Below are 135,243 nucleotides of genomic sequence, written 5' to 3' on the forward strand. Positions count from 1 at the left end.
TTTGCGCCCCGCGGCGAGGCGAGCCCCGCACCCCGCCGGACAAACTTGGTCGCCGGCGGCCTTTCCTTTTCAAAATACTTCTCGGCTCTTCGCTGCCGCTCAACTAACCCAGCCGGGGCCTTGTTTGTGGCAGTGTGCGTGCGGCCCGGCGCGGCCCGGCCTGTCGATCGCATCGCATCGCGGCACCGCGGCCGGGATGGACGAGCTGCGGGCCGCGAACCGCGACGTGAACAGAGAGGTGTAATATGGAGAGGCGCGCGATGTATACACCATACACGCACACACACTAGCGCGCGGGCCGATGCTGCTGCGCTGCGAGGCCCTGCCATCATGACGCTAGGTCGGCGATGTGTAACATTTTTCCCTCCCCTATCCAATGAATGGATAAGCAGCAGCCCGCGAACCCTTAGGATCTCGCCGCCCCCGTTCACCCGGGGAGCCGGCAACTGCCCCCCAGGGCCCTGCCCCGCCCGCCCCGCCGCCCCCGCCACCCCCGGCGCGGCCTGGCCAGAGGGGTAGCGGTGCGCGCTGGGGAGGAACGGCAAATGGAGAACGGAAATACGTGCGAATGTGGACCCTGCGGCCAACGGCGCCAACGCGCGCGAAGAAAAAGTGGAACGCGCTGGTCGCGGTTTCGAACCGCCGACCGGGTGGAGTCGGCGAACGACGACGGCGCGCGCGCACCCTCGTGTGCCGTTGGCGGGGAGGTCCTGTCGCTGTCTGCAGGGTGGCGGCCGAGGCCTGGCCGAGGTGGCGGCGGGCCGCTCCGCGATTGGCTGCCGGCCGCAGCGGGCCGCGCTCCCCCTCCCCTCCCGGCGCGTGCCGCGGGAGCTCGCGGCCGGCCTGTCCGGCCTGTCGACGGTGACCGCCTACACTGCAACAACGCGAGCGCACGTTGCCTTTGCAGAGTAGCGGCGCGTGGCGGGGCGACGCGTGTAGCGGTGCGGCAGCGCAACCTCGGGCCGGTCCCTCTCCGAAAATAAGCATCAAGTCTCATTCCAAGTTGGCCGACAGGATAAGGGGCCGTGTCGTGGTGAGCCCTGGCAGCCCAGCGCGCGCAGCGTTCGCGGCGTGAGCCCCCGGATGCAACTTGCCAGAGATGAGAAGCTACGAGGAGCCCGGCGGGGCGGCGAGGCGAGGCCTGTGTGTGCCCAGCCCCAAGCCCTGCTGCTCTGCTGCTCTCCTGCTGGCCCTGCTCGGCCCTCGGCCAGCGCCCCCACTGGGACCTCCAGCCCCCGCCGCCCCCGCGCCGCGCCGCCCGAGGCCCCGGGGAACACACGACGATGAGCCCAGAACAAACAGCGTGGACTCTTCTCCTCAGACGTCCGCGCGCTGGGCTTGCCACGGGCCTGCCACGGGCCTGCCACGGGCTTGCCACGGGCACGCGGGCGGGGCGGGGCGGCGGGGGCGTCCTAAGCAAACATTGCGAGCAGAGCTGCTGGGGACCGGCGGGACCACGCCAACGGGGACCAACATGGATAGGACCTGGGGGCGGGGGCAGGCGGGGGCAGGCCGGGGAAGGAGGGGCGTGCCCATAAAGTTGTGTGAATAAATACAGAATGGCACTAACCTGGTGGGGAGGGGGCGGGGGCCCGGCCGCGCGGTGCCGCTGTCTCGGCCCCCTCGGCCGCCGGCCGGGGAGCGCCTGTGAGGCAGACCCGCCCGGCGGACAGCGGTGTTTCGGCGTTGCCTACCTCACAGGCGTACGGCCACCTTAAACTTGCCGGCGCTGCCTCGGCCTGTCTGTCCGACTGTCAGCCTGCAACGGCCTGTCTGCCCGTCCGTTCGCCTGCTTGGCGCCGAGGCGAGGCGTGTGTGGGTGTGGCTTGTGTGCTGCCAAGCCAGGGAGTCGACCCGGCCTGTCCCGACAGATCCCCGGGGACCCCTTCACTCTTCCTGAGGAAATTACTTTCCCCGTGGCCGTCCGGGCTGCCCCGGCCCCCGGCCCGGTGGTGTGGTGCGGCGCTGCGGCGCCGGGAAGGCTGCTGGTGCGGTGGGGCTCCGGGCCGGGCCGGGCCCCGCGTTAGCGCGGCGGGGTGGGGCTCGTGGTGGGGCGGGGTGGGCGGCCGACAAGGAAAGCCGCTCACGCCGTGCTGCCGGCCGTGCGGTCCATCATTCAAGCAATTAGCTGGCCAGCAACATGATGGCGGCGATGACGGCGGCCGCGGCCAAACCTCGGGCCGGCGGTACTTCGCCGCCACTCAAGTGGCTGTTTTGCGCTCAAGACGCCGCTAGACGTATTAAAGAAGCGCCACGCTGCCACGCTCCGCCGGGCCGGCGCGGGGGCGTGCGCGGGGGTTTACGACGGGGCCGTCGCCACGCGCCACGCCGCGCCACGCCGCGCCACGCTCGTAAAGGTGCCGCGGTGCCCCTCGCAGTAACGTGTACAGCCTCGCGGCGCACCTCAAGGCCTCGTTGCGGAGAAGTGGTGGACAGCCGACAGGTGCTCCTCACATCGGCCGGGCTGGGGCGGGGCGGAGCAGGGCCCCATGGGGGTGTAAATTAACGACGCCGCTTCCCCTCGAGACTCAAGACCGCCTCGACCTACTCCGGCCGCGGGGCGCCGCGGCGAGGCCCCGGCGATGCGCCGCGCGCCGCGTCCACACACTCGTTCCGCTGCAAAGGTCGGCGATGACGATGACTCCTCGTCCGGAGGGCCGTGCGGTGCGACGCGGTGCCCTTCGCTCCAGAAATGCCACGGGGCGGACGACGGCCCACAGGGGCAACCATGCAGTCGGGGAGACTGGCCGACGGACGAGGCAATAACCCGACGGCAACGACCTATCACGGGCACTGCGCGCCACTGTACGCCGTCGCTCTGTCTGTCTCTCTCTCTCTCTCCCTCGCCCCTGTGAGTGCAAGAGAGCACTGTTCGGACTTCGCCTGCCGTCCGCAGAGTACGTAGTGCAAAACGCCACAATGCGAAATGAGGCCTTGGATCGAACTCCAGGACTTCCCTTCAGACGAGGAAACCACGAGCACTCCAGTGAGCGTTGCCTTCGAGGCGTGAAGTGGCGCCATGCCCGCCTTCACAGGTCCGGCCCAGCCCATGGGCAGAGGGAAGGGGCGGTGCGCCGCTGCATGCCATCTTCCACCTTCCATCTTCCCCAGCTCATATAAATTCTTTTCAGCCTCGCGCCGCCCACGCGATGCGTCCCGGCCGGCGTGGCTGCACTGCAAGGCACTGGCAGCGCGGCGCGGAGCTTCCCTCTCGTCTCGTTTCGAGAGAGGCCCGGCCCGAAACAATACCCGCCAAAGGACACGGCAAACATGTGCACACTGCAGGCTCACTCCGAACAGTGCTCCGCCGCTCTGTCTCTCTCGCGCCCCGAAGGGACGCCCCCGTGTGTGCGAGAGAGACAGAGCACCGTTCGCAATCAGCCGCCTGCATGAGTTGCATTACACGTGCAGTGGGCCCTAGGCCCGTGTGCGCTGTGTACGAGGACCACGAATAATCACCACAGTTTCGGCCTTTGTTGCCCCCCCTGGCCCTGGTGTGTTTGTTGATTTTGAAAAATAAATGAAACAAATTAAAAAGGATGCTGCACATGAAATTGCATGCGGGCCACTCGCTCGCCCGCTTGGCGAGGCCGTTGCGTTGGCAGCCCTGCCGGGGTTTGCCGCCCTAGGACGTGGGGTATTTCTCGAGCCTGCCTGTGCGCGTGGAGTATATCCAGAGGTCTCCGAGGCGTCTGCTGGGAGAAGGAGTTTTTATTTGATTTACAAACCAGCTTTTGATTCTTATTTGTTTCCCAATTTTTTAAAGAATTTAAACGACTCAATGTTCTTTTCTTCTATTTTTTATTGAACTATTGAAGCACATACATTTTCACATGCGAGAGTCCTTCGACTGTCCCAGAATCAAACATCATGTATACACTGATAAATGGAAATTAAGAAGTCTGCTGTGTTATGAGATATTTCACTAGTAAAAATTAACAAATAAGCATTACAATTATTTAAGGTCAGATATCCTCTAAGATGATTGAAGAGATGGTGATACATTCTTTTCAAATATTGATTTGGGCACAAACTTCTTGTCTTTCAAACTATCCACATTGGTGGGATCAGATGACAATTCTGTTTCTACCAATCTTCCTACTCGAATATCTTCAATGCTTTTATTTAAACCTGGTGTGTTTCTATCAGAAATATAACTTTCAATTAAATAGCCAATCGTTCCGCCAACTATGGCAAGGGGCATCACAATAAACCGTCTCAAAAGAGGCGAAGTAATAAACTGCCACATGCTGAAACAAAGCAAAAATATTCTAATTAGCATTTAAATAAAAGATAAAGGAACAAAATGTCAAGGCAAAAGCAGCAAACCAAAATATATGTTATGGATAAATATAAGTTGAGGTTATACTTTGAAGTATGGGGCTCACATAAACTTATAGATGACAGTTGATATATTGCTTACATAATTTTGGGCGGTTTCTGTCACTTTCTAGATCCTGCCGAAATCTGTTGATTTCGTTAATACTTTCTTAAGCGTACGAATTTGATTATCGGTGTTTTTCTGCTTCACCTCGCACTGTTTGTATGAAAAACTTCTGTCACTGCGATAGATTTCTCATACAACTAACAACAACAACCAACTGCTAACAAGAACTACTTGATGAATCCGGAATCCGGCATCGCGTCTCCTTAATTTTGAAACAAGAATGTTGCATTAGCCCAACAACAATTGTATTTTAATTCATCTTTCAGTTGTAGATTTTTTTGCTCTTTTAACTATGGATGATATCTGCAAATGACAATGAAACATGAGTGAATTCATTACAGTGCAGGGTAGGTCTTCCCATTGTTTATATTTTTATACCTCATATCATTTTGTTAGTTTTTGTGTTGCTTCTGCCTCATATCATGGTTTGTTCCCTTTTCCTTTAAGTTGGGCAGTGTGGAAACCAAATTGGTTCAGCCTTTTGGCCTCTTGCCTTGCAAGAGCATGGTATCAGTGCTTCGAAACCAGTTGCTCAACAACAGCGTTCAAGATACAATGATGCTTTCCACAGCTTCTTCTCAAGTCCTCATGATGTCAGTGGGGCAAGTTATAAGACCATCAGTGATTTGGAAAGTGCCAAGGTGAAAGCCAGAGTAAGTATATTTTTTCTTTCTGTTGTATTCCTTGTTTTGAGTAATTTTAATGCTATCATCTACTCAAACACTTTTCAGGCCGTTTTGATTGATATGGAAGACAGTGTGGTTGCACGCTTTCGCAAAGGACCCTTAAGAAAATTATTTGATGAAACTTTGCTCTTAACAAACTATCCAGGCTCAGGAAACAATTGGTAAAATTATTAAAGATAAATTTTGCTCTCATACACTGCAAGCAAATAAACATACATTTCCCACCCACATGCTTACTCTATTCAATTTTTGCTTTTTGATAGGGCTGAGGGGCATCATGCTCATGGCAGTGAATATGCGTCCAGAATAGTTGAAACTGTAAGGAGAGCTGTTGAACGGTGTGATCACCTTCATGGCTTCTTACTCATGTTCTCTGTGGGAGGAGGAACGGGGTCAGGTTTAGGAACAGCAACAGTGAAATTGTTACATGATTATTTTCCTGATGTAGACAGGTAATCAAGGTTTATGAGACTGGGTCAAGAAAAGGAGTGTGAAATTAATTTATGCAGCTTTGCTTTGTTTAGATTTGTTACATGTGTTTATCCTTCTGGTCATGAAGATGTAGTAACAGCACCATATAATGTTCTCCTAGCTACAAATATTCTTCTTGAATATGCTACTTGTGTCCTGCCAGCTGATAACAAGGTTCACAAAGTTTTTTTTATCTTTGCTATCATTTGTGGTTTTGTTGACTCGTTTTCCTAATTTCTATTTCCTGCAGTCTCTTTTAGATATTTGTGCCTACTTACAAAACCGTAAAGAATCAATTGAGTCTGCCAAAGTTGTTGCTGCCAGCAATCCATATGAAGATATGAACAGTGTTGTCGTAAACATGCTTCTTAACTTTACAAGGTACTCTGAAGGTTCTGATTTTATGGCAAAGTTTAGATTTCTCCAAACTATGCTGCCTTTTTCTGTTTCCTTTTTAGTGGTTCACGATTTCCTGGCAGCTTAAATGTTGACATGAGTGAATTAAGTACAAATATGGTGCCTTTTCCAAAATTGAACTTTCTCTCATGTGGACTTGCACCATTAGGTTTCAGTTCCACTCATATTTTACCTGTGTAAGTATTTTAATTTGCTTTGCATATTATTTCTTTCATCAATTTTTACATTTTTAAATTTGGTTACTCATTTATAGAGCAAAGCAGGTAGAGCCATGGGCTCGAGACCACCAACTTCTAAAAGTGGATCCATTAGCTGGTACACTGCTTGGTGCAACTTTACTGAGCCGTGGCAATGTCACACTGTCTGATCTGCGCTACAATGTTTCAAGACTTCAAAACCGAGGGAAATTTATTCCATGGAACCAAGATGCGATCAAAGTTGGCCTGTGTAATGTGGCTCCAGCTGGGCATCCTGCTGCTCATTTAAGCTTGATAAATTCCACATCAATGAGTGGCTTCTTCTCTCATATAGGGGGACAGTTTGACCGACTATACCGAAGGAAGGTAATTCTACTTTCATCAGTTTAAAATTCCCTTTCAAAATCATTTTACATAAATTTCTGTTTAAATGATTATAATAATGATGATGATGATTTTTTTCCTAGGCTCACATTCATCACTATCTTCAAGTAGAGAGCTTCTCACCAGAAGAATTCATAACAAGTCGACAATCTATTTATGACACAATTGGTCACTATCAGCAACTTGGTGAGACTCAAAATGCTGTTTTAGACCGTTTAAACGTTGTATAAGTTTTGCCAATGAAATACACTTGAGGTTTGCAGCCCTGTTGTATTCTTAAGAAAAGATTTCTCAGATATGGGTATGTGCATGGTACTTACACCCTGCCATATCATATTTATTTTTTACCGTACTGTGGCACATATAAAGTTACCTGACAATGTTTGGTATAATTGCATTTATTGCACTTACATTTAATTCTATGATAAATCCATAAACTGGAAACTATTACACACAACACAACAATAAGTAAATGCCTTCTTTAGAGACATCAGTAATACATGATTTACGTTGATCTCCTTATGTGGCACTATGGTGGTACTACAAGTAATCAGTCTGTAAAACTTTGTCTAAGAAATAAAAATTTTTACATTTACAAGTAACAATAACAACTAAACAAATGGTCCATCTTCTTCTCATATCACATGCTGTGCTGTTCAGGAAGTTCATATGCCATCACAATGTATGTTTCTTATTTGCTTCTACAACAAAACAAGGGGCTTATCCTTATCTGTTGGAGTAGAGAGTGATTCTTATCCAGACATCACTACCTCCGCAAGATAGATTATGTTGCATGCATATGGTAAATTAACTATCAATAAACATCAATTTTCCTTTAAGCCTTACTAGAGACAAATAACATGAAAACAATCCACACCAAACAAGACTTTCTGAAGGGGGGAAAAAACTGGTCACATTGACATTTTATCCTCGCTTTCCCTCAGGTCTTCTTTTCTTGATGCAGTAATCCTCTTTCAGGACTGTAGAGGAATCGATTCCCATTACTGTCATGTCACAACCCTAGAAACATTCATAAATTATATAAGAGAAGGAAGCACAGAACACATTATTTTGTTGAGGATAGAAATACTGTAAACCCGCTTTGAATGCAAGTCAAACATGGATCCACAGAGCATGCTCATAAACATATTATGGTCTCTTCTTTGCCAGATCCGACAGGGGGCCCGGAGGAGTGAGCACCTCCCTCTTGAAACTGGACAAAAGAGTTCCAACTAGTCTTTTGGTCATGGGAAAGAATCCTTATTTGACCTATTTTACAAACGGTTAAACTGAAAACTGCCATGTGGGCTTTACAATACCACTAATTTTTTTCATTCAAGTCAATCATGCTTCTTTAGAACAATAAATAATATCAGTCTAGAAATACAATAACAAAAGAGACCTGGCAGACAATGTATGGGGTTTGCCAAGATGGCATCATGAAGACAAAAACTTAAGGAGATAAACTATCTCTCAATATACTTTCACTTGTAAACAAATTCAAACATTAAATAACACAAACAATTAGGCCTTGACCCAATAAATTTCCACACACAAATACATCTACACAAACATGGAAAACAATAACAACTTGAACAAAATGAAGACATTTCACAACACAGAGATTTGTTGCTAAATTTTGTTAATTTTTAAATACTAATGGTTATCATCAATGAAACACGAAAATAAACCAAGAATTTATGTTATGTACTGAAGTAACAAATGCATTACAAGTATAAAACAAAGATATGGAAGATGTGCATTTGTTTTGGTTTTTCTTTGCAATTTGATGGCAGAATGAAGAAGTTTTTCTGACATTAAATTCATCAATGAAGAAAAGATGTATACTTCAAAACTAAACAAATATAAAACTATATGTTTTCAGACCAATAACTCATTCTAAAATACGCCCATATGAAGTAACCTAACTCAGTTTTCATACTATGCACAGGGTAAAACTTCAATTTTTTTTCACTCCACATTTGTATTATTGTGAGTAATCAACTCTAAGCTAGGTTGATCAAATGATAAAACTTGTGTCATGGTTCACGGTGCTCTCTAACTACCTTGACTAAGGCATACCCTAAAGTTCTAATTCCAATACCATGGTCAATACAGGATTCTACAGGAAATTCTAGATTAAATATAAATACATTCAGTCTACCGTTTACTAATTTTTTTCTTCTAAATTTGATCCTGGTGTTTACTATTATGTGATCTACATAATCAATTTTTTTTACCACTGCTTCATTTCGGTTTTTAAATTACTCACACCTGATTCATATGTTTTTCCATTGCATATATAAATTGATTGGACCATCATTGTCTTTACGTTTGTTTGGTTTTCAATCAGTTACAAAAGGGAGCTTATGATAAAACCAAATACAATAATACAAATCATCATACAAACATTTTGACGCATATCCTTGTCAAGTCGTAGTTTTTGGGCACGGCTCAACTCTAGGATGGGAAGAGAAATGTGTAATAAATCAGGAATCATAAGACTGACATCACGCATGACCTGGAAGATAAAAAAGTGATGTAGAAAACAGTGTTGTACACTTAGAGGGACAATAATTTTGTTTTAAAATGTACTCACTTGATGCATGTATCCTTCACCCCTGACAACATTTAAAATAAATTGATCAGTGCCACTTGTAAGTACATGCATGAAAGCTATGCCTACAATGCTTAAAATAGTGCATGGTGTTACAATGACTCGATTATCAGCAAGTCTCATAACAAAGGCTGTAGAAATGGCTTCTGTGATGGTAAAGAACAGCTGGTGGTTCCACTGGGAATAAAAGTCATCATTCCAATAGTTTACAAACACCCACCTGAAAAATCGGTTTAAGAAAAATTAATACATAAGGTATACCCAGCGGAAATTTTCCTGAAAATGGGATAAAGCTCCATTACCATGAATAATAGTGAGAGAACAAGGATGATAGGAAGAGAACTGTCATCGAGGGTCGAAGCCGACAACGTAATCCCAGAAATGTAAGCTGCCTCACACATTCGTAAAGTAATATAACAGCTCCAACAGTGAGACACCAAATCTTCAATGTGTTACCCGTAGCATTAAAATAAAGGTGTTTGTATGATGCGATTCCGGACTCATATGTACCTGAGGAAGGAAATTTCATACTTGTTATTCTACATTGAAAAGTGAAAAGAACCGTTTTGATTCTTAAGAATGTCAGAAGAGCTTTCTGCAGTAAACAACTATTGTATTCCAGCAAACAACAAAGAGATTTCCAAAGCTCACCTTTAAAGACGGTGTCCCAGCAAGAACATGTGCAATATCGCTTATCCACATGGCGAGAGTATTGATGCCAAAAGAAATAGAAAAGACCAATATGTAACGGAGGCAAGAGGGCTGGTGCAAGGTAGCCCACTACATTGCTGCACAGCCAAGAGAGAGGCGAGTTAGTAGTTTTGAAACTGCTGACGCTAGGGTCTACAGTCGGCAGGTCCGAAAGCACGCCCATTACAGGGTAAAATCCTAGAACAACACAAAAATTTCTACTGAAAAAACACATAACCATTAATTTTTTCTCACAGGTGCAGTTTCAACACTAGGAAGCCCTCCAGAGCCCAAATAAAAAAGAAGCAAGGCACCGTTGCAGTGTGCAATGGTATGCCAAAAGTTACCTTTATTTTCTAGGAAAACATACTGGTCACTGGAAAAAGAGAAGTGGAACAGATGTAAACCTTCTGCCCCTAAATTTGTTTATTTCTCTGTTGGTTTGGTGTCATGGTAACCAAACGTTGACGACGGTTTGATATGCAGGCAAACCATTACTGGCGTCCGCCTCTAAGGCCCATGTTTCAACAAATAAATCAACACTAAAGACTTGCCACTAAAATAAAACGTCACATTGTAGAAATTTGAACAAGGTAACAACACCCTCAAGGGAATAGTTAAATGCATCAAGTGTTGGGTTGGGGAGGGGAGCTTATTTACATTCCCTTCACGATTCTGCACGTATGAAAAATTAGTGGCTAAACTTTCATAACAAAAATGGAACATTGCTTGTGACTGCTTGACTGGAGCTATTTACAAGAAAGGAGGAAATTCCCATTTTATTCTTTAGGACGTTTGTTCATACGGTCCAACATAGAAGACGAGCTATGCGACTGCCCCGAGCTAAGGTCAGAAAAGTACCGAACGTTCAATTTCGCATATTGGTGGGTCGGGTCGGATGTGGGCAGGAGTGGGTGGGTGGGCAGTTGGCAGGGAGTCGTCGGCTGGCTGAGCTGCACTCGTTTGGAAATTGAATTTCTTCTTATTCTACGATTTTGACGGCCAAATTCCAATCGGTTTAAAACAGTAACATTTCAGCTCTTCTCTGAGGATGTAAGTGTAAGAATCCTTGTTTGGTATCCTTTTAATGGAACCAAATACCGCAGCTCACGACACAAACGAACCTGCTCTTTTGTCTCGACTTTTATGTAAAATATTTTAAAATATGCATCTCATGTTGAATGTTTATGACATATGTCAGAAATCACACCTCGTTTGTTTATTACCCTCGTGTTGAACGTTCAGTTACTTTCGGCTGAGTTAATGAGTCCCCAAACTTTATAACCTACCCTAGAAGTTTTGTTCAGGCACAATGAGATAATCTTGCATAGAGAAAGGACTTGTTTTTGTCCATACTAATTTATTAATTTCTTTCTTTTCATCAGGGTAATTCATACCATACGCTGCAGTGTCCCACAATGCTTTCTACTTGCTGGTCAGAAGACATTCAACACAACTACAGCCATACGTGAAGATGTTTGCTATCCTACTGCCTCCTACGGTTTGTTCTCTCCTTTAGTCGTGAACATTGGATTTTGTGGTTATACAAATAAGTTTTGTGTTTTTTTTCCCTCTTTTTAATATTTTAGGCACAAGCACTGAACATCTTAACTCAGGAGGTCGATGGCAACGTTTTCAACGTTACATTACCAGCTGGCGTCCCCTACGCATTGGTGCATTTGGATTAGTGTTAGTTGTAGCTGCATTTCAATGGCGCCAAAGATCTCAGCAAGAAAATCCAGTCGCCAAAAAGTGGGAGGTAATGCAAATTTTGTAACAGTTTTTATGATGTACAGAATTTTTAGACTTTTATTCTTGTTATCATTTTTTTCTTGCTTATCCAGGTGACTTGCTACCGCATGATCCCTCTTCGTGCCTCATCTCGGGCATGGGGATGGCTTACTAACTTGGAACTACCACGGTCAATACGGCCTTGGGTTTATGGAATGTATGCTGACATGTTTGGTTGCAAAATCCATGAAGCTGAAGTTGAGGACCTCACCTGCTACCCTTCCCTTTCTGATTTCTTCTGCCGCCAGTTAAAGGATAATGTCAGACCCATTGATCCTTTTCATAGTATTGTGAGTTAATTCCTGTATGATAATAATTTTGTTTTATATGTTTTGGGGCCTTATCCTACTTTATCATTTTGTACCTTAGGTATCACCTGCTGATGGGCGCATTCTGAACTTTGGACGAGTTGACGGTTGCCACGTTGATCAAGTCAAGGGTATAAAATACTCTATTCCTGCATTTCTTGGTGAACCCACATGGCTGAAAAGAAATGGTTTCAATCATGAGTCAGGCGAAGAAGTCAAAACATCTTATGACCCGGCCAATGTTGATTGGGATGAGTACAAGAAACAGTTACTTCAGAACAAAGATACTGACTTGTACCAATGTGTAGTCTATTTAGCTCCCGGAGATTATCATCGATTTCATTCGCCTACTCAATGGAATGTCAACTTTCGGCGCCACTTTCAAGGTAAATTAGCTCCAATACAAGGCTTTCAATATATGCTGAAATAGTATGAAAGACACATTTTTACCGTTTTCAGGGGACTTACTAAGTGTCAACCCTAGAATTGCAAGGTGGATTCCTGACTTGTTCTCGCTGAATGAACGTGCTGTGTTTGTTGGGAAATGGAAGCATGGATTCTTTTGCTTTGGTGCTGTTGGAGCTACAAATGTGGGAAATATTAGGGTTATTTGTGATGAGGTGAGAATGTCTCAATTTTATATGAACGCTCTCTACTGAAATGCGTCATCATGTAACAAGTCCACCACGTTTTTTGACAGACTCTGCACACCAACCTACCAAAATGGCCAAGAGGACAACCTGTACAGCGAGACAAATTTCTTGGTCCTCCAGGGAAAGGGATTCCATTTGCAAAGGGTGAGCAGTTCGGCGAATTTCGTCTCGGCTCCACTGTAGTTTTGTTGTTTGAAGCTCCTAAAGATTTCAGATTTGATTTAGAAAGGGGTCAACAAATCCAAATGGGCTGTGCTCTCAGTAAACAACCCAAATAATTTTGATTGGTGTGTTATGCTAGTCTTCGTCTTTGGTTTGCTTTCAATCAAGTTGATAGATAGTCTGACATTGATTGAGGTCAAATCAAACACATAGATATATTGTGGTACATTTAATTATACCTCTTCAAAGAAAAAAAGGGGGGGATCTTACAATGAAGAAATGGTGTAATATGTATTGTGGCTATAATCATTGAATGTAATTTTTTATTTAATGCAAGTTTTGAAATATTTTGTTTTTCTTCATAATTTACTTTGGCTTATATGTACTATAGCCCAGCTGTGGTTTAATTAAAACTGTTCATTAACTTTTCCCATGGCTCAATTAAGTAAAACTGGTTTCTTTTTTTAGTTGTTGTTTTTTTTAATTGTATTATTATCTCTTGTTTAAAGTGACAGTATGATGTGATTGATTGACATTGATGTAACAGTTAGTTTTTTAGCACACTGTGTTATTGAAATCTGGTTCATTCATGAACTATTTTGAAATTTTTTTCATTTGAGATAATCCCATCTCAACTTTTTATCTATTGTGTAGTAGTGATGTGAATGCTAAATGATGACAACTGCAGTTCTGTGATGTGATACATTTTATTATGTTTTCAGTTGTAGAAATGTATTGTGATATCACTTTCTATTATATGTGTCATCAGTTGACGTCATGTAGATTTTAGCTTTCTTTCCAAGAATTAAAAAACAAGAAGTTGTCCCTAAGTACTGTTTCATGTTATCATTGAATTTGTGCAATCATCTGTCTATTTATTTCTGAATCATTGTGGCAAAAACATTCTCCTAGTGGCAGAATTTAACATACCTCTTGTTTTAAAGGAAGTGCCATAGTTGGATGAGATTGGGTGCTGCTCCTCAGTCTTAAACACTCAAGATCAAATCTTATAATTTACTTGTCTCTTTGCTCATGTGTGAACTTGCATACTTTCTAAGGTACCTGATTATTTAATATTTTATCACATTTGTAACAGAAGATAAGTCAGTTTTGCCGTGTTTTGTGTTATGTCCATGCCAATGTTTTTGACTGACAACAGCATATTTTGTGTCACCCAACCCATTTTGCTGTTTGACCAAATTTAAAAAAAGAAAGACAAAAATCTTTTAGGTGCACATTTTATCCTTTGCTTCTGCCGCTATGCCATGAGATACAGGCTCTAAACATAATTTGAATTCTCCTGTTTTGTTTCAATGCTCGGTTTCTTACTTTCAAATTTCTAAGAGGGAAAAAGTGCTCATGAATGTTGTTTAGCAATGTACTTACAAATTGAGACTGGTTAAGGCCTTTTCGATGCAGAATTGATAAAAACTAAGAGAAAAACTTTTGTAAGTAGCTTGGTTTTTTTCCAAATTAGGTAAAGTTAAAATTCATAGATATTTTGCTATTGATTGACGTTCTGTCATTACCCGACTGAGAATTCCATGATACCACCGTTGCTTCAGTATTCCTTAAACTCAAGTTTTGAAGGGGAAATTTTTCAATATTCAAATTGCCTACTGTCTGTAATAAGACTAAAAAAACTGTGGAAAAATGACTTGTCTTTGATCTCTGTTGACTTGTGTGCTGATGTGTACTGTGCTAATTGTGTTACCTTATCTGTTCCACTATGTCACATATTTGGGTATCACTGCAGATAATTTTAGTTTCTAGAATTTAATTGCTGTACATAGCATCCATAAGGTAGAAGTTGGCTGATGTTGTAAGCAACTTTCTGTTATCTCATCATGCATTTTCAATTCAAACAAGATCATCAGTGTACTATTACAAGTCCATTTTGTTGATGCAAGGAGTTGGGTCCTCTTAGCATTAATTGTTAGTTTGGTAGCGACTGCTGCAGGCCTTTCCTTATGTTTTTGTTCCCTGTTGCTGAGCTAAATCCATTGTTTTACAAATTTCCATCCAGTCTACATCTGAAGACTGTCATTTCCTTATTTTGGAATAAAAATCATTGCAAAACCTCTGTTTAAAGGTACAATAAAATTAAAGTTAAATAAGTGCTGATAATAGATAAAATATTTGAGTCTCATACCTATAGTTCTGTCTAACGGACCAATTCATGCACTGCAGTAGTATTTAAGTACTTGATTTATTTTAAACTTTTTATTGTGTTTGTTCGATATTGCCTTAATGCCTTGTATAGCTGTTCGGAGCTGGTGCTATTAAATTTTGCTGAAGAATGGCTGCACTGTTGAAGTGCCAAGTGGTGTTCTAGGCCATCTAGGCCTTTTGCCTCATCAGGATTGAGCAGCAAGTTTTTACATTGCAAAGGAAACTCAGGGGCCACTTTATATTTTTGGTATTGCGTATCAAAGCAAAAACAATTTTGCTGGCTTTTATACGTATTTGTATCTGTTCTTAGACTTTATAAAATTTGATTTATTGTACATACTGTATTCTCCTTTCTCCCATGAATCATGTGGAACTATGTACTATCAAAGTGACTGACACCAGTGTCATGGGCTTGCTCCCATCCTGATAGCATTTTAATATTTCAATACAGTATTTTTTTTTTGTCAATGGAAATGTAATTTTCCCACTCAGCTGTGTTTAAAATGTCCGAGGCTTGTTGTGTCAATGTGTCAATAAAAGAACTGATTTAAATCCGCTCTATCCTTTTGTGCTGAAGCACTCCCCAATGACTCCTGACACTATTTCAAGGGCCAACAGCTTCACCATACCTCAGCTCAACTAGAAGCACGGGAAAGGTAATCTTCTTAAAGTGTCAAAGACCGTTGGTACCAGGCATCCATTTCATAGGCCCAAAGGAACATTCCATATGAATTTCAGACTCTAGTAAAAGATGTGAGCACGGTGTGTCTATGTGTCCCATGATGTGAGTTAGGGGAAAGGATCAGAAAAGAGATTCTTAAATGGAATGTAAAGCATTTATTGCAGGGGACATGCCACATAAACTCTGCCCCATAATTGTGAGGTGAAGTAGGATACATTTTCAACTGTCCTAAGGTCAATTCTTCCATAACAGTGATGAGATTCAGCAGTACCCGCTACCATCTACTTGCAGTAACTTTCGACTCTGCATTTCCTTGAGTCCACTATGAATAATCAGCTACATTCAGATAGATTCACTCCCAACTCCTGAAATCAGCACATTGCCTACAAAGCTCTGTGTTCATGTATCTTTCTTTTTATAGGGTTATGCTCTTAAATCATTTTTTGAATGGGTGTAAGTAGACATGGTTTTTGACTTACTTAAGGGATATTAATAGTTACGAGTGAACAAAAAGGGTACCATGAGATTTTGATTTACAGAAGTTTTACATTCCCTATATCTTTTTACCCAATCAGATATAAAAAATAAGCAGTTTGGCAGTTGTTAATTGATGATATACTAGTTAGTGAATCTTTACGATGTAAAACTTCTAAACAAGAACTGTAATTACAATTTATTTTGCGTCAACTATACACACACATCGAGGGGTCCTATTCAAAAGATCTTATCTGGGTGTTCCCCTCAAGACAATCTTATCTTAAACGCCGGCAAATTTCACTCATTTTGATGAATCAGAATAAATACGACGGTGAGCGAAACATATTTCTACATGCACTTTTGGTTTCATTGATCTTCCATCTTTAGATTTACTTCATGAAACTCACAAATTATGTTGATATGTAGCTGTATCAAATGATCAAACTATGTGAAATTTACCTGCGTTTAAGATAAGATTGTCTTGGGGGTGGGGGGAACGCCCAGATGAGATCTTTTGAATAGGACCCCTCGACATGTGTGTGAAGTGCAATGGTTTTCTAAATCGTCCAGCTGAATAAAGAGGCAATAAATAACTTCCATCCTTAGTAAATATACAAGTTTGATGCAAAATAAATGAACAATTGATCAATTTGTTTGTAGGACAGTTAAATCCAAGCACCCTCGCAGTCAAGAAGCACAAAACCCATGCTACAAAAATTGAATTAAACTAGCTTACAAAATTCTATCTAAAAATTAATATCTTGTGGTATTCAAGCCAAACTCCACTTGAAACCAGACACCAGCTTGCTTTACAAACATAACACTGATCAGGTTGAGTATAATTATCACGAACAGGCACTATTTTGCCAGAATAATAAATGAAGAATAAATATTCAAGGAAAAGAAAGAAAAAAAAATCAGACATTGAGATTAATTAAATAACTTGACTGGTAATCTTCCAAAAGTTGTAATTAAATACAAGCAGTTTAAATGGGTAACTCTATGTACTTTGAAATACACTTGAAGTTTTCACTGAGAATACATGATCATGATGAATTAAAATATCTAGTCTCAAGAGAAAATCTGGCCAAATAACTGATACACTGAATCACATACAAACTACACAAATGGCTTCAACCAGCAACTTCTCCAAAGCAAGGGAAGGGATGTATGCGATTTAAGGTAGACATCCTGCACAGCACAAACATAAATTTCCTACATTAAGACTATGGTAAGGATTGAGACTCAAATAAATTGATCCACATGCACCCTTGAGTCCTTCTTCACAATTTCCAAAACCTTCCTTTTCACCCTAGTTGTGAAGAATTCACACATTCACTTCAAAACATTTGACAGAAATTTTTCAACATTCTCACTCACTTACATACATGTGATACTCACACTTCAAATGTTCAGTATCAGGCACACATACAGTAAATACTTACAGTGTCAGTGTACTGAGTCATTTACAAACATGTTATGTACATTAAACACCTACGAGTAACAATGTGCCAGCATAATTAGAATTATGCATTTGCAGTTTTCATATATTAAACTAGACAAGGTAGTTGGTGGTTTTGAGAATCCGTTTAGGATAGTATCATTAAGATACAGCTTGTTTTACTCCCTTAAAAATATGCTGTTGTAAAGCTAAAAAATGCATGGTAAATAAATATACATTATGTATAAAAAGGCGTATATCATTCCATGGATGACAACAGGCATATCCATGGATGTCTTTGGTGACCCATCATGGCCGAAACTAAATTGGCTCAGCTGCAGCCATTGGGGAATATGACACATCAGTCCGAGCGATCCTTTTAAGAACAACGGCCAAAAATTGGAAACCTGGCCTTCTCTGATCACATTTCAAGCACTTAAATAAGCAGCAAACTTAAGTGAAACAAGTCATCCAAATTCTCAAAGTAGAGAAGGGAGTGTAATCACTACAATTGCTGAATTTACTATTGCTCTGCTACTTACACATTACTGACAGCCCTAAAAGACGTACTAACACATCCTGAACGACCTAAATTTAATTATTTTAGAGTCTGTTTTGCACTATCTCATTTCAAGGTACTTTTCTATGAGATGCTTTTTCAACATTGCACATACACCTTATTGGAATTTCACTTTGAACACGTCAAGAATGGCAGTTTGAGAAAACAAACATTGGCAAAGCCAAATTAAATCAGGCCAATGATCAAAGAAGAAATTTTTAAAAATTAATAATAACGAGGGAAAAGGGCATTTCTCATTATTAAAATTTCTGATTTACTGAGAGTGTGTTAGAAATCTGCTCCAAAACCTCACATATGAGCCAGTATCCATTTAGACATACTGAATTTTCATGATTATTGTCTGCATTTGCAGCAAGTGAAGTTGTTTTCACATGCCTCCTCCTATCATCACGCATGCACAATCTCCAATTTATCTGTCCTCTTGAGACAATGGTCCTCTTATTTGATAGATCTTAAACTTCTTTTTTGTTTTGTTTAGTTCCATCTAAGCATACTGACTTAGGTAAGTGAAAAACAAAAGGGTAACAAAATAGAAACCTAGCATAGAGGCAGTGCAAGACCTATGCACATCAACATGTGAAGTAACAGAAACACTGGTAAACCACAAAAAAATTTAAATTGATAATTTTCTAGGAGCGTACGCAGAAATTTTTGTAAGGGGGGCCAAACCATGCCTTTTGCCTACCTTCAGGCGGACGCATGGCAATTTGCCTACCTTTCAGGCGGCTGTCTAGTGTCAAAAGGGGGGGAGGTCATGCCCCCTCCCACACACGCCACTCCTCAAGCATGGAAGTCTGAAGACAAAGGGCTCCAGATGAGCTCAGCGTCAAACCTTCAGCTTGATTTGTAAGACAGAATGCTTTTTGAACAAATAACAACTGAATAGAAGAGCAGCCTTTCTTCTTGCAGGCTGTGGTGAAGTGGACAAAAATGAAACCTCACAGAATAAAAGAAAAGACAATAACCAAGCTCTTGCTACTTAAAGCCCTAAAACGGAAAATAAAGAACTTTTTCTCCAACAACTATAATAGCAACTTAAAATTGATAGGCTCCTTATTGTATAGTCAAAAAATGTTGGAGATTTTTTTTTTGTTTTGTTTTTCAGTTTCTCCCATTCATTAATGAGGGGGATGTATGACTAGTTAGCTCAGTCTGTAGAGGTGGTTTTGTTGTCCTAACCCAATACCCATTTAAAGAGGAAAGGTGCCAGAATCGTTACAAACAGCTGCAAGCTCGAAGACAGCATAACACCTGATACACCAGCTGTGACACGAATGTCACTCTCCTTCAAGAAAACACCATCCAAGACATGAATAATGCCATTAGTGCACTCGACATCAGCGCGGTGGACGAGGATTTCTTCATTTTGCCACTTAAGGTAATAGCCTAGAACAGAAGGACAAAGAATGTTAAGAAACATAATTCCCTAATTTGCTATGACATTAGGTACAGAAAAGAAGTGTCATTTGTGCTGACATGGATCACAGTTTTTAAAAATACATGAAAAAGGAGCAAGGGGGCAGTAGATAAAAATACAAAACAAAAATGAAAAAATAAGTCAAAAAAGGCAAAGATATAATCATCAGTCTTTTTTGGGGATCAAATTGCTTCAAAGATATTCTGATTTTGTGTTGCCGTGCCTCTTATGCATTTTAAAGTGAAAACAAAGTAGCATTTGAGGAGCTGGTGCTTAATTTCCCATTTCATAAAACTTTAATTATTGGAAAAGGGTGCCACAGAAGGTTTTCCTGATTCACAAGCTGCCAATACACATTAAAAGGCAGTTGCCATGGGCAAGCTAGCACAATTACCAAAGTTTATTATGACAAGAAAGTGGATCACAGGTAAACATGAAGCAACTAGAGGTGGAATGACAATGAGAACCAGTTAGTACTCACCGGTCCCATTTGTGGCACCTATATTCAGGTGGAATAATTATTAAATGAAAAATAGGTAATAAAAAAAAGGAATCTATTTCAGTAAAATGAAACAAGTAAAAAATTCATTCTCTTTTCTATTTAAAAATAAAAGCAAAGAACTGAACACTTCAGCAACGATGACAAAAAAATAAGTTTTTGGCCTCTATCTATTGTTTGAGAAATGAGCACATGCCATGAAAAAGAAAAAGGATTTAGCTCTTGCATTTTAGCAAACATACCGTTAGCCTTCTCCTGCAGTTGGAGCTCAAGTTTGTCTCGAACTGTGTGTAGGGTAACTGGGCCACTGTGAGTCATCCTCTTGATATCCATCATGGTGTAAGCCGTAGACGCAACAACAAGGTGGCGCTCCAAAATTTGATGAGCCTGAAAGAGGTTCTCAGTAAGATTTCACAAGTTTCTTAAACTATACCACCTAGCCTCTGGAAATAAAATTAATAGAAATACTTACATGGTATTTGAACTTGGACATGAACAGCTTCTTAATAGCAGATGGGTATTTAATTTCAGCGGTATGCCACGCCACATCACGTGGCACAAAGTAAGTGAATCGTGTGTTATTGTCCTTCAAACGGTCATTAAATTCTGTCTCACCTAAGTGATACGTTTTCCTGAAATTAAGAAAAAAGGTGAACCATAGGTAAAAACTAACGGTTAAAGCAAACAATCTCTCTGTACATACTGTAATAAAACTTTCAATAATTTTTAACAGATACTTACAGCATTGATGGGTCAGTCGCTAACTTTTCCTTGACAGTATGGCTAGCAATACCAAGAACTCTGTCAATAATGTGGATGATACCATTGGTGGCAGCAATATCAGGCTGAATGACAGTGGCATTGACACCACCTCCCTCAACAGTCAGTGTGTGGTTGCTACCAGAAACCATGACATTGAAGTAAAGGTTCTTCGGGTCTGACATAGACCGCACCTGGAAGAGCTAAACGAGAGGAAGAGACAGTATAATCAAAAGGTCCGTTCAATACAGAAGAAATAGCTCTGTGACAAACTTAAAACATGTCATCTCTTAAACCATAAACTGACATACAGACAGATGCTTAAACAATCTCACAGTTTCCCACACAAAATTCTCTTTCTGACCTTTACATAACAAGTAACATATACTCATTCACATACCATGAATTCTTTCCGTTGCTGGAGCTCTGATAAACCAACACACTAAATAGGTTTAACTAGCAAATGCCCCAATTATGAATTGTTCCATAAAAATTCTCTGATTATGCAGAAAATGTAAAAAGATCACCAATGGAGCAGATTTGCTACATCTATTTGCCTACTCCTCTATTTTCAGTGTTACTATATTTTATTGTTGAGATAACTATTGTACATTGGAGTGCCCTCCTATTCTACAAAAATGCTATGTTGAGCAATAATTATTTTTCAAACACATAATATTTATGAAATCGACTTCAATCTGAAGAAAAGTTGTGAAATTCAAAAGGGACCAGTCAATTGAGGGAAATTTATGGGTCATAAGTGTTAGGACAGTACAGTGCCGACACACTGAGAGTCTAAGTGCAAAGAATTTCAATAATTTAAGATTAAGAAACTTTTTGGAGGCACAGGTAAGGATTCGTTACCCAGCATACTACATTTGAGACAGAGTGCACTGTTCTACCAATTTCATGAAGAGTCACAGAGACTTGCGCTTGTTTCCTGATGACTACAAACAACATATAGACACCTCAATGTTGTTCTGACATCTGTCATGTAGATTTCATATTTTACAATTTATTTACAACTCTGATGATTATTGATACCATCTGAAAATATTTTCAAAGTTCTATAACTAGAAGAATGTGTTGTGTGTGGCAGTGATGAGCTCATATACAACCATTGTCAAAACTTAAGTTTTCCATTTGTGAATTAAAACGTCAGTGAGATGTGTTTGGATGACACCAATGCCCAGTCATACTACCCCATAGCACTCAATGCAGTACATTTGAGACGTGTACTTTGTTGGTTACTAAAATTTCTGAGAAAAAACAACAAACTTATGATAAAAGACTAAACAAACACAAATACCTTAAATTCCACCATTTAAAGAATTTTAATTGAAAAATGGAAGAAAAAGTTATGTTAAGTCTATTTATTGTTTGGCACAGGGACTCGGGCCCATATTGGCTCACACTACACTGGTTAAATTTAAAGTGACACCTTGATTTTGTTGAAGTGCCAACAAGCAAGCTTACACCTGTGCAACCAAAGGGAAGTGCAAAGGGCACCTAGCAATATGCAGCCGGTGGATACATCTACTGTTGATTGTTACTTTACCAGGTTCCTGTCGTCAACACCATAATCATTAAAATTGTGGGGTATTCTAGACCCCAGTTAGTGACAGCTTGGGCTGAGTGCTTTCAAAAAGGAGCAATGTTCATCATTAATTCAGAAATGAATATTGAGGAATTACTTTTCTGGGCATGGAAGTCAACCAATATCTTAAATCAGATTTAAAAAGGTGCACCTTACTTCAATAGGAACACAAACAAGAAGTCCCATTTCTCCTACATCAGTAAAAAACAAAAGAACCCTTTACATTTTGAATTTTAAAACAAACCAGACTCGTTAAAAATAATGACGCCCTAACAATATTTGGCACCAAATTTTCCCTCCTGAAAAAAGGAGTCTCCCATTCATATAGTAAAATTGATCTGAACGAGTGACCAGACTAGAGCTAGACTAAAGCTAGAGTTAGGCTAGTGCAGCACGATGGCTTTGCTTACCTGGTGGGGGTGGTGACGGTGGCCTTGCTGGTGGTGGCGTACCTGGTGGTGGAGGCTGTGCGTCTTGAGCTTGATGTGCTCCAGCGGGAGCCGCTGGTCCACGATGTGCAGCCGAATCACCTCGTTCAGGAGGGTGCGGTTGTTGAGGGCGGCGAGCGCGGCCGGGTTCTTCCACGCCTCGTTGGACGGCGCGAACAGGGTGAAGTTCTTCATCTCGCCAAGGCCGCGGAGGAAGCCAGAGTCCACCTTGTTGGTGAGCACCTTTTGGAACTCGTACAGGGGGCCGTCTTCACGATCCTGGAAGGGTAATCGTTCATGTTACAAGGGACACTTACCATTTTCAATGGGACACCGCACCCATCGGATATTTTTGGTCTACTGATATTTATGAGTTTTTGATTAGAGTTTGGCTAAGAATTATCCCATGAACTAAGGACATTAGGTGTCACAAACTGTGGAAAATCAGAAATTTGATCAAGCAAAATGAGGATGAGTTGTGGATGGTGGTGAAAGATGTCAGTCCCATTCATTTCATAGTTGAGTGGGTGCATGATTGAGTTGGGGTGAGCACTTCAGTGCAAGAAGCATCCAAATTTTTTCATCCATGATGTGTCACTCACTCACATTTAGATACAATAACAACACCCACTCTTTGTGTTAACACTTATTTCCATTTTCGGAAGAAACATTTGATGAACATTGCCACAGCACTCCTTGTGAGGACAATAAGGACAGTATGGAAAAAAACATGCACAGAAGAGAAGCAGCAGGAGGTACATGACGGGTGATCGTGTGTGGAAGAAAGATTGTTCAAAGCAGGCGTGAATAAAAAAGTGATTTTGAGAACAAATTTTGAGCAATGGTATACAGCAGCACTAGGTCGGAAGTGACTAAGACATGTAGTTGCTGTACTTACGAACTCCTGCAACACGCAGCAGTTTGGAGTACAGCCGGACGTTAACAATATTCACATAAGGACAACATGCAAAGCAAAGAGAACAGTTTATTGTCATGTTGCATGGTGGGAGGAAGATAAAACTGGATAGACCGACACCAATTTATGAAGGGAGCAAAACCTAAGGATGCCCACCCTGCTTGCTGCTGCAGCTCACTGATGGTTACTTTAACGTAATTCAGAATCACTCATATAGAAAGCATTATTGGAAGGAAAGAAAATATTCAACCAACTTAGAATTATAATGCCACAGAGGAAGCAAAGAATGTATGATAGAGTAAGGTAAAGTTGTCAAGAGAGTTCACAATGATAATTGGCCTTCAAACCCAAATGACCACCTGTGAAATCTCTTGGCATAATTTAGAGAAAGGCGATAGAACCCAATCCATTTCTAAATCTAACTACAAGACAGATCAATATAGCAACGCCAACCATGACTGCAGGAAACCGTAAAGGGATAACATCGAAAGAGAAAACAACAAAATAACCATTTCCCGAAAAACAGGTAGGTTTGCACAGCTTACCTTGAATGACTGTAAGCCATCCGGGAATGAATGGTCCATTTGTCCAGATCCACAGCATTCACATCAGCGGCAGGAAGAACAAAATAGAAGAAAGAGGAGCAAACAACGATGTTAGCAGAGGGATCTACAAACAAAAAAATTCCGAACAAACACTCAAATGTGGCACGCACCTCAACAAACTCCTGGACAGTGGCGTCGATGACCATGAGGGGTCTGTCGATCAAGTGGACCACGCCGTTGCGGACCGGGATATTGGCCTTGATGACCTCGGCCATCACCACGCCGGAGGGGTGCTTCTCGTCCCCGATCACCGTGTTGCTCTTCACGATGGCTGTAGCAGAGGAGTCAAGACAATCATTACTGGGTCCACAGCCGCGCCAAAGACACTGCAAAAACGGTTCCTGGTTTTCCCGTTTTTGCTGGGGAAGTCGGCTTTGCTTCCCGACAACTCACTTTTGCGTTTCTTGTGGTCAGTGGTGAAGGAAATGGTGACCTGCATCTGCTCGCTGAACGAGACGGTGGCGTAGGGCTTCTCGTTGGGGGTGGGGGCGGTGAAGAGCACGTGCCCGGGGATGACGTGGCCCTCGATGACGGTCTTGTCCACGGCCTCGAAGTGCTGCAGATGAGCAAACACACCACAGCGTTAGCGCCGACAGTGTGGCCGCGTGGCGTTCCCCGCTTCGCATCGTTTGCCGTGGGCACGGGCGGCCCGCTCTGCCTACCTTGTACGAAGAGTCGACGGGCACGAAGAAGGTGTAGCGGCCCTCCTTGTTGAAGATGTCCACCTTGCGGCGCGACACGGCCTCGGCGAAGCTGCGGATGGTGTGGGTGTCCAGGTCGAAGTCGCCGCTCTGCGAGATGAGCTGCATGGCGTTGGGGTTGTACAGCATGTCCGAGGTGGCGCCCGGCTTGAGGCGCACCGGCTGCAGCACCTCGTCGATCTTATGCAGCACCTGGGGGAGGAGAAGCCAGTCAGTCCTTCCTTCCGGCATCATTCCATTCCGTTTTCGCCGCTCTGTCTCTCTCGCACTCACGGGGCATCCCGTATAGGTGCGAGAGAGACAGCGACGGACACGACTCTCGGAGTCAGTCTGCTGGTCTGAGCTGCGGCCAGCGCGGCCGGCCGGGGCGCCCGCGGAAGCGAGGATAGGCATCCCGACGGACAGCGCTGCCGAGCGGCCGGCCTAGAACTTTGCCGAGAGCCTAGCCTAGCCGCGGCAGGCAGAGTTAGAGCTTGAACGCCTCCTCTCCTCGGCCTCGCCCTTTCGGCTTGGCTGTCCGAGGTGTGTTCCTGGCGCGGCGACCTCATCAGGCGCGGCAGGTCGATAGGTCGATACCACGTGCCCCGGCACCGCGCCAACGCCGCGCCAACGCCGCGCCAACCACGCCGCAGACAAGAGGCTCGAGGGCTCTGCTTGCCTGCCGCCTGAATCCAAAGGATCTTTTCGACGCTCCATCTCCCTCGCACCCCGCATCCCTTACGGGGCGTCCCATGAGCGCGAGAGAGACAGAGCGACGACTGGCTGCCTGCATGGCTCTGCCGCAAAGCCACAGCCGCACTCACCTGCAGGTGGCCCTTGCTGTTCTTGCCGCTGTAGTCCGAGTCCTTCTTGTCGATCTTGGCGTTGTTGACGAACACGTCCTCGTTGTTGAGCATGTCGCGGCGGTGCGTGATCCACAGCGGAGGGCTGCCCTCCATCTGCGAGTACACGATGGGCTGCGTCAGGGACTCCAGCTTCATGGGCTGGTTGGCTGCGGGCGAGAGGGGAATCCGTTAGTCAGAACACAGGCAGCGCAGCGGCGAGGCGGACTATAAGCAGGGCACCACGCGGCGGCTTACTGATGTGGTAGAGCACCAGGCTCTCGTCCTTGTCGCTCCGGGGGAACTGCTGGAAGGCCATGTTGATGGGCGCGAACACGGTGACGGGCCGCAGCATGAGCGTCGAGTTGGCGTACGTGCTGGACGCCAGCCGGATGGAGAACTGCAAACAGAGAGAGAGAGAGGGCCATGGGTTAGCAGTGTCCAACCAGGCCACTCGGAAGGCACTCATGAAGCCCGCTGACCTTGTGGCAGTCTGCCATCTCGCAAAACGGGTACCGCCGCCCCCGCCCCCGCGCGTTCTCTCACACACACGCACACACCCACACACACACAATGATGTCATAAAAGGCCATGGGGCCACTTGGAGTTGGGGGCCGGACGAACGATCCCCGTGGCGCCGGGGCAGGCCGGGGCAGGCCGGGGGGATCCGGGTATCCGCCCCCTCCCGACGAAAAGGGGTACGGCCGGCCGAGCCGAGGGCCGAGGAGAGAGAAGAGGGGAGGGGGGGGGGGTGCTCAGCTGAGTGCAGAGGCGCGTCAGCTGAGCGGGAGGGGGGACGGGGCTTCTGCCCCCCTCTGGGTCGATCGGCAGGGAGCCCCCCCACGCCCCCACCCTCCCACCTGACCTCGACAAGCGGACACGAGCGCTTCCCTCTGGGAGAGAAAGAGGGATGGGAGGGGAGGGGAGGAGGGATTCGCCTGACGACATCGACTCGTAATGAGAGGATAATCGGAGGATCTTACGACAGCGACACCTTCGCAGGCAAAACAGCAGCGCGGCGATACGCTGGCCGACGCCGCCGGTCCTGCGTAAAGCGCAACTCCATCCGGATCGGGAACGAAACCACAGACGGAGTACGGTACAGTCCCAGCAAAAGCAGACCGCATGGCACGCGGCCATCACTTATGCACGAGGGCGCGGAGGTCGTTCACACCGGTTCACACTTCCCCGGCCCGGGGCAGCACGGCAGCACGAGCCGTATCCTGGCGGGCCGCAGAGAGTCCCTCCCCCCGAACATGATCCGGGCGTACGCGATACGCGACGCTCCCTCTGTCGATTCGTCGATTGCACGTCGGGCTGTTCGGCCATGACGTGTCGAACTGCTCCCCCAGCCGCGGCGCCCTTTCCCCCTCACACTCATGGGACGGTCCGTGGGGTGCGAGAGAGACAGGACGACGAAGCGCTGGTCGGAAGAAGCCAGTCCCTGGAAAGCGGTGCCCACCTCACCGCCACCGCTTGCTCGCGACTCGCGACCGGCATGAGGTGTCCGCGGCGCCCTCGCAGTCCCTGCAGCGACCAAACAACGCGTAGCGCGTAGCGTGACTCCCTCTCTCCCTCCCTTCCCACTTCGGCGAAAACGCCCCGTCAGGCCGTCAGGTATCACCATCACCCCTCGCTCGCTCGCCTGGCCGCGCCTGGCCGCCCGCCTCGCCCGCCTCGCGCCGCCGGTTTGGCAGTGGCGGCGACGCCCATGGCAGGTGTGTGCGTGTGTGTGTGTGTGTGTGTGTGTGTGCAAACACGGCGCGCAATGACAGGCCGGGCGAAGGGCCGCACCCCGCGGCTCCAATGCCTCCCCCGCTTTCAGTTTTCCGCGCGCCCTGCGCCCTGCCCTGCGCCATGCCCTGCGCCATGCCCTGCGCCCTGCCCTTTAGTGCCTCTAAAACTGCATTTTACTGCGGATGGGCGGGCGGGTCGCGGTGCCGTCCGCGCCGTGCACGCGCCATGAGTCAGCCTGCACCCCTCCATGCTGATTGCCATTCATGACATTCCTCCCTCCCGCACCGACCGCGCCCCGCGCCGCGCGTCCCGGGGGGCGTGGCGGCGGCGCCGGAAACTCCGGGCCCCGCCAACACGGCCACCACGGCGCACCGCGTCGCCACCGCCGTGCCGCCGTCGGCGAGCTCGGCCGGATGCCGGATGAATTCGGCAGCACCGGGTTCCCAGCAGCCAAGCGACTCCCAAGCCAAGGATCGCCTCGCCGCTCTGTCTCTCTCGCACCCCAACGCCACACACCCCGAGTGCGACGGTGACAGCGCGACGGGACGATCCTTGGGCTCGAGGAGTCCAGCTTTTTCGGCAGCCGCCTCCACGCCGCTCCACGCTCCACGGCGGCTTGGCGTTGGCGGGGATGGTGGCGGGGATGGCGGCGAGCCAGACAGAGAGGGAGGACGAGGCGCCCCGCGCGGGGCCTGCCGTGCCCTTACCCTTGGCGGCGGCATCGATTTTCCGGCGCGGACCCACCCGCCCGGCCGCGGGGCTGCGCGGAGCTGCGCGGGGCTGCGCGGCCCAGCCGGAAGGAGTCGGCTGCAGCGTTGCCGCCATCTCCCTCTCTCTCCCTCTCTCCGCCAGCGCCGCGCCGGGAAAGGGTGCTGCCGCTGAGCTGCGCGCCGCGCCCTCCCCGCCGACGCCAAGCACGCCGCGCTCATGCACGCCCCGCTAATTTCGGGCTCTCCAAAACGGCTCGCCGTCTTACGGGCTTCGGGCAGCTTTGGGCGGCCACCGCCCCCGCGCGCCGGCACCCTTGGAACACCCCCTTGCCACGCCTCGCCACGCCCCGAGACAGAGAACACCGCCGGAGCACCGCCGCGATGTTCAGCAAGTGCTTGTCGGTGCTGGAGGGAGGCGCCAGCCTCGCCCTGCTCGTCGCCAGCAGACTGATTTCGAGAGTCGTTTCCGCCGCTGTCTCTCCCGCACCTTCACGGGACGCCTCACGAGTGCGACAGAGACAGACGGAGGCCTGGTGCCCGTCCGCCGTGTCCGCCACGGCGTCTGCAGCCTGGAGAGGCAGGGCGGCAGGGCGGGGCCGGCGGGCGGGGCTCGCGTTGGGGTGCTAAGTGGCCTGTGAGGGCTGCATGCGGGAAGACGAGATGAAAGAGTAAAGTGGAGGGGAGGGGGTTACCTCCTGATAAAACACGCCTGGCTCTGTGGGCAGCCAGGCGCACCCCCAGCTGCAGGCCAGCTGCCAGCCCCTTGTTGGCCCTGTTCAAGTGGTAACGCGATCCACGGGGATTTCTTGGCAGCTTGGCAGCCCCGCCAAGTCAATTATGCAACATTTCATTCCTTCATTTTCCACCTGGCCGCGGCGCCCCGCCCCCGGCCCCGCCAGGACACACGGAGCAGCGAGCCGACAACGAGGTTCGCGAAACTCAAAACCTCGCCGTATCGGCCGAATCAGCCACACCGCCGCCGGGGTGCCAGTTTCTTTCATAAAGGGGTCCGCGAAAAAAAGGCGCTCCACGTCACCAGACCACACGGCAAGGCTTGGTGATTCACTTTGGGGCGGCCTGCTGGCCTGCTGGCCTGCGCGGCGCCATGCGTGTCGGCCGGCGACTCGGGGGGGATTTCCGAGAGGCGGGAAATTTGATTTCTCCTTTCTCCCCCTTCCGGACTTCTTTCCTTCCCGTCGGACAACACACATTACAGAAAACAACAACTATCGTGCCGGGGGGAGGGGGGCTGGCCCCCAGGCCCCACGCAAGCTGTGCCGCCTGTGCCCCGGCGAGACACGCCGACACGTCGCGCGGCACGCGGTCGAATTAATTGGCAACAAAGTTGGAAACTGTAATGGAAAGAGTATGAAAGTGAGACGCCGCGCCATGTGCTTCGGGCTGCCGGGGGATATTGCGGGCAGGCACGAAGGGGAGACAGACGGACGGACGGACAGACAGACAACGCACCCGTCGTGCCCAACAGCCACAACCCCTGCACTTCTCACCCGTTTTCGCACAGTCGTCGACTCAAATCTGCAAATTTGTCAATTTATGGAGCCCTGGAGGCAACCCAATTCGCACGATAAACAGCCCGGACTGCAAAGCAAGGGTTGGAGCATTGTGGAGGGGGTGAATGCGCATCAGGGACCCATTCGAGGACTGTGCCTGTTTATATGCCCATGTGTGTGTGTGAGTGTGCGCTAGTCTGGTCCTCTGCCAAGTTGGGCCAACATCACCATAGCCTACCCCCTGACCTGGCGCCGCCCGATGCAGTAACAGTGGCCCGCCAACAGCCCCGCCCTGCCGCTGCCAAAGTGATGTGATAGTGTAGGGTACTGCGAGCGAAGTACCAGCCTTTGCCGAGTCGATGCTGGCTCGAGGAGTACGGCGCGCCGGCTTTGCGAGCGAAGAACCTCCAAACATCCGTCCACCCGGCGACGGGAAGCAACACCACTGTACACACAAGTCGTCCTCCTCGGCCGGTGCGCCTGCGTCGACCGGGCGGCAACGGCAAACTACAGTGCACTCTGCGGGCGGGCGGGCCGGGCAGCCCTAGGGCCTTAGGGCCGTGGAGCGGTGTTTACGAAAATTCCCGGGCCCGTGAAATGGCAGCACCATCTGCGGTACAGCCCGGTACAGCCCCTACAGTGCCTAACAGCCTCTCGGTGCCGCCGCCGCCCTGCCGCCGCCCTTCTAATAGCACCTCGCCGGCGCACTCGACCGCCAGCCCCCGAACAAAGCTTTCGTCGCCCCGTCTCTCTCGCACCCCTGCCGGCCGCCCCGAGGGTGCGAGAGAGACGGAGAGCGCACTGTTCGGAATGAGTGGTGCGCGCCGCGGGAATATTCCGGCGCACTTGACTCGGGGCAGGTCGGCCGTCTAGTCTTCAAATTACGAAAAGGGCCATGCCCCGGCTAGGGGCCGGTGCACCTACAGTGTAGGGGACTAGGGGTGGCTTGGCTGGCACTGCTGGCGGCGCTGGCGCCTCGGAGGGGGAGTGGAGGGTTACGACGCCCTTTGGCTCCACACGGCGGGGCCAGGCCAGGGCAATCTTCGGCTCGAGCCAACGCAAACTTTGAAACGTGCGCGTCGACCTGTCGTCGCCCTGCCCCTGCCCTCCCCTCCCCTCCACCCGCTCGCCGCCGCGGTGTCGGTCGACTCGGCGCGGGCGACGCACACAGACACCGCGACCAGCCTCACTGCGGCGCGGCTTCCCCGCGCGCCGGGAAAAAGGCCGCGAGCGAAAAAAACTGTGACAAAGGGGTGGGGGGGGGGCGGGGGAGACGTAGGGAGATGCGGCAGGAAACTCCAATTGCCATTGTCGGTCAGTCACTCATCCGCCTGCAGGCATTGCCGAGCTGCATTGCCCTCACTCCCACAGCGGCACCACACTCACACAGACACACTGACTGACACGCCCTGGGCCCCGCAGTCGTATGCGCAACCCGCTGCCCTCCATCGTGTGAGTGTGTGTGTGTTTGTGTGTGCGTCCCGTCAACCGCGTGCCTGTCCGGCCCATCCCGTCCCAAGAGAGCGAGAGAGAGCGAGAGCGCGCGCGAGCGTGTGTTGAATAAAGTACAAAATTGGATTTAGTGGTCGGGCGGGGCGGGGCGGGCAGTGTATGCCGGCCGTTAACTCGATCACTGTCGCATTACGTAACGAGGGTGGACGTCCCGCCCAATCCGCAGAGCAAAACGCGGAGCAAAGCGCCCCCACTGCCAAAACAACAACAAGACGGCGCAGCAACAAAAACAGACACCATCTCTCTGGTCCACAGGCGTAAAGCTCGTTGGCTGTGGCCGGGCCGGGCGGCCGATGCGGGCTGGGCAAGGCCCTGGCCGGCCCTGCCCATGGCTGCCCATGGCTGCCCATGGCCGTGGGCCGCGATGGACGGACGGACGGGTGTTTGAAATCTCGTCAGCGTGAATAACGGCACCTCGGCAAGGGCAGGGCCAGCGGGCCAGCGGGCCAGCGCACTGATCCCGAGAGTCGTGTTCGTCGCTCTGCCTCTCTCGCACTCGTAGGGCGGCCCGCTTAGGCGCGAGAGAGACAGGAAAACGACTTTCCGGAATCAGTCTGCAGCAGGGAAGGGCCGGTGCTGCTTCCTGCACTTCATCAAGGCGTGGCGGCGCGGCGCCCCCAATTCCCCTCTAAATCTTCCATGAGCCCCAAACAGCCCGGAATGCTGGGCGCTCTGGCCGTCCCGGCCGCCCCCGCTGGGGACCCTCCGTACTCAGTGCAGGTTTATCCAAAGTCAAAAGGAAAACAACAACAGCCCCACGCGCGCCATCACTCGTCGCGTTCCGTTTTTCTTGTTCGGACACGCGAGGGCGGGCCGCGGGGCCGCGGGGCTGCGGGCTCCTCGAGGAAGCAATGAGCCTTACACTGGCCAGATAAACCAGCCACTGTACCGGCCTCCCCTCCCTCCCTCTCTTGCCCTTGAATGAGAATAAAACAAACGGGGGTGGGTCGCTGGCGTCGCTAGCGGCTCGCAACAGCGATCAAGAGCGATTATGAAGCGCGGGATTCATTACTGTGTCCCTCTCCTGTGATTTTAGCCGAGGAAGTGCTCTCCGGGGTCGTTAGTGTCCATTTTTATAGGGCCGTGAGAGGCGGGCCGCGTGCGGGGCGGGGCGGGGCGGGGCAGGCGGGGGTGGTATGTCGCGGGCCTCGTAAAACACCCCCTCTCGCGGTGGCGCTCTCTCCGACTAAAATCCACCCCGCCAGCGCCGCCAGGCAGAGCAGGCAGCGGGCAAGGGCCGGCGGGAATATAATGGACTAACTGGCCTTGCCAGACCACAGCGCGACCGCAGCCCTACAGCCACGCCACTGGCAAACACAGCAGCAGAGACGGCCGAGCCGTTCATCCATTGCCATGCGTCGCGTCGCGACGTCCCAGGGCGTCCCTGGACGAGTCCCTGGACGTCCCCGACGAGCCGTCTAGAGTTTCAAAGCGCCGTTTGTCCGGCCATTCGCCAGTCCATTCGGCCGCTACAAAATTACCACATCAGAACGGGGCGACCAACCTGGGGGACATGGACGCGAAACAAGAAGAGCGAAGTCAATTCCACTCCCAGCCCGCGGCCGAGTCCGACCCGGACGACCCGTCCCAACCGCAGGATGGCCGACGCTCCCTTCGGCCGTGCGGGCGCCGTGCCGGTCGACGTCCATGCTGAGGACGCGGAGCGCCGGGCCCGCCGGGCTCGGTTACACAAGCAATGACCCCGAAGGAGTGGAGCGGGGGCGCAGGCCGAGGGGGAGGGCTGAGCTGATGAATAGCCTTGTTACTCCCAGCCAAGGTGCCCCGCACTGTAAACCCCAAATGCCGCGCGGGCCGCACTGCGGTCTGTCCACGGCGAGGTCCTCGACGCCACGCGACACGGACGGCTCGGCCAACCCTTCGGGAAACAATCCGAAGCGCGCAAGCAGGCCGCCGGGGCAGGCCAACGCCCCGAACTATCGCAGAACGCTGTGCTCCTCCTCGAGGCCACGGCCGCGACGACAAGCGCCTGCCTGGCGTTCCAGCTCGAGGAGTTCGAGCTTCGCGCCGAGCCCGCCGCCGACGCCGCACGTCGACGTCGAGCTCTTTCTCACTCTCCGCCTTTTCTATCGGGGAATTGAAAATGCGTGTCGCGGTGGGATGAGGGGCCGTGTAGTCTGCCGGCCCGGCTCCGCCACCGCGAGCCCCTCGGGGTCTGCCACGCCCGGCCCGCCCCACCACGCCCCGCCCCGCCCCACCACGCCCCGCCGGCCGCGCCCCGCGGGCTGGCGGGAACCCCAAGGGATATGTGGAGATGGAGGAGGGCGTGGGGGCTGTGACGGAATGGGGATCGACCGGCCAGCGTGCAGGGCCAGGACGGGGACGGCGAGGGGCGGCGGTTTAATGGCCAGTGCAGGGCGCCCTGCCTCCCTGCCGGCCAGCGGCGCCATCGGCCCCAAACCCTGCCCACCCTCTTTTCAATCCTGCCGTGGACCCAGCTTCTTTGGCCCGGGCGCCACGGCGGCCTCCCTCATCTGCCCGACGACCGACGAGCAGGTGCCGGATGGATCGGGTCCGCCTTTGGGGCCCGCCGCCCCTCCCGGCCTCCCCGGCGACGTGACGTGCATGGCGGCGCTGTCGGCGACGGGGCTCGGCGGGGCGGGGGTGGCTCGCTCCGCCGCTCCACGCTCCGCCCCGACTGACTGGATAACAGCACTGCATCGAACATGAGAAGGGAAGGGGCCGTGGCATGGAGCAGGCCAAGCAGGCCGATCCGACAGCGTACTGCATTGCAGCCCCGCCGCCACGCCCCTCCTCGCGTGCCGCCGTGCCGCCGCGCAGCGGTCGCGGTTCAGACTCATCCGCGGTGTGGGCACTGCTACTGCTGCAAGGAACGCGAAGACTGCCGACAAGAAACAAACAAGGCCAGGCACTGCAAGGGCAGCAGCCAGGCCAATCTGGGACCAAACGGCCTCATTTACCCCCGGAGCCGGCCGCCGCCCGGGGCGGGCGGGGCAGGCCTGGCAGACCCAGACGACGCACCCCACCGGGAAACCTCCCCCATCCGTCGCCCGCAGCGCTGCTGCCCCCGGTCTCCGGCGTGGCGCCGCATCAGGCTGCCGGCGTGGCTGTCGCCGAGGTGACAGGCTCCGCGGCGCCGTCCCCGCAGTCCTCACCCCGCCCGCGCCGCGCTGGGGCTGTGACGCGGGTAGCAACCGTGAGGCGCCGGCAGGGTCGCCAGCACAGCCAAGGTCCAGCGAAAGGGCTTTCCAGTGTGGGGGTGGGGGTGAAGGGCTTGCTGGAACTTGCTGGAGCGGGCGCTCCCTCTCGCTGTCCGCCGCTGTCTGTTTGTCCACGTCAAGAGTGGCCGCCCAACACGGCCCGGCGACAAAAACGCAGAGTGGTATATATTGGCGAGCTGTCTACCCCACGCTCTCTCCCTCTCTGCCTGCAGCCAGCCGGGGCCGGCGACGTCGCCACCCTCCGTCAGCCCGTGACGTCCGGCGACTACGGCCCCACAGTGTGGACCCCACGGCCTCGACGGCCCCACACCGCTCGTAATTAGCCGCCGATCCCTTCCCAAACTTGCAGTGCCCCTCCCCTCCCCTCCCTCGGCCCGGAGCGGGCGGCGCCAGCCAGCGCCAGCCTGCGCCAGCCCGGCCGAGTAGCACCCTCCACCGGCGCCTGCCCGGACGGCCGGGACGGCCCGGACCCAGGTTCGCTGCCAGGTTCCTCGTACCCGCGGCGGCCTTCCAGGGTCTTCCAGGACCTTACGGGCGCGCGGTCCTCGCGGACGGCGCGTCCTGGTGGCGCCCGACGTGGCGGCGCCGCCACGACCCACTTCCACCCCACCTAGGCCGCCATGCCGCCGGGCCGCCCGGAGAGTAGCTTCCTCCCCCGCGCACCCTGCACCCCGAGCCCCGGCACGCCAGTCAGTCCGGATAGAAGCGGTTCTGCCGGCGGGGCTAGCTTGCGAGGGCCGCCTCCTAGACCGCTGCATATCGCGATGCCAGACAGAGGCAGTGGGGCATTGGCCCGGGGCCGAGAGACTGCCGGCGCGACTGCGCGACCCAGTTGCTGCACGGGGTTGTCGTCTGGGCTGGGCCACCCCGCCGGCCGCCCCAACCTACCATTACCGTCCCTTACATCGAGCAACAAGACGAGTGGGTCGCCTCGCCGGCGTGGTGGCTCTGGCCGCGGCCGGTCCCGTCACGCGTCGCGCGGTCGCAGTCACGCACACGAAACGCGCGGACCACCTGGCGCTGCACGCACACGCACTCGGGGACGACGCCGAGGCTCTGATTCGCACCCCGCGCCTCGGCTGACAGGCGGCCAGGCAGGCAGGCAGCCAGCCTGTGATTGATTATCCGCAGCAGCGCGCACTCCAAACTCCGAGCATCCAACCCTTGCGACCGTCATTACATCATTACATTACAAGCAGCGCGACACGGCAAGCACTCTCGCGGCCTCGCGGCCTTTGGCTACGCCACTTGAGGTTGAGGCGGCCTAGCCTGGCGGTGCAGCAGCCGGCCAGCCAGCCTGCAGCCAGCCGACCGCACGGCGCACCGCACCCTCCCTTACCACAACAAACACACGTTCACGTTTCCCCCTCGGCTCCCTCGGCGCCCTCCCTCCCCCACACCACCCTCGCCCTGCCCGCCCTGCCGAATCGTGTCCGCGGATCGATATTCATTCATGAAGGTCCGTTATCGACAATCGCAGCACGCTGGCTGCACCGCTACCGCTGCAGCTCTGCAGCGTGGAGCCGCCACGGCGGAGGCGCGGGTTCGAATCCCCGCCGGTGAGCGGACAGGGGGATTAGTTATCGTCCGACGCGTGCCGCCGTTCCCGCCGTTCGTCACGCAACCCCGCGCGGCCCCGCGGCCCGCGTATAAACTAAAACGCGAGCGACGTAAAGTACTCCTTGATGTCTCCCAAGCCGAGCGCACTTACGGCCCGTAATTGGAGGAGCACACACACACTCACGCACACAGCCGAGCGCTGTCGTTTACCTGTGTCGTGGGGCGCCCCAGCTGCGTAAAACGCAAAGCGGATGGGAACCGGGAGGCAGTAAAGAGTGAAGAAAGGCTGACGTTCGGCGGCAATTCGGGTTGGGCGCGCGGTGGACTGATGACGCCGATGACGCGATTCCGGTCATGGAAGAAAGGAGGCGATCAAGGCCGGCCGGCCGCGTCATCGCAGAAACACGCCAAGGTCGGCGCGGCCACGCCCACCTTCCGGAGTCCGACGAAAGGCCGCGCCTCCGGTGGGATTCGAACCCTCGCCCCGGCCGTTTGATGGCCAATGACGGCACGGCCGTTCCTGACCCGGCCGGCCGGCCGGCGTGACGCATCTGCCGGGCGCCCAAGTGACCCTGACCCTTCAAATGGACATGACTACCCACTTGGTGACCTCCTGCAGCATGCGGGCTGCACCGCGCTGCAGGCCTCATCTCAACCGACTTAGGCCCCGGCGTACCCCTGCGGCGTCTCCTGCGGCGGCACTCGCACGGTGCCGGGCACGACGGCGACCCCTGGACGACGCCGACGTCGCCGCCACCCCCGCGATGCGTCGCCAGAGTGCACCCGCCCCGCTAGCGTGCAGCGTGCGGCCAAAGGGGTGGGGGCGGCAGTACGGCGCGTATAAATTTCCAATGACAGAGGGTGGGAGTCGTCGCGCTGGGGACGGCCGGGTCCGCGTCCGCGCCCAGTGAAATAGTAGTGAAATGGAGGCGGGCGAGGGCGAGCCGGGCGAGGCGTACCAACCCCGAAATGTCATCATCCGGGCCCGTGACGACGCGACGCGACGCGGTGACGTCGCCTCAAATTGCTTCAAATTCCGAGCGCACGTCGCCCTGTCGCCCTCGCGGATTACTGCCCCCGTGGGAACGTCAACGTCGCCGGCCGGCCGGCCTCCTGGTTCTAATTCCCCCTCCCCTCCCCCGCCCGACTGTCATCCACCGCACCTTTTCATTACCGCCCAGGCAGGCAGGCAGGCAGGCCCTAACGAACGCACTCGGCAATCATGACGTAATGAATGACTAACTCGTCCATTTCGCTCAGCGCGTCGCAGCGCGTGGCCGCCACGACCACCACGCCGCTCGACGCTTCCAGGAACAAGTGGGCGGCTGGACGTGGCTGGACCGGGCGGGACGCGGCGGACAGCGGCCATCGGCCCCAGAGGGGAGGGGAGGGGGGCCAGGACCACGGCGTCGGTCAGACAGGAAGCCTCGAGGACGACGCCGAGCATGCGGGCACGACGGGGAGGTCCACGAGCGCAGCGTCCACCACACTGGGCACTAGGCCGAACGAAACGAACCGAGGCGCCGCCGCCGCCACCGCTGTCGTGTGCACTGCCAGCCTCGCCAGCCGGCATGTCGATGGTCGATGTCCCCACGTGCAGCGCGCTTGGCATTGCTTGGCATGCAGACGGCCCTTAGTCCTCTAACCCCGGAATGCCGCGCCGCCGCGTCCCACAGGACTCGATCCTCGTCCTCCCCCACGCCCTACATGGCCGCGCCGAGGACTAACGACGGCGCAGAGGACATCCATAACCGAACTGCTTCCAGGCATGCATGCGTGTCCCTGTAGGGCTTCGCGCTCCAATGGCCCCGCACCGCTGCGGCCCCCTCCCTTCCCTCGAGAGCTTCCAAAGGATTATGCGCCTGCTCGGTGCCTTCGGCGGGTGCGTCACCTGTCTCCCGCCAATGCCACTTCATGGGGTTCGAAGCCCATACGGAGTACGGACCGGGGTTCAAACACCCGGCGCGCCGCGCACTTGCGTCTTTTGTTTTCGTTTTTCAGTCGGACTCGCCGGAAGTACGGCCGGCCGGCCACCTTGTCCCTGCAGTCCCTGCAGCACTCTACTCGCCGTCTCCACGCGCGCGGCTTGCACACGCACACACACACACACACACACACACGCACGCACACGCGCGCCTCCGCGTGCCAGACACGCGACACGCGTGCTGCGGGGCCATAAGACGAGACACACCGCCACGATGTGCCCCGCGCGGCGCGGACGGCGCAGCGCGCAGCCATGGCGGCGTTCCTCGACGCGACGCCGAATTACTCGAAAAATGAAGGCAGGCGGAGAGACATGGGGGAGGGGGAGGGGGGTCGCGTCGCCATGGCGTCGCTCTGCGTCGCTCTGCGTGCGGACGGGTAATTCCATTTAAAGCGTTTTAAGTGCGTTAGGGTTAGGCCGGGACGAAGCATCGACCAAACGTCTCACTCAAAAGCGGCGCGGCGCTCGTGTGCCACCACACTGCGCCGTGGTGGTATTGCACCACTCCGCAAAACAAAAACGGAATATGAAAAACGAAAAGATTGCAGGGTTGGCGCGCTTTTACTGTCCCCACGTCCCGGGGTGCAATTATGGACATGGGCTGCAGGCGTGGCAGGCTGCAGACGCCACCATGCCGATGACGACCGCCACGCACGCCAAGGTGTCCGTCAACGCGCCGGTCGCGCCGGCAGCAACCACAGCCCCGCGACGACGCGGTCCGCTCCGTTTCCGACAGAAGCGCCACATCACAGCAGCGAATCACCACCGGCCGCGCCGTCGACGCCGAGGTCGGAGCCACCGCCACCGCGGCCCGGCGGCGGTCGACGGCCAGGTGCACAGTCACGGCGCGGGCCGCGGGGCCAAGCCGCGCACAACGGAAGCCCGGCGCGATTCGCTACAGTGGTACCCCTTCCCTTTCCCCCGCCCCCCGCTCCGGCAAGATCGAGAAATGATGCGTGAGCTGTGATGGAGTCCTAGTCGCGCCGGGCTGCTTGCCGCGCTGCTTGCCGCGCTGCTTGGAGGCGTGCGCGTCGGGATCACGCACCGCGGCGGTGTCGCTGCCCCCGGGGCCGTGCCGTGCTGGCCACAATAAGGGGGGACACGTGGGGATTGGCCGCCTGCAGCCTCGGTTTTCATCGCCCTGTCTCTCTCGCACCTACACGAGACGCTCCATGAGTGCGAGAGAGACAGGGCGACGAAAACGACTCTCGGAATCAGTGTGCTGGCGTCGCCGCGGCGGCAGAAGCACCTTGTTTTCTCGTGGGAAGTTGGGAAGCGTCCACTGCTGGCGGCTGGTTGCAGCAGCGAGTGCAGCGACAAGCCGCATTGTCCAGGGGAGTCCGGGGGACCCGGGACGGGACCCGCCTCGTAATAAATGATGAATTCCGCGACGTGCAGTGCAGGTCCACCCTCCGCGCAGCGCAGCGCATTGAACCAGTTCCGTTTTTATTGTCGCCGGGCTGCATGACACACTGCATGGCCCGGCATGGCCCCACTCGCCACACCAACACACGCATTCTGGTCTCACAGCTCCCCTCGCCGCCGCCGCGGCCTCGCCGTCCGGCAGGCAGTCCGCGTCGTCTCGGACCGCGTCGCCGCGTCGCCGCGGACGTCCCGCACCACCACCACGACGACGGCGGCGGCGGCGTCCCCTCCTCAAATACGCATTTATTTTAATTTCGGGGTAGGTCGTGAATCAGGGCTCCTCATGACGACGACGCGGCGCGACGCGGGGAAAAATGGGTGAGCGGGACGGAGAGCTCTGTGCTGCTGCTGCGGTCAGAATATGGACTGGACGAGGAACATGTGTACTTTACGGAAATTTATGTGCGCCGAAAAAAGAGATTCAAGCGAACGGGACGGTGGCTTGGTCCGCGACCGAGACCCCCGGTGGTGCTGTACAGTAGAAGCTCCACTGCGACCCGGACTAGAGTTTTATTGCACGAGGCACTAATCCCCATGTCCGCGTCCCCTCCGCTCACAGCGAGCGCGGCTAAGCACAGCGCACCCTTGAGGTGAGAGAGCACCACTCTAAACTGCCGGCAGACGAGACGAATCGAAAGGCCCCGACTCCTCCTCGCGCTGCAAACACACACTCACACTCACAACGTTCGCACGCACAAAAACCGAGGCGCGGCGCGTTAACGTCTAACAGAGCCATAAAAGCGCGCGGCTCGCTGGCGGAAATAAAACCTACAAACAAATCGCATAAAAAGGGGGAGGGGGCGAGTGGGCCGCGCCAAACCGTGCGCGCCTCGGCCAAGCAGGACAAGCACCCCCTCATCAACGCCACCGTGGCCGGCAGGCCGACGCTAGCCGACGCCCGGCGGTCGTAAGGCACGCTTCACTGACTCCACTGACTGCCGTCCAGCGAACATTCGTCCTGGAACGGCGCGTTGTCCAGCGGGCCCATCTAGCCTCGCTAAAGGCACCCACCCCACCCTGCACTGCTAATTCTGCGCCGGCTCCGCCACAAGGTAGCCAAGTGCCTGGTGCTCTAGGGAGCGTCTCGAGAGCACGCCGCCGACGCGAGGGACGACGCGAGGGCAGCCGGCGGGGTCGGCGGCCGGGTCAGACGCCGCGGGGGTGTCCCTCGTGGAGTCAGCGACCTCCCTGGACCCTCCGGGACCCTCCAAAGCCTCCAGCACGCCACGCCACGGCACGCCTCCGCCACCCCTCCACTCCACTCGTCACCGGTAGGTGTGCGGCGCGGAGCGGCGCTGCTGCGTCCTCCAGGATCGATACTCATGACACACGGCGCGTCCGTCGTCCGTCCGTCCGTCCGTGCAGCGAACGCTCAGCGAATGCAGCCCCCGGAGGCACGGCCGCTGGCCCCTAACCGCACCGTGGGTGTGGGCGAGTCCGCACAGTGTGGGTGCGCGACAGAATGAGAGCCGCAGCTGAAAGGGGCAGAAAGGCTGGGCCCCAGCGGCCCCAGCGGCTCATGGACCCACGGCCCATTTTAATCCCACAATGGAGAACGGGGACGCCAACACAGCCATGAGCTCTGTCTCTGTCCGGGGCTTTATTCTGGCATTCTGGCAGCCCGCCGTCCTTGTCGCTCTATCCGTGGGGCCCGGCCGCGGGGCCCAGCGGCCCAACCCAAGCCCGACCAACCCATGCGGGCGCAGAGCGGCGCAGGGCGGCGCGCAGCGGAGGTGGTCCTTCGTCTTCCCTTCCATGACCTTGGCCAGCAGCAAGCGCCCCGCCGCGCCTCGCGCTTTCGATCCACACCCCAGCCGCTGTGCCGCGCCCGCGCCGCCTGCAGCAGTACGTAATCTCGAACCGCCAGCCCCCGGGGTTCGAATCCCCACCAAGACGCCTTTTCGTTTTCGTCCTGCGCGGTCATCGGCTGGCGTCGCTGGCGTCATCGCTGACGTCATCCGTCCGCGAAGGGCCAATCGGCGCGCCGCATCCATCGCGGGCGGATTAGGGATCAGGGCCCGGATTACAGATTGGCTTACAGCAGCTGCAGCCGCGGGCAGACCGCCACGCCGCCACACCGCGACGACGACCAGGAGGCAGTCAATGGCAAACACGGTGCAGGGCGGCAGCCTGCGGACCCGCGAGTCAACCCGCGACACCCCTCACCCCCCTCCCCTCCCCAAACTCCCCTCCACACCACCACCGGTCCTCTCAATGACTATGAGAGTGTGTGCAGTAGTAGCAGATTTTGTGTGCGTGTGTGTGTGTGAGTGTGCCTCCATGCGTGTGCGTGTGTGTGTATTCGGAGACGCGCGGCCATAAACACAAGTTACGTCATATACGAACTGTATGTGTAATTTTTTTTCAAACACGAGTTTTTCGCCGAGCGCATCACTCATCCCCCATCCCTACCCGCAAACTTTGATGCCGGCTCCCCCTCCCCTCTACCCTCCCCTCTCCTCTCCCCCCTCCCCTCGCCGCGACCCTCCCCCTGCTGGTTGCCTCGGCTGTCAGTTGCTTCGCGGCGACCCTCATCGGGGGAGCGAAAGGAGGAGAGTGAAGAATCAAATTGCCCGAATAAAAAAATGATAAACAATCCCGAATACAAGGGAATTAAAATATTGGTTGTTGGCCCGGCCGACACGGGCGCGGCGGCGTGGCGACGCATCAGCTGTCCTCGCGTGGAATAATAACAGTCATAATACGAGAAATCTGAGGGAGCATAATAAAACGTTTTCGTTTCATTTCATTTTCCAAGGAGGCTTCGTTTCGGAAACCCGACCCGCCATGCAGGCATGCCGGGCATGCGGGGTCCAAGGGGTCCAGATTTGACGCGTCGCCACGCCGCCGCAGTGTGCCAGAAGAACGGTGGGGCCCGTCAAAAACACGGAGGCGTTTCGCTACATGGAATTTGAATCCAACTCGAGTCCTGTTTAGCGACTCTGGACCTCAAAACACGTCTAGAGTTTCGGCCGCCGTCGCCGGTCTTCTGGCCCACTGTGCGCCGCGCCACAGCCATCCGACCAGCTTAGACCGATCCGACTACGCAGACGCTCCGTTGACAGCCGGACCAAAGTCGGTCCAGAGTAACCCCTCCCCAAAAACCCACACACTATAATTCACTCGATCAACGGGCGGCAGCAGCGTTCGCCACACAATGCATCCAGCAGGCGTCCACAACACGTATGAAACACTATACACACTTTTTGGGGCGGGACGGAAAACCTGCGAGGACAAAGGCGAAAACACAACAGCGTCAGTGACAGAGCAGGGCAAGGCAGGGCAGCGAAAAACGAGCAGCTAGACGTCCCCTCTCCCTCCCTTTCCACCCTTCCGTTACCTTGCGTCATCACACCCTCTCCGTCTTGTCGCCAGCCACCCCGCAGCGCCAGCAGCCAGCCAGCAGCCAGCCGGCCGGCTGTCTCTCTCGCACCCCTGCGGAACGCTGCGCAACGCCCCACGAGTGCGACGGAGACAGACGACTGTGCGGAACGAGCCGAGCCTGCAAGTCGTCATAACGCAGCGCTTGCAGTTCGTGCCGCTGCCCGCCCCCAAATCACCTATCCCGGACGTGAGAGGCAAACTCCAGCAGAGAGAGGGAAGACCGGCCAGCCAGGGCCAGCCAGGGCCAGCCCTCGACGAGAGCCACGAAAAGAAGGCGAGGCGGTGAGCGCTGCGAGTGCGTTGCGCGTCACATGATGCACTTCATCTCAATCTCATCGCCATCATGCCGAGTGCGCTCGCGCAGGAAGGAGGCTCAGCGCGTGTGTGTGAGAGAGAGAGAGGGATGGAGAGTGTGTGGTCGGTTGATGCGGGACGCCGTGGCTGACACAAATTCAAAGCCCCCTCCAGGATCGCAGCAGGGCTACAGCCATGGGCATGGCAGGCATGGGCACGCCCAGCGTCATCAACACACTGTGCGACAGTGCAGCGCTCTCTGGACGGCGGCGTCGCGTTGCGGCAGGGCGCGGACAACACGGACTCGCTCTGTCTCCCTCGCACTCGCGCGGCGCGCCCTACGGGTGCGAGAGAGACAGAGCGACAAAGCACTGCAGGCAGGGGCACGACGCGAACGTGACGAAATAAAAGCAGTACGACGACGGGGCCGGGAGAGGAGTGGTGAAGGGCCTCCAGTGGGGAGGGGCAACCAGTATCACATACAGTGGCGGGGAACCGTCATCGGCGAGGCTTCCTCTCCTTGTTCGGCACTTCCCGAGGCGATCACGGCCCACTGCGATACGCACCTGGAACAGAGAGAGACAGGGAGAGTGAGTCGTGTGAACGCATGGCGAATGGGGTAACGGGTCGGCTGGCTACTGTGACGGACGTCCGATCGACCCGGCAATCCGGGTCAGTAATCCGGGACGCGATTTAACTGCAAATCAGACAGCCGGGCGGTGGGAGGCTCGCGAGGCCGCGAGGGGGAGCCGGCCCGCGAGCACGGCATGGGTTTAATTTTCCCATCCAAACTTTCTTTGTGCAGTACCGTGACGCTTGTCAAGTCTCGACGGCAGTCTACTCCGCGGCCACGCGGGGAGGCTCGAGAAAATACAATGTAATGCCCGGCGGCAGGCAGTACACTGACTCCGAGAGTCGTCGCTCTGTCTCTCTCGCACTCATGGGGTGGTCCGTATAGGTGCGAGAGAGACAGCGAGGAAAACGAATCTCAGAATCAAGGCAGGCGGGCAGCCGGCCGGGGTCCGCAACGACTTCTCTAAGTGGACTTGCGCGCACCTTGGCAACATCCCCGCCGCCCCGCCGGCCGGGGGTCCGAGGGACTGGTCGAGGGGGTGCATCGCCCCGCATAATTGGATTAGTTTGGTAAAACAGCGCCCCGGCCGCCCCGGCCGTTTCGGATTCATTCGGCAGAGTGACGGCCGCGCTCTCGGCGCCAGAATTGAAAACAAACACAGAGACGCGCGCCTACACTGGCGTGGCAGGCATGCGCTGTGCGCTGCGACGCAGAGCAGGCGGCGTCAAGTTGAGGCTGACTGCAGCAGGTCGCGGCCAAGGCCGTGCAGTGCGGCGCCATGAAGGCGCAGTCGTTATCGTCGCTCTGTCTCTCTCGCGTCGACAGGCACGCCCCCCGAGTGCGAGAGAGACAGAGCGACGAGGAGTCTGCCCCGCCGAGGAGGCGAGGAGCACAACAAGACGCCCAGCAGGAAGTGGGGGCTCGTGTGGGGCTGCAGGCCCAGAGCACTCGAGATGCCATCCCTCTTAGAGATTAGACGCTCTCTCCCCGGCCAGCCACCCAGCCTCCCCCAGAGCGTCTCGCCCGGCCGACGCGATTGCCACTTGAGGTGCATTTGCCCCGGGCCAGCACACAGAAAAGTGGAAAGTGGAAAAATGGAAAAGACGAGTTGGGTGGGTTCGAACCCGCGCGCTTGGCAACAGCAACAGATGACAGGTGCCGCGGGCAACCCTTCCCTTCCCACTTCCAGTGCAGGGGGCGTTGCCGCGCGTTGCCGCGTCGCCGCGTCGCTGTCGCCACGTCCGCGACGCCTCAATGAACTGGAAAGGCAGCAGGCGAGGCGAGGCGAACGGCTTGACTCGACACTCGACACATGGCACCGCACCGCACCGCGCCCATTTGCCGCCACATTGCAGTTCGAACGCAAACAACCCTCGGGGGAACGGGACGCGCCGCACAATCCCAATCCGAATCCGAATCAGGAGAAGGCCGGGGGCGAGGATGTCGCCCTCGCCTCTCCAGGTGCAACCAGCTACAGCAGCTTCGAGTGGGCCGCGCCAAATGAAGCGTGAAAATGGAGAGCAGCCGAGCAGCCGCAGACTCTCGTCGCTCTGTCTCTCTCGCACTCATGGGGCGTCCCGCAAAGGTGCGAGAGAGACGGAGCGACTCTCGGAGGACGGCTTAGGGAAGCGGATTACACCGCGCTTTCAAATCAAAGCGGCGCGAACCCGCCAAGCCGCGGAGCCCCGCCCCGGCCGACCGGCCGCCGTGACGGATCGGATGGAGGACTCCGGGACACCCCATCCATCTATCCATCCGTCAGCACTCCAAGCACCCCCTTTGGCGGGCGATAGGGCGACACGGAAAAGCCTTATGATGTACCGCCCAATCAGCACACCTGTCGAGCCGCGACGGCCAGGTATATCGCTCAGCGCGTGTAACAAGCCGCGTCCTGATGACGTCATAAAGGACCTAGCGCCACGCGACATGGCTGGAGGGATAAAGGGGGGGGGGGAGGCGCCACCCTTAGCGTGTAACCCCCCTCCCCGAATCGTAAAAACCCCCGCGGCGCACGGCGCGCATGTCAAGAGGTGTCGCGTGTCGCCAACTCGGCAAACGCGGCATTAAAACCTGGAACGACGGGCGTCATATTCGCAAACTTGCTGAGAGGGCTGGGCGGGGCGGGGCAGATAGGACCGAGCAGAGCAATCCGCCGCGCCCCAGCCTCGCAAGGCGTGGCGCGCGAGAGCAGGGATTCCAGAAGAAACAGAGACGCGCAAAAAAATAAATCTCGCTCGCGTATATAATTTTCTTTTTCCTCGTCTCGCGCGCGGCAACGCGGCAACCAACACGCCCTCGCAAACTAACTTGTCGGGGAAAAGTTGCGAGGCGGGTCGGGCAGCAGGGGATGCGCGGTGCGCGGCACGGCGAGGGGGCGGCCTGGGGGCGGCGGTGTGGTTGCCGGCGAGGCCGAGGCACTTGCTGGCTGCACCGGCTTCCTGATAACGTCTGTATCCAAGTTGCCGTGCCGTGCAAACACGTATAAACCTCCTGGGGCACGACAAGCAACGCCCGGGCCTCGCGGCCAGGGGCCGCCAGGGAGCCGCCAGGGACCGCCAAGGACCGCGAGGGACCAGGGGGCGTTCTTGTCGTCCTGGCGGCGCGGCGGCGCGTTGCGCGCGACGGCCGCAGTGGATGGCTTCCTGCAGACTGCTCCCGAGAGTCGTTTTGGTCGCTGTCTCTCTCGCACCTGTACGGGACGCCCCACGAGTGCGAGAGAGACAGAGCGGCTTTCGGAATCAGTGTGCTGATAGGGCCCGGGTCCCCGTTTTCGGCTGGCGTGGCGCTGGTGCACTGTGCAGGCCTTATGGAGCGGAACGGTGAACGGTCGCGTCCCCTCTAGTGTCGCGGCGTCGCGGCGAAGGGAGGCGGGAAGGGAGGCACTGCAAGGGTTCGAGACAGGCGGCGAGGCAGCGAACGGCCACCAAGATAAGCATCGACAGTTCGATTCTCCGGGCCGGGGCCAGGCCGGGGCCGCCGAGCCGAGCCGAGGCTAAGCGGCCTGTCCGGTCCCGCAGCCGCCGCCGTCAGACTGATTCCGAAAACGTTTTCTCTCTCCCACCTATACGGCACGCCCCATGAGTGCGAGAGAGACAGAGCGACGAGAACGACTCTCAGTCTGCATGTCGTCGCCGCGCCACGGCAGAGATGCATCGCGAGATACAGTCGCGCCCGACAAAGCGGCCGTCCGTCCGGATAAGGTGCGCGTCGAGCCGGACCCGCCGAGGACGCCGTCGGCCGCCGTCAGCCGCCGGTCGAGCGTGGGCTGCATGGCTGAATTCGCCATCGCATCTCGCTTCGTTACTTCGCTACCCCGGCCGAGTGATAACTAATGCAGGTTCGCCGGTTCGGCCGTCAGGACGCCCCTTCATCAGTGATGCATTGCAGGGGTCGCGGCCTCCACCAATCTCCATAAATGCACACTCTGCTGCCAAATCCGCGCCGCGCCGCCCCGCCCACGCCCTTTACCGACGGCCCCTCTGCGGCACCCTGCTCGGCGCGCTCGGCGCCGCGACAACCCCTCTGGGCTCAGAGACGCGCGGCGCTCGGCCCAGGTAGACACCCGCTGCGCACCTGGCCGCGCAGAGAGCCAGCTCGGCCAGCTCGGGGGAGGAGGGAGGACGAGGAAGGCGTAGGGGTGTCTGCGCGCCCCGCCCCGCCCCGCCCCGCCCCGCCCCGCCCCGCCCACGCCACGCCACGGCTGCTCGTTTCATAAACTTAGGCATTTGATTTCTATCGCGACTTGCCTCCATTCTTTTCCCCGCATTCCGCTCCTTTTTTCCCCGTCGGATTTTTTTCTCTCCCAAATAATGAGTTTACCTTTTCATCCCCCTCGCCGCTCCTATCGCGCTTCGGACGCGCGGTGCTCGGCGCTCCGCCATCCCCTCCTCAGTCTCTCTCACTTTTTCCACCGCCCCGATTTAAATTTGGGAGAAGTTACTCGGACAGTACACAGTCCAAAGTTCAAAACAAAAAGCAAAAACAAATGCAGTTAAAAGTGTTTTACTGCCGCCAAATGAGAGGCGCCATCGCTGAAACAATTTTTTAAAGTGCCGCTCACTGAAGGGAGAGGGGCGGTCGGTCGATCGGACGCACCGAGTGAGTCATAAACCACGACGACGACGACGCTGTAATGCGAAACGCCGGCCCCGTTCATTTATTCATTTCTGGCGAAAATCTAATTCACCCTCCAGTGCAGGGGCAGCCAGCGGCCCGACGCGAATCACCGCCACGCCATATCGACGGGGGCAACAGCACGCCAGCCTCCAGCCGCAGTGGGATATGGATATTGCAACCCGGCCGGCCTAGTGGGCCTCGGCGGATCAACCACCACCGCCACTCTGCGCCGCGCCGCGCCACGCCACGCCACGCCACGCCGCCACCGCGACCTCGGGGCTAATCCCGCCGCGCCATGGCCCGGGCCGCGCCGAGGGAGCGGAGAGGGACAGCACCGTAATGGACGCATTACCGAATCACAATTTTCGGCGCCATTTTCGGCAAACCGCCGCCGTGCTCCGAGTACGCCGGCAACGTGCTCCCGCCTAACCTACCCTCCTCAGCGCCCTTCACGTGCGTGTGGAGCGCATCAGGCGGCCGCAGCGCGGAGACGACCCCCGCGGGGGCGCCATGCGCCATGGGGGCGCAGCGGCGCAGCCCACCGCACTGCCGCCGGGGCTCCACCTCCACGGGCCTAACTGACGCACTGTAACGCACTGCAGCCCTGGGGATCGACGAGGCCTGGTCTCCATGATGCAAATGGGCCCAACTGTGCAGGACGGCGGCGTGTCGCTGCGGGGCGGGGCGGGGCAGGGCAGCGGGGCGCAAAGCATAACATATCCCTCCCCTCCGGCTAAGTAGTAAAGGCCTGCACACAAAATTCACCCCCCGGGGGAGCGGCCGCGTAGCGAGGCGGCGTGGCGGGGCGCCAACACTCCGACAAATCCCTCCGAGTACACTGTGGGAGTAAGTACACTGCGCCGACGGCGACGCGGCGACTCAATCCAGCAAGAACAACGACGACGGCGTGCCGGATTTCGGATTCCAGGACGGTGCGATAAGGAATCGGCGATGCGCCCAGTGCGCCGCCCGGCTCCCCGGCGCCCCCAAGCAGCGCCCCGCCTCGCCTCCTCTCCATATTCCCCGGCATCGCCGATCCGCCACCGGTTCGTCGCTCCGTCTCCCTCGCACCCTCAAGGAGAGCCCAAGAGTGCGACAGAGACAGAGCGACCAAACGATTCTTCCGAATCGCTCGGCAGGGCAATCCGCCATCCATTCCGCCATCCGCTTCCTGCAGAGCGCGGCGCCGCATCCGGGCCGTGGCGGTGCGCGCCGAGCACGCCGAGCAAGTCCTCGAGCAGCCCGGCGGCGTGGCGCGGCCGCGTGCTGCCTGCCCGCTGCGCCCTCGACGGCCGGTTGCCCGCGCGCGCTTCCGGCCCGGCGTCGCTGCCCGGGGCTGCACGGGGCTGGCTGGGGCTGGCCGGGGTTGCGACTGCGACGTCGACGGCGGGAGGGGTAGGCGGAGGCCGACGCCCGACGCCTCGCTCGAGCGCGCCTATCACCCCCCGGGGGGCGATAGCCTGTGGACCCAGCCAAGGGCGGGCCTGCGCCTGGGTCTGGGTCTGGGCCTCACCCTCGGCGCCGGCTGCCCTTACGCGGGCCGCCTCGGGGAGTCACACACACGCATGCACGCGCCGGAGTGTATACGCGTGTTGAGAGAGGAGGCCATTCCCGGGCCGCTCACGCGAGACCCACAATTTCCGCGTCCTCGCCAGGTGAGAGATCGGCCCCCGAACGCAGTCCGAGAGTTTTCGCTCCCCGCGCGGCCAAGTAGGCTCTGGCGTACATATTGCCTCGGCCAATCGGTGGCGCGCACATAAAAGTGTCTCAGAGACTGATTTCGAAAGTCGGTTTCATCGTCGCGTCCCTCCCGCGCCCATGGGGCGTTCCGTATAGTGTGAGAGAGACAGGGCGACGGAAACGACTCTACTGGCTTGCGAGTTCGTCCCCCAGTTTGGGCATAGTCGATGTAGTCGGGCGCGGTGCTGCGCGGTGCCTGGCAGTGCGGTGGCGCGGGCCGCGACGGTGCCGTATGCAGATCGCGCCGTTCCGCGCCACTGCACCGCGTCCTGCCCCCCGCCGCCACGACCCGCGGCACCGCGGCACCGCGCCGGCCGCGCATATTTACTCCATTTCACGGCCGTCGACATAATCGCCGCACTCCAAACAATTATAAACATGATCATCGCCGTCCTCGTCATCGCCGTGCCTGGCCATGCCGCCGCGATGCTCGAGTTTCCCTTTTTTCACGCGCCCATCCGCTCCACTTGTTCGGGCCACTGGAAGTGGGCCTGACATTTGGTCGGGAGGGAAGGCGGAAAGGGCGCGCACCTCGCCGTCGTCGCCGTCCTCACCCGGGACCCAGGGTGGCCGCGGTCGCGCCGGAGGACAAGAAGCGCACCGTGTTCGTGGACGCGCAGAATCCAGGATGGCGACGAACGCGCCGGAGTGGAGCGGCGACGGCAGACGACACCGCTCGAGGCGCCCACCAATGTGACCGCCAATATTGGACAAGCAGGCGGGGCGAGCGGGGCGGGGCTGGGGCGCCCCGACGCACGGACGGACGGACTGTTGGGTGACGGCAGGAAGACAGTGTGGACAGGGGAGATGGAGCAGGATGCAACACCAAAGAGAGAGGGAGAGGGAGAGGGAGAGACAGACGGCGAGGTGACCGGGCAGCCAGCGTGTGTGTGTGAGGAAGACGGACAGACACGGAAGTGACCTCTCGTCCCAACACCGTTCCCTTCCCATCAACGAGCCTCAAGGAGGAACACACACCACCACACCACACACGCACACACACACACATGCCGCCTCGCATCGCTTGGCCTCGCCTCCATCGTCGAGCTGACATTTCTCGTCCGTGATACACCCCCATCTGCAACCCAATACGATAACCCTCCCCCCCCCATTCCCTCCTCGGCTCCATTTTCGGTAGGGATTTCATTAACGCCGACGGTGATTCCAAATCCCGGCAGGGCACACTGCGAGGGCCGCAGAAACGCAAATTAATACCAAACAAAGTGTCGTAAAAAAAGGCAAACGAGCTCCCTGTTCGCGCTCTCGTTCTTTGGCCCGGCGCCGACATTCGAGCCGCCGCCCGCGGCCCGCCCACTGCACCGCCAGGAGGGCAAATATTTGACTTACTAAACTAAATGGCCCTCCCAAGAACGGGCGGCCAAAAAGAAACTCAGCCGCCAAAAGTCTGAAAATGAGAGCTGCTCGCTGGGGCCGGGGGCAGCAGGACTGCCTCAAACCGTCCGGCCGACACAACGCACCGCGTGCGTGCGTGCGTGCGTTTTCATCGCGTGACGGCGTGCTGTTGGTAGCCACGCCAGCCACGCGGACTGAGCGCATTCAGGCACGCGTCTCGCAGGGGGCGTTGGACGGACATACGTCCGAGCAAGCGGAGCAAGCGAGGAAAACCGGAGGGGGGGGAGGGAGTGGAGGAAGTGTCCGCTTGCCTCCAGAGAGCCGTGGAGCCGGGGCACCAAGGAGCACAGCGCCTGCTGACGGCAGACATTTTTCACGAACGTCCGCGAACGCCCGTCTCTCTCGAAGCCGGGACCTCCGCCAACACGGCCAACACCCACGCCCTGGCCCTGCTTGTTGTCCTGCCGCGTCACCGACAGACGCGGCCGCACTTCGACCCGTCGCGTCGCCCGGAAGGCAGGCAAACCCTGCGCTCGAGGCGTCCGAGGTCCGAGGCGGTCCGAGGCACCCGGTACACATACCTGGCCATACCTGTCCGGTTCGGTGCGGATCGGTAAGGCGAAACCGATCGCCCGTATCGCGTTTCAGCGTTACAGCACACAATGTCAAGGCGACGACGTCGGCCGGCAGAGGCCAGCCAGCCAAGGGCCAGCCCCGCGCCAACAAGCAGGCACACCCGAAAAAGCAGGAAATTTAAACCTGGCGCGCCGAATGGCGTTTCACACCGAGCAGTGCACGGTGCAGGACTCGGGGACGACGCCGGGGCCGGGACGCCGGCCGCGACCACAACGGCCGGGACTTCCCCGGCGTGCGTGCGTGCGTCCACTCTATTGCCGGCGACACTTGAAGGGTTTTGGGCGCTGCCGCCGGCAAGTCGAGCAGGGCGTGTTCGGGCCTTGCCTGGGCCTGGGCCTGGCCTGCCGGCTGACTCCGAGGGGAGGTCTGTCTCTCTCACACCTGCACGGGACGCCCCATGAGAGCGAGAGAGACCTCCCCTCGGAATGAGCCTGCCGGGCCTTGCGGACGCCGGCCGGGCCGATCAATGCCTCAACTGGGTCAGTCGGGTAGCGGTAGGGCCCCGGGCGCGGCGGCGCGGCGGCAGGGATGCTAAGGCAGACGGGGCGGACGACCGGGACGGAACGACGCCAAGTGCAGCAACAAGACACTTTCCCACACTGCGTCCGGTGCCAAGCCGGCCGACCACCCCCCGGCTCTGCTCTAGATCGCACAGTGTGCTAGCGCTCGTCATAATTTGATTTATCGGGCGTGAAGAGCGTCTCACCTCCCCCATTCGATTCGATAGCAACCCCCAGCCTAGCAGCGCAGCGCAGCGGAGTGTCATTGTGCATGTGTGAGAGAGTGCACAGTGCACACACAGCAGGTGTCTGATTTGACACATCGCGTGCAGCGTGCAGCACAAATTCGGCCCCCCACGACGGTAAAGGCACACGTACGGACGCAATGCACAGCCCAGCAGACTGATTCCGAGAGTCGTTTTCGCCGCTCCGTCTCTCTCACACCTAAACGAGACGCCCCATGAGTGCGAGAGAGACAGAGCGACGAAAACGACTCCCGGAATCCGTCTGCTGCCTGGCGACGGCAGCCCCTCACCAACCTCTCGCACGTTTTCCCCCAATTTCCCCAACCAGTCCGACACCCTTTTTTTCCGGCCGAATTACCGCGACGCGTCCTGCTACCTTCTCCGCCCGGGGGTGCGCACCGACGCACCTCAACAACTCAACACCCCTCTCTCTCTCTCTCTCTCTCTCACTCTCTCCCTCCCACGCGCAGGCCGCAGGCCCCAAGGTGTCGACAAATTGAGGTAATGGAGCGCAGCGCTCCGCTTCACACTCTCGCCTCGCCGGAATCTCATCAAACCGAGTAACACACAAACACACAGACAGGCGGGCGGGCCGGAGGAGGGAAAGCAGTTTGTTGTCGTCGCGGACGTCGACGCGGACGCGCCAGGGAGCAACGGACGCCGGGACGCCGCGAGACGGCGACAAGCTGGGGGTGGCGGGCGGACAAGCAGGCGAGGGTGGCCGCGGGTGTCCCTCTCTCCCTCCCTCCCCCCGCAAACCCCAAAACTCCTCGATAATCGCCGGCCGGGCCGTTACGCAATGGGGGTTCGGGAACTAGTCCGTTGCAGCGGCGCGGGTCGTCATCGGCATGGGAATCGGAAAGCACCCTGCGGCCCGCCGCCCCGCCGCCGAGCCCGCCGCCGAGCCTGCCGCCCTGCCCGACGCTCGATCCGGGGAGGGAAGGCAAACGTTATGCAACGCGGCGCTGCCGGGGGCTGCCCTTCCGAGCCGTTCCCGTCTTGGCGACGGCAAAAAAGTCAAATGAAACCGGCAGCGGCATCGGCGACGACCTCGATGTCGTCCTATCGATGCGGCCCCGCCCCGCCCCGCCCCGCCGCGGCCACCCTCGCACGCTCCAAGAGGCACCCCAGTTAGTTAGTCGCCCATCGTCGTCATCGCATCGTCACGGCCCGGTAGCCAGCGAGCCAGCGCCAGCGAGGGCGTGGTGGGCGCGGACCCAAAGTGCTGCCGCTAATAATCTCGTCAGAGCGAGGAGCCAATGAGCCTCTCAGCCCGTCGGCCGCCACGCCACGCCCATGTCCACGTGTCCGTCGTCGCGGTCGCCGTCGTCGTGCACGTGCACGCCGGGGGCCGCGGCCGCCGGGGACGCCGGGACGCGGCCACGTGGTGGTCGCGAAAAGTGACCGCCACGCCACCGCATCGGCGGCAGTGGCGGCGGCAGTGGCGGCGACTCAGGCACGCCAGGGGCTTCCCTCTTCCCTCCCTCGGTTCGCTCGATAGGTGCGCGACGTACTGCGACGGCACAAAAATTAAAACGAGAGAGCCGTGGCCTTGCCGCGACCCAAGAGGAGCCTCCCGCGGCAGGCCCGGCACGCCCCGCACCCCGTCAAGTTGAACGCTCGACAAGGAAAGTCATTCCGCCGTCCGCGAGGGCGCCTACAGTGGCGGCGCCTCCCCGCGAGTCCTCGGCCAGGTGACGCAGTCGGCGCGAAGCCCTTCAGTGTCCGTCGCCATCGTCGCACTCGGGCCTCCGGGGCCGGCCAGCCCGGCCAGCCCACTCCGGGCCGGGCCGCACCTCGTTTCCGGTTCCATCGCGCCTGCCGCTTCCGTGGAGGGCGAGGGCGCAGCCGGGGCCAAGAAGATCCCCGTCACGGACGCGCCGCCATTCCGAGAACCGTTTTCGTCGTTCTGTCTCCCTCCCACCTTACAAAACGCCCCACGAGTGCGAGAGAGACAGAGCGACGAAAAACGACTCTCGGAATGAGTCTGCTGGCCGATCGGCAACCTGCATCACCGCATCGACACCGCCACGCAATCAGGCGCCATTTCATTATGCCAAGCGACGCGGCCAGCCGCCCACCCCCAATTAATGCAGCATTCAGCGCGGCCACGCCAACGACAGCGAACGGCGCCCCAAACAACCCCGGGCGAGTCGTTGGACCGAACAACGGCCGACGGCAAGACCGCCCTCGCCTCGCCGAGCAAGGCCCGTCCAGCCGCCCAGAACGGCCGGGCCGAATCTAGGCTCCAGTTTGTCCGGGAAATGATTCCGAGGGGATTCGGCTCAGCCGCTTCGGTGTTCGGGAGGGGAGCGACGGCAGTCCGGCCCCAGTCAATGACAATCTGCCTGGCTAATCAGCAGACTGCCCCGCCCCGCCCCGCCCCGCCCCGCCCCGCCCCGCCCCGGGCAGCTCCCTTATTGGGACCATAAAATAGCCCCCTCCCCCGCAGCCCTGCACCCTCGAGGGGTGGCCGTCGGCCATGCGGGGCGCCGGCCAGCCTCGGCCAGCCGGGCTGGGGCGCGAGTGCCGCGAGCTTCGAATCACAGCCAGCTGCAGTTGGACGGACCGAACGCCTCCAAAGGGCCAACGTTTTCATCGCTCTGTCTCTCTCGCACTCATGGGGCGTCCCCTGTAGGTGCGAGAGAGACAGAGCGACGAAAACGGCTGTCCGCGGGCAGCGCGCTGGACCGAAATAAAGCAGCACTGCACCACGCCGGAGGGCGGCGGAGGGCCAGCATTGGCCGGCCAGACGGGTGTGAATCCAAACACGCGGCACGTGGGGCTCGGGGCGTGGGGGCCCCACGGTGGGGCACCGCTGCCGCCGCCGCGCCCCCACACTGTGTATTTGCCTTGTGCGTGCTGCGTGCGCCTCTCCGGCCACCCTTTGGCCGCACGCATTCCGAACAGTGCCCCGTCTCGGCGCTGCGTCTCCGTCGCACCTCAGGGCGAGTGCGTTTAGAGAGGCAGAGCCGCGCTAAGCTACGCGCTACGCGAGGCGCGGTTCGGAATCGGCCTGCCGACGGCGCCGACGGCCCGGCCATCCTTTCCCGAAGCCCTTCGCTCGGCCTCGCCCCCGCGGCCGACGCGGCGAACCTATAAATTCCTTGTTCGCTTCCCCGAAAGGGCGTCCGTAGTCCCTGCGTCCCTCCAGGCGGAGCGGGCGGAGCGGGCCGAGGCCTTCGCGCAAAGCGCTTTCGCCGTGCGAGCACACTGCGAGCGGCCTGCGCGGCGGCGGCAGGGCTTCGGCGAGGGAGAGAGGGGCGGATCCGCACTCGGGGCGAAAAAACAACCGAAGGGTGGAGAGAAGGGTGGGAACGGCGCCGGTGTGCAAGTCTGCGCATTGCAACTAAGTTCGGCCGCACGCGAAAGGGGTGTCGCTCCGGGCGAGGGCGATTCCGGGAACAGCGTCTCGCCGCTCTGTCCCTCCCGCACCTCACGGGGGCCGCGCAAGTGCGAGAGGGACGGAGCGACGCGATAGCGCTCGCTTGCAGGACGACACGGCGGGGAAATCATTACTCGCTCGAAGAACGGCGAGGGGCACAACAAGCACAACACCGCCGTGGCGCCGCGGGGCCAGAAGCTCGAAAAGCCGAAAGGCGAAATTAAACTAATAAATCAAGCAAGCTGCGTCCTGCAGCGCGCCGTGCCGTGCCGTGCCACGCCGTGCCGCGGCCTGTCACGCCGCAAACGCCGCGCCGCGCCCCAACTTTCCGAAGGCCGTCCGTTCGGAAACTGTTCGGAAGCGCGGCGACCCCCGGCATTGACATCGTGGCTGCCGCCTGCCGCCCCACTGCAAGTGCACCGCGCACAGCGCAGGCTTTCGCAGTGGCGGCGTCCGACGTTTTCAGTTTAGACGCGCACGACAGACGCCACACGGCGGCGGCGCGGCGGCATTCCGTCTTCGTCTCTCTCATCTCATTACCCTGATGATGGCAGTGAGACAGTGAGGCGGCGAGCAAACTGTTTCGTGGGAGAATGAGAGGGGGAGGGCAGGGCAATAAGCGCCTGTCACGGCCGCGCCGTGCCGCGCCTCGCCAAGCCAAGCCACTCGGCGGGGCGGCCATTGTAGCGTCTCGCGACGTCTCGCGGGGGTCCGCGTTGACGAACAAGACGGATTGCCGGATGGACCCTACAGCCCCCCCCCCTCCCCCCTCTTTTCCTCCTTCTGCCCTCTTCACCTGTCTCTCCACCAAAGCTCCGCACAAGCTCCTCAACGTCGCCCCCCCCCCTTTCCTTTACAACATCTACTACACTCTGCAAAAAAGGAAAAGCATTCCGCGAAAAATGCGAATATGCCAATTATTTAAGCGATGTCGTTGTTGTCCAAAGACACGATAATTTTTGGGTAAAGTATGATATACTGATGCAGTAGTATGCACGCGTCGCACATCAGCGGGGAAGCATCATGAACCACGATAAAATAAAATGACCACGGCGCTATCGGCTCCAACACTGATGACCTACAGTACCGACCAAAAGTCGTGGACTGTTTGTTTTCTAAAGCAAGGGACCACGACTTCCATCTCACAGATAATTCCACCTCTCTTCTATTTTATTTTCTGAATTCAACCGATGGCCGGCGTGTCGTTCCATCCAAGCGCCTCACTCCACGATTCGTGCATTTTTTTTTCTTTTACTCCGTTCCAATCACTTTCCCGGGAAACGCACAATGCGGTAACGCGGCGTGGAAGGCGTGCATCCCGAGACGCCGTCATTGTCCAGGGCCTCCAGGGCCTCCAGGGACTCCAGGGACTGGACTCCAGGAGCTGTGGGGCGACGCCGCCTGCCGCCGCCCTCCCGGAGGCCGTCCTTGTCTTGACCTCCACCGCGCGGACCGGCGCGGACGCCGTGATCCGCGATGAGCGGCATCTGCTCCCGGGGCTGCGGGCGGACTGATTCCGAGAGTCGTTTTCGTCGCTCCGTCTCTCTCGCACTCGCGGGGCGTCCCGTATGGGTGCGAGAGAGACAGAGCGACGAAAAGAACAGTGTGCCGGCAGGCACCTGTGGCGGTCCGCCGGTCCGGCTGGACCAGTCACCTGCCAGACGGTGCCCCACTGGAGGCCCGCTGGACTGCTGGAAGCAGGCCCGCTGGAGCCTGGCCGCCCTTTGTCGTCGGCGACCGGAAGTGCCGAGCGTGGCGGAGTGGCGGAGCGTAGCGTGCATCAACCTGGATCCTGGATCCGCACCCTGGGTCCCTCACGGTCCCTCGGTAGCCGTCCAGCCGTCACAGGTAATGCAGGTAAGCGACGACGAGCCCCCGCCGCCCCCGCCGCCCCCCTCCGCCTTTCTTCGTTTCGAGGAAGGCTGTGCTCTACCAGGCATGACGCCTCACACCTCTCCGGGGCTCACCGGGTGCCGGTGCCTCCGGTGCCTCCGGTGCCCCAAAGTCCCGGCCGATCCAACTCGCCTTCCGACATCCTCCCAGTCGTGTTCGTCGCTCCGTCTCTCTCGCACCCATACGAGACGCCCCATGAGTGCGAAAGAGACGGAGCGACGAAAACGACTCTCGGAATCAGTCAGCAGCGCATCGTCCAGCGCGAAAAGGGAGAGAATGAAACTCCCGGCCCTGCCAGCCTCGCCATCCCAACTCGGCGAGCCACCACCAAGTTGTTGTTGCTGTACAGCCACGCAGCTGCTTAGTCGAGCACGCGCGACTCATTAAAAAGGTCACTAGCGCGGCTAATACATGTGGGCCCGCGGCTCCGCGGAGCGCGAGCAACAGTGAACGCGAATCTCCCTGAACAGGCAGCCTGCAGACTGATTCTGGGAGTCGTTTTTGTAGCTCTGTCTCCCTCGCACTCATGGCACGTGTAGGTGCGAGAGAGACAGAGCGACGAAAACGACTCTCGGAATCAGTCCACCGGCCACGCTTAGGCTGCTTGCACCGTTTACGCCCTCCAGGCTCCAGGGCGCGACGGACCGCGCTTCCTGTCACCAGCAGCGAACGGTAGTACGCGCCGAATTAGGGCAGGTCGACACATCGGAGGAGGGGGGGAGGGGAGCTGCACCGGAACAATTGACTCGGGTCATCGCGCTGCCCGGCCCGCCAGTGGCCCGCCAACGGCCCGCCGACGATACGTTTCGTACATCTGCCTCTCTCTTTCTCTTTTCGAGTGCCTCACGCTCGGGCCTCTCACTCTGCGGCTCCGCGGACAGGACAAACGGGAGGCGGCAGCAAAATAAAGGAACTGCGGATGCCTTCGCAAAACAAGAAAAATAAGTGCGTGGTGCCGCGGTGCCCATTCGGCGAGGCTTTGTGGGATGCACGCCGCGCCGCCGGCCCGCCTCCAGGGCCTCCAGGGCCTCTGGTTCTAGGCAAGGCCGTCAAGGGCGGAGGGACGGACGCTGCACTGCAAGGACTGCAAGCAAGCGCCCACAGACAATGTAACCAGCAGTCGCGAGGACGCGGGGCGCGCGGGGCGAGGGGGGATCGAACAGCAGCGCCCAGCCCGGGCCCCGGGCCCCGGAGCGGAAAGCGGCACGGAATGCAAATCATTTCCAAAGAGAGAGACAGAGACAGGGAGAGAGTCGCAGTGTTGTGCTGGCCGACAAGCACGCTGCCGGGTGCAGAGAGAGAGAGAGAGAGAGACGGAGAAAAACGAGTGGCACGAGCAAAAAAGGAGACAGGACACCTTTTCGTTGTTTGGCCGTCTACCTGTGCGCACTGCAGCTGCCGCGCGCCTTGCGGTGGCGTGCCCTAAGGTGCGCGGGGGGAGGGGGGAGGGGGAGGAGGAGACAAACGTTTTGTTTGCCGAAGAAGGGCCGCCACGCCGCCATCATGATGACCATCATCACCAGCATCTCGGCGTGCCTGCAGCAGTTCCAGCAGCCCGCGCGACTTTTGAACCAGCAGCGACTGTCGCCCTCGGTTCGAACTCCGAAACACGAAACGTGCCGATTGGTCTGCTGGCACTTCGGGCCGCCCTGAAGAGCAGCGAGAGACAGAGCGACAAGGCACTGCGTGGAATCATCCTGGTTTTGGCGGCCTTCGCCTTCGCGATGGGCCAGCTGCAGTCCGCAGTGATACACTTGTCTGACGATTGGGCGGTCTCTGTCGCACCCACACGGCACGCCCCACGAGTGCGAGAGAGACGGAGCGACGCCAAGACGCGGGACATAGGCGTCGCAAGGTCAGCGTGTCCTGGAACGAGCGGCAAGCGGCACGCCAGTGGCCTACAGTGGCCTACAGTGGCCCAGTGGAGCGGGCGGGGGATGGACATGGACAACTAGTGGGAGGGACTCAACGCGATGCGAGATGGGGCCAAATGACCGAGACCGGCCGACGGACCGGCGGAGAGGGCCGAGAGGGCAGGGCCGTTTGGCTGCCAACCACACTGCAAAAAGACTTATAGCGCGCGCACTCGCACACACGGAGGGGCAGAACAGAGAGAACGCAACAGCGCACACAGCGCACCAGGCGGCACTCGCCAAACATTCAGCCAATTTTTATAGCGGGGGAATTCCTGGCTGCAGCGGTACTGACTCACTGCGGCGCGACTTTCTTGTTTTTAGTTTTCCTGCTTTTATTTTTTTCCCGTGATGCCGCAATTAGCTCATCAAGGGGATCAACGCTTGTCCGGCCGAAGGCGGCCAAAGAGGTACCCTACCCGACTCGGTCCATTCATTTTGGCAGCGAGCTGCTGCTTCGGATAATTGTTTCCGGCCCGCTCCCGGCCGGATTCCTCTGAGAGGGGGGGGGGGGGGCACGCGCACACACCCGCGTGTGTGCGCACACTGGAGTAGTGATCGCGAAGTCGCGAGGGCACAGGACGAACGGGATGTACAGTACAAAGAGCCCTCGCGTCGAAATTGCCAAACTTGGCTTCCATCGGCCAGGCTGCAGGCTGGGCCAGGACGCCGGGAGGCACGCGGCGCGCACGCCACGCAAACACACGCGAGCGCGCGAGCGATCTGTTTGGGAGCGGTGGGGCCGCGCACGCGTGACTACAGCAGGCAGCCTGTATTGGAACAGAGCGGAGCGCGGAGCGGCAGCGTCGTTTTGTTTACATCCGTTGATGCGAGCGAGCATCAGCAACTGTTTCTGGGAAAAGGGACGGACGGGTTGGGGTTTGGGGTTCCAGCGGGCAGTGGCGTTTGGCGTTTGGGGTTCGGCGTTGGACGCACGCCGCGCACGCCCACGGCGAGAGGGTAGCGCTGAGGGGAATTACTTCCACTACACTCGACACACTCCACCTCTCAACCTTGGCTTGCGAGGGATGCTGCCCGGCCCGCAGCCCGCGCCACCCCAGCCGTCGGGCACGGTTGAACGGTGGGCCGCCGCGGACGCACACTGCGAAAAGCAAGTTTTACTCGGGAGCGGGCAAGTGCACTGCAAGTGCCGGGGTCGACAAAAAATAAACAAGTCATCGACCTTTCATTTCGCAACCTGCCGTGTTTTTTGGCTAGCTGGAAAGAGGAAATAATTGCTGCGCGTGGCAGGCGCGCGTAGCGGCGGAGAGAGCGTGCTTTCCAATAACCGTCGCGGCGCTTAGATAACCAGGAGGGGGTTGGGGGAGGCCGGGGACAGCTTCCGCCGCCGTCCGGAGTCCACGCCCTGCCGGCCTGCCGCCCTGCCCGGCGACGCCGTCACGGGTATTGTCACCCACCAGGGCTAGGGGTGGGGAAGCCCTTCGAGCGACGCCAGCGACGCGATGTCCGCGAAGGGAAATGAATCCGAGTCGGCCTGACAGGACACTGCTGGGATGGCGTCCCTTTGCCGCTGCCGTGCCATCGCCGGGACGAGACGACGGCACGCAGGGGATGGCGGGGCGGGGCGGGGCGGGGCCGCACGATGCACATCAATAATAATGTCCTGTCCGTCGCGCCGCCGCGCGCCACCGCCACGGCGGGGACGATACGATGGCGGCCTGCTTGGCCTGCTTGACGCGCTGGCGGGAGTATCGACGCGACGCGAATAGAAGCGTCCCTCTCTCGCTACCGCACCAACATCATCATGGCAGTGTTGTGATGTTGACCCCCCGCCGAGGCGAGCGAGCGTGGGGCAGGCTCGCCCCGCACACACACGCACTGGACCTTAATTCCAGTCGCGTGTGTGAGTGGCTGGTGACGCACCCGTACCCCTCCCCTCCCCCTTTGGCCCACGGCCACTACTACCCCACGCCAGTGGGGGTGCCGCTAAAACATTAGCCAAATTCGCCCGGCGGAGTGGCGTGGCACAGGGACTCTGATTAGGGAAAACGGAATTACAGAAAAAGAAGGGGGAGGGGGCGCTTTGGCTGCCTTAAAGTTTGAACTGCTCCAGACTTCCAGTTGGGCCTGGAGTCCCTGGAGTAGACCCAACGCATCAAAAGATGGAAACGGGATTGCCGGGGAAGGCGTGGCGAAGGCTAAGACGCGGCCGGAGTGCGTGGACACGGCGCGATGTGGTGCGGGATGGAGGAGCACTTCGGTGCGCGCTCCCCGCTCCAGATACGCCCTGAGTGGCGGGACGACGGGACGGGGTTGGAGGCTACCCTGCTCTGGAGCAAACGCGGCCGGCAAAGGGCCGTTTCCTCGCTCTGGCTCTTTCGCACTCATGGGCGTCGCGCAGGGAGCGAGAGAGATGGAGCACCGGCAGAGCGACGAAACGATCCGTCAGAATAAGGTGGCTGGCCGCCAGGGCGACGTCTGAGCGTGGGATCCTGATCTGAAGCCACTGCGATGGACAAGTGCACCGCTGCGCTGGCCGCCGCCACCCACGCAGGCGGACAGGCAAAGAGGTGCAGAGACCGGCGAGGTGCAAGCGGGGTGCAAGCGGGGTGCAAGCGGGGTGCAAGCGGGGTGCAAGCGGGGTGCAAGCGGGGGCAAGCGGGGTGCAAGCGACGCCCGCACCGCCCGACGCGCGGGGAAGGACATGCCGCTCGGGCCGGCGGTGCACGCCACGACGGACGCCTCGGTCCAGGGACGACGCCAAGGTCGCGACGGTCATGAAGGTGCCCGCAGGCCGCAAGGCGTCGCTTCACAGTCTTCGCAGTGCGGCGGAGGGCGGCGCCGCGGCGTCTGTGTCCGAGGGGCCGCGGGGGCCGCCCCCCCCGGCCACGCGCCGACGACGCACGCCGGCAGCGCGCGCACGGGGCCGAGCGGCCGAGCCGGCTTGCTGGAGACTCACCTCAGACAAGTCGGCGTCCATGCGCATCTTCTCCTGCACCGACACCTCGCCCATGATGCGGGCCTCCGCCACCAGGAGGGCGGCCAACAGGGCCGCCAGCCCCAACACGCCCACGGCTTGCATCACTGTCACTCACTACACTACCGCACTGGCAGACTGGCACCACGCAACATCCACACCGACCCCACGATCCGCTCTGCGCCACGGCTAGCGACGGACTGGCTGGCGGCGCGGCTGGCGGCGACTGGCTTCGGCTTCGCGGCGAAGCTCCTCTCTAACTTCATTTGTCGGCGTCGGCGCGGAGCACGGCAGGCCCGGCGGGGTGGCGCGGGGAGCGGGGTGGTGGTGGCACCCACCCCCTTCTCCCCCTTCCAGCGTCGCCTCCAGCAACTCCAGCAGACTGCTACCGGCTCGCCGACGTCTCCCCCACCCCCACAGAACAGCCTGCGGCGCGCGTGCGCCGAGCTTCGCGCTGCGCGAGGTGGCGGGTGGCTTCGGCTTGCGTTCGAGGTGGCTGGCGGCTTCGCTTCCGAATCCAAAGGGTGCGCCGATAGGGAGATAGGGTTGGGCCTGGACAGTCTACCCTGAAAGGGGTGACTTATTGGGTGTTGGGTTTGACCACTCCGCATGAAGACTGCAGCTGGGAGAGCTGACTTGAACTTGAACGTGTTCGGAAGTAGGTTCGATACGTAGCTCCACAGTCACCATGGTCTTCCCTCCGCTGGGAAGAGGGTCAAGTATAGTGTGTGTAAGAAACAATGTTCCTTGAGACAGGGCCTCTTCAAGTAGTGCAGTCTCCTCAAAATCACCTCATAGTCCTTGTATTGATACAAAATTAATTACAGTGTTTCACATGAATTAATAGGAAACAGATAAGGTACTAAAGTACTGAGCAATTGAGGAGATTCCTATCCTCTCTAACATAGATTTGTCACAAAAGACTAACAGATTTAAAAACAAAGCACAATAATAAATTTATTTTTTGTTGTGGTTTAATACCTGATGACAAATTAGCTCCCCAGAAGTTTTGAATGTTTTATCACATTTAGAACAGGGCAATCCTGTATCTGGTTGAGCATTTGGTTTACTTGTGTGGTTTAGCACATTATGACAAATGAGTTTACTTTTGTCCGAAAATTGGACCCCACAATGTTTGCATTCATGCACAGGTTTTTTCTTTACCAAATGTTCTTTCATGTGTTTTCTCAACGATTTCGCACCTAAAAATGTTTTCCGGCAAACTACACACTCCTCTTCCTTTTTTTCTGTTTCATCCTCTTCTTCTGATACATCCTCTGCAGTATTGGCTTGTTGCTGTAACAGAAATAGTTTGGGTGTTTAAGCCTTGCTGTTCTGACGATTGATTGATTTATTATTCAACTTGTCTTGGCTGAGACAAGAAAACAAGATCAGGAGAAAATAAAGGGCAAAATTGCTATTTAAAAGAATTATATTTCAATTGGACAGGGGCTCAAAAAGGAGAAGATACAAGTTATTTCTTTTTGTGAGAGAGCACCTGGTGACAAATAAGTTTACCAGAATTAGTGAAAACCTCATCACACTTGTTGCACTTGTACTCTTTATGATTTTTTCGACTAAGGACACCTTTAGAATTATCATCTACAACTACAGGATCACTCTTCACAGTTGGTTTCTCACTAGGATTTTTTGATTTTTGATTGGTATTTTTATGATGAAATTCTTTGTGGCATATTAGAGCCCCTTTCTCTTTAAAAGTTTTATCACACTGATTACATTTTAAAATAGAATTTGTGTTCTTCTTGTGAACTTTCAGATGCTCCAGAAACTCAGTGTTATCATCAGTTTCAATGGCACAAAAAGAACACCGGAAAGTAGGCTTTCGATTTGGTGGATCAGAATTCTTCGCAGAGTCATTGGCACCTTTTTCGGGTGTGCCCTTACAAGTTTGCGAATGAACTTTTAGTTCTTCAAATGATGTAAATGATCCTTGACACGAGGTACATATTCTTATGACAGCAGACTTTTTGCAAAAATTTCTTTTATGGTACTTCCAAGTCTTAAAATTTGGAAAGCCACACAAACAATCATAACAGTACCATGTTTCATTGAAATGGTCTTCCATCTGGTGAGATTCAAGTGCCATAGTGGAAGGAAATTGCTTCTCGCATTTAACACATGTACCCTCTGGTAGATTTTTTGATGGCTTGGGCTTTACCTCAGGTGTAGGTGACTTGGCGGTAGACTTGGTGGGTGACTTGCTAGGTGGCTTCATAGGTGGCACAGGTGATTTGCTCTTCTCCTCCTCATCACTCTCACTCTCCGTCTCCGGTTGATTAACCTGGTCCTTGTATTCCGGATCATCAGGATCCGAATCATCCTCTGATTCGTCTATAATTATTTTCTTCTTCGGAAGAACACCGGTAGAGCTCCGAGTAAGTCTGTAAAACACATTTTCAATTAAAAAACAATAATCAGGGACATGTTTGACACACATAAATTAAGATAAACAAATACATACCTTCGTTTTTTCAACTCCACATCTGGGGACGGCACTCTGCGCTTGCGGCCTCTCCTTCTGCCACCAGCATCAGAAGCACCATTCCCGAGAGAATCGTCATCAGGATGATTACTGGCACTGTTTTCAGGAGGATCATTTTCTTGATCACAATTTAGAGAAGCACTATCATCAGTGGGAGCAGCATTATTGTGAGAGGAGTCATCACCGGGAGCAACAACATCTGCACTGCCTGCTTCAGAAGAGTCAGCACCTTTATCACCATCTCTTTTTCCATCTTCTAAACTTGATTTAGAGTCATCAGTATCCACTTGGTTTATGAGGTAATCAACTGATGACTCCACTGAAGAATTGCTGCCAGGAGACTTCGGGGACTTTGCATCATTAGCTTTCTCCACTTTCACATCATTTTTGAAGAGAAATGGTAAACTGATTAGTGGCACAAGCTTGATAGGTTCCGAATTAGGAACAGGCACTGAGGCCACCTGGTTCGCGAGTTCTTGAAAGTCCTTGGGCTCCTCTTTAATTTTCGTCAAAATTGGTAAGTTCTATAAAGAAAGTGGCAAAAATCAAACTTTACCGACAAGGCAAACTTAATTACAATTCTTAGAGCAAGAAATTTGTCATAATACCCTTACCTTTGGAGATCCGATGCCTTGGGCTTCGGTATTCCGACACATATTCTTGAAATCATGGAATTCTGTCAATTTTGTCTTACACAGAAGACAAATCGTCTTTCTGCTGTCACTCTCCTTCACCTGCAGATCAAATACATAAAGAGATGAGAAATTAGCTAGCAACGAAATTGTATCTTGGCTAATAATTAAACAACACAGAACAATGATCCGGTCATCCATAATGGAAAATGACATCAGGTTACAGGTGTACCTGCTCAGTAATATTGAGCTGGGTGGGACAAAAACATGGGTCGATAAAAAGTAACACGAAACGGTCCTGCTATATTATTGGGGACGTAAAATGGCAGACCGATGTCATTTGACATGATTCCGACGTGCATGCAGGTGAGAGTCTTCATGATCGCCTTGCTAGCGCGTGCGCATGCACACAACAGGTACATGCAGGGCAGAGTCACATACCTCTATGTTTAGAGTAAAATTTATCTTGTATGGCAGGTATTCTGTGGTACCAAAAATTGGTATGTCGTCACTGCGCGCAGCACACAGCCGACACAATTCAAGGCTCATGATCGAGGAGAACAGGAACAACGTAACGAACAAGCACACACTCCACTCCACAGACTCCACTCCAGCTGAGCCGCAGCCGCACGCGCCGAAAATGCGGCATGCGGCTGCGCATAAACGATTTCTCATATTATGTCAAAAACAAAAACAAAAGAAAAGCGGGAATCTGGAAAACCGAAAAAGAAACCACGGCGCGGAACAGCATCTTGGTTTTGTTCGTTCCAATCATTAAAAATTTACAGTCTGTGAAGTTTTATTTCATTTTTGAATCAAATTTTGCCTAAATGAAGCACCAAGATGTGAAACTATCTTGCCCAGTTTCTCATAATTGTTTTTCATTTGTCTTCACCTTGTTGACATGTTTTTGTTGTTTCTTTTCATGTTGTTGTTGACAGGAAGATGCGTCAGTAAGGTTATGGTTGTGTTGTGTCATTTTTTTTCTTTTACGAAACGTTAAACGATTGTCGCCTGCCCTGCGGCGACTGAAAATCGTTCAAAATGATACGACAACTTTTGAAGCGTATATTTCACTGGGGCCCTCTAGCTGCTTTAAGTGAGTAATATGACCCTTGACGAGAATACGGACTACTCTACTAAGAGCCAGTGACAAAACATCTCCCTCTGGATTGCAGGTATAATAAAATGCATAACTTTCATGACAATGCATTGCTGCAGCATGTGGTGGCCGGCTTCGCAGTCGTGGGGCGGGACGATCAACAGCGGAGTGTTTCTTTGCTGCAGCTTGCTCACCATCTACAATTTCCTTAGTGCTATGATGGAAGGACCAGGATTCCTTCCTTTCAAGTGGCGGCCCAAAGCGGAGGAAGATGAACAGCATCTGCAGTACTGTGAAGCCTGTCAAGGATACAAGGCCCCCAGAGCCCATCACTGTCGGAAATGTGGCCGATGTGTTGCCAAAATGGATCATCATTGTCCTTGGATCAATACTTGTGTTGGGCACGTCAATCATGGACATTTCACAGCATTTTTGTTCTGGGCGGTACTAGGCTGCTTTCAGTCTACTGTAATTTTAAGCTGTTCTCTGTATCGTGGCATTAACAGGGTTTGGTACATGTACTATGGTACCGGGAATGAGCCTCGCGTTTATCTGAGTGCCAATTCATTGTTTTTCTGCATATTTGCTTTGGGCCTTTCTGTTGGAGTTGTTTTAGCTGTAGGTATGCTTTTGTATTTTCAGATACGATCTATATTAAGAAACCAGACTGGTGTTGAAGACTGGATAGTGGAAAAGGCTCATTATCGTAGGGTTGAAGGTCAGGAAAAATTTGTGTTCCCATACGACTTAGGATGGAAGGAAAACTGGAGTCAGGTAATGAATTGGTCCTGTGAACCTGTTGGTGATGGAATATATTGGCCTGTTCGAGAAGGGTGCGATCAGTTTACCCTGACTAGAGAGCAGCAGGAACAGAAAAGGGAAAAGAGAGAGCGGACCAGATTGTATTCAGTCATTAACAAATTTTCAGGTTGGCATCTTCCTTTTGTTAATGGTTGGGGTGCTCTGTGTCATGTTCCATACACAGATGAGCCTCGCATTAAATTAGACATTGGAGAAAATGTATTTGTCACTAGATGGAGAAAATACTGGCTATTTGGAGAAAAGGAGGGTGCCGAAAAAAAATCGAGAGGCTGGTTTCCTAGGTCATGTGTTGTTGAGGTTTCCTGTAATGAAGACTGGAAATCTAAATAATTGTAGTGTGTTAGTTAAAATAGAAACTAAAAGGCTGTCAGGTTTAAAGAATAGCACAAGACTTAGCTTGTGATATTTAAAAGTACTTAATAGTATGAGCTTTTCAGTACTCAGAGATGTTTTTTCTTAAGAATATCTCTAATTATTCCTTTCTCTGACTGTTCACCTTTGGTCTCATACTTTCTTGTGACTTTATCAGTTCATAAAAATAAAACTTTAAGAAACCAGAACAAATAATAATAACCAAATGGTGAAGTTATGAATTTCAAAAGGGTGGGTGGGGTCTCTCTTCAACTTACTTATGTTAACATATTTATTTATCAGAGAAAATTTAGTTTGTTAAATGTATTCTGAATCGTGAATCTAGTCATAGAATGCTTGTTGAACATTAAAGTCTTATATATTTTACAAATACAATGGTCTATAAGGAACATTCCCTTTCTAGTTGATGTGTTCAATCATCCATGTTTTGGATCTTTAGAGTTGATATGTACTCAGGGTCACATATTGTCTAGATTTCTATGTCAGATATTTTGACACATGTTTTAAGTCTTCCGCTCCAAAGAACTAATAATGTGTGTTCTAAGGCCATTTTCTATTCACAATGGCAATATTTTTAAAAAATTCTTCGGAAGTGTTTAGTTTGTTGTAAATGAAAAAAATTGCACAATTTTGACCACCTTGTTATGCTGAGGTAATACAGCTAAATAAAAACAATGCAACTCAATTTGTTCTTTTCCTGTTTTAGAACATACCCACTCATTTATTAAAATCTCCTATTCAAAGCACACAAAACAATATGAAGTGAGACAGCTTTGTACAATCTTAATACCTACTGTAACATAAAATGTATAGAAAAAAAATTGGTAGAGTAACAATGACTAGATTAGTATCATGAAAGAAACAGGTTTCTTCTCAAATCACAATGTCAGCAGGCATATTGCAAAAACTGCCCAATATCAAAGTAAATATCATGGTAACAGAAAGAGGACCAAGAGCAAGAAAGCTAACACTGCTACTGGAATGAAATTATCACTATGCTGTGCGGTGTGCAGAATATGAAGTTTGTGTATAACTGGAATATTCAGTTGAGAGGCCACTGCCTTGATGATCCTGCATGTTGGCATCCTGACTTTGCACGGATAGAATTGGATGGGCGGTCGGACCCATATGAAAGAAATACGTTGGAGATATCGGGTTGGATGGGCTGTCAACACAAGTGATAAAACTTTCAGATAAAACAAATGATATGAAATAGCTATCCACAGACTTTTAATAAGTAATTACAATCCCTAAAAAATGACTTAAGTCACAAGAGACAAACTAGAATAAAACTCTTAATTGTGCAATAAATTTATTGAGACCATTGAGGAACATGCACTGCAAACTAGATTTTCAAGTCATAGTGAAAAACATAGTTAGAACCAAAAAGTGCACTTGACAGATTTATCATTAAATTTTCATTAAGAAGGAATACCAAAAACTTTGTCCAGGAGGTTGGACCCAAATTTGCTTTTGCCCGGATGTATATTTAGAAAGATTTAAATAAGTGAAAAATAAGTGAGCTATAGCACTTCTCACCTCACGTGTTGTTGTTTGACTATTTAGGGCAAGCTGCTTCCTCATGTTGTTTCCTGTGTATGCAACGCATTTAAGCTGCCACTCACCTATGTCTTCATTCCAATGAGAATACCTCTCAATCATGTCCTGAATAACATTTAAGAAATGTTATCAATAATTTTATCATTACTGCACTTGGTCAACAATATTGTAAATGTTGGCTTACTTGGTATTCACGAGGAATGAAGCTATTTTGAATATACTCTTGCAGAGCAAGCTCTTTGGTTAACATGCGAACAGAATCCAATAATCCTTCCATTTCTCTCTGGTGTTCTTGACCCAAATCAGCCAACTCTGATTTGGCTGACAGTAGCATTGATGTAATTTTCCTCAGCTTCTTGCCTTTTCCAGCACATTCTTCCTGAAGGCTTGAATATCTTTCTTCAATATCAATTCGTTCAGCCTGTTTAAGATAAGATGATAAGAATCAAGATAGCTAAGACAGATTCAAGTTACATTTTGATGATGGAGAGTACACCACATACTTCTTTCCTTTGCAGTTCTTGTTGTAGAAGCTGCTCCTGAGACATTGTTTGCTCCAATTCCTGAGCAGACTTTAAAAGTAATTGGCCCTGAAGATCAGCTTTTTCTAAAAGGTTTTCTCCCCCAACAAGAATTTTCTTCTCTAGATTCTGAAGTTTTTCTCGAAGAGCTTCCTGTTCACTCCTGTGGGAGGAAATTTTAAATTTTTGGTAAAGTCCAAGGAAGAACACAAGATTGTACTAAGTGAGTAGTATGATACTTACCTTGCCTTACAAAGTTCTGCTTCTTCTTGTTCTGCAATACGTTTTAATTCTTTCTCCATTTCAGTCTCTTGTGGTTCTTCTTCATTCCAGTCTTCAAGGTTTCTGCCATCCTGAGCAGCAGCCTAAACAATGTAATAAAATGTAATTTTTTTTTAAAATTGTGAAATAGATGAAAGGGTAGATGACTGAAATAATTTATTCACATCACCTCTGCATCAGCTAATTGATCCATAGTGAGAGGAACATAATGACCTAAACCTGAACTAGAACCACGTTTTTTGCGTTCCTTCTTCTCTGTCCGCTCTACATCATCATCACCATCAGAGGAATCAGCTTCTGATTCAGATCCCTCTGATACTGTAAAATGTAAAAATAACAAAAAAACAATCACCATAGCTATAACAGAAACATGTCATAAAAAATTCCACACTCGCAGGTAATGATGAACCAACCGTTACTTGCTTCACGATCTTCAAGTTGACGGCGTAATGTTTCAATTTCAGTCTGAAATTTACGAAGTAAGGCATCTTTAGGGTCCTCATTGACTCGGACACGATTCTTGATGTTTTTGGCGCGATTGGCATAACGAAGTGTGCTTATTGTTTCATCATAATTATAATCAGCTGGCCCTATATTTGCACACTGCAGTACGAAAACAAAACAAAAAAGCATATAGTTTCAAAATATAGAACATCATGTCGTGTTATGAACAGATGTCTTAATTTATAATGGAGGCTTGAATGAAGATTAGTAGGCAGATCTTACCATCACAGTTTTGGAATTTCCTCCAAGAGAATCTTGAAGTAATCTTGTAAGTTTAGAATTTCTGTATGGTATATGAGTGCTTTTTCCATCAACCAAAGCTGAAATTACATTGCCCAAAGTGGAGAGTGATAAATTAATCTTTGTTGCCTCTTTGAACCGCTGACCTGTGGCACCTGTCTTGCTTTGACGTTCAGATCCCTAAGATGAAAGTTTTGATTTTAATGGTGATACATGAGATAAAAATTCTTCAATGTTAAGGGGGTATAAAAAGGTTTTAATAAATCTTACTGCCAAATCTACAAGATGAAGTCGTCCAACTCTGACATGCTGCTCTGCTTCACCAGCAGTAGTTGATTCTATGGTGGTTGAATATATGGCATGAGAGCGCGAGCTCTCAACATTCATAGCAGTAGCCCCAACAACACCTATGGCATATATAAGTATTTTGTAAGAAAACGAATAAAATTCTATAGAAGACCAAAAATACACAACAGTCCTCACGGTTCTTGTTTCCTAATGTCATTATGCGTAGCATATCCTCATGGTTATTAACAATATAAGAAGACAAATCTTTGACAAAAACTCCAATGTCAGGTCTCTCCTTTACTTCAAGTCGAACGCGCTGATCTTTACCCAACAAATCTCTCACTTCTTCATTGTAAATTTCATAGTATGAAACTCGCACCAAAAACCTATGGAAACAATGAGTCAAAGAATTAAAGCATTGTTTGCAATTTAGAATCGAAAAAAACCTTATTAAAACTTGCTTGGTATCTTCTTTAGCTTGGGCAATATGGCTGAAAATGTGAATGAATGAATTGGGAATGATTCCTCTGAGTGCTGGGTCACTGTGTAGTCCCTCCATGGTATAGGTCTTGCCTGTACCAGTTTGTCCGTAAACCAAGATGGTGCCATTGTAACCAGCCAATGTTTTGTTGACTATTGGAGCAGCAACTCTATTGTAGACATCAAGCTGAAAGATAATATAACAGACTTAAAATTAACAAAACAACAACACCAAAATGAGCTGTGCACGGCATTAACAGCTCACATTTTTCAATGCACCATTGCAGATATTTCTGTAGCATGGGTCAAATGAATCAAGAAGCAACATTCTATGCTTAGGTGCACTTTTATTATTAAAGGAGGTTTCTGGATGAATGCGTACTGGTGCAATTATGAAATCACCTAACATTTTCCATCTCCTGCAGACTCTTTAAAATGTTTCATTTGAAGAATTAAGGATAAGCACAATAAACTGAAGCAGGAACCTTGCGTAAAAGGTCATGAAACAGCACCATGAATGCTGAACTAGGTACTCGTTGCTTGGTAACTATAATAAGGAAAGTAATCACAACAATGAAGAGGTATCATTGTCCTCCCCCCCCCAAAAAAAAAGAGAAAAAGGGGGGTGGAAATGGGGGAAAGGGTGTGTCTGGAGTGCAGTAGAGGTGTCAATATGGATTGAAGATAAAATTGTTTTAGTGAAATCAACAAACATTTGCGTGCACTTCTTTAAATCAACTGAAAGTGGAAAGAGGTCTTGTCACAGGCTGCAGAAAAACTAAATACAAGTGCATACCTGTGAGGAGTCAGTATCAAACACAGTGTCAAAAGTAAACACTTTTGGGGGTTCCTCTGGAGGGGCTTGAGGGTTTGAGACAGATATCGCATTACATGATGAATCTACTGACGTAATTTGGCGACAACCAGTCTCAGTCTCTTGCTCAGAGAGAGGCCGCACTCTCAGAACAACTCGAACATTTTCTACTTCTCCAACACTTGAAAGATCCTAGGATAGCAAAAAACGGAAAAGGTATATGGTTAATACTGTTTTACAGGTAATTGGATGTGAGGGTTAGCTTGTTGCTAATTGTGAATCTGTAGAAAAGAGTTTATCCACTTTGTAGGCAACTTACAACTTGACTTGCACTCGTCATAATGAATGAATCACATATGCCGAAATGTTTCTTGTCCGTCAAATAAGTGCTAAAATAATGAGCAAACTATTTGTGTATTTTTCTTTTACACACCCCCACCCGTTACGGCTCTTTACCACGCCCACACACAAGCGGAATAGTATGAGAAACTCAGGCAGACAGCATTTCCACTCTACGACTTCCATGGACGTCAACAAACAAACATTCCATTCCAACCACCGACCGACTAGAGCCCGAACAGTCACTGGGAAGATGAGGACTCATCTTTGAAACTTGTGGAATTACAGGTGTCAGCTTCATTGAATCATGGTACGTTGTCTTCAAACAATGCTCTTGTTTGGATTCTCTTTGAGAACTTTTTTTTGTTGTCGTATCAACTGCATTATAATTTAAGATTTTATTTCCCTTGAATTCCATGATAGATTTTATCTCGGCTGAAACCTGCCGTCACTTCCAAGCCCCCAACAGGAAACACCACTGGAGCAAATCAAAAAGCGCTTCCAAAACTGGAAGACTTTCTGTCCGCAAGAGATTATACTGGAGCTCTGACACTGCTTGAGGTATGTGCATTTTTGTAGATGACAGTCACCTGATTTGTTTCTTTAATATTTTTGTTCACTTTTTAGTTCAACCAAGGATCAGGAAAAACGGATGGAAATAGCGAGCAATGGATTGGATACTGTGCTTTTCATCTTGGTGATTACAAACGTGCCATGTCCATTTTTGAGAAGCTTTCTCTGAAGGGCGATCCACCTGATGATGTGTTGGTGAACTTGGCTTGTTGCCAGTTTTACCTTGGCTTGTATTCAGAAAGCGAGGAGGTAGAACAGCTTCTGTATCTATTGTATTTTTGTTTAGGTGATTGCGGTGATTTTTATTCATTGACTCACTTTTTTGTCCTATCAGACTTTGAAACATGCAAATCCGAGTCCATTAAAGACTCGGCTTCTATTCCATCTCTCCCACAAAACTAGTGCAGAAGAGAAGCTTCTAGAATATCACCAGCAATTGAGAGATGTGACTGAGGATCAACTAAGCCTAGCTGCAATCCACTATCTTCGTGCCCACTATCAAGAAGCTATAGATATTTACAAAAGAATTTTACTGGACAACAGGTGTGAAACTGATCACATGGATGTTTATTTTTGTTACGATTAATTTTATTTGTTTCTTTTTTTATTGCAGGGACTATCTGGCTCTCAATGTGTATGTTGCCCTGTGTTACTACAAATTAGATTATTATGATGCTTCCCAAGAAGTGCTATCAGTATATTTGCAACATTTCCCAGATTCTGCTATTGCTATAAACTTGAAGGCATGTAACCATTTTCGTCTTTACAATGGAAAGGCAGCAGAAAATGAAATAAAGTCTCTAATGGTAAGTTATTGGGTCTGAAGAAAACCTTGTCCAGGCAGTGCATAATTTATTCAGGAAGTCATAATGACTTTATTTTTAAGTGCCACTCGTTAAATTACAAGCCAGCATTCATCTATTTAACCAGTTTTAAATTATAATTCTGTTTTCCAAGACTTTTTAAGACTGTGTGTTTTACCTATCTTTAATAATTATTCCTGTATCATAGGATCAGAGTTCATCATCTTTCATCTTTGGAAACGATTTGATACGTCATAACATGGTTGTGTTCCGAAGTGGTGAAAGTGCCCTGCAGGTGCTTCCTCCCCTTGTGGATGTCATTCCGGAAGCTAGATTGAATCTAGTGATTTATTATCTTAAACAGGTAAATGTCTTACAAATTTGTTAATAGTCTGCATTTAAGTCCCAAATAAAGCTTTTTTCCCTAATTTTAATACTGCCACTTTGATATTTCTTTACAAGGATGAGGTGCGTGAAGCATATCAATTGATTAAAGATCTGGAACCTGCAGTTCCCCAAGAATACAATTTGAAGGGTGTGGTAAATGCAGCCATGGGCCAAGAGACAGGTTCTGTAAGTTTTGAAAAAAAAAAGAAGTTATTCAGAAATGTTTATGTCAATAATTGTTTTGGCAAATAATTTCCATTCCTCTCTCTCTTTTTCTTCTCAAGCGAGAGCACATCAAGTTTGCTCAAAAATATTTTGAACTGGTTGGTTCAAGTGAGAGTGAATGTGACACAATTCCAGGCCGTCAGTGTATGGCTAGCTGTTATTTCTTAATTCGTCAATTTAGTGAAGTACTACTTTATCTGACTTCCATAAAGAGCTACTTTTACACTGATGACACATTCAATTTCAACTATGCTCAGGTAAAATCCATATGTGTATTCTGTGAGTCTTAGTAGCCTCAAAGATATTGCAAATTTGAATGTTTCTGCAGGCAAAGTGTGCAGTTGGAAATTACAAGGAAGCTGAAGAAGCTTTTCTACTCATTCAGAATGAGAAAATTCGCAGTGACTACACATACATTAGTCATCTGGCTCGATGCTGTAAGTGCTTTTTTAAATGATCAAACTTTATAAGCAATATGAAAGTACTGTTAGGATGTTTTTTGATTGCACTTGTTTTTATTGAATCTGTCTTCTCTGCAGATATGATGAATGGAAAACCACAAATGGCTTGGGAGCTTTACCTCCGTCTGGAAACATCAGCAGAATCATTCAATCTTTTGCAATTGATGGCAAATGACTGCTACCGTCTTGGCCACTTCTGGTTTTCCGCTAAAGCTTTTGATATGTTAGAAAGGCTTGATCCGATTCCTGAACATTGGGAAGGCAAAAGAGGAGCTTGTGTGGGAGCTTTCCAAATGGTTGTTGCAGGGAAACAGCCAAAGTAAGTAAATTTGTTTGATTTTAAGTTAATCCCGAAATAATTGTCAGGTTTGGTGTTACTTAAACTGTATTTCCTTTCATTCTTTTAGGGAACTCTTAACAGATGTTATCAGTCTTTTGAGGAACACTGCAAATTCTCAAGTTGAAATGATTATTCGTATTGTGAAGCGCTGGGCCAAAGAGAATCGCATTAATGTGTAATTTATCTCCTAGAACACATTGTTAGATTATTACTATCACTAGAATCTAGTTAATTGTGAGTTGAGTACCAACTCCGTCCAGGACACAAAAAGAACTGTAAAGTAAATTTTCTAGTCATGTTGTGATTAATATTGTACCCTCTATTGTAAGATATTGTAAACACTGAGTCACATATTTCATAGGATAAAAGAGACAAAAACAGGATAGAAAAGAAAAAAAATTATTACCTCATAGTTGTTTAAAAATAGAAAACCCTGTGAGATCTGTTAAAATTATTCATTAGCATTTTGTGTTTTTCCTGTGGTAATACTTGAAATTGAAATACCCATGGACCATATAAGAGGCTGATCTGCTGAAATTTTGATTACAGGATCATTGCCATAAGTATTTGAGGAACTGATCATTCCACCAAATTTCATCTCTTGGTTTTCTGAAAATAGATTAAAGATGTATGATATAAATACCAAGTCAAGACAAAAATAGAAACACAAATAAAATAAAATGTCAAAGGAAACAGAGCTCATTTTTACATACTTAGATTCCATTTGAGGCCTGATGTTGTTACAATAGTTGGGGCGCCAACAGGAATTAATCCAATCCAACGGTCATCAGATAAAATATCATTGTGCTTTAAATTGGAAACATTTATTTCATGGCTTCCTGGTTTTAAAAGCCATGTAGCACTGCATGAAGAAAGAAGAACTATACATTCTTCAAACATGTGCAATGTGTTCAATTGGGATAAAATTTGGTCCAAGCGACCACTCACTTCACATACTGCTACTATCAAGCTTGGCTGCAAAATTTTAACTTCTTAAATTCTAAACGCATTTTGTGCAAACCAAGTCTTAGATTATAATTATTTTTAACAACTTACAGCGTCTCTTTCCTTAATGCAACGAATGGCTTTGCAGAAATCTGTGAAGTCTTGATCAGGTGTATGAAATACAGGAACAGACTTCTCCTGAAGCATTGCAACAGTACTAGATCGAATAGAATCCAGATCACCTGTTACTACATCTGGTAAACCTAAATTCAAAATACCACATATACTTGAGCTTTCCAGCCACTCAAACCAACGGTCTGTTCCACCATCCACAGTAACACGGAATGTAGCTGTAAAAAAATTGATTCACATAGATAAATAACAGAGAACATGAATTACCCGTGAGAAAATGTTGCAATACAATTAAAATTTGAAAAACTCAATGAAAATAAATGTACCTTTATTCCATAAGTGAGCCATGATTTCTTTTTTTATCGATATCGGCTGATTAAGTATGACCAAGCTAAAAGGTTCAACGGGATCTGCTCCAAGAAAAGATAGAGGATTCCAATACATGCTGCCAGCCATGCTTTCCTACAAGGTTGTTTACGACATTTAAATAATTTAGCAATAATTTTGAAGTAAAGAAAATTGTAACTTTGTACAAAACCAATTTAAATATCATACCTGCAATGCAGTGAAAACTGAAACGTCGACGAAGTCTTTTATAGGGTTGGGTTGGAGGATTGCACTTGACCGGCACCTAATGGTTTCTTATCACCGTCTTTTCGAACGCAAGCACGACACTGACAGGCCACTGCCACTTTGGACAATGTTTAACTTTTCTGGAAGGTTGTTGTTTGTGATGTTTTGAGCGAGGCTTCAGCCACCTTCAGCGGCGTCACACAGCGTGCCTCAGAGGCACATCACCGCGCGGTGGTGTGATAACAGGAGGACGGTGGGCTTCTCTCCTGCCGCCTGCTGCTGCTGCGGCCAAGAAATTCCCTCTCGATTTCTGTGGGAACAGTTGAGTGCGTTTCGTCGCGAAGAGCGCCACCTATCGTCATCCGGTCAAATTAATGAGGTTCCTGGGAAGTTCGAGGGCGGGACTCGGTGGCAAGAGTGGCACTCTGCTAGAGTGAGAGAGCTCCGTGCAGGCACCTTTCTTGTGTGCGAGACAGAGAGAAAGGACAAGAAAAGGTGTGAGTGGGGGTAAATTTGGAGGAAGGGTTCGAATCTCGCCATATTGGTGGTAACTGTGTGAGCGGACGGACGTGAGAAAAGCGTAAAATTTGTGATTTTAAAAACGAGTGTGGATTATGCCGCTTGCTGGGTCTGGCCAAGACCCCGTTGACCCATGGAAGCGACTGGATCCTGGGGCCTTGCAGGTCAAAGAAGAAATCGAGGTAGGACTTTAATTTTGTTCGTTCCATCCAGTCCCCAATGTGTATTCTCTTTTTGTTGACCGACAGGTATTGTTGTGCGGTACCGGTATCAACACAAATCCCTTTAAATTTGCCCCATATTTGCCCCTCATTTCTCACTATTTTGATGGCATTATTTGTCCTAGCCTAAACTAAGGATTTTCGTATAGAGCCTCCCAGGGCCAGGCCGACGAAACGTATGGGACGGTATTTATGCACCTGTCAAAGTCGGCGAGGTTATTTTGGTCAGAAATGACTGAAATGACAAATAGAGTGACTCTATATTCCATCAATGAAAACCATTTGATCGTTTTAACAAATTCAACTCTATTTGAATTCATTGATTTATTCTTTTAATGTCTTAATATCACAAAGAGGTAATCAGATTCAGGACAAGCTGATACACGTTAAGCAATCCTCAAACCAATGTTGCAGAATGTACAAAATTCTTTTGCACTGTTTGACTGAAACTTTACCTAAAACTCATGGGTTGTATTCTAGAATCTTTCAGTTAGCATTCATTTTGTTTGCCCTGAAATTTAAATGCAATAAATGATAAATCGTATTCATGTATTGCTTGAACATTGCATGAAGATTTGTGCAGTTATGCCATTTGACGATAAATTGAAAGCATGCATTGTTTTGTGCATGTATTTGAATGGAAACAAGTTTAACAGCAGTTGAAATTTTTTGTGTGACCCATCATAATTGTGTGCAAATGAGAACTTAGTTCTACAGAATAATTTGTAACTTTTCAACAATTTTTGGATTTTTTTTGTGTCAATTATATGACAAATATTGCAGTCCTAAGAATGATCTGTAGGATCTGTGCAGGATACATAAGATGGTTGCTTGATTCATTAGCTTTCCATTTCATGCAGTAGCTAAAATTTTTCTTCCTGATTTTCAACTAATAAAATATGCATCTTTCTCGATAGACGCTCTTAGAGCTGCTGTGATGGTGATTAAAACTATCGCTTATTGCTGTTGTGGCCATTAAAGATGATCTGGTTTAATGCAGGAAGGAGGAAGGCTCTAAGTGTGTGTGCTGTTCCCTTTGTTGGACCAATCAGCCAAAGTAAAATATAAAATATATTGATAGCATCTATAAGGCAATTAGTTTTTGTCACTTGTCGCTAGCTACTTTTCATCTTGAACAATGTTATTCCTTGTTTTTGCAGCCCATGGCGTATCCAAGTCTATATCTGGCCTAAGGATTGATTCTGTAGGTACCCTGCCACAGATATATGACAGGCTGCATGAGTATTAATTGTTTTTTTAGGCGAGGGTGCGGCATGTGTATTCATAATGTATCCTCTTAGGTGGTTATTTTACTTCACATGAATCTTTTTCTCACTCAATGTAACAACAATTAGGGAAATTGTGAACAAGTTTATTCAGCTTCTTTTTCTGTTACCCCCTGAGTTGGAGTTACTTTAGATGCTGGGTTTGTTCACCTTGGTTTTGTCTCTGTTATGTGCTTTACACCTCTTAACTGCACTTTCAACTTTTGCAAAGTTATTTTTGTTGTTGAGTTTATATCAAGTTATATGCCAATCGCTTGAGCTTTTGTTAGGTTCAAGAGGACAAAGTACTCATGCAGACCAATCTAAACTCCTCCTTCCTCTATCCTGTATTCCACGTGCATGGAAATAAGCCTATGTGATTTACTAAGTTATGCTCATTTTCCCCCTACCCTCCTTTCTCTTGAAGAGCATTGTGTTCTAGACCAGTACACTGCTTGTTGTATCTAGCTGTTCTCCGAAGCACGTGGTCATTCGCATTCGCACATAGCTTGCTACATCACCTTGAGCTGTACGGTAATCCTCCTGCTAAGAAGGCGTGTCTATGCAAATGTGTTCCTTTTGCCCCCCCCCCCCCCCCAACCTCGCGCGAAAATGATTCTGCCGGGCTCCTCGACAACCTAACCTGGCGTTGCGCGTCTCATGTGAGACACTCAAAACAATAAAAAAAGGGTGTGAGGACCGTGAGCTCCCCGGCCCCCGGCCCCCGGCCCACCTGCACGGGGCCCGCGCGCACTGTGTGCCCGGTTGAAGCGACGCTGGCGTTGACTGTACCTTTCAACAGAGTTTTCGGAAGGACTTTAGAGAGTAGTGGTCGTGGGCGCGCTACAGCCACGCGGCTGCACGCGGGCCGTGGTCTGATTCCGAGAGTCGTTTTCGTCGCTCCGTCTCTCTAGCACTCATGGGGCATCTCGTGGTGCGAGAGAGACAGGGGCCGGGCAGGACTTGTTGCCCCGCTGCCTCTTGACCCCCATGTGCCACAGTGTCTAATTGCAGCGCGTGTGGCGCGCAGTGGAGACATAGAGGGGCGGGTGAAATGTGGCAAATTTAAACGTAACGCCCCTTCCCTCTCCTCTTTTCTCTCGTAAAAGCTCCCAAGGCTGACGTGGCCTGCATGCTGGCGGGCTAGTCCAGGGTAGTCCCGCCGCGCTTTGACATTTGAAAGAAATGCCGGTGGTGTGCGTCGCGCGTCCCGCTGCTGGTGATGCATCGCGCTGCCGCTGGGGAGGCCTCGGCCCGCCGCGGTGGCCGCCAGGGAGGAAGGGCACTGGGGTTAATTGGCCGCGGACGCACGGGGTCAGTTCGTCGCTCTCTCTCTCTGCCGCACTCGTGGGGCTCTCCGTAAGGGTGCGAGGGAGGCAGAGCGACAAACCGCAGGCTGGGGCCGCTCTGTCTATCGCTCTCGCTCGCACCCACGGGGCGTTACGCAGTGGGGTGGGAGAGCGACGGCGACAAAGCACTGCTCGAAATGAGACTGAACTCCACTCTGGGCTTCTCGACGTTGCTCTGTTCCGAATGAAGATCCACTGGGCGCCTCTGCCCCGTGCCGCGCCGTGCCGCGTCGTCGACGAGGGCCGAGGCCGGCCGAGGCGACCCAAGGCCTTGCCCGTGCGTCCGCGAGGGGCCGCCACCTTTATTTGGGGGAGGCAGGTGCAGGGCCTGCAGGGCGACATGCCTTTGTACCAACTTGCGGACCGGCTTAGCCAGCCGTGATGGAGTGAGGCCCCTGGGGTGGGGGGAAGCAACGGGTGGCTCCACACCGATAAGGCAACAAATCGGATTACGCGAGGAATTTTGGGGCAGGTGCGGCGCGAAGTTGCCTCTGAGTCCATGCGGTGTGCGCGCCGTGCGCCAGGTTGGCGCTTGGCGCCTCGCCTCGCTGGAGCTCGCTGGAGGGCGCTGGAGCGGGTGGCTGCCAAATGCGTACATTGTGTGGGCGCTTGGTGGACCCGTTATGGGCCCACCCGGGGGTGCCAGGGGGTGCCAGGGGGCAGCGGTCGAAATGCCACCCCACCTTCCGAAACACCGCCGTGCCTGGCCGCGCCGTCGAGGGTGTTGTAGGTGCGAGCGCTTGGGGTGGAAAGGCCCCGCGGACGCGGGACGCGCGAGGAAAAAACCCAAGAGAAATAAGGTCCCGTCCCGTGTGCCGGGTATTCATTGGATTTTTTTGTGACTTGTGTCGACACGGAGGGCTCTGGCCGGCTCTGGCACACCTGGCTGTGTTTGGTATCGCGACGTGTGTCCCGATAGCCAGAGATAGCGACGGACAGGATGTCAACCCGGCCCTCGCTGGCGTCCAAGATAGAGTCTGTCGCTCAGTCCCTCTTCAGGGCGCCGTGGATGTCACTCTCCGGGAGAGTTATCCGCCCTTGGCTTGCCTCGGGATTGCCTTGGCTTGCCTTTGCCCGGCCCCCGTCGACGCTTGGATGCACACAGGGCCTTGCATGCGTTCCAGAGGGCAGATTCCGAGCCGAGCGAGAGGTCTCTCTCTGTCTCTCTCGCACTCATGGGGCGCGAGGAGGTAGGCCGACGGGACCCATCGCTTAGCTCGGAATGCCTGCTTGCCAGACCCGGTCAGGCCACTGCTAGCTAGACTGCCGTGAACGTGGACGTTGTTTCGTTCCCTGCCGGCCGCCGACCGCAGGGCGCAGGGCCACAGTGCCAGTGTAGCGCGCCAATCCCCCATGGAGACGTTCCGACCCGCTCTGCCTTTTCGGGCTTTCCCCTAAATTGGCGCTGAGTACCTACCTGTCTGTCTGTCTGTCTGTCTGTCTGTCTGTCTGATAGTGATCGCGCCTCCGCGCGGTCGACCCCCGACCCAGGCTGCGTTCCATTCATGTCACATTCCCGCTCCGTCAGGAGCACGGCTGGCTTACTCCGAGGGGGTGCGCTCGTCGCGCTGTCTCTCTCGCACCCATGCGGGGTGCTCCACGAATGCAAGAGAAAGGGAGGGGGGGGAGAGAAACCGGGAACAAAACGAGCGCGGAGAGCCCCTGCAGGGTAGGCAATACGACGCACGGCTGTGCTGCGGGTCGGCCTACTCGCCGGGCGCTTCCCCTCCTTTCTCCTTTCGAGCTGAACTCGGCCGTGCCGAACGAACGCTAAACGCACGGCGAGGGCCGCGGCGGCGATGCCTATGGCGCCTATGGCGATGATGGGTGCGCTTTTGGCGGCGCACTGTTCTCTGCTGGCGTTCTGGCGGTGGGGCGGCCGGCACTCCCTGCAAATGGATTCTCGTCCTTTGTGGAAGCTGGGCCGGCCTGGTGAGGCCCGGAGAGGCCCGGAGAGGCCCGGAGAGGCCCGGAGGCCGAGGCCCGGAGCGCAGGCGGGAACGGAACGGCTGGGTTTTATCTCGCTATTAAAGGTCGCCCCCGCCACCCCGGACCGAGGCCGCGCTTGCTGCAGGCCAAGTGGGGGCGTTAAGGGCAGCAGTCACCCCTGATGACGGCTTTTAAGGGCGTGCCATTTAAGGGCGGCCCCCCGTCACCCCGGACGACGACGTTTACGCGCGGCCCCTCCACAGTGGGCCAGAAGACCGGCGGAGGCGGTCAAAATCCCGGCCGGGTTTTGAGCTCCAGAGTTGCTAAATGGGACTCGTACCGAACGCGTGTCTCCAACGATTGCTATCCGAACGAGGAATCCATTGGTGGGGTCACACGTCTGGTTCGAGTCCTGTTTAGCGATTCTGGAGCTCAAAACGCGTCTCGAGTTTTGGCCGACGGCGCCGGCCTTCTGGCCCACTGTGCGGTGTGCCTGTTCGGGCCCTCTTGTGTCAACTTGGGCCCGCTTGGCCGGGCGGTGAGTTCGGCCCTGTGGTTTGTTGTCGGGGTGGGAGTGGGTCGGCGGCCAGGGTGGCGGTGGCGCGCTGTCCCGGCCCGGCGGCGTGTGCGGCTTCTGGCCGGCGGCTGTTTTTCTTGGAAGCTTTCTTTGTGGCGCTCGCTCGCTCGGCAACCCTCTTCGCGTCGCGCCGTGACGTGTGGCGTCCGTCTCCCTCCTCTGTCACTCCAGCCGTGGCCGTGGCCCTGGCCCTGGACCTGCCCCGGCTCCACGCCGTGAGTGCGACCGAGAGCGAAGACACACCCGGGCGCAGCCCCAGCAAGTCGCTGTGTGACACCCCGGACTCCGGTGGGGCTGGGAATCGATCTTGCCGAAGCTTTGGAAATAGAAGCTCGTCTCCCGTTTCCATGGCCCCGGTGGCTCCAGCGGCTCCAGCGGCTCCAGCCGAGGCTCCATCCCATCCGACCCACTGGGCTTTGACGGTGCAGAGCCGCGCACCGCGCACCGAGACACTGTCTCGCACCGCACCGCACATGGCCAAACATGCGCCAATTGCCCCTGCCATTGTTGCCGCTCCCCTCACGTCCCGTTAGTTCCCCTGCACGCTTGTAGGCCGTAGACGCTGCCGTGCGCGCGCGTGTGTGTCGACGTTGTCGTCGGCGCGCGCGTCGTAGAGTCGCACCGCGGGCGGGGGCTGCGAGGTTGGACTGACGATGTTGTTTTGTCTGTTGCAGTCTGCTAGCACTGAGGAAATGGTGCTGGATGAAAGCATTGAGGTGAGAGCATTGGTGTGCGTTTTGTTTTTCTCTTCCTTACATTCTGGTGTGCGCTCGTGTGTGTGTTTGGCTTTTTCCTCTGCGCTCGCTCCGACCTCGCTAATGGCTTGCCCACTAACTTTCCCTGCTTGCTCAGTTACGGAGGCTGATAAGCCCGTCGTTGCTTTTTGCTGCTTTTTGCTGCGGTGTGCTCTCTCTTTCTCTATCGGCGCTCGACGCGTGTGGAGCGAGTTACTGTGCGGCCGAGGACCGGGCCGGCCTGCCTGGTTTCGGCCTTCAGTGATTCTCTCACCTTCCGCCACCGGTTGCCGCTTCGGGCTTCCTCAGATAGTTCGCTCTGGCGGCTCGGCGGCTGCAGCAAGGCTTCTTCTTCTTCTTCTTCTTCGGTTCCACTGCGAAATCCCCGTTGGCTGTGAAGCCTCGCGGGGCTCGGGGGCCTCGCGGGTCGCCCTGCAGATGTGCCGACACACGGTGAAACTACACCCCGTTTTGCAGTGCACACGCTTCACGAGTCCAACGCGAACACACGCACGCCGCCGCCGGCCGGGGCGGAGCGACTCGGGCCAAACTTGAAATGGACTTGGATCAAATATTGCGGCCTGGCGACGCAGAACCCCTGCGGGCCCTGCGGCCATGCAGCAGTGGCAGCAGTGGCCCCGCCCTGCTCTGCTCGTCGGCGGGCTCGTCCAGGACGCCGCACCCGATGACGGCAACCCGGCGGCCCGGGTTCACTTTATCATTGCGTAAACTGTCCGCGCGTAATTGCGTTGGGCCCCGCGCTCCGCGCCCCGCGGGCCGGAATGGGCAAACGCTAAGTTTAGATTTGGGCCGGTCGGGCGCGGCGGCCGAGTGAAGTGACCACCGGGGGGCCGGCTATTTGAGCACTGGCCGGGGGTGCAGTTGGGCGGGGCGGGTACAGCTCGATGAGATTCGCGCGCTGTCCCGAGGAGGCCTTGCCCCGATGCAATATGCCCGCCGCCAGTCAAGTCTCTACCTCTGCCTCCGCCGCCTTGTTTTACCCGTGGCCGAACCCGATCCTGTGATCGACCCTCCGCGCGCCTGGCCTCGCTAGGCCTCGCCGCCCCTCGCCGCTGGTCTCCTGCCTTGAAGGGATCGTGTGCTCATCGGCGGCGGAGAAGGTTATTTTTCTTCCCTCGCTGCCCCCCTCCTACTTTCTTTCTTTCTTATTTGACAATCTTGTTCTCATTACTTTTGCCGCGCGTCTCTCCGCACCCTTTTAATATTAGTGAGACGCAGGCACCTCTCCTGAGAGAAAAGCACGCGAAAAACCCTCCAAGGACAGGGGTGCGCTCTCCCCCTGTTTCTGCTCGGGCTGGCCCCTCCCTTAGGCCCCGCGGGTGGTGATGCCGGGGCCCCACCGGAGGACGCTGCGCTCTGTCCGCCCGCCGTCAGTCCGCTGTCTGCCTGTCCGTATGTCCGTCCGCTGTCTGCCTGTCCATATGTCCGTCCGCTGTCGGACAGTCCGTTCGTCCGCCTGTCTGTCCGTCCGCCTGTCTGTCTGCCTCGCTTGCCTCATGTTCCGGGCCGCCCTACGTGCCCCCTTTGTCCCCGTGCACTCATCTCCTGCCCGTGCGTTATTTCACCCCTTTCACCTCTTTTGCTTCCATCATCTTGTTTTTTGTCGCTGCGAGGCGGGGGCGGCGCGGTGGCGCGAGGGTGCTGGAGGGGCGAAATTGGCCTTTTCGAACGTGTCTCCGCTGCGTAATGAGCGCGCGACGTGCTCGACGGCGTGCTCGGCGTGCGCGGGGGTGGCGCGGTGACGTCACGGCCCTTCGGCCGCACCGCCGGCACCGCCTCTCGGACGCGCTTTGCCCTGCACTACTTGTTGCCGGCCGTGGCGCGGTGCCGCGGTGCGCACTCGCGCCAAATTTTGCGGCAGAGTCTGATGGCAAAGTTTGCTTTCGGGAGAAAGGCGGGCGAAAGGCGGCGGGGTGTTGGCGGGGGAACTGGATTGATTGATTTCCGAAACTCGCCCAAGTTTCCCTTTCAAGTGTAATTGCATGTGCTGGCTGCCGACAACGGGGCCGCGACGCGGCGAGGCGCCCGGGGCCCCGGCGGGGCTGCCTTTGCGTCGGGGCTGCCAATTACTGGCCCTGTTTTCTGGACTTTGGCGACGCGCCGCCGCCGGCAACGCTCTGCCGTGGAGGGTTTTCATTTTGCGGCCGCGACCCTGGCGGCGGCCTTGACGGCGGCCTTGACGGCGGCCTTGGTGGCGGCGTCGTCGTCCACTTCTGGCTCCGCCGCCGCCTCGTCCTCGTTCTCGCCCACGCGCCGCGCGCCGTCGGAAGGGTGGCTTTGACGGCGGCGGCCTCTGGCGGCGGCCTTTGACGGCCACCCCATCCCGCTCCGCTCCGCCCCGCCCCGGCCTGGCGGCGGCGGCGTGTCACAACTTTGAATGCGTTGTCAATACCCCTTGCGATGGCCACGGGACGGGTCCAAGGCCACGCCGAGGGCCGCGCGCCGCGCCTGGTGGCGCCTCGCCGGGGGATGATCAGGGTAGTAATTGGCGTGTTCGGCCGCAGGGACGGATGTTGTTGTTGTTCCCCCGCTTCCCCCGCCGCTGCCTGCCTGTCTGCCTGGCTGCCCGCCCTATTGGCTGCTGCTGCCATCTGCCGCAAAAAGTCATCGACACGATTGGAGCCAGGGAACAAATTGGGTCAAGGGCGAGTGGTGCGCGCGGCCCGGCGCGTGTGCGTCGCCCCGCCCCCCCGCCCCCCCCCGCCCCACCTGCCCCACCGCGCCCCACCGCGCCCCACCTCACCGCAGCGCACGCACCTGCGATTAAAAATAATGGAAGGGCCGCCAAGAGGGCAAAGGCCGTCGAGGCTCGCCAAGGGCGGTGTCAGGTTGACCCCTCGCCTCGCGCGTTGTCGCGCAAAACGGCGGCCTCATCGATTTGGCGCGGCGGCTCGCTCGGCACGACACGTGGAGGGGAACGGGAACTCATCCTGCCGGCCCGCCTCCCTGCCCGCCTGGGGGCCCAACTTTGCCCTGCCCCTCAGACAAAGTGAGTTTACTGTTGGCTGGCTGGCGCGCTGGCGGACGGGACGGGCTGGCGCGAGCCCCAATAATTCATCCATTGTAGCCTCGCCTAATTCAGCCGGCCTGGAGCCACGGCTGGGGCCAAGGAATGGCGGGGGCATGATACTGGCAAAGTTGGCGACTCGCTCGCGCAAGGCCGGCGGGGGGGCTGGGCTAGCTAGATGACGCCCTCCCTGGTCGCCAAGGTGGTCCAAATCCAGACGGATGTCTCTCGATTCACAATCGAGTTTCGGACTACTGCTTGTTGCAAATCCCATCCCCCTCAGGGCCGAGGTGGTTTGCAGACCTCCCTCCTTCATGCCCTGGCGTAGGATAGCTTCAACCATGCACGTTTCACCGGGTTTCGCACAAGCGTCCTGCTAGCAACGGAGCGACGCGAATGGAAATTCGATTTAAAATGCAAAGCGATACATTTGTCCGCGTTGTCGCTGCCGTCGCTGCCCTGCAGCCCTGCAGCCCGGCGGGCGTGTCAAATGGTGTGAAAGCATGTCAAGCGGTCCGCCTGGCACGATGTCTGCCCAGGGAAGGGGGCTTGATTACTCGCCGATTACTCATTAGCAGTGCGCCGCCGGGCGTTGATGGCCACCCTGCCCTGCGCCCTGCCCTGCGCCCTGGGCCTGGTGGGGCGACCGGAGAGAGGGAGAGGGGACGGCCATTGAGTCGTCGCCCATTGCCGCCGCTCAGCTTCTTGTGGTGGTAGGACGACCCGACCAGATCTTCAATTTCATTCGTCCTTCTTCTCCACTCCCCCCTCGCTCCCTCGGAGCCGTTTCGCTCATTACTGTCCCCATCACTGTCTGCAGACTGATTCCGAGAGTCGTCTTCTTCGCTCTGTCTCTCTCTCTCTCGCAACCTACACGGGACGCCCTATGAGTGCGAGAGAGACAGAGCGACGAAGACGACTCTCGGAATCTGTCTCCTGCGGGAGGCGAGGGGAGCCCCTCTAGGCGCCACCGAGCGTCCTGAGGCGTCTCTGCGTCCCACGCCGTGGTCGTGGGGCCGCGTGGGGCCGCGTGGGGCCGCGTGGGGCGTGGCTGCGCCTCGTCTTTGATTGTGGGCGGGGCGGCGGGGCGGCTAGGCTAGGGGATGCTCCACGCCGCCAAGCTCCGCCGAGCGCCACCAGGACCCGCCGTCGCCGTGTGGAGCGGAGGGCTGCCTCCCCGCCTGGCGGCCTCGCGGCCTCGCGGTCCACTGACTGCCGAGCGATTCAGAAGAGTCGTTTCGTCGCCCTGTCTCTGTCGCGCTCGTGGAGCTCTCCCTGCGGGTGGGAGAGAGACGGAGCGAATCGCGCGGATGGCACGGCCTTGAACGCCGCGTTGGTTTGGCTTGGCGAGTGTAGGCGAACGGCCGAACGGTCCCGCCGGATATTATTGGAGTCGAAAAGTTGGAGTGATTGTTGTTTTTTTTTCGTCCTGCCGTGCCGTGCCGTGCCGTGCCGTGCCGTGCCTGCCTTCCGCCCCTGGAGAGGATGAGCGGCTCCTTTGTCATCCGGCGAGCCAGAAAGGGGAGGGAGCAGCAGGGGGGAAGGGTGTCTCTCTCTCTCGCACTCATGGCGAGTCCCGCAAGGGTGCGAGAGAGAGACTACCTCCCCGCTCGGAATCAGCCTGCTGAAGGGTGCCGAAATGGGGGAAGGCTGAAAGAGGATTAGACGGCATAGAGGCCTGCTGCCCTGCTGCAGACTGAGGGTCGTTTTCGTCGCGGTCTCTCTCGCACCTACACGGGACGCCCCACGAGTGCGAGGGAGACGGAGCGATGGAAACGACTCTCGGAATCAGTCTGCTGCTCTGGTCGTCGGGGAGCAATGAAGCAGGGGCTGCCCGCCACGCCGCGCCACGCCACCATCGTCCGAGCGGCCCGTTTGTTCGTGGTGTCGAATGTTTTGGCGGCGGTGGCGTGGGAAGCGTGCAGATGGAAATACAGTGAGGGGGTCGGGCCGGGCGCGCTTCGCCCAGTGGACCCTTTTTTATTCATCCCGATGGCGTGGGTGTGTGGGTGTGTCTGTGTGTGTATCGATGGATTATTCCTCTGGTTGCCAATCAACCGATACTGCTGCGTCGGCCGATGGCGCCGGGCCGCGGCAGACGTCCGCGATACGGCGAGGCGGCCCGTTCAGTCCGCTCGCCGTACCGGCCGTGCCGGCCGTGCCGGCCGTGCCCCTGCACTGCTAATTGGAGTTGGACCGAGACGGACTCGGTGCAGTGCGCTGCGCGCTGCGCGTCGCCGTGTTGACTTTGGGCGAGGACGAGGAAGATGAAGAGCAAACAAGCGACCGCTTGCCGGCGCTCGCCGTCACTCGGAGCGGAACGGAGGGATTAGCGGTGTAGGGCCGCGCGGGGCGCACGGCGCACGGCAGCGCGTCCTTGAACCGGCGCCGGTCTGCGACTTTTGGATGTGACGTCCGGTCCGCGGTGGCGACATGCGCCCCGCGAGTGTCGTCAGACGCCGCGCGCCGCCACGCCGCGGCCACGCGACGCCACGGGCCGCCGTCCGGCCGCGCGCGCGGAGGAGGCGGAGGAGGGGGGCTTATCGGTGACCCGCCGCCGCGTTCATCATCCGTCTCGATAGGCACACGTCTCGATAGGCCGTAGTGTAGAGTGGAGTACGGGGCCTTCCCCTTCCAGACGTGACGTCGCCGCCGCGTCGCCGCGTCGCCCTGCCTCTGGCCGGGTCACTGGGTGGCAGCCGCGGCCGCGGCACCAGCCAGGCCAAAGAAAACAAAACGCATATCGTCGGATTGGGGATTGGGGGCGCGGCGGGGCGGGGCGGGGTGAAGAACATCCGTGTTGTAAGGCTGAGGCGGGGCAGGCGACTGTTGTGTCAGTCACTCCGCGTCACTCGAGTTGGACGCACGCGCCGCACTGTCGCGCTAACTGCATTAGTTGGACTTGGGCAGGCCGAGACCGCAGACCCCCCAGACCGCCGCCGCGGGCCGCGCTTGGAACAAGCTTGGAACTGTCGGAGCAAGAAAATAAAGCGGAGGACACTGGGACTGGAGCGGTGTGCGAATGGTCGTCAAGATGCGGGACACCGTGGGAGGCGCGCTGCTGCTGCGCCGCTGGGTGCGCGCCATGCGCAAGTTCGTCGTGTCCAAGGTAGTGGAGAGTGCGCCCACGGCGGGGCCCACGGCGGGGGCGGAGAAAAAAGGGCGCCTGCGGCCGGGTTTGAACCCGGCGCCGACCCGAGGGTGGCGGGGCCGCGCGGGGCGGGGGCGAGGCAACAGGTCGCGGGTCATTGATCCCAGCCCACCCCTCGGCCCCGCCCCGCCCCGCCCCGCCCCGCCTCACCCCGACACGGCAGCCGAATAAGATTCGCAAGTCACGTTGGCGTCGGCCGGCCTCGGCTTTTTCCCTCTTTCCCAACGTTAAAAAATGGCGCATGGCTCCCATGAAAAATAGACAAGCGTCGCCTTTCCCCCGGGGCCTCGAACACCTCTCGCTCTCTCCGTCTCTCTCTCCGCCTCTTTATCTCCGTCTCTCTCCCTCTGTGTGGCTGTCTTCTTCTTTCCCCTTTCTCCTTTCCACCCCCAGTAATGAAATTGGCAAAGCGAGTTAGCCCCGGGGTGCCGCGGGCTCTAGCCAGGTGTTGCTTTGCGGCGCAGGGCGTGGGGATGCGGGCCCGGCCGGGCCGTGGCAGTGGAGTGGAGGCTCGGTCCCGGTTGCTTGCTTGCCTGCTTGCCTGCTTGCTTGGGCCCGTCTGCGCTAATTTGCACCGCATTGTTGGTGGGCGAGTGCTAACCGCTGTCGTCCCGGACTTGTGGTCCGCCCCCCGGGCTCACCTGTCCCTCCTCGCCGTCCGGGTAGGCCCGAGGGTGGACCGTCCGGGGACCCCACCTCAATTATGGACGCTCCCCCCTCCCCTGGGAGGCCCCTGCGGCCGGCCGCTGTCATCGTGTCCGAGCTCGGACCGGATCCTATGTTTTGTTGCGGAGCTCTTGGGAGAGCGAGGGCACGACGGCCACCCTAGCCACCCACCGTACCCGGCTACCCGCCCACCTACCTCGCCGTGCCGTGCCATCCGTGTCGTCTTTGCCCTGCCCGCGGGCGGTGGCGGGTGGCGGGCCCGGCAGGCGCCCTCTGGCGGCAGCGTCGCAAACTCGCCTCAACTGCTGTGCACCGCTGTGTGCGTGCGGCGCGCAGGGGCTGGAGCGCTCTGGAAGGGTCTCCCCCCCCCCCCAAGCACCCTCCCTCCCCGAGGAGAAGAGTGGCTGGGATGCCGCCGCCCCGCAGCATTAGCATGCGCAGCCCCCGATTGAAACGGCAGCGATCGCCGTCCGGTCGGACTGACTGGCCGACTTGCCTGCCAAACTAGGCAGATGCAAATCGCTCTGGTTGTTTGCCTAGTTTGGCCCGCAAGCCGCAAGGGGGGGGGGGACACGGAGCGTGGAGTTGGCCGTCTAGAGAGAGCGGCCCCGCGCAGCCTAGCGCCGTTGAGCAACACCTGATGCACTCCGTAGTTAGAGCCAGCTTACACCCTTACAGCACTACACCCTTACACCCCCAGGCTTGCCCGAGGGCTTGCCGCACCAACCACACAGGCTAGCCCTCCGGGCCTCGCCGTCGGCCAGAGAGACGCAGAGTCCCTCTGGAGGGTCTCTCTAGCTGGCGCCCGCCTGAAAAGGGAAGCCCTAACGCCTTTGTTGTGTGTTGCAGCACGTGAACCGCGGCGTCAAGGCTGACGTCCACGGCCTGGGACACGGCCTCGGACACAACCTCGGACACGGCCTCGGGCACGGCCTTGGACATGACCTCGGGCACGACCTCGGCCATGGCGACGCCGCCGTGGACGCGGTGGACGCGGTGGACGGGCACGCCATCGACATGCACTCCCGGCCGGGGTCCGAGACCCACGAGATCGAGCTCGGCGAGGTGGTCAAGGAGGGCCACGACAAGGCCGACCCGTCGCAGTTCGAGCTGCTCAAGGTGCTCGGCCAGGGGTCGTTCGGCAAGGTGCGTGCTGCGTGCTGCGTGTGGAGTACCACTGCTTTCGGGCCGTCGTCTGGAGCCAGTGCTTGACGTGTTTTCTGTTTGACAGGTGTTCCTGGTCCGGAAGGTGGTCGGGAAGGACGCAGGCACCCTCTACGCCATGAAAGTATTAAAGAAGGCAACTTTGAAAAGTAAGTATCAGTGTGTGTGCGAGGTTTGTTTCTTGTCTCTCAAAAAAGTAAAATAAAGAACTGTTCAGTAATTAGTTGCTTATTGTTTATTTTTATAGTTCGAGATCGAGTCAGAACAAAAATGGAACGTAACATACTTGTCGATGTTAGACATCCATTTATTGTCAGACTTCACTATGCCTTCCAAACTGAAGGAAAGCTTTATTTAATATTGGACTTCTTAAGAGGTGGAGACTTGTTCACAAGATTGTCAAAAGAAGTAAGTAATGATCTTCCTCTGATAAAATAATACTACTGCTAATATTTTTAAAAGAGATGATAACCTTTTAATGGTGTGGCTTCTTGACTGCGTTCAGGTCATGTTTACTGAAGAAGATGTCAAGTTTTATCTGGCTGAGCTAGCGCTGGCGCTAGACCACATTCACAGCCTTGGTATCATATATCGTGATCTTAAACCAGAAAAGTACGTCCATGTCGTTTGCATCTTTTTTTTGTGTCTTCCTCCTCTGGCACAATGAAATTCGCCCACGTTTTTAGTTCTAATTTGAGCAAATTTTTATTTTGTCTCAATCTTCTGTTTTCAGCATTCTCTTAGATTCCGAGGGACATATTTCTTTAACAGATTTTGGGCTCAGCAAGCAACCGTTAGACGATCAGAAAGCATACTCCTTCTGTGGAACTGTTGAGTATATGGCCCCAGAGGTTGTAAATCGGAAAGGACATTCCTTTGCTGCTGATTGGTGGTCATTTGGTGTGGTCATGGTATGTGAATAGAGTTTGTTTGCCTTGTATGCTTTGTCATAAATCTGCTCATAACTCTAACACTGAAACATTTGCTTTCAGTTTGAAATGCTGACTGGAGCACTACCTTTCCAAGGCCCCAACAGAAAAGAAACTATGAATCTAATCTTAAAAGCAAAACTAGGAATGCCTCAATTTTTATCAGATGAGGCACAGTCATTATTACGGGTACTGTTCAAAAGAAATCCAGCCAACAGACTGGGTGCAGGTACTTTCTCCAAATTTCTGTGTACCACCTAGATGATCTCAAGTATTACTTAAGTCAATAATAATGTATATTTTGGGCAACAGGACCTGATGGAATTTGTGAAATGAAGTCACATTCCTTTTTTGCCACTATTGATTGGGACAAACTTGCTAGAAAAGAAATACTACCCCCTTTCAAACCTGCAGTTTGTAGAGCAGAAGATGCACGATACTTTGACAGTGAATTCACTTCCAAAACACCTAAAGGTATGTGTAAACATGTTTTCAAGCATTATTAGAAATTTGACTCTGAATGTCAATTAAATATTACTTAATTTTACAGATTCTCCTGGTCTCCCTCCCAGTGCAACAGCTCATGAACTGTTCCGTGGGTTCAGTTTTGTAGCCCCATGTCTACTAGATGAGCAGGGAATTCCAACAGACAGACCAATGGAATCAATATCAAAAGTAATAAACATTTCTCTCCTGGATTTTTTGTTTTTGTATAAGTTATTTAAAAAGATAATTTGATGTATATTTTGTTTTTTTTAGCAATTAATGTATGTAAAAAGAAGTTCAGTCACAGACGAATATGAACTTCGAGAAGAAATTGGCAGAGGTAGTTTTTCTATTTGTCGTCTCTGTGTTCATAGAACATCTCGACTAGAATATGCAGTTAAGGTATGTTTTTTTTATCTTTAATTTCTGTTGAACATTTTTAAAAAGGTGTTTTTTTAAATTCTTTTGAATCAATCTTTCTAGTTTTTCATGTTGTAATTTATTTTACAGGTAATAGATAAGTCAAAAAGAGATTGCCAAGAAGAAGTAGAAATTTTATTGAGATATGGTCAACACCCTAATATTATAACTTTAAGAGATGTATGTAATGTATTTTTAAGGTTTTGCTTTTGTAAATTATTCATTTCAATCTTCTCTTTTCTTCAAACTGAATTTTGTGTTGCAATTTCGTAGGTCTATGAAGATGAACGTTCAGTCTACTTAGTGATGGAACTCATGCGTGGAGGTGAACTTGTGGAACGCATAGTCGGACTTAAAATATTCTCCGAGCGAGAGGCGGCTGCAGTGTTGAATACCCTTGTCGGTGCCATCCAGTACCTGCATCAGAATGGGGTAGGTGCTTGCGCGAAACCCCGCATTCCGTCCTTGATTCCGGTACCCAGTGACTTGACTGAGCACGAGTTTGCCGTCCAGGTGGTGCATCGGGACTTGAAGCCCTCCAACATTCTGTACGAGTCGGAGAGCATGCAGCCCGAGTCGCTGCGCATCATCGACTTCGGCTTCGCCAAGCAGCTGCGCGCCGAGAACGGGCTGCTCATGACGCCGTGCTACACGGCCAACTTCGTGGCGCCCGAGGTGCTCAAGCGGCAGGGCTACGACGAGGCCTGCGACATCTGGTCCCTGGGGGTCATCCTCTTCATCCTGCTGGCCGGGTAAGTGGCAGGCTGGCGAGTGCACCGAGAAGAAGGAGAAGGGGAGGGAAAAGTAGGCCGAACGAGGCGGCGCCCTTCGCTCGCCTTCCGGGAGTCTTTTTCGTGGCTCTGTCTCTCTCGCACCTATACGGGACGCCCCATGCGTGCGAGAGAGACAGAGCGACGAAAACGACTCTCGGCGTGGCGGCTGCAGCAGGAAGTGGGGTGTGGAGTGGCAAAGTTTGACCGGGGGAGCGCGCGACCCGCTAGGCGGCTAGGCGCGGCAGGGTGCTTGGAGAAGGCCACCTTTGATCTCCCGGCTTGTTTGGCTGGCGGAGTGTTCTCTCGGGGAGGCCAGCCGATGCGGCACCCTCTCGACGACGCGCTCCAGGGCTGGTGATGCGGCCCGGTGATGTTCAAAGCGGCGCGGCACCCGTCGTTAAAGGCCCTCCAAAGCAGTGGCACAAACACAAACCACAAACGCAGGGCGCAGGGGGACGCACTCGCCATTTAGGCTGTCTGCCTGGCGAGGCGGCTGAGCACCCTGAGTGCCGTCGTGTGTCCCGTCGCTTCCCTCCACCCCCCTCTACCCTCGCCGAAAGGTCACGTCACGTGCCGCACTATCGCCTCGCGTCTCGCTGCGGCACGTCGTCTTCCTCTTCATCATGTTGCGGATCGGGGGGCTGCATCCGCCCACGCCCCGCAGGCTGATTCCGAGGGTCTTTTTCGTCGCTCTGTCTCTCTCTCACTCGCGGGCTGCCCCGCTTTGGTGCGAGGAGGACAGAGCGACGAAAACGGCTCTCGGAATCAGCCTTTCGCCCCCGCGCCGCTTCCCCGCCTCGGCCCTTTCGACCACATTGCCCGTTCCGTTTAATGCTGGCACAATGCAGGCCAGTGCAGGCCCGCCGTGCGTTTATGCGGCTGTTCGGACGTAACGCGCTTTAGTGCTCGCCCCGTGCCGGCTCTGGCGAAAGGGGTAGCGCGGGTGGAGCTCCGGCGCGCGGCGGATACCCCGCGCTGCGGAGACTCTACGCCTTTGGGTCCTACCGGGGGCCGGGCGCCCCCCTGCGTCGCCCGCCGTGGCCGTGGCCTTGCGCCCCCGCGCCTACCGCCTGCCGCTGCAGGCTGCAGGTTCGGGGACGCGCGGTGGCGTTTGATGGCGTGGCCGCGGTGGCCGCGTGCTGACAGGCGCCTTGATGTGGCTGGCCAGGCCCGCCGCGCAGCGTGCAGCGTGCAACGCCGTGGTCGCGGTGCGGTGGCGCCTGGCCTGGCGCTCGCGCTGCCTTGCCGCCATACTCCGCGCGACGAGGGCGGCGAGGGCGGTCCCCCGCCGCGCACCGCAGCTGCCGGGGCTGCCGGTAGATGTCGCCACCCGCGCCGTGTCCTTGCGTCCCCGCGGGGGTGGCGGTCATCGGGGCGGCCCGGCCGGTGTTGGTTTTCTCTGAAGGTGTTGGCGGCGATGACCTGTGGCCGGTGTGGGCTGACGCTGCTGGCGCGGTGGGCGCGCTGGGCCTGGCGAGAGGGTCAACCGCCCTATTCGTCACCATTGAGCGAACGGCCCATCCCGCCCCCACGTGTGCCGCCTCGCCGCCGTGCCGCCTCATCGGGTATTCGCGAGGCGTGGACGGAAGGGAACGGGCGGGGCGGGGCGGGGCGGGGCCACCCACGGCTTTCCGGAACGACGTGCCAGCGCGCGGATATGTTAGGGCCTGATGTGTCTCAAACTTGCGGCATACTTTTCCATTTTTCCCGCGAACTGCCGCGACTTGACTCACTCGTCTGCGCCGCCCCCGCGAAGCCACTGTGTGCCGCTCCACTCATGGATTGGGTTTTCCGTGAAGCGGGGCTGTGCTGCGTTTGATTTGATGAAAGCGCCGCCCGCTGCTCATTTGCGCTGCATTTAGCCCGACGGTGGAATTGACTGAGTGGCCGCGGGGCCGCGGGGCCGCCAGGCCGGGATCGCCAAGTGAAGCAGAGCACATCAAAGCGGACGTGGATTCGACGTGGATTCCGCGTAATGGCGCCGTGTCTGTATGCAGCCCGCGCAGCACAAGGCTGGTTCCGAAAGCCGTTTTCGTCGCTCTCTCTCTCGCACTCATACGGGACGCCCCGGGAGTGCGAGAGTGACAGCTCGGAATGAGTCTGGAGGCTGCGGGCGAGGCTACGTGCCGACCGCCCCTGGCCGTAGGCCTAGCACTCTGGCTGATGCACTCGTTGTAGCTGGCAGTGCGCCTCGCAGTGCGCGGTGCAGCCATCGGAACGGAATGGCTGGTCGTTGTATGTAGCGCGGCGGTGGCGGCGGAGGCCCTGGCCGTGCAGGCCCTGGCCAACTTGGCCGACTACGTCAGAGGGCGAGGCTGGCAAGGCTGGCGAGGCGATGCGAGGAAATGAAATGAGGGCCGTCGATTTGCCACTTCCGCTCGGAGCTCCGCTGCTCCGCAAGCGGCCAAGGGAGCGGCCCACCTCGCCCTCGCGCCACTGGGCGGGCAGCGCCAACATCGGACTGGGGGGCGCCCCCTCAGCCTTTCTGCCGTTCGCTTTCGGGGAAGTTTGCTCCCGCGGCCACGTCGGCCACGTCTGTGTCTGCAGCGAGGAAACAGGCGCGTCGGAGTGAAAGGCCCGGGAATCAAACGTGTGCGAATGGCGGGGAAAAATGGTGCGCGGGCGTCGGGGCGGGCCTGCGGGCCTGCGGGTGGTGGTGGGGTGGTGGGGACGCGGAGGGATGCAGTCCCATCGGAAGCCCCGCTGATTTCGTCAAGTTCGGCAGGGATTCGGTTGGGCGGGGTGCGGGCTGCGGGCGGACCCGTGAGGCTGGCTGCCAGCGCCACCAACGTCGCCAGCGTTGCCGTTTGCCCTCTCGTGGGGAGGGCTAGGGCCCCCGCTAGGGCCCGGCTAGGGCCGGCCTTGCTTGGCGACGGCACCGCGGCCCTGCCAGCCCTTCCGTCCTCTGCCCTCCCTGTCTAACGAACCGGCTGTGGAATCGCGGGGACGACGGCACGGCGCCACCCGGTCTGTCCCGGCCCGGCCCGCCCGGCCCGCAACGGGTTGCCACACATTGCGTAACGAAATGGGAGCGGTTTGGACCCCGCCTGCCCTGCCAGGTTTCTATCCACTTCACCCTTCCCGCAAGCACGACACGGAACTGTCAACCTAAACCCCGTCAAGCTGGCGGCGGTGTGACGTCTTACGTGGCCGTGTCCGCCGTCGCGGTGGTCGTTCTTGGCAGGGCCGCCTGAAGATTGGTGATTCAGCGGAGCGGGGCTCGACAGGCGGCGGGGCCGTTCCACCACGTTCCACTGGGCCGTTGGGCCGCGGCCGCCCCCAGCCGCCCCGCGCGCCGCTCGCGATGACACTGCGGAGACATGGCGGTAATACTTCATGTTGGCCGCGGCGCCGCGCGGCCTTCTCGTGGACCTTCGCGCGGACCGTCTCCACTCTCTGGGATGGGAGCGTCCTCGAGGAGGGTCTCCTCAAAGTAAAAGAAAGTGGCGCGGCACGTCCCACGAATCGGACCGCTGCCGCCCCTTTTCTCCTTCCCCGGGCCACACACTGGCCCTCGCCCTCGCCCTCGCCCTGGCCCTCGCCCTCGCCCTCGCCCTCGCCCTCTCGGAGCGGCAAGTTGAGCAGCCGGCCGGGGACAGGAGGAGCGGCGGCGTCTTTTTAAAATTTAAATTGCGGCGAGTCCGCTGTGCCCTGGGCTGTGCCCCGTGGCCCAGGGCGTCTGCGGCTGGCTGGCTGGCCGCCGCTTTGTGGACTCAAGGGGGTGACGCCGGAGCGTGACACCGCACTGCGACTTGTTAAAAGCTGAAAGAAGACGGCAGCCGCCTCGCCCCCCTTCCCCGGCCCTCGTCGGTGGTTTCGGGTTCAAATCCCGCGCGCGCGGCCAACTTTTTTTTCTCTCTTTTTGTTTCACGGCCCCCGACGACCTGTGACGCTCGGCGGGGGAGTGGCGCTTACGGCCCCAGGGTGGTGCCCGGCCCGGCCAAGGGCCCCACCAAGGGCCTCGCCAAGGGCCCGGCCCCTGGGCGATAAGCGGAAAGTGGCTCTGGGCGCCGTGCCGGGACGCGCCGCGCCCGGACAGCCCGGACACGCCGACGCGATGCTTGATGCTTCGACGGTTTGTATTCCGGTCTCGCCGGCCGTCGGGTCGCGCCCCGCCACGCCCCGCCTCTCTGCCTGGAATCATAAAGTTATTCCCTGGCGATGCCTCCGCCGCCCTGCCCGGCCCTGCCGCTCCGGAGCCTTCGCCTTCCCACCTGCCCTGCCCCGCGCCGCCGCCGCGCCGCCCACGCAAAGCATGCCCGGCCCCGCCACTTTGCAGGGAGGCGACGGCAAGGACTGCAGCGGGGGCCGTCGAGGGGCGGGGCCGGCGGGGCAGGGGCACGTCCCGACATTGTGCCGGGGATGTCCGTTCTGGGAGGAGGCAGTGTAGTGTCCGAAGTGCAGCGGCCGGGGCTGGGCGGGTCCTGGGCCGAGGCTGGGCGCGGAGCCTGACCGGGGCCAAGCTTGGCGGGGGCGGGGGTTGGGTCGGGCACTCGATAAATAACCTCGACGGCCTGACGGGCTGACGGGCAGCGCCAGGAAGCGCCAGGCAGCGACTCGGACCGCCCGTCCGCACGTTCATCCGGCCTCTCGCCACGATATGAAGCAGCAGACCGAGAGTCGTTTTCATCGCTTCACCTCTCTCGCACCTAAAGGGACGGCCCTTGAGTGCGGGAGAGACGGAGCGACGAAATGGACTCTCAGTCGGCAGCGCCGAGCAGCCCGCCGGGCCGGGCTCTGGCTGGCGCCCTAGCGCGGCCGGGCTATGCAGGCTATGCGACGCGCTGCCCTGGGTGTCTGTGTGCGTGGGCGTGCCGGGGCATGCATGCATTATGCATTTGCGTGTATGTGAGCGAATGAATGAATGTATTCTAGGGAAGCGCGTCAGTAATGTAGGGTAGGATTCGCGGCTCCTGGTGCTGCTGTTGTTTTTCTTGTTGTTGTTGCTGGTGGTGCTGCAGTGGCGGCTGCGGGCGCGCTTTGCCCTCCTTCTTCGGCGCACATCCCATTCCAACCGGAACTACAGTGGCGTGGCGGGGCGTGGCGGGGCCTCGGCCCCATTCATGGCGAGCACCTCGTCGCCCCACCACGCCCCACCCCGCAGTGGCCCCCGCCCCACCAAGGCGGTGTACGGATCCTTCTCTTTCTATGAATGGTGCCCCTTCCCTCCGTGGCCCGCCGTGGCCCGCCATGGCCCCCCTCTGTGTCGTCGTCTCTCTTGCACCGCTGCGGCCCCCCGCGCCCTCTTTCTTCTTTACGCTTGCCACTCTTGCCCCTCCCTTCCCCTCCCCCGCCTTGCGATGCCGGTCAGGTAGCTCCCGCTGACGTCAGTGCCCCTCCTCCCCCTGCCCCCGCCCGCGCGGCTGGCCCCGCTGGCCCCGCCCCTTCTCGCCGTAGGGTCTCCGTGGGGCTCCGATAAGGTACCTGGCCATGCTGGCCGTAAAACCCTGTATAATGATATCCTGCCACATCGTGGCGGACCGCGGCTTGGCGCGGCCATGCTTGGCTTGCCCGCGGCTGGGCGGCCTGGCTGGCCGCGCCGCGACGAAGTCCGGCCGAAGGGAGGCCGCCGGTGACCTGAAAGGCTGCGGACCATGCACCATGTTTTCGTGCAAGTTTGTTCGTCCGGCCCAGCCTATTCCAGCCCGGAGTTAGTCTGCCCGTCGTTCGGTCTGTTTCTCCGCTTGGGCGCTGGCTGCGCTGCCGCTAAATGCTCTCCCGGCCGGTAGTCTGGCGGCGGCATAAGCCTCTGCCTCGCCCCCGGGGCAGGCTGGGGCAGGCCGGCGCTTTGAGGTGGTCTGTGTAACGGGAGACATTCCCGCTGCGTCGCCGTGGCCGAGGCCGTAGCCCTGCCGCCCCGCCCCGCCCAGGGCCAGTTCCGAGGTAAATGAAGAACGGCCTCGACTCCGTGTCCGCCATGGCCGTGGCGTGGCGCGGCGCGGCGCGCGGCCCTCGACTCGGTCCGCGTCCCGCCCTGGAGAGTCCCCGGCAAGCGGTGGCTGGCGCGGCGCGCAGCCCCACTCTTCCACAGCTATGTATATTTGATGGGGGTCGCACTCACCAACAAATTGTTTGCAGAAGCGTGTGCGGGGCGGCGCGGCGCGGGGTCGCGCTGGGCGGGGCGAATTCAATGGGGAAGAAGACTCAACAGGCCGCTGCTCCGCTGCTCTGAGCGATATGGGGGCGGCGCGGGAGCTTAGGCTTGAGGGAAAGGCGACAAATTTTTGCTCTTGTCGCGACGATGCGACGGCCGGGCCTCGTGGAGGACAAGGACGGCACGGCGCTCGTCGAGGACGCCCGACGCGTCCCCGCGGACGTGGCCCTCACCACGTGCCGCCGACGGGCTCTCGTCGTCCTGCCTCTGTCTCACTCGCAGGGAGCGCCCCATGGTGAGTGCGACAGAGAGCGACGGGAGCTCGGTTCGGAGTCGCTCTCTGCGGCACCACGCGCCGCTACTCGTTCGCTGTCGGAGTCGGAGATGCGTGTTGGGAGATGAGGGTTGCCTGGGAGGACTTCGCTTCCAGCCTCCAGACTGCCTCAGTCTCTCTGTGTTCGAGTAGTGTTTTTCTCTCTCTCTGTCTCGCACTCGCAGTGGGCCCTGCCCGTGGCCCTCAGTGCATCCTGGGCCTTGTGGTTGGCTGGCTGACCTGTGGTTGACGCAGGGTGGGGGCGGCGCCGCGCCACTGCCGCCGCTGCCGCCACTGTTCCCCTGCGGCCGACCGTGTAATCTGGAAAACTACGCCGGCCGATTACCCGACCCATTGGCCGGGACGGGACGATCGCGCACTACACTGGCGAGACCTTCCACCCTCCCCCTCCCCTCCCGTGCCTTTGTCCGCCCGGGCATCGCCATGGCTTCGCTACGCCGTCGCTGCCGCCTCGCTGTGTATTTTGTTTTCGGCAGTGTGTGTGTGTTCGCTGAGGCGGGTGAAAAGTAGCGCGGCAGGTACAGGGGGCATGTAGAGACGATGACCCTGCGCGGCGTGGCGGAGCGTGGCTCGGCGGAGCGTGGCTCGGCGGGGCGGGGCGCTCTGCAGGTAAATGACCCTCCCCCCGCGGGGCCCCCGTATTCCAACCCCCGCCCCCTCGCGCCTGACCCGGCCCTTATCACGAGAGATTTTTTCCCCCCTCTCTCTGTATTTTGTATATTTTTTCCTCGCGCCCGGCTGGCGGCGGAGGCGCCGCGCTAGGCAGCTAGGCCGTGCCTGCCTGCCTGCCTGGGCGGCGAGCCCCTCTCCATCCATGACGTCGTCCCATCAGCAGCTCGTCACGGGATGTGGCTCTATAAAAAGGCGCCCGAAACGCGCTGCTTGTCGGAGCAGCAGCGCTTGTCGGAGTGGGGTGCTGTTTGGGTCGCCAAGTGTGTTGCGGCTCCTCACCGCCGCGGCCGCCAACGCGCCGAGCCCAGGTCGGCGACGAGGAATAAATTGGATTGGAGTGAGTCTGTCAGCCCATCAGCAGCGAGGCGGGCTGGCGGGGGGACACGCGCGGCCCCGGCGTGGCGTGGCGCGGCGTGGTCCCGTCTTTGTTTGTCTTCGCTGTTGGTCTTGTTGCGCTGGCTGCAGCGGCGGCAGCGACCCGCAGTCCGGCCTGGCTTGGCCTGGCCTGGGAGGGAAAGAAGGGAATTTTCAAGTAGGGGTCGGTCGGTAAAGAGGGGAAGGGGTCCGTGTGCTCAGCGTTGGCCCGGACTGCGCTGGGCTGGGCTGTCCGGCTCCAGCGCGGCGGGAAATGAAGAGGCACTCACTCCGGCCTGGAGTCCGGCCTGGAGTCCGGCCTGGAGTCCGGCCTGGAGTCCGGCCTGGAGTCCGGCCTGAGTCCGCCTGGAGTCCGGCCTGGAGTCCGGCCTGGATCCGGCCTGGAGTCCGGCCTGGAGTCCGGCCTGGAGTCCGGCCTGGAGTCCGGCCTGGAGTCCGGCCTGGAGTCCGGCCTGGAGTCCGGCCTGGAGTCCGGCCTGGAGTCCGGCCTGGAGTCCGGCCTGGAGTCCGGCCTGGAGTCCGGCCTGGAGTCCAGCGCGTGGGGAGGCTGGCGGCTCTGCGGCGGCCTCTGCCCTCCCCTCCCCTTTTTGCGCTCCGACTAGATTGGAGCGAAATTGTCCCCGCCGCCCCGGGCCCCGCGGGTCGCGTCCTGCCAGGTCGCGCGGCCAAGCCAGGCCAAGCCAGGCCATGCGAAGCGAATCCTGTCGCTGCGGCATTTTTCATACATGTCTCTTATGAGGCTGCCCGCCGGTCCGCGTGTCGGCGTGTCCTTGGCGATCCAGTGTGCCTGGCCAGCCTGGGTGGCTGTGGGTCTGCAGGGCCACGCCGGCCACGCCCCTCGGCGTCCGCGGCGCGCCTGGCGTGCCTGGTGCAGCCGGTCCTGCTCGCCGCCAAGTCCTCTGTCATTATCTTCCAGTGCGGCTGTCTTCTCTCTCTCTCCCCCTCTCGCTCCTCCGACCCACCGCGTCCTCGACCCGGTCTGTCTGACCTGCAGACTGATTCCCAGAGTCGCTGTTTTCGTCGCTCTGTCTCTCTCGCACCTGCAGGGGACGCCTCGTGAGTGTGAGAGGGACAGAACGAGGAGAACGACTCTCGAAACCCGTCTGCTGCCGCCGCGTTGACCAGCGGCGGGCTGATTCCGACGAGTGCTGTCGACGCTCTGTCTCTCTCGCACCTGTGCGGAGCGCCCCGTGAGAGAGAGAGAGAGAGAGAGAGAGAGAGAGAGAGAGAGAGAGAGAGAGAGAGAGAGAGAGAGAGAGAGACTGAGGCTGCGCGACGTGTGGCGCTGAACGACGCCCGGCGTAATTGGCTGGCGCCGCTTGCGCTTGAGCCCGCCGCCCCCACGACCCGCCCCCGCAGCCCGCAGCGCGCCCCCGCAACCCGCCTTCCTGTCTCCGCAGCCAGCCCGACTCACGGAAGAGTGCAATCTGAAACCTGGCTCGTCGTGGCTGCGTCGCCGCCGTGTCGCCGTTTCCGTTTTTCTATTCTTTTTCTTTCTTGTTGTCTCGCCGACTTGCCGGATCGCTTGGATCCACTCTCATTAGAGCGAGTCTCGGCGCGCCTACACTGTCGCGTTTTTCGTGCTCGGCAGCGCGAGCCGGCCAGGGCAGGCCTCTTTGAGTTTCCTTTTGAGTAAGCCGAGAAGGGGGAGAGGAGTGGCGCTTCGCTTCGCCTCGCCCCGCCTCGATCTGTACCAAAAGCCCGCGTGCAGCGCGCACCAGGCAGCAGAGATATTTTCCGTCGCTCGCTCTCTTGTTTGTCGCCCGGCCTTGAGTGTCGGCGTCGAGGACCCCGTCCCGCCCCGCCCCGGCCAGGAAGGGCGGGGCTGCATCACCTGTGGAGGGCCCTGGCCTATGCTGCCTGCAGTCTGCAGACTGATTCCGACGGTCGTTTTCGTCGCTCTGTCTCTCTCGCACTCATGGGGCCTTTCCGTATTGGTGTGAGAGAGACGAGCCAGTGTGCTGCAGACTGATTCCAAAGCGTCGCGGGGCGCTCCGTTAGTCCCACAGCAGCGGTGCAACACTGTCAGAGCGACGAGAGGACTCTTTGGGACGCGCCGCACTGCGCGGCCCGAGACACTTGGTCTGCAGCGGCGCCCTGCCCGCCCTGGCGTGGCGTGGCGTGGCGCCGTGGCGGTGACGGATTTTTAAAGGTCGGAGCGTCGCTCCGAAAAGTGGCGGAAAGTTTAGTGCTTGTGTCGTGACTTGGGGGAGCGGCGCGCGGGCCGTCGTCGCTGCGTGCTGCCATGGTGCTGCCATGGTGCTGCCGCCTGCCTGGCCTGCTTCGCCTCCGCCGTGCATGCAGTCACCGTGCTCCTCCAAGCGTCTATTTTTGTTGCCGCGACTTTGAACGCAATCAGGGAGTTTTGCCTCGGCTGGCGCGGCCGCCCGGCCCCGCCCCGCCCCGTGACCTACGACAGCCGCGCCCCCGCCGCCGCCCCACTATGTACTCAGGCCCGGGCCGTGCCGTCGTCTGCCTCTTTCTATTTCTCACGGGGAAAACACAGGGAAATGGCTTTTCCGAGGCGAGTGAGGGTTGCCGCGCTGCCTCGCTGCGGACGACGCTCTTGACCTTGTCGGGGCCGCTCGTCGCGTGTCGTGCGTCGCGCTGGCGGCCTGCTCCTCGTGCAGGAGTCTGTCTCCCTCGCACCCGTCAGGGTTGGGGTCGCCCCGTGCGCGCGAGAGAGACAGGCGGCGCCACGTCGCTCATCTCGCGGTGCGTTTGTTTCTGTTAAGCTTGGACCTGTTGCAGTGCCAGCTCTAGCTCTGCAGGTGGCGCGCCACGGCGGTGGCTTTTTGCTTTAATTCGCCGCCACGCCGTGTCACCGGCCGGGGTTTCGTTTTCGTCGCCAGGGAGGGCAGGAGGGGAAAACGGAGTCGCGGCCTCGCGGCCGTTTGCAACGTACTTGGCGTCGTTATAGAGCCATCAGGCGCGGCCGGACTCCCCCGCATTGTGGCAGTTTGGAATTTTGAAGGTTAGCCGGAGCGGCAAATGAGGCTTGGGGGGGGGGGGCGGCACTGGCGGGGGCTGCGGTGGCTCTGCGTGAGCATTCCTTATTAAGAGAGCGGCCTAATGGCTCCGTGTGTGCCACGGCACTGTGTGGCACTGTGTCACCGCGGACTGTGGAAGTGCGCACTCGCTTCGCTCCTCCACTGACAAAGCCGTTCGCTATGTCTTTTCCCCCGCCGTGTGCCCAACCGCATGCCTGGGCGTGTGCCGTCCCCACCGCCTCCACTAAGACTTTCCACTTTATTCGGGTTTTCTCTTTACTCCTCTTTGCCCTGCGCCTTCATCGTCCGCCACTGCGCCGCTGGCGAATGGCGCATCCACGCGGCGCCGCTGTCTTTGGAGAGTTTACACAAAATAAAACCGCAGGGCACGGCCAGAGCTCCCCGGCGAAAGTTATATCCCGTCCCTCGCTGGCTTAGGGTCTGGCCCGGCTTCTTTCATCTCCCCCTCCCCTCCCCCCGCCCCCTTCCGCTCCCCCCTCCCCTTCCTGATGAAGGTCGAAGGTGACCTGCTGATGGCTGCGTCGCTGCCTCGCTGCCTCGCCCCGCGTCATGGGACTGTCCGCCGCCCCTGCCGTGTTCGTGTCCGTGCGTGCCCCCGGACCCCCGCCGCCCGATCCCCTCGTGCCCTCGTGCGACACTGCACACAGTTTTCTTGGAGCGCTCTGTCTCGTCTCTCTCGCGCGCGTGGGCCGTCCCGCATAGGTGCGAGAGAGACAGAGCGACGAAAGGGACGTTGTCGCTGCCGCGGTGGCGGCGAAGCTTGGCGAAGCCAAAGGGCCGCGTAATCTGGAATCGGGGTTAACGCGGGGCTGCTTTGCCGCTTTGCGCGAGGCTAGTTTACGCCGCCCCGGCCGCTCCCTCGGCTACTCGCCCCAACACCTGCCCTGGCCGCCCTGGCCCCGATTATCTCGACCGACTGGGCAGCCCGAGGGGCAGTCGGTCTGTCTCTCTCGCACCCACACGGCAGCCCGCCCCCGCCCACGAGTGCGAGAAGGAGGGACGGAGAGTCTGCCGGCCGCGGTCTGGCTTCAGTGAGTGGTGGCGCCGTCTTGGCCTCGCTTCCTCCCGGAGTCTCTTTCTCTCTCCCTCCCTCTTTTCGCCCCCCTCTCTCTCCCTCTCCGCGCAGTCCTCCCTGTGTCCAGTCGGAATGGGCGCGCTGCCAGATGCTAACGGAAAGAGGATGAAGCCCTCGGGGAGGAGGGCAGCAGGGCAGCGGCGGACTGATTGCGAGAGTCGTTTTCGTCGCGCTGTCTCCCTCGCACCCGCAGGGTGAGTGCGAGAGAGGCAGCGCGGATCAGCCTGCAGGGCACAACGTGACTCATTTCGCCCTTCCCTTTTTTCCGGTGCCCTTGCGCAAGCGGGTTGCTTTTGTTTTGGTGTCGGTGCGCTGTGCGCTGGCACGCTGGCCGGCGGCGCGGTGCCGCGGGCAGGCCGCGGGGCGGAGCGCCTGTGGACTCGAGGGTAGGCCGCCCGCTCGGCGCGCCTGTCCAGCGGGCTGGCCCGCCCGCGACTTGGCGGGCGCTCCGGCGTTCCCGCAGACTGATTCATTCCCTCCGTCGCCCTGCCTCCCCCCCCCCTCTCTCTCGCACCTGTGCGGAACGCCCCGTGAGTGCGAGAGAGACAGACTCTCGTCGTCCTCACCCCCGCGGCGGGATGATTGCTAATTCTCCGCGGGTGTTTGCTGTGCTTTTTACCTGGCGATACATTATACATGGCGTCGGAATGCGTAATGCCCCCGCCTGCCGACGCGGCGTGCGCGCTGCCAGCCAAAGCCGCGTCGCTCTGTCTCCCTCGCACCCGTGCGGGACGCCCCATGAGTGCGAGAGAGACAAAATCGACTGGCGGAATGAGTCTGCTGAAGCGGAGCGCTTTTCCTCGTCGCCGAAAGGCGCCAAAGCCGAGGCCGTTTAAACACAGCGAGCCGGGCCGGCGTGTGTCGCCGGGCATCACACTGGGCGCGTAGGAATGGAACGTGTATAGTGTTAGGTTGCCTGCTGCCGCGGCGTTCCGAAGCGGAACCTTCTTTCGCGTCTTTCCTTTGAAGTCTCGGCCGGGTTCGGCACGGCAGCGCGGCAGCGCGGCGTGGGTGGCCGCGGGGGAGGGGCGGGCGGCAGACTGATTCCGAGAGTCGTTTTCGTCGCTCCGTCTCTCTCGCACTCGTCGGGTGCCGAGTGTAGGTGGGAGAGAGACGGAGCGAGGAGGGGCCCTGCGGGGCGGAGCGAGGCAAGAGGAACTGGAGCCGCTTGCGGGCTGGCGGTCGGCAGGGCGGCGGGGTGCGCGTGGCCTGTTCGGAAATTAGCCGACCTGCTCATCTCGTTTCCCTCGAGGCCTAAAGGGCTGTCGGGGCCTGTCCTATCGGCAGCGTCCAATGACAAGGCCTGCAGACTGATTCCGAGAGTCGCCGTCGTCGCTCTGTCGCTCTCGCGCTCGTGCGGAGGGAATGACTAGAACGACTCTGACATCCCCGACGAAAGGCAACAACGGCGACACGGCGACAGGTTTTATCAACGCCACCAAGACCCCTTCGGACGGCCCACCGCGGACGGCCCACCGCGACGGCCCACCGCGACGGCCCACCGCGACGGCCCAACCCGACGGCCCACCCCGACGGCCAGCCCCGACGGCCAGCCCCGACGGCCCTCCCTGATGCCCCCATATCCCACTCCCACGTCGCTTCGCGCCGCTTTTATGTTTATGGACTAAGTTTGTGGCGGTGGCGCGGCTAGTGGGCAGGCCGGGGCTGCGCCGCTACGCTGCTACGCCGGGGGACGCACGGATACCCTGTCGGTGTCTCGCGCGCGGCGCGGTCTCGCGTGCACGACGCCAAACTTGGACGCTAAGGCACAACTTTTTGCGGCGCGGATAGGCGGCGACGCCGGGCGAACGGAAAGTGTTGGCAGGGAAAGAATAAGAAAAGCGAAATGGGCGGCTGGCTGGCTGGCTGCGCCGGCGGAGTGTCGAGCCTGTCTAACGAAGCGCGCCGAGGGCGACATGCGTCACGGAGGCCGCTGGCGACTGATTCTGAGAGTCGTTCCCTTATCTCTGTCTCTCTCGCACTCATGGAGCGTCCCGTATAGGTGCGAGAGAGCGATGAAAACGACTCTAGGAATCAGTCTAATTCTGGCGCATGTTGCTGCATGTTGTCGGCGGTGCGCTGCGCGGTGGGTGCCGTCCACGGCGAAGTTGGCCGTGCTGCAGATCGGGGACCAGTCCGGCCGGCGTGGCTAATGAATAATTACTGCGCGGAGTGCGGCGTGTGCACCTGCAGACTGATTCCGAGAGTCGGCCTCGTCGCGCTGTCTCTCTCGCTCCTATACGGAACGCCCCATGAGTGCGAGAGAGACGCAGCGACGAAAACGACTCTCGGAATCAAGTCTGCGCTGTCCGACGGCGCGGGGTTTCGTACCGCCGCCGCGGTGCTGGCGGCCTCCAGGGCCACACAACACACCGGGCGTGGCGTGGCGCGGCGCCGCACTGTTCGGACCACTCTTTGACAGCCCATCAACGCGAGAGGGGCCGTGCATGAACGCGGACCCTCACCCTGCCGTGCGAGGCGAAGGAGCACTTGATGATCCAGGCGGGGCGGGGCGGGACGGTGGGAGTTTGCCGGCGGCGACCACATTTACTTTGCCAAATTAATGAAGCTGGCTGCACGGCGCGGTGCACGGCGCGGTGGTTCACGGCGACGAGGGACGAGGCCCGCACATGCCTTGCCCGGGGATTCTGCGGCTCTCTCTCGTGTGTGCAAGTTGTGGCGGCCGTGCTGGGTGCGGGCGGTGCGGGCGGTGCGGGTTGATGGTCCATTCCATTCGGTAATGAGTTAGGGACACACTCGGCGGACATACGCAGCGCGCGCGCACAGTGTGCCACACACGCTGCCACGCCCAGCGCGCGCTTCGCTCTGTTTCGCAGGGGCTGCTCGCTGCGCCGCGGCGGGCCTGGAGACCGATTCCGAGAGTCGTTTTGGTCGCTCCATCTCTCTCGCACTGGTGAGACGTCCCGTGTGGGTGCGAGAGAGACTCTGGGAATGAGTGTGCTGGCGGGGGCGGGTTCGGCCGAGGCGGGGGGTTGATTAAACAGGGCTCGGGTACCCTGTCGCGCCCGCCACGCCTCTGCCGCGCCCCTCTCAGGCCAGGGCCAGCCCCGCGCGGCCCCCTGCCGATAGAATTTGCGAGGCGAGGTCCTTCGGCGGCGGGGGGCGTGGGGGCCGCGGGGGCAGGGTCGGGAGCGCGGCCGGCACATTGTCGGCATCCTCACGGCCGTTTACCTCGGCGGGCCGGACTGACTGTATCATGGCGGCGAGGCGGCTGTCCGTTTGGTGGCAAGGCGAGCCGTCAGCCCTCGGGCCGCAGACCCATTCCGAGAGTCGCTTTCGCCGCGCCGCCTCTGCCGCACTCACGGGGCATCTCGTATGAGTGCGAGAGAGACAGGGCGACAGTCTGCTGCAGCCCTCCCACGCAGAGGCTTGTACTGCCAGTGTTTTTGTTTGCATCGCGGCTCGCCGCGGTCAGTCTGGAGTCGCTCCCCTTTTTGTCTCCTTGTTGCGGCCGAGCGGCGGGAAGGAAGGGGGAGGGGGAAGTGGTGCAAGAAGCCGTCAAGAAGTGGAGGAGGAGGCAGACAAATGGCCCAGCCAGCCAGCCGGCCGAGCGGAGCTGCCGGGGCCGCCGGAGCTGGGGCAGCAATGACGTCATGGTCGCACATTGGGGTGGCGCGGCGGCCGCGGGCCAGGGCCGGCGGGGCCCACCTTTGCCTTGGCCTAGAGTCGGCCAGGCCGGCCGGGCAGGGCTAAGCTTGGCGTGGCTTGGCGCGGCGCCGCTGCACACAACGCCACTGCTGCACTTTATGCTTTTTTTGCCACCGTCTTATTTGGGTGCGCGGGAATGGCGCGCGCTCTACGACCAGCCTGGGACTCGCCGGGACTCCAGTTGGGCTCGGCCTCGGCGGCTCGGCCGGCCGTTGCGATGTGCGATGCGGCCGGGATGGGCCGGCGGGTGGCCTGGCCAAGGCCTGGCCTGCAAACGGGCTTCGTTATCGCCCCCTCCCCTTTCTCGTTCGCCTTTTCACTGCCCCATCTCTATCTCTCACTCGCACGCGGGCACACACACACACACACACGCCCCGCTGGCCGTTATTATTCCGTTGCCTCTGCATGAATTGATTGTTTTCCTGCGCGGGTCACGTGACCACTTGGCGGGCCAGTAAAGTGTCCCGGCCCTGGCCCATCTCGCACCCCCGCACGCTGCATGGTGCAGTCCCTCCACCGTGCAGTGGTTGGCGTATTTCACGGTGCCTCCGCGCTTTCGACCCACCGGCCTCGTTTGTTTCTTTTCCGGTGTCCTGCACGGTGTCCTGCACGGTGTTCCCCACGACGTGTAGAGTTTGCGTTGTAGGATGAATCTGTGTTGCAACTCTGTGCTCTGGGTGGGTCCTCCCTGGTCCTCCCTCGCTGGGCCCCGGTTGGGGGCGACCCCGGCGGCCCCGCCCCAGACGCCCACGCAGTCCCGGACCACAGCCACGTCCCCGCCCCGCCCCGCCCCGCCCCGTGATTTGTAGCCAATGCGGTGTGCAGGGCGCAGGGCGCAGGGGTGTGGGTGTGGGTGGGATTTGTTTTTGTCACCGTTCCCTTCGCTGGGGGCCGCTGCCGCTGCTGGTGTCGGGCAGTCTCTGCTCTTTCCGCGGATGGGTTTGCGCGGCTCGGCAGCATCGATGGTTCAGTGGCGATGCCTGGACCGCCTCGGTGGGACAAGGTCTCTCCTTGCCAAAGCGCCAGTGCGTTCGTTTTGGACGTACTTGCCGACGTGTGTGTCGCGCTTTTGCTGCGTTCGCACTGTCTCCTTTTATCTGGTCGGAGTGCCTAGGCTCGGTGCGGCCGGCGCGGCCCTGCCGGGCCCTACCGGCTTACCCTTATGCGGCCCCGAACAAACATGATGAATAGGCGATACGCGACTCGGGCGGGGCGCGGCAGGGAGTAGGGCCCCGCCAGGGCCCCGCCAGGGCCCCGCCCCGACCGCACCTTGGCCTGCAGCCCGGGACGACCCGCTTGGGCCTGGCCGGGCCTGGCTGGCTGTACCTCGCAGCGCTGAGCATGTGGGACTCGATTCTGCCCGGCCTACCCACCTCGTTGGCCGTCGCCCGAACCCTCTCCCTCTCCGCGTCCGTTCTCAGGGGCTTGGCGTTCTTGCGCGGCCGGCCCTGCGTTGAGCCCGGGCTTGGCTGGGTTCTGCCAGGATGGCAGGCGGGATGCCACCCGCGATTTTCCCTCCCCTCCCCTCCGTCCCGCTCCTCCCCGCTCCGCCCCCAGCAGCTGCCCCGGCGGCCTTTCGGCGAGAATCTCTCTCTACCAATTTCGTCGATTCTTTTTCTTGCCTGCGGCGGCTCACCTGTGTGACGTCGCCCTCTCCCCGACCGCGGGGCGCGCGGCGGGGCGTGTGTGGCCCACTGTGTGGGCCGTCGCCCGTGGCGTGGCCTGGCGCACCGCGCCGACCGCTTTATCATCAGAGATTCAACTATAAATTCCACTCCCGATAAAGGTCACGGGGCCCATTACGGCGCGGTGCCTCGTCTCCCCCGTCTGGGCCGTCCGCGCGGTCCGGGCCTAGCCTCACGCGCGGACGCAGGGCGACGCAGGGTGCAGCCCGCACGCCGTCGTCGTTTTGATGTCGCTGTTGCTTCTTTGTTGTTATTGTCATTGTTGTTGTTGTTGCAGACACGCGCCGTTCGCGAGCGCCCCCAGCGACCCCCCGAGCGCCATACTCCGCAGGGTGAGCGAGGACCTGGACATGGACCACGGCAACTGGCTCGCCGTATCGGACTCGGCCAAGGTAAGTTTGTCTGTCGGTCTGTCTGTCTGTCTGTCCATCCGCCCAACTGTCCGTTTGCCTGTCTGCAACTGCGCGGCGCGCAGCCATCGGGTATTAACATTTAGCTCGTTAAACTCGACTCGGTTCGCCGCGAAGTTGTCGCGCGCAGAGGGGACTGCGGCGCGATGGCCGGGGCGGGGCGGGGCGGGGCAGTCCATTGCAGCAACTCCGGCTCGAAGCAGTGCTAACTTCCCCCAAAAATTCTCCATTTTTGTTGGTGCTGCGGTAGGCGCGCGACAAGCGTCGAATTGAGTTTGAAGTGGGGTTTCCGAGTTGACGCTTGTAACTCTCAACAATGGACAAATTGGAGTTTTAGTTGAGTTGGCACTCACCGCGTCCCCCTGTAGTTCTGCGGTCCGTCGCCGCCACTAGTGCGGTGTCCTCCACGCTGGCCTCGGCTTTGCGTCGCCGAGTCGGCGCGTCGGCGCGTCCGCCTGGGGACCGTGCATGGCCGTGCACGGCGGCGCGCGTGGAGCCAGACGAGCCCAAGTCGCTCGTGGCCGCGGGGCGCGGAGGCCGGCGACCGTCCTGGCGGGCCGTGGGCCATGGCCGTGGAGTGCAGGCCGCTTGACGCGGACGAGATCCAGCTGTGCAGCTCATCCGCTCGGCTGGCAATCTGCCTGAGCGGATTGGCGGACGGCTCACAGTGGGCCGGAAGACCGGTGGAGGCGGTCAACATCCCGGACGCGCGTTTTGAGCGCCAGAGCAGTCCCTAAATGGGACTCGAACCGAACGTGTGACCCCACCAATGAATTGCTCTCCGAACGAGGAATCCATTGGTGGGGTCAAACGTTCGGTTCGAGTCCTGTTTAGCGACTCTGGAGCTCAAAACGCGTCGAGAGTTTTTGTCGCAGGCGCCGGTCCTCTGGCCCACTGTGTGGTCCGGCCTGGCGGGGCAGCGCGAGGCTCATTATTCATTTTGCCCGCTCTTGGCGGCCGGATTGGTCGTGGGCTCCCCTGGCGGCCGAGGCCTTGCCTGGCCTGGGCCCGGCCTGGGCCTGGCGGGGTGCGGGCGTCGAGGCCGAGGCCGGTGGCGAGGCCCAGAGGCAGAGGCCGCGTCGCAAACTAGTTTGACTGGCCGCTTCGCCTCGCCCCGCCTAGGCGCGCCTGTCCCGTCCCGGGTCCTCAGTCCTTCGCACTTCGTACTTGGCGCCGCGACGGAAAAGGGCTCCGCGCCGCATTGTTCGGCCCCTTTGGCTGCCTTTGGCCGGCCCGCCCAGCCCCGCCCAGGCCCGCCCCGCTCTGCTTCGCTTTGTCGGAGTTATTGCGGAATATTGCGCGCGAGGGGCTTATGAAGTGTGAATACTAATTAATTCCCCCTCCACTCCTCGGTCCGCGCCCCGCCGCGCCCCGCCGCGGCGCAACACTTTTTTTACTTCTTTTGCGCCCCCCACTTTGCTGGCGGCCCGGGTTTTTCTCTTTGCCCCGCGTCGGAAATTGGAGGGAATGTTTGAAATGTGCTTGGTGCTGTCTCGTCGTCGTCGGCCTCGTCGGCCTTGGGGCGGACTTGACTTTTGGTGGTGTGCCGTCGTTGCGCGGCTGTGTCGCTGCGCCGCGCTGGCGCGCTGCGCGGTTCCGGCCGCTGTGTCTGCCTTTCCTTTCGGCATTCGAAACATGTTCTCATTTTTGTTGTTGCTCTCAGGACCTGGTCCGCTCGATGCTCCACGTGGACCCCAACCGGAGGCCGACGGCGGAGCAGGTGCTGAACCACCCCTGGCTGCAGCAGCGCAACCTGCTGCCGCACGCGCGCCTCAACATGCAGGAGGCCTCGGACATCAAGGTCAGCCTCGCAAAGTCGACGAAAGGGGGCAGAGCGCTCGCCTCGGCTCGCCCGCTTTTATTTGGTTAACATTTTTCTTAATGAAGTAAAGCTGGCTGCCCAAACTTGTTGGCCTAACCCTGTCTGTCTGCCTCTCTGCTGCAGGGCTCCGTGGCCGCCACGTACAAGGCCATCAGCCAGTCGCCGCGCGCCCCCAACCTGGGCCCCGTCGTCATGTCGGACCTGGCGCGCCGCCGCCGGAAGTCGCGCCCCAAGTCGTCCACCGATGTCTGAGCTGAGGGGCCGGACCGTCCGGCCGGAGCGTCGACGGCGGCCTCTGGTCCTGGCCCGCGTCCCCGCCATGGAGGTGCCTCGCACCGTGGTCGGGGAGGTCCGCGTGATTTCGGCCGCGGGCGGTGGCACCTTACCCCTTCCACCCCTCTGCCCCGGTTTCGAGCGACCGCGGCCACAACATGAATGTAACAAACTAGAACTCGAACTCGAGCACACAAGTGTCGTTCTTTCGTTTATAAAAAAAAGTTATGAATAATGAATGTGATATTGGTGTGTGTGTGTGGGTGTGAGCCGGAATGCATGGTTCCCTTTGGTTATTCTTTACCATGTTGTTGCACTTATTACTTCTTCACCCATCTCGCTTTTTTCCGTTGTCTTGATGTTGTTCTCTGCCTGTTGTTTGCCACTCCGCTTTCGGAGATGTCGTGTTGTTGAAGATTGATTGTTTTGTGATGGCGTTGGGTTCCTCATGTCAATTTGTGAGTTTGGCAACTAGTTTTGGATATCCTATTTTTTGTACATTCGTATTTCTACGAGGCTTTGCGTGTTCTTCCTCTTAAGCGCGCACCTATCGACTCTAGCCTGCCAACAGTGTGCCCAATGCAGCACTGTTTCTGCTTCTCCGAGAGAGGAACTGTGCTCTTGGCGTGCAACACTACCTGTGGCTTTTCCTCTTGTTCTTTAAGAATCAAGTATTTCTGGCGTATTTTTATCATCTAGCTTTGTGTATTCGCGGTCTGTTAATTCTTGTAACATTCCCTGACATTCCTTTACCATGTTAATTTGTAGCACACTTTTATCATGTCTCAATAAACTTGAAGCATTTTTGTACCTGAGGACAAAGTATATGGAAAGCAGAAAACAGCTGCTGTTTAAGTTTTCTGTTTTATGGTATTTTCTGTGATTATTTATTGGTTAGCCCCATGGAGTTAATTCTGTAAAGCCCTGTGCATTAGGCTGTAAGTTCCTGGATTGTAATTTCATCTATGAGAAATATTTATTCCTGTTAGTAGTGAGGTGTTTTCAAGTAAGTCATTATCATTTACTTCTTTGTTAATAATAATGTGATAATATGTCTGCATATGTGTAAAGAGACTTGTCTTTTTAGAAGACTCATCTCTGCGCTGAGTGTTAAGGAAACAATTCTTCCATAGCCGTGTAGTAATTTGACTGTTAGATCAACATATTTGGACTAGTGTTTTCCGCTTTACTTGTATTGTGCTGGAGCAAAGTTCTGCAATTTAATATAGTTTCTTTTCCATCTTGAATCCATTGTTGAATTTCTGCACCTCTACTACTGTGCAGCATCTTTTCCCCAGTCTTTTAAAAGTCTTTCTCGTGTGTGGCATTAAGTCTATATCTTTCTGTTAAGAGTGCAAAGGAGCATATATTAAATATGTGCATGTAATGTAGCTGTTGTATTTTTCCCCCTTTTTTACTTATTGTGTCCGTTATCAGTCAATTTGTTATGATTTTAATAAAATATAACATAATTATTCCCGTAGTCGTGCTTTTCGTTTTTACCCCCCGCCCCATCGTCGCCCCAAAGACGGGCGTCGTTTGAATGGTGCGGCTCCGGCGCATCGTAGGCACGTAGACACCGAGGCGAGGCGCCTTGCCTTTCTGCCTCCGTTCCAGCATTTCTCGCCGACGTCTTGCAGGCGGCCCGGGCGAGGGGGGGGGGGGGGCATTTCGCTGCGAGGTTAAGGTCATCATGAAAGATTCTCTCTCGGCAGTGCCGGATCATTAGCTGCTCGGCTAGGCGAGGCCTCCGTGCCACGGCGCCAGCGCTCCCACCTTGCGCGCCTTGCGCGTGCACTTGCCCACGACGTGCCCGCCTTGCTCGGGTGCTTGCCGGCGAAGCGCGAAGCTTGCGCGAAGCTTGCGCGACGATCTGTGGGGAAAGGGCTCGAATGCCTTGAATGAACGCTGCGAATGCCGGCACACCAGAAAGAGGCCCTCTATCCCTCTAGACGAGGTGCACGCTCTGCTTGCTCGGGGCGCGGTCCTGGTCGCGCGCGGTGCTCCCCAAAGCGCTTTCCATCGCGGCCTCCACGCCCGACGAAGCCACCCTCACGGCGCGGCCTCGGCCTCGGCTTACCTGCCCGCCTGCCTGCCGGGCCGACTTGGCCGGGCCGACTGCACCCCTGACCTTCTTAAGGCGCGGTCCTGAGCCGCCAGCGGCGCAGACCACGTCAGCGGCGCGTGGCGTGGCCCGCCGAGTATTCCCTGCAGCATCTAAAGGGAAGAAAAAAAAAGAAGTAAAAGCACGTTAAAGCTTTGCGCTAATAACGTCAAAGCTAATGGCAACACGCCGTTATTATCATTTTCATTTTTTCCCACCAGCGAAACGACACGTGGCACGTGGGTTCATTCGTGTGCGCCATTCGTAAAAGCTTTTTTCAAAAATTTACCGAGGCAGAAAAAAAAGGGAGCAGGATGACCACCGCAAAGCATAACAAACCTCCACCTGTTTGCGGAAGTTTTCTGCTCGGGGGCGGCCGCCGGCCAGAGCATGCGCGGCGCCCCGCGAAACAAAAACAAGCAAAAAAACTTCCCAAAACAAATGAGGGTTTGTTACGTTCTGCGGCGCGGCCATCTTCGTTTCTTTGCAACTTTCCCCTGTTACTAATGTAGCACCTGCTGAAAAGGAGAAGCGCGAGGAGAAGAGGCAAGTAGTTCCTCGGAGGTCTTTTTTTTCGCCTCGGCCGAGGTGCCCGTCTTGCTGTCTGCCGTCGTCGAAGGGAAAGGGACCCCCACCCCCGCGTCTCTTTCTCTTTCTCTCTCTCTCTCTCTCTCTCTCTCTCTCCCCTCCTCCCCCCCCCCCCCCTGTTGCTGGAACGGCAACGGCCTACTCGTGGCCAATGAAGCTCGCGGGCCTGGTGCGTGTGTGTCTGTGTGTGTCGCAGGCACCAGGCAGGCATCTCACGTAGCGAACAGGGACCTAACTCAGCCCGGATGGGGCCCGGCCCGGCCCGCTCGGGGCTCGGGACTCGAGGCCCCCAGATGGGGCAGGGCAGACTCGATCGGGTAAGACCGTCGTCACCAGAGTCTGGCTGCGTGCTGCGAGCCGCGCGCCGAACTTGCGGCGGGGCGGCACGCCACTGTTGGAAAGGCTCGGGGGAAAATCAGAGTCGGCTAATTCTAAGAGCGACCAAGAGGCGCGCATTCTCGGGAAAAAAGGGCACTTTGGCCGCGGCTTAAGGGATACGTTCTGTTCTACTTTCGGCTCGGCTATCGCTCACGGGGGGCCGGTCGTCTCGTGTCTCGTCTCGTCCCGGCATGCCAGTGACATTTGGGCGTTGCGACACGTCCCTGGAGGCGCTCAAGGCACTCGGGGCAGTCTCTGACGTCCCCGCCAGATTACATCGGCCATCGGCCGCACCGATGCTCGCGGGAAGCTTCGTGCCGCTGCAAAACAACACGCCCGCTCCCTCGCTGGCTCCACTCACTTGGCTGCGGAGGTATCGCTGAGCGCGTGAGAGGAGAGAGAGAGAGAGAGAGAGAGAGAGAGAGAGAGAGAGAGAGAGAGAGAGAGAGAGAGAGAGAGAGAGAGCGGGAGTTTGTTCTTGTAATCAGTCAGGAGGGAGTGGGCGGAGAAATGACCGCCCCGTGGGGCCGTGGGGCCGTTGGCGCCGCGCCCGCCGCGCCCGCCGCGTCCCTCCACGTCCCCTCCCTTATGTTGTTGATCACTCCGACCACATCACATCCATCGGGCGTGAAGCGCTTGATTTCCCGCCGGCCATGGCCTGGAACGCCGCGCCGGGAATGGCGCGCCTGGAACGCCTGGAAGGCCTGGAACCTGGAGGCGAGGTGGGCCGGTGGGCCACGGAGCGGCGACCTTCAACCTTTCATTATTTTGCTCTCGCGGGCTTCATTTCTCTGCCTCAAGGGTAGCCGGGCCGGGGCAGCCGGATGGGGCAGCCGGGACGTCGACGTCGGCACGGTCGCCGTTTTGCGGCGGCAGCGCGGCAGCAACCCCGTCCCGCCGTCATAAAGGCAACAACAACATCAACAACAACGGGGCCGTGGCACGCCGCCTCGCCTCGGCGGCCCAAACGACCGACTTATCTTGCAGACGAAAACGAAAATCCGCGGTCGCTGCCGGCGGACTGCAGCCATGCAGGGCGAGGAAGGGTGAGGAAGAGCGAGGCAGGGGGCCGCACGTCCTCGTCCTCGTCCTCCTCGACGGCGGGGCTGCGTGGCGGCGCGCTGACGCTTATCGCAACGGCGAGCTCGAGCAGTGCCTCAGCAAAACAGTGCCCGAGCAGTACCGAACCAGTGCCTGAGCAGCGCGCGGCGCGCGTGGGCGGAGAAGATGCAGCCTCCATCAACAACTCCGCACGAGCAAACTTTTAAAGAAAGTAGTGCGCAATAGGAGCAGACAGCGCGGAAGGAGGAGGGGGGGGGAGGGGCTCAGGTCGTCGCGAGGGGGCGGCCGGGCCGAGGAAAAGGGGGGGGGGGTCTACAGCACACTAAAAGGGCGCGTATCAGATATCAATGGGAGGGAGAGAGAGAGAGAGAGAGAGAGAGAGAGAGAGAGAAGAGAGAGAGAGAGAGAGAGGCCACCCATAGAGTTATTGGAAACCCGAGAGGCTTTTTCGACACGGCGTATTCGTCGAACCAGCAGGCCCACTCATTTGTCCGGGCCGTCCTCCGGGCCGTGCTCCGGGCCGCGCGGCCGGGCAGACCTGCGGATAAGGCCGGCGACGGCGAGCTTCAAGTCCTTTGTCGCGTGCTGATGAGGCTCGCCGCGTCAGAGAAGGGCTCCGTCCTGGTGGCGCGTGCGGGCGCGTGTGTCATCGGCAGACAGACAAAGCGCCGCCGCCTCTCCGTACCCGGCGGTATCCAGCAAGGCGGGGCGTGGCGGGCGGCATTACAAGGGGATTGAGACGTGTCAGCAGCAGCAGCAGCTGGATGAGACGCTTCTGGGAGACAGTGTGCTTTGCCTGCTCGGCCGTGTGTGGACGTGTGCGCGGCGTCTTTCATCACGCCGCCGTGTTCTTCCGTGCCGCGTCCGTGCCGCGTCCGTGCCGCGTCCGTGCCGCGTCCGTGCCCCCGGCTCCAAGACGGAGCGCGAAGGTCGCGCAGGTCGCAGCTTCGCGGCGGCTCCTGCCCGGTTTCTGTTTTTGCCCGGATGAACACCCTATTAGGAAAGGCGACACACTGCGAGCGTCGTGTCGTTCGTCGGCGGCGGGCAAGGTGGAAGGGAACTATCACTGCGGAGGCAAAGAGAGAGAGAGAGAGGGGGGTGGATGGGGGGAGGGGAAGGGGGGAGAGAACACCGAGGCGACCGGACGCCACTTTTCAGCAGGCAACGTCACGGGCTCGCGGGGCGCGGGGCGTGGAGTGGGGCATTCAGGTGTGTTTTTCTTTTGTTGTCGAGAAACCCTACGCGTGCTGCAATCCCTTCGTGAAGTTCAAGTTCCCTGCTCGGCGAGGGTCCCGGCGGCGTTTCGGCGGGCCTTCGGTTCCGGGAGAGCGAGGCGCTACGCGCTGAACGCAACGCGCTAAACGCAACGCGCTGCGTGGAGGCGCGGCCGCCCGGCGCCACGCCGCCGACGCGCCACCCAGCCGAGGATAATACAGTGGCGGATCGGGCCGATTTCGGGTTTCGGCTGGAGTCGCGTTTCGGCCGTTTCGGGGAATTCCCCACGGTAACAAGGAAAGCTCAAGAGGCCGAGGCTTTGCAGTGGAGCGGAGACCGGCCGCGCCCTGGGCGTGACGCGCTACGGCCGCTACGCGCTGCCGCCGGCATGCCGCCCGGGGAAGGCGATCAAGAAAACGGTCGACTTCGATCCTGCTTCTAATAACAGCCAGAAAAGTGTGTGGTTTTAAGCGGCGTGCACGCGGTGGCGCCGTTCGCCTCGCCACCTGTTGGCCTTCTCGACCAAGGCCCCAGCCCCGCGCTGTCTCTCTCGCACCTCTACCGGGCGCCCCATGCGTGCGAGGGAGACAGAGCGACGATGGCGACCCTCGGAATGAGCGTGCTGCCCCCTCGGGGGCTCGGCGGGGGCTCGGTTCGCGTTGCGGCATGGCGTCGCCGGTACCTCCAACGCGGCGAGGCGAGGCGACGCTGCCACGCCATCCGGGGGCCGGGCCATCCGAGCCCCAATCCTCGACGATCCCCGCCGATTTATCACGCTGCATTATGCGCGCCTGTCCGCGGGGAGGAAGGGGGAGGCACGCCGTCGGGGAGGACGCCGTCGACGCACGGCGCCCGCTGACGCGCTGGTGACGCGGCGACGCGGCGGTTGCGTGCGAGCCTCGCGGGGGGCGGGGCGTGGGCGGGGCGGGGCGGGGCGGCGGGCCAAAAGGTCACGACGCCTGCGTCGCCGCTTCGCCGTCCCAGGAGGCCGTGAACGAGGTGACGTTCTCGGCTTGAAATTGTTTTTCAGTTTTTGCACCGCCTCCACGATGCACGTCGAGTGTCGTCCCCGAGACCACGCCGTTGGCGGTGCCCCGTGCCCCAATGCCGAGGTCTGCACAGGTAGCGCGGGCTGCGCCACTGCAGAATTTACATCCACGTAATAGGAGCGCGGCCCGCGAGCCCCGCCCCCGCAAGCTCCACCGAGGCCGTCGGCATGGACGTCGGCAAAACAGCGAAAACTAATCAACATAATGCACTCCACGGCTCACCGCACAAATTGGCTCGAGGGGGGGGGGCATAGGCCAGGAGCGCTGCCCAGTTGGGCCTACACTGTCCCTGCACCGCTCGCTGTCTGCCTGCGTGGTGCCCCCCGCCGCGGCCGCTTCGCCGGTTTGGCCCCCGTGACGCGACTACCGCTTTGTAAAGTTTCACCGTTTGGCAGCCGATGCGCTGCACGCCTCGCCGCTCAACCACAAAAGCAGTGTAATGGCCGCGTCTGGAACTGCACTAAAACATCGACAATAAAGGCCGTTTTGCTGTGTCTTCACAGGACGGGTAATCCGGGGTACAGGACCCCGCTGAAAGGCCACCGCCAACACGGTGCAGTTGACGTCGCCGGGCCCGGCTGCTGCCGAGGCTGCCGAGGCTGCCGAGCCTCCCCCTTCCCCCCTGGCCTCCTTCCGGCCTGGACAGCCCCCCGTCGTTGGTCGTAAACTTAATTTTCTCCGCCTTTTCGAAAGGAAAAGCGTTTGTGCGGACGTCAACGTCTTCCCCCAGCTTCAGCACCATGTATACGCCGGGGGAGGGGGGAGGTGCGCAAGCGTGGGCCGCTCGGGCGGAGGACGGGACGCGGAGTCTAGATTGGGTTCGAGGAAAGTCAGGGGCTCGGGGTTAGGGCAGCCCCGCCGCGCCGCCGCGCCGCCGCGCCCCGCCCTTCCTACCGGGGCAAACAGGGTTTGCGTCGGCCTTGTCGGCCTTGGGGACGGCGGCGAGGGTCTGGCCGCCCGGCGCACACATGCAAGCGATCGAAGGAGCGCGCCGATGATGCCAGGACGCCGTCGGCGCCGTTGGCCCTGGCGGTGGGCGTAAGCGGCGTAAGCGGCGGCCTTAGCGCGTCCACGTCGCCGTCGCCGCCCGTAAATAGCCATCTCCGCTCGACGGCCGTCCCGCTCCACTCGTTCCAGAGACCGTTTCAGTTAGGCTGGCCTCCGCCAGGTCCCAGCCAGGTCCAGGCCTCCGCCACATCGGAGGTCGTGAGGCCGCTATGAGGCTCTACGGCTACGGCCTCGGCCTCGTCGCCGACATGCCATTGCCGTTCCCGAGCGGCGCCCTCGGCCTCGGTCTCGGCCTCGGTCTCGGCCGCCTCGGCCCAACGGCTGGAGAGATAAGGACAGCTTGAGTCCGGGACGCGGCGCCGTGGTGCGGTGCGGTTCGGCGTGGTTCGGCGCAACCGAAGCGTGAAATCGGAAAGCCGAGTATCGCACGCTCGGTTGGCACTCCTGTTTACGTTTATTTGTATTTTTGTGTTGTTTTGAGCTGTCGATCTTCGCCCGCAGCCCTGATGCCTTTGACGACTCGCCCGGCACTCAAGGGCAAGAGTGTGAAAGGTGTGCCGACTTTTTCAGATGAAATTCAAGAGTGGTTTCGTAGGAAAATATACGAATACCGAGAAGAAAAGTACGTAAAAAGGAAGGACAGCCAAGGGAGGTAGGGAGGAGAGGAAAAAAACCTAAGCCGTCGATCAAAGTGATCAAAGGGCCCGTCGAGCTGTCGTTGAGGCCAGGACCTGCCGTGGTTTTTTTTTCAGGAACCTCCGCATCGAGTATCCCTTCAGATATCGGCTCTGTAAGGAAAGAGAGTTACAAGATAGGTGATCCGAAGATTCTGGGTTGAGGGGAACACGTTGTTGGCCGAGAGCTTGCTACTGTCAATCCCAGCCTGTGACGCAATCGGCCTTTTCTTTTTCAGAACTCGTTCATATCCAATCAAGTGGAATGCTTTGAACAATCGCAATGGTTTGGAATTGGGAATAAAATGAAAGGTGCGAGAGCCCCTGTGAAGTCGAGGGTAGGCAGCACGCTCCACAGGGCAGCCGGCGGGTTGCCTACCCCGCGTGCCACAGGGGCCCCGCGCCCGCTCTCGCCCGCTCTCGCCCGCTCCCGTCGCACAGTGGGCCAGAAGATCAGGGGCTGTCAAGAGCGCGAACGCGTTTTGAGCTTCAGAGCCGCTAAAATGGTTTTTACACCGAACTTGTGACCCCACCAATGGACTGCTCTCCGAACGAGGCATTGATTGGTGTGCGCAACACGTTTGGTCCGAGTCCCATTTACCGAATGTGGAGCTCAAAACGCGTCTAGAGTTTTGGACGCTTCCACCGGTCTTCAGGCAAATCCACTGTGCGCCGCAGTCAGCGGCCCTCCCCGAAAGCTCGCGCGCACTCTGACGGCCAGAAAACGCGTCTCGAAAATTGAGGCCAAATTAAAGTGAGGCACTTTATCATAATTACTGTCGGAAGGAGCCAATGCTTTGTGCCAAGACGGCCAGCGGGGAAGCCTGTTGCTGGCGAGCGGCAGTGCGGCGCACAGCGGCGCACAGCGGCGAACGGCCGATGGAATAATTATTATTCCCCTCCAGTGTAGGCACGACGGCCAGGCCGCCAGGCCGCTCGTGTCGTCCGCCAACTTGCTTGCCTTTGCCAGGTTTCCCTTTGTTAAAAATGGATCGCTTTTCTGGCACGACACTGACGACGAAATGGCGCGGCCGGGGCGGGGCGGGGCGGGGCGGGACGATCTCCTAGTCGTATAGACGCGGTATGGGCGCACGGCCCGGCGTAGATGCCTCAGTAAAGCCGATGGCCGATGAAGCCGAGGCCAGGCCGGGCGGCCTGCGCCGCCAGCGCGACCACTCCGGCGTATTACGCGCCGCCACGCCGCCGTAAAGGACGCCAAGGAGTGCTCGATCATCATAAACCTTAAAATTGACCTGGATCGGCCACCCTATGCTTAATGAAGGAGAGTGGGACCGGCAGCGAGGTGGCTGCTGCGCACAAGCCAGCAAACAGAGCAAGAGTTATGGGGAAGGAAAAATAAAACAAATGCCCCGCTAAAGGCCTAAATTGACAATTTAGCGGCCTCTTGGCACACTTACTCAGGGCTAAGTTCCTTTTAGATGGAGGCAGCAGACGTGAGCGCCTTTGGACAGACGACGGACAGACAGACAGCTCCTACAGGGACGGAGACCGGCAGACGAGGACAGACAGCACAAGACAGACAGACAGACAGACAGACAGGCGGCAGGCACAAAAACAGCACCGCGACATTCATTCTCCACAATTATTCATCCGAGTGGCGTGCGGTGCCGAGCGGTGCCGTGCGGCCCATCTGAGCACGTTCTCACGCGGCCCGGCCCGCCCCGGCCGGCCCGCCACTGTAAGTGATGCATCGGCGGGCGGGGAGCGGCGCGGCAAGGCTTGCCGTCGGCCTGCCGCCTACCGCGGTGTGTCGCCCTGCTGGCACTCGCTCAGTGTCCCCCTCGGTCTCTTTCAAGAAAATGTTTATTTCCGGGAACAGTGGTGGTGGTAGTGGGCTTATGGCGTTGCCGTGCGGCCGCTGGGGTGTCGAGCAAAACACACACAGCGCGCGCACACACGCACACACTCGAATGACGAGACAGGGAGGAGGGTCTCGCGAGGAGGACAAGTAGAGACAGTAGCGGGTGGCAGAACTGGGGAGCCAAGCCTGGCCCCGCCCCGCCTCACCCCACCCCGCCCCACCCCGCCTCACCCCGCCTCGCCCCACCACGCCCCACCCCGCAGAGCGCGTTCGGGGCAGCCCGGGGCGGCCAGGAAAGAAAACGAGATTATACGGCATTATTTGGTGAGATACACTCGGGGACGCCAAGACAGCACCGCGCCGAGCAGATCTTTGATCCGTGAGAATAGAGCAGAGAGAGAGCAAACAACACAGACGAGACGCGACGCAGCACAAAGTGAGAGACAAGGAAAGAAGAAGCAGCGCGGGCTGGCGACTCGGCGACACGGGCACGGTGGGCGTGTTGGTGTCTGGTGTGAGTGAGTGAGTGTGAGAGAGAGAGGGAGGGAGAGCGAGCGAGGCGGCAAGGGACAGCGAGAGTGGAGCCCTCCCCTTTTCGATCACATTAATGAACTGGAGTGTGTGAGCCTCGCGCGGAGCAGGGCGGGCAGGGATGGAAAACAAAAGTTGTCACGCTGCAGGGCCATGCTGCCTTGCGGGGGCGGGCCTTCGCGAGGGCCTTCGCGAGGGCCTTCGCGCCGCGCGGCCGCAGACAGTTTTGGCGCGCGGTTCGCAGCACCTTGCCGCCGGGCAGGGCAGGGGCGGCGCTGGTGGCGCTGGCGCCCCCGGCCGGCCGCAATGCGTAATGAATGCAAGGGGATTACTGCCGCAGCCCGGTGGCCCTACTGCGGCCCTGTGGGGCTGCTGCAGTTGCAGGCCGCAGGGCGCGCCAGGCTCCCCGAAGACCCACCGCCGGCCGCCCGACCACGCCCACACCACTACCGTGGTCAGCCTGGCCGACCAAGGCGCACACACACACGTGTGGTTGCCCACAACCTTTGGCGCATTAGCCTCTGCCTGTCTGCCTGTCTGTTTGTCTGTGTGTGTGTCCGTCTGTCTGTCTGTCTGTCTGTCTGTCTGTCTGTCTGTCTGTCTATCTATCTGTCTGTCTGTCTGTCTATCTGTCCGTCTGTCTGTCTGTCTGTCTGTCTGTCCGTCTGTCCGCTCGGGGAGGTCTGCAAATGGAAGGAAGCGGATGGCCTCTCGCGCGCAAGGCTGCCGCACTGCAACACCGTGTCGGCGGCGGCCTGTCGACCTACGTCCCGCCCCGCCCCGGCCCGCCCCGCCCCGGCCCGCCCCGCCACCTGTAGACACAGACACAGTGGCTGTCACCGGCCGGCCGTACAAAGCGCCGCCGCGTTGCCGCATCCGGGGGCAGCTCTGAATGATGAATCAACCTATCTCTTTTTCTCTCTTATCAGCGCATCCCGCCGAGTGACGCAGGCCACGGAAACAAAACAAAACAACGACAAGCGCCGCGCGTGCTGGCGAGATGTGCACTCCGGCCGATCCGGCAGTGAAAGGAATTTAAAAAATTAAAACGGAATTGACAATCTTTTAAATTACTAATCGCAAACGGTTCAGCTCTGTGAAGGGCTCTGTGTGGCGTCGGGAAACGGAGTTGACGTGACCCTGCGTGAGCACTCTAGAAGTCGGACAGCGAAGATTCTCTATATTACTGTATGGTGAAAATTTTCTATATATTATGGAGGTGCCGCTGACTTTATAGCACCTTTGAGAATTCACCGTGTACCTTACAGATACATATTTTCACGAATTTTCGTTTGCAAACATGTATTGGGAAGAAAATCTTTACCATAGTGTCTTGGTGCAGCCTTTCGCCGAAAGACATTTAGAATGAGGTACGGCGACAGCAGGTTTAGGCTCCGTGGCGGCGCCCCGAACGCCGCTTGCTGCAGACGGCCGCCGCTGTGTCATCTCGCTTTTAATCTCTCGCTTTTTGTTGGTGAAGCGCCTTCCTTTGGGCCCCGCGGTCGTTTCCGCCTCTCATCTCGCCGCGGCCAAAACACGCCAGAGGAGTGGAAAGGAAGGGGGGAGGAGGAGGGAGGAGGAGGAGGAGGAGGAGGAGGAGGAGGAGAGGAGGAGGAGGAGGAGGAGGAGGAGGAGGAGGAGGAGGAGGAGGAGGAGGAGCAAGAGAGGGGGTGGTTGCTCGCAGCTCGTTTCTATTGCGGTGCTCATCAACAACTATGTTGCTATGCTGCTGTTTCCCTCTAGCTTTGTTTCCGCATCACACACACACACAACACACACACACACACACACACACACACACACACACACGGCGATAATTGGCCGCGGGGGCAAACGTAGCGGCGGTCTCACAAATTAGGAGTAATCGCATAAACTTTCCACAGCGGTGTGGTGCCATGGTACTGCCGCATGGTACCGCACGGGGCGCGAGGCCGCGGGGCTGCATTTTCACGCCGATTGCTAGGCTCTGGTTGGCTGCCGCCTACGAGGCTGCCTAGCCCAGCGGTTCTCAACCTTTCTCGGCTCGCGACCCCAAATTTGTAGCCAAAAATTTCCGCGACCCCCAGGAAAAGTTTCGCGACCCCACGGGACCCCTCCTTTAGCATGCCACTGCGTCTGATCCGAGGCGGGCATTTTGCTCCCTCAACGGGCAATTGGTCTTTGGACCTTCCTTTAGCATGCCTCTGTTACGGAGTGCGATTATCAGTCTTAGTTTGGGAGCAGTATTGTCTCAAAGTTGGCCAAAACGCTCAGAAATGTCTTTAAAAAATCATGTTTTGGGTCGATTTTAAGCAGCCACTGCGTCTGATCCAAGGCGGGCATTTTGCTCCCTCAACGGGCAATTGTTCCTTGGACCTTCCTTTAGCATGCCTCTGTTACGGAATGCGATTATCAGTCTTAGTTTGGGAGCAGTATTGTCTCAAAGTTGGCCAAAACGCTCAGAAATGTCTTTAAAAAATCATGTTTTGGGTCGATTTTAAGCAGCCACTGCGTCTGATCCAAGGTGGGCATTTTGCTCCCTCAACGGGCAATTGGTCTTTGGACCTTCCTTTAGCATGCCTCTGTTACGGAGTGCGATTATCAGTCTTAGTTTGGGAGCAGTATTGTCTCAAAGTTGGCCAAAACGCTCAGAAATGTCTTTAAAAAATCATGTTTTGGGTCGATTTTAAGCAGTCACTGCGTCTGATCCAAGGCGGGCATTTTGCTCCCTCAACGGGCAATTGTTCCTTGGACCTTCCTTTAGCATGCCTTTGTTACGGAGTGTGATTATCAGTCTTAGTTTGGGAGCAGTATTGTCTCAAAGTTGGCCGAAACGCTCAGAAATGTCTTTGAAAAATCGTTGTGCCTGTTTTGGTCAACTTTGAGACAATACTGCTCCCAAACTAAGACTGATAATCGCATTCCGTAACAGAGGCATGCTAAAGGAAGGTCCAAGGAACAATTGCCCGTTGAGGGAGCAAAATGCCCACCTTGGATCAGACGCAGCGGCTGCTTAAAATCGACCCAAAACATGATTTTTTAAAGACATTTCTGAGCGTTTTGGCCAACTTTGAGACAATACTGCTCCCAAACTAAGACTGATAATCGCACTCCGTAACAGAGGCATGCTAAAGGAAGGTCCAAAGACCAATTGCCCGTTGAGGGAGCAAAATGCCCGCCTCGGATCAGACGCAGTGGCTGCTTAAAATCGGCCCAAAACACGACCCCAGCTACCTCGCCGCGACCCCTTAAAATTTTTTCGCGACCCCACTTGGGGTCGCGACCCTAAGGTTGAGAACCACTGGCCTAGCCGATGAGCGTCCTCGGTCGCACCTACCCCGTGCCGCAAAGTTTGTCGAAACGATAACAAAAGTGTTAAAATTGTGGTTTGGCCTGACTTTAGGCAGCCACTGCACCTAATCTAAGTGGAGCTCAAAACGCGTCTGGAGTTTTGGTCGCCTGCACCGGTCTTCTGGCCCACTGTTTTCTGCCGGGCCGACGGACGCCTGGACGAGAGCGTCTGCTCGACTGCGTTTCCGTTGCCTCCGTTCCCTACGGCCTCCCTGCGGCCACTCCGGCGCGCTGCCGCGGTACTCGCACCTGCTTTTAGTGGCGCCATAAAGTGGCTCGCTTCAAACTACATGCACGACGGCAGCGACAGGGAGGCAAGGGCGGGCCGAGTTGGAGGCCATCCTCCTGGCGAGGCTGAGTGCAAAGCCCGCGGTGCGGTGCGCCGTACTGCGCTGGCCGAGCCGAGGGCCGGACGCAGCCAAGGCAAAGTTAGTTTGCGTCAACACCTTCACTTAAAGTGTCAAGAAAATTGAGGCGGGTTGAAAAAATAGGGATAATAATAACCGAGCGGGCTTTTAAAACCAGTCGGGGGAGGGATTGGGGGGGGGGGTCTTGAGGAGAAAACTAGTTTTGATTAATTAACAAGGCTTAACAAGGCGCGGCCGCGAGGAAAGGCCCCGTGTAAAAATAAACGCGTCCAAAGTAAATTAGCCCGCGGGAGCGAGAGAGTGCGCGAGCGTGGTGAGAGATTGGCTGTGGTTCGCGACATGCTCTGCATGCACCCAACAGCCTTATACCCCTTCCGTGCTGCTTGCTTGACAAATGGACCAATTTGATTTTGACGTCACAGCCAATCTGGGCGGTCGATCGCCCTCTCGCCCCCACCCCCGGTGGGCCAAGTGACCCGAGGCCCCCGCGGGCCCAGCGGGCCCAGCGGGCAGGGCAACGGAGGGGGGAGGGGAGGGGGTCTCTCCACAAGCCGACCGCGACTGCTGCGGTGACGCCCCGCGCCGCCCCGGTCGGGCCCTTTGTACGCCAGCCCCGGATTTAGGGAAGCCAACGGAACGCACTCGCTCTTGGTGTGTCGATGTGCTGCCGATAGTGCATATCGTGTAGGGACACGGCCCCGTTCTAAATGCGTCCGTTTCGCGCTCTCTCTCCCTCCCTCTGGCTTGCCTGGCCGCGCTCGTGACGTGCCCTGCGTGTCTGTCATCGTCCACTCGACTTGTCCGCCGCGGCCGCGGGCCGAACGCCGCGAGGTCCGCGAGTGCCGCGAGGGCCGCGTGGCGGTAAAGGCGATAAGCGAAATCACTCCAAAGCACGCTGGCCGCGCTGCCCGCTGGCCCCGCCTGTCGTGTAGTCGCATAGTCGCTTCCGCCGCGGCCCAAAAACTACGTCACTACTTGCTTGCCCTCTGCGTGACCGGCCGCGACGCGCCGCGACGCGAATCCGCCATCCGCCGCCAGCAGTGCCAGCAGCGACAGCAGCTTGCAGTCAATAATAACAGCCAACAGCCAACAGCCAACAGCCAACGCGGACGGCGGGGCGGGGCGGGGCGGCGTGCCGATACTGACCTGCCGCACCATTACTATGGATAGACGCGGCCGTCCGGACACGCGGGGCGACGCCGCGCTCGAGCGAAATAAAGGCAAGCATCATTACCGTAATACGGACGCCATTGCTAAATTTAGCGCGTTGCATCGGCGGAGTCACGTGATGTGACGTCACTGCGCGGAATGTAGGGCAGCGCGGGGCGGGGCGGGTCAGGGCGCACCCTTAGACCTTGGGGGCCGGCCTGCGCCAACATGGCTTTCCTGGAGTGGCGGGGCGGGGCGGGGCGGGCTGCTTGTCAGCGCGCGCGTGGAGCGGCTCGGCTTCCAATCCATCGGAGTTCCGCTGCACTGCTCTGTGCACTGCACTGTGGGGGAGTGCGAAGGCGAGGCGAGTGAATTAGCAAAACAGCCGTCGGCTCCGCGCGCGCGATGTCGCTGCTCGGGCAACGCCGCCAACGCCACCGACAACGCGGAGCACAACTCCACCGCCGCCGCGCGGGTCGAGTCCCTTCGAGTCATCGCGCCGCTCGGCGGCATGCAGCGGCATGCTGGATGGCTGCAAACTCCCAGTGTGCCGCGCACGCCCAACCCGCACGCCGCTCGGCGCAAACTTGGCCGACTCGCTGTATTAAACACATGCCGCTCCACGCCACGCCTCGCCACGCCACGACACGACAGGGCGTGGGGCAGGCCATGCAGGCCGGGTTGAGCTTCCATAGTAATTAGGCTCATTAATACATATCCGGAAATTTTGGCGTTGACCTTCTTCGGGCTTTAGTGGTGCGGAGGAATACTACGGGGTCGCCTCCGAGGGAAAATATAAACGCGTTAAAAGCTCCTCCCAACGTCGAAAACGATAAAAAATAATAAAGGCAATTTTGAAAAAGTGGTGATTTTGCTGTGTTCTTAGTGGAGGTGTCAGTCGGGACAGACCCAGGAAAGGAAAGGGGGGGGGGGCACCTTCCACCACACTCTTAATAGACACGTGAGGGCGCAGATCCATCATGTCGCGGACACCGGGCATCGCTCAGTAGGCCGATTCCGCACGGCAGCGTCGCTCCGTCTCCCTCGCACCTCCCGGCACCCCCGGCACGCGCCATGCGTGCGAGAGAGACGGAGCGACAACGTGCGGAATCGCTGTGCCGCCCGGCGCAGCCCGAGCACGCCGAGTGAGCACGCCCCGCAAGGCCTGCCCTGCCTGTGGACTGCTTGTCGTCACTCTGTCTCTCTCGCACTCATGGGGCGTCCCCTACAGGTGCGAGGGAGACAGAGCGACGAAAACGACTCTGAGGCCTGCCTGGTCGAAAGGCCCGCCCTGACGTCCGCGATGGAAGCGGGCGGACGACGCTATCTCCTATCTCACGGCCGCATTCGTAGAAGCAGCAGCGCTTTAATCTTCTTTTCCTTTTTCGAGTTTTAATTAAGTACCGCTGACGGGGATGGCTTCGGCAAAGGCGCGCGCAAAAAAAATCCTCATTTGTCTTTATTTGTCCTGGTATCGCAACACCGTTGTTGCTTTTTTTTGGGGGCCTCGGCCGTTTGAGAGGTGCCCGCCGTTTCTTACACCTGGGGGAATGTTGCTGTGCCACCGTCCGTCACGACGCTCCCCGCCCCGCCCGCCTCACCCCGCCCCGCCCCACGCGTGCGGAGAAAAATTGGGCTGCATCTCCCTGTAAATTATGGCGCTGCCGCCACCTTAATCCGGGCTGAGACGGGGCGGGGCGGAGCCGTGCCAAGCGGCGACGCTCGAGTGTCGCACCTCGGCCCCGCCCCGCCCCGCCCCGCCCCGCCCCGCCCCGCCCCGCCCCACCCACGGACGACTTCTCGGAACTCGCGCCGCCACGGCAGCCCATGGCGTCTGCTTGCGGTGGCGTGGCGGTGGCCCATGCAGGCCCAGGCAGGCCCAGGGTAAGGTAGCCGCCAACACACCTGGCTACCGCGGTCCTACCGGTGTATCTCCCAGCCCCCACCCCTCCCCCTTTCTGCAACCGCGCGCGCGAACGCACCTCGCGGCCGTGCTGCCGTGTTGGTGCCGCGTAAGCCCCTCATCTGCTTCACAGGTGAGGTTCCGCGAAGAGCAGATGCTTTGTACTGCAAGACGCTTCTCGGGACTGCGGATCATTGCTTTATTACCTCGAAGAAACGCGTCGCTTCACACCATCCCGCAGTATCAGCACACTTTTCCCAAGCAGACCTATTTTTCTTCCCTGCAATGAAAATCGGGGCATTCTGTCGCCTTCCCGTCCATAGTGAACATGTTCGATGCAGTATACTCCTTCCGGTCGCTCGAAGCGTGCACGTGGAATCCAGCCGAGTGAGATATTTTGATTCGCCGAATGGTCACGACAGACGACACTAGCAGACGTGGGCATCATTCCTGGAGCCTGGAGTTTTTGTATCGGCAAAGGCAAGAGGGGGATCGGGCTTGGCGTGCCATTTCCGCGTATCTCTTCGGCGACGCCCCTCCCCCCCTCGATCTCGCGACCGAATCTTTTTCGTCTTCCATACGGAGAAAATTGGACAGAAATTGAACCCCCCTCCTTTCGCGTCGGAGACGAAACGCGACACAGACAAAATATGCCGAGGCGAAATGACTGCCTGACGGCGGACGTCTCCGACAACGGTGCACTTTCGCCCACACTGGCAAGCGTAGAGCCGCAAAGCGAAGGAGGAAGCTTTCCGCGGCGTCCCTTTTGGAGGCTAGCCGCGCCACTGTGAGTGCTGTGTGCGCCGAAGCGGAAAGGAGTTGGTCGCTCCCCTTTGCCCTGCGGCCTGCAGCCCCTGCAGCCCCTGCAGTCGGAAGCGGCATCACAGGCGCAGCAGAATCCGCTCCGACGTCGTGTTCGATCTCTTGATCGTCTTGAAAGAGGTCTTTATTGGTCGTCTTGATCCCGGTCTTGGTCATCTTGATCGTCTTGATCGAAGTCTTGATCGTCTTGACCGAGGTCCTGATAGTCTTGACCGAGGTATTGATCGTCTTGATCGTCCTGGTGGGCTAGGCCGAGTCGGCAACAAGTCAGAACCACCACCACAGCCACAGCCGCCGTGGGCGACGACGGCGACGGCACCACAGTGTGGCTCCACTTATGCAAGTCCCGCAAGCCCTAAAGGCGGAAAATGGCCCTGCCCCGCCCTGCCCTCTGGGCTGGCATATCACGTTCAAGGTCGACAGTGATAGGTGAATAATGACGTGCTGGCCTCTCCTCCATGACGGCGGCAGAAAGAACAGCGGCGGCGGTGCGGCAGGGGGCGAGGACGGCAAGGTGTCCCGTTACAGCCGCCACCGCCAGCACCATGCCGCCAGCTCTACAGCCACCACCGCTGCGACCGCCGCCACGACGCCACCCCCGCGACCGCCGCGCGTCGCAGGGGACGCGGCGGGACGCGGGCGACGCGGGCAGCAGCGCAGACCTGCTTGATCCACGACTTCGCGGAACCAGGCCCGCCAGGCCCGCCTAGCTGCGCAGCTACCGTATCCTTGCTGGTTTCCTCCAGCAGGGCAACCGAGGAGTTGTTCCCCGTTCGGTCTCTCTCGCACCCTACTGGACGGCCTTCCGAGTGCGACAGGGACAGAGCGACTCGTCGGAACCAAGTCTCCAGAGGCTTGTCACCCTGCAGGTCGACGGCAAGGCCCTCTCCGCCCACACGCCCACTCCGCACGGACACCAAACCCACGATCCAGCGATGGTGCGCGAGAATAGCGGTGGATTAGCAACAACATTTTTTAATCCAGCTTTGGTGACCTTGCGAACCGAGGAGCGAGGACTTTTTTTTTTTACAGTGGAGCCCTGCCGCGCACCGTCACACGAAGTGCGTGAAATAGAACCTCTGAGGGAACACGGCGCCGCGCTGCGCACGGTACGCGTCTTCTTGGAAAGGAGACCTCCGCCACGACGCGCGGCCCAGCGCGCGGCCCAGCGCGCGCAGCAGAAGGGCTTCAAAGAAAACCAAGAGACTGCTTGGGCTGAGCGCAGATTTAGGGACTCTCTCTCAATACAGTGTTGTACCTAAGCCGCACGCCCTTGAGTTTTTCCAACTGCGTTTTGCTGTGTTTTTATCGAAATTCCCTGGAAATAAACCGACGCGGCGCGTAAATTCGATATTCCGTAAACGCGTCGCCCTTCCCTTCACTTTCTTGTCGTCCTGCTGTTGGCTGAGCCTTACCTGCCTGAACTTTTACGAGCCGCCCCCCGAGAGTTCCCCTAATAAATGAGAGTACCCCGAGCCCCTGGCGTGCCCCTGGCGTGCGTCACGGGGTCACGGGCGTGCGAGGCCGCGACACGCAGTGCTGCTGGCCGGCTGGAGCACGTCCTCGAGCACGTCCGTGCCTCACTGTTTCACATCGACCGGGCCGTGACTTTGGCTTTGCCATCAAAATCGGCGAGAAGGGCATCGCAATTGAACCAACCGACCCGTTAGGGCTGCCTGCCTGCAGACCCATTTCCGAGAGCCGTCACTCTGTCTCTCTCGCACTCACGGAGCGTCCCGTAGAGGTGCGAGAGAGACATGGCGGCGTAAACGACAGTCTGCTGGGGCCGGCGAACAGTTGCGGGCTGTGCCGCAGTGCTGGCATGGCTGGCATGGCTGGCACTAGTGTACAGTGTACAGTGAAAGGCTCAAGTCAGCGGCCCAGCCCGGCCTAGCTCAATCGGCCGGAAGTTTGCTGGAGTCCGCGTCGAAACGGCCTGCCCGCTCGCTCGCTTCCCTTCTCGTGTACGAAGATAGGACGACACGCCACAGCGCGCCGCCGTGCCGCCCAACTATGCACAAGGGGCTGGGCTTTGGCTCGGCGTTGTCGCGCCTCTGACGTCAGGGAAAGTGGCCTCACAATCGATATCGTTTCGGCTGGCGAATTTCAGCTAGCTCCACAGCGCGCCCCGTGTTCCTGGAATCCCCTTCGCTTTCGCATCTTCATTAGCCGAACCGGTCTTCATGCACTCATTACAAGACTCAACCCCTCCTTTTTTTTGCGTAAGCTAAAACTATGCTCAGGTTTTGTGGTGTACCCGTTCCTCGATCATTAGCCCCTGGTTTGTTACATGCCAGGAATGTTGACCATATTTTTCTTTCTGGCATAATATACGTTGCAACGCTTCATTAATTAACGGTCACGTTAATTCCCTAATTCTGAATGTCTTCACAGGCTCATGAGCGGGCCTGCCCTCGACCCTGCGCCTCCCTCGGCCAATTTATGGAGCACTGGTATTCGCGTCCCAGCCTCCAGGCCGATGTTTGCCTCCAGGCCGAGGTTGGCAGCCCTGCCACCGCTTTATTTACCCCTTTTTATGGAGGCTCGCTCGGGTTCGCTGCCATTGTACACCGAATTTCGGCCGGCTAACGACTCGCCAACTTAGCGGCCTTCCTCGCGTCCTCGGCGAAGGTCGCGAAGAACACAAGGAGCGCACACGGCGCGGAGACCAATCGTAAATATAGAGTCTCACTCACAAGCGGAGAGGGAGGCGGGCACTTGTCGTGTCGCAACGTGGTGAAGGAGGGCCCGTCGGGGCAGACTCGGTGGCGCGTGTGTACTGCGGCGGGGCGAGGCGGGGCGAGGCGGGGCGAGGCAGGGCCAGGAACGGAAGTAAGTCTTGTAAATGTTTGAGGCGCCGCGGGCGTCGCGGTGGGAGGCATCATTTCGGGCCGAACGGAGCGACGTGGGTGGGCGGCACGTCATTAGTGGGGGAGGGGGGGTTGTGGCCTCCAGACAGAACAACCTGTTCTCGAGCCTCCGGGCGCCTCCGGGCCACCCCACTCGAAAATAGAAGGCGGATAAGAGAGGGCCGATCAAGGACAAAGAGCCCAAAGTGGCGGCCGAGGCCGAGAGCACACTGCGCTGTCACTGACCCTTGCCAACCACACCGAACTGGACGTGTCACAGAGTTGTGACGCCAAAGGGTCGCCGGGACACGTCAGCCACGGCACGCCACGGCAC

General features: G+C 56.7%; 11 protein-coding genes across 21 annotated transcripts; 5 read left to right on the forward strand and 6 right to left on the reverse strand.

The window, feature by feature from the left end:
• Positions 1-3,782: 3,782 nt before the first annotated feature.
• LOC117649153 lies at positions 3,783-4,580 on the reverse strand. 2 transcript variants are annotated; one of them, XM_034391624.1, is made up of 2 exons: positions 4,424-4,580; positions 3,783-4,250 (listed from the first exon to the last, which is right to left on the reverse strand). In XM_034391624.1, the coding sequence occupies exon 2, from the start codon at positions 4,247-4,249 to the stop codon at positions 3,977-3,979; it is 273 nt and encodes a 90-aa protein (XP_034247515.1). In that variant the 5' UTR covers position 4,250; positions 4,424-4,580; the 3' UTR covers positions 3,783-3,976. The 2 variants fall into 2 exon arrangements, with proteins under 2 accessions (XP_034247515.1, XP_034247516.1); XM_034391625.1 differs by having other exon boundaries at positions 4,389-4,541.
• Positions 4,581-4,599: 19 nt separating this feature from the next.
• LOC117649150 (tubulin epsilon chain-like) lies at positions 4,600-6,864 on the forward strand. The gene is made up of 9 exons (XM_034391621.1): positions 4,600-4,794; positions 4,895-5,100; positions 5,179-5,294; positions 5,397-5,585; positions 5,658-5,778; positions 5,855-5,985; positions 6,063-6,197; positions 6,275-6,584; positions 6,686-6,864. Exons 1-9 carry the CDS (start codon positions 4,770-4,772, stop codon positions 6,830-6,832), a joined length of 1,380 nt encoding a protein of 459 aa, XP_034247512.1. The 5' UTR covers positions 4,600-4,769; the 3' UTR covers positions 6,833-6,864.
• A 36-nt stretch (positions 6,865-6,900) lies between these two features.
• Positions 6,901-10,708, reverse strand: LOC117649152. Its single transcript, XM_034391623.1, has 5 exons — positions 10,257-10,708; positions 9,871-10,107; positions 9,522-9,729; positions 9,202-9,439; positions 6,901-9,123 (listed from the first exon to the last, which is right to left on the reverse strand). Exons 2-5 carry the CDS (start codon positions 10,091-10,093, stop codon positions 8,956-8,958), a joined length of 837 nt encoding a protein of 278 aa, XP_034247514.1. The 5' UTR covers positions 10,094-10,107; positions 10,257-10,708; the 3' UTR covers positions 6,901-8,955.
• A 119-nt stretch (positions 10,709-10,827) lies between these two features.
• Positions 10,828-15,547, forward strand: LOC117649151 (phosphatidylserine decarboxylase proenzyme, mitochondrial). Its single transcript, XM_034391622.1, has 7 exons — positions 10,828-10,962; positions 11,295-11,410; positions 11,499-11,668; positions 11,754-11,990; positions 12,070-12,394; positions 12,468-12,628; positions 12,709-15,547. Coding segments are annotated over exons 1-7 (1,242 nt in total). The 5' UTR covers positions 10,828-10,960; the 3' UTR covers positions 12,940-15,547.
• A 270-nt stretch (positions 15,548-15,817) lies between these two features.
• Positions 15,818-62,766, reverse strand: LOC117649285 (fasciclin-1). Of its 2 annotated transcripts, XM_034391897.1 has the most exons (13): positions 62,511-62,766; positions 26,177-26,318; positions 25,901-26,088; positions 25,059-25,289; positions 24,790-24,952; positions 24,507-24,667; positions 24,337-24,345; positions 23,774-23,779; positions 22,858-23,154; positions 20,833-21,053; positions 20,564-20,723; positions 20,334-20,478; positions 15,818-19,561 (listed from the first exon to the last, which is right to left on the reverse strand). In XM_034391897.1, exons 1-13 carry the CDS (start codon positions 62,631-62,633, stop codon positions 19,350-19,352), a joined length of 2,058 nt encoding a protein of 685 aa, XP_034247788.1. In that variant the 5' UTR covers positions 62,634-62,766; the 3' UTR covers positions 15,818-19,349. The 2 variants fall into 2 exon arrangements, with proteins under 2 accessions (XP_034247788.1, XP_034247789.1); XM_034391898.1 differs by lacking the exon at positions 23,774-23,779.
• A 543-nt stretch (positions 62,767-63,309) lies between these two features.
• Positions 63,310-66,315, reverse strand: LOC117649833 (GDNF-inducible zinc finger protein 1-like). 3 transcript variants are annotated; one of them, XM_034392962.1, is made up of 5 exons: positions 66,105-66,315; positions 65,646-65,765; positions 65,011-65,555; positions 64,708-64,930; positions 63,310-63,824 (listed from the first exon to the last, which is right to left on the reverse strand). In XM_034392962.1, exons 1-5 carry the CDS (start codon positions 66,210-66,212, stop codon positions 63,486-63,488), a joined length of 1,335 nt encoding a protein of 444 aa, XP_034248853.1. In that variant the 5' UTR covers positions 66,213-66,315; the 3' UTR covers positions 63,310-63,485. The 3 variants fall into 3 exon arrangements, with proteins under 3 accessions (XP_034248853.1, XP_034248851.1, XP_034248852.1); XM_034392960.1 differs by lacking the exon at positions 63,310-63,824 and having other exon boundaries at positions 63,943-64,930; XM_034392961.1 differs by lacking the exons at positions 63,310-63,824; positions 66,105-66,315 and adding an exon at positions 65,896-66,036 and having other exon boundaries at positions 63,943-64,930.
• A 256-nt stretch (positions 66,316-66,571) lies between these two features.
• LOC117649836 (palmitoyltransferase ZDHHC6-like) lies at positions 66,572-68,644 on the forward strand. The gene is made up of 2 exons (XM_034392964.1): positions 66,572-66,762; positions 66,842-68,644. The coding sequence occupies exons 1-2, from the start codon at positions 66,708-66,710 to the stop codon at positions 67,915-67,917; spliced, it is 1,131 nt and encodes a 376-aa protein (XP_034248855.1). The 5' UTR covers positions 66,572-66,707; the 3' UTR covers positions 67,918-68,644.
• Positions 68,641-73,121, reverse strand: LOC117649832 (kinesin-like protein KIF3A). 2 transcript variants are annotated; one of them, XM_034392958.1, is made up of 13 exons: positions 72,968-73,121; positions 72,631-72,840; positions 71,816-72,021; positions 71,550-71,740; positions 71,337-71,473; positions 71,049-71,246; positions 70,736-70,925; positions 70,492-70,640; positions 70,284-70,405; positions 70,023-70,203; positions 69,704-69,940; positions 69,499-69,624; positions 68,641-69,124 (listed from the first exon to the last, which is right to left on the reverse strand). In XM_034392958.1, the coding sequence occupies exons 1-13, from the start codon at positions 72,986-72,988 to the stop codon at positions 69,002-69,004; spliced, it is 2,091 nt and encodes a 696-aa protein (XP_034248849.1). In that variant the 5' UTR covers positions 72,989-73,121; the 3' UTR covers positions 68,641-69,001. The 2 variants fall into 2 exon arrangements, with proteins under 2 accessions (XP_034248849.1, XP_034248850.1); XM_034392959.1 differs by lacking the exons at positions 72,631-72,840; positions 72,968-73,121 and adding an exon at positions 72,100-72,610.
• Positions 73,122-73,144: 23 nt separating this feature from the next.
• LOC117649834 (intraflagellar transport protein 56) lies at positions 73,145-75,985 on the forward strand. The gene is made up of 11 exons (XM_034392963.1): positions 73,145-73,297; positions 73,411-73,548; positions 73,615-73,809; positions 73,895-74,103; positions 74,174-74,366; positions 74,572-74,727; positions 74,826-74,936; positions 75,035-75,232; positions 75,304-75,412; positions 75,515-75,755; positions 75,844-75,985. Exons 1-11 carry the CDS (start codon positions 73,295-73,297, stop codon positions 75,953-75,955), a joined length of 1,665 nt encoding a protein of 554 aa, XP_034248854.1. The 5' UTR covers positions 73,145-73,294; the 3' UTR covers positions 75,956-75,985.
• Positions 75,804-77,759, reverse strand: LOC117649837 (thiamin pyrophosphokinase 1). Of its 2 annotated transcripts, XM_034392966.1 has the most exons (6): positions 77,409-77,759; positions 77,180-77,315; positions 76,833-77,071; positions 76,490-76,751; positions 76,183-76,385; positions 75,804-76,049 (listed from the first exon to the last, which is right to left on the reverse strand). In XM_034392966.1, the coding sequence occupies exons 2-5, from the start codon at positions 77,307-77,309 to the stop codon at positions 76,228-76,230; spliced, it is 789 nt and encodes a 262-aa protein (XP_034248857.1). In that variant the 5' UTR covers positions 77,310-77,315; positions 77,409-77,759; the 3' UTR covers positions 75,804-76,049; positions 76,183-76,227. The 2 variants fall into 2 exon arrangements, with proteins under 2 accessions (XP_034248857.1, XP_034248856.1); XM_034392965.1 differs by lacking the exon at positions 75,804-76,049 and having other exon boundaries at positions 76,062-76,385.
• A 73-nt stretch (positions 77,760-77,832) lies between these two features.
• On the forward strand, positions 77,833-115,540 carry LOC117649831 (ribosomal protein S6 kinase 2 beta-like). 5 transcript variants are annotated; one of them, XM_034392952.1, is made up of 18 exons: positions 77,833-78,127; positions 79,327-79,370; positions 83,961-84,002; positions 91,715-92,011; positions 92,097-92,178; positions 92,277-92,437; positions 92,535-92,641; positions 92,763-92,940; positions 93,022-93,187; positions 93,271-93,432; positions 93,509-93,633; positions 93,718-93,846; positions 93,955-94,044; positions 94,138-94,296; positions 94,378-94,616; positions 111,830-111,944; positions 113,626-113,763; positions 113,908-115,540. In XM_034392952.1, the coding sequence occupies exons 1-18, from the start codon at positions 78,079-78,081 to the stop codon at positions 114,034-114,036; spliced, it is 2,412 nt and encodes an 803-aa protein (XP_034248843.1). In that variant the 5' UTR covers positions 77,833-78,078; the 3' UTR covers positions 114,037-115,540. The 5 variants fall into 5 exon arrangements, with proteins under 5 accessions (XP_034248843.1, XP_034248845.1, XP_034248844.1 ...); XM_034392954.1 differs by lacking the exon at positions 83,961-84,002 and having other exon boundaries at positions 113,908-114,036; XM_034392953.1 differs by lacking the exon at positions 79,327-79,370 and having other exon boundaries at positions 113,908-114,036.
• Positions 115,541-135,243: the final 19,703 nt, after the last annotated feature.

This window comes from Thrips palmi, unplaced genomic scaffold (genome assembly GCF_012932325.1).
Source record: "Thrips palmi isolate BJ-2018 unplaced genomic scaffold, TpBJ-2018v1 HiC_scaffold_4, whole genome shotgun sequence".
Lineage (NCBI taxonomy): Eukaryota > Metazoa > Arthropoda > Insecta > Thysanoptera > Thripidae > Thrips > Thrips palmi.

What these genes read in the sequence shown, in the direction of transcription:
- LOC117649153 (XM_034391624.1), bottom strand. Translation starts at nt 4,249, where the DNA reads ATGTGGCAGTTTATTACTTCGCCTCTTTTGAGACGGTTTATTGTGATG.
- LOC117649150 (XM_034391621.1), top strand. Translation starts at nt 4,770, where the DNA reads ATGAGTGAATTCATTACAGTGCAGG. An exon ending in TGAATTCATTACAGTGCAGG is followed by an intron (nt 4,795 to 4,894) that starts GTAGGTCTTCCC and finishes TTTTCCTTTAAG; the next exon opens with TTGGGCAGTGTGGAAACCAA. An exon ending in TCCTGCCAGCTGATAACAAG is followed by an intron (nt 5,779 to 5,854) that starts GTTCACAAAGTT and finishes TATTTCCTGCAG; the next exon opens with TCTCTTTTAGATATTTGTGC.
- LOC117649152 (XM_034391623.1), bottom strand. Translation starts at nt 10,093, where the DNA reads ATGGGCGTGCTTTCGGACCTGCCGACTGTAGACCCTAGCGTCAGCAGT. An exon ending in TTCTCTCACTATTATTCATG is followed by an intron (nt 9,440 to 9,521) that starts GTAATGGAGCTT and finishes CCGATTTTTCAG; the next exon opens with GTGGGTGTTTGTAAACTATT. An exon ending in GTGAAGGATACATGCATCAA is followed by an intron (nt 9,124 to 9,201) that starts GTGAGTACATTT and finishes TTTATCTTCCAG; the next exon opens with GTCATGCGTGATGTCAGTCT.
- LOC117649151 (XM_034391622.1), top strand. An exon ending in CAGTCGCCAAAAAGTGGGAG is followed by an intron (nt 11,669 to 11,753) that starts GTAATGCAAATT and finishes TTGCTTATCCAG; the next exon opens with GTGACTTGCTACCGCATGAT. An exon ending in TTGATCCTTTTCATAGTATT is followed by an intron (nt 11,991 to 12,069) that starts GTGAGTTAATTC and finishes TTTGTACCTTAG; the next exon opens with GTATCACCTGCTGATGGGCG.
- LOC117649285 (XM_034391897.1), bottom strand. Translation starts at nt 62,633, where the DNA reads ATGCAAGCCGTGGGCGTGTTGGGGCTGGCGGCCCTGTTGGCCGCCCTC. An exon ending in ACAGCAAGGGCCACCTGCAG is followed by an intron (nt 25,290 to 25,900) that starts GTGAGTGCGGCT and finishes CTCCTCCCCCAG; the next exon opens with GTGCTGCATAAGATCGACGA. An exon ending in ACTGCAGGAGAAGGCTAACG is followed by an intron (nt 19,562 to 20,333) that starts GTATGTTTGCTA and finishes CTTCTGTTCTAG; the next exon opens with GCTATTACCTTAAGTGGCAA.
- LOC117649833 (XM_034392960.1), bottom strand. Translation starts at nt 66,212, where the DNA reads ATGAGCCTTGAATTGTGTCGGCTGTGTGCTGCGCGCAGTGACGACATA. An exon ending in AAGGCATCGGATCTCCAAAG is followed by an intron (nt 65,556 to 65,645) that starts GTAAGGGTATTA and finishes CTTTCTTTATAG; the next exon opens with AACTTACCAATTTTGACGAA. An exon ending in GTGGAGTTGAAAAAACGAAG is followed by an intron (nt 64,931 to 65,010) that starts GTATGTATTTGT and finishes TGTGTTTTACAG; the next exon opens with ACTTACTCGGAGCTCTACCG.
- LOC117649836 (XM_034392964.1), top strand. Translation starts at nt 66,708, where the DNA reads ATGATACGACAACTTTTGAAGCGTATATTTCACTGGGGCCCTCTAGCT. An exon ending in GGGCCCTCTAGCTGCTTTAA is followed by an intron (nt 66,763 to 66,841) that starts GTGAGTAATATG and finishes TCTGGATTGCAG; the next exon opens with GTATAATAAAATGCATAACT.
- LOC117649832 (XM_034392958.1), bottom strand. Translation starts at nt 72,988, where the DNA reads ATGACGAGTGCAAGTCAAGTT. An exon ending in TTCATCTTGTAGATTTGGCA is followed by an intron (nt 71,247 to 71,336) that starts GTAAGATTTATT and finishes CTTTCATCTTAG; the next exon opens with GGATCTGAACGTCAAAGCAA. An exon ending in GAAATTCCAAAACTGTGATG is followed by an intron (nt 70,926 to 71,048) that starts GTAAGATCTGCC and finishes TTCGTACTGCAG; the next exon opens with TGTGCAAATATAGGGCCAGC.
- LOC117649834 (XM_034392963.1), top strand. An exon ending in ATGAAATAAAGTCTCTAATG is followed by an intron (nt 74,367 to 74,571) that starts GTAAGTTATTGG and finishes CCTGTATCATAG; the next exon opens with GATCAGAGTTCATCATCTTT. An exon ending in TCAATTTCAACTATGCTCAG is followed by an intron (nt 75,233 to 75,303) that starts GTAAAATCCATA and finishes ATGTTTCTGCAG; the next exon opens with GCAAAGTGTGCAGTTGGAAA.
- LOC117649837 (XM_034392966.1), bottom strand. Translation starts at nt 77,309, where the DNA reads ATGGCTGGCAGCATGTATTGGAATCCTCTATCTTTTCTTGGAGCAGAT. An exon ending in GCATTAAGGAAAGAGACGCT is followed by an intron (nt 76,752 to 76,832) that starts GTAAGTTGTTAA and finishes AAAATTTTGCAG; the next exon opens with CCAAGCTTGATAGTAGCAGT. An exon ending in AGGCCTCAAATGGAATCTAA is followed by an intron (nt 76,386 to 76,489) that starts GTATGTAAAAAT and finishes ATCTATTTTCAG; the next exon opens with AAAACCAAGAGATGAAATTT.
- LOC117649831 (XM_034392952.1), top strand. Translation starts at nt 78,079, where the DNA reads ATGGAAGCGACTGGATCCTGGGGCCTTGCAGGTCAAAGAAGAAATCGA. An exon ending in AAAGAAGGCAACTTTGAAAA is followed by an intron (nt 92,179 to 92,276) that starts GTAAGTATCAGT and finishes TTATTTTTATAG; the next exon opens with TTCGAGATCGAGTCAGAACA. An exon ending in TCACAAGATTGTCAAAAGAA is followed by an intron (nt 92,438 to 92,534) that starts GTAAGTAATGAT and finishes GACTGCGTTCAG; the next exon opens with GTCATGTTTACTGAAGAAGA.